Source organism: Hakea prostrata, chromosome 1 (genome assembly GCF_041222555.1).
Source record: "Hakea prostrata isolate BN-2017 chromosome 1, UWA_Hpros_2, whole genome shotgun sequence".
Lineage (NCBI taxonomy): Eukaryota > Viridiplantae > Streptophyta > Magnoliopsida > Proteales > Proteaceae > Hakea > Hakea prostrata.
Window position 1 is genome coordinate 66,834,738 of NC_142600.1, and position 133,115 is coordinate 66,967,852.

General features: G+C 37.5%; 1 protein-coding gene and 1 non-coding gene across 4 annotated transcripts; both read right to left on the reverse strand.

Annotated features, from left to right (window-relative positions):
• Positions 1–6,989: 6,989 nt before the first annotated feature.
• On the reverse strand, positions 6,990–102,698 carry LOC149029486 (structural maintenance of chromosomes protein 6B-like). Of its 3 annotated transcripts, none has more exons than XM_089141894.1 (29): positions 102,634–102,698; positions 102,339–102,518; positions 102,084–102,189; positions 101,669–101,802; positions 98,481–98,536; positions 93,080–93,166; positions 92,538–92,858; positions 90,139–90,258; positions 84,656–84,790; positions 67,595–67,671; positions 67,388–67,463; positions 67,047–67,121; positions 61,170–61,274; positions 57,266–57,435; positions 57,036–57,138; positions 56,441–56,553; positions 49,268–49,472; positions 40,965–41,096; positions 40,730–40,844; positions 40,562–40,647; positions 40,383–40,478; positions 39,056–39,195; positions 38,866–38,968; positions 28,589–28,668; positions 28,315–28,393; positions 28,086–28,143; positions 27,895–27,992; positions 9,134–9,228; positions 6,990–7,384 (listed from the first exon to the last, which is right to left on the reverse strand). In XM_089141894.1, exons 2-29 carry the CDS (start codon positions 102,478–102,480, stop codon positions 7,327–7,329), a joined length of 3,165 nt encoding a protein of 1,054 aa, XP_088998020.1. In that variant the 5' UTR covers positions 102,481–102,518; positions 102,634–102,698; the 3' UTR covers positions 6,990–7,326. The 3 variants fall into 3 exon arrangements, with proteins under 3 accessions (XP_088998020.1, XP_088998021.1, XP_088998022.1); XM_089141895.1 differs by having other exon boundaries at positions 102,339–102,510; positions 102,634–102,681; XM_089141896.1 differs by lacking the exons at positions 92,538–92,858; positions 93,080–93,166.
• Positions 102,699–121,639: 18,941 nt separating this feature from the next.
• On the reverse strand, positions 121,640–121,835 carry LOC149029487 (U2 spliceosomal RNA). Its single transcript, XR_016171381.1, has one exon. It is a non-coding gene; the product is annotated as a U2 spliceosomal RNA (small nuclear RNA).
• Positions 121,836–133,115: the final 11,280 nt, after the last annotated feature.

A 133,115-nucleotide genomic window follows, 5' to 3' on the forward strand; every position in this document is an offset into this window, starting at 1 on the left:
TGCTTCGTCATTTGTTTCATTTATGCCCCACCCAATTACTTGGAACGGAAACTTTACTGGGCCGCTTTGGCATCTCACTTGCGAAATATTCCCGAACCATATGCCATTATGGGGGATTTCAATGAAATTATTGATGCCAATGATAAGATGGGGGGAGTCTTCCGTGCTTCGGGCGCCTTACCCCTGTTAAAGGAACTCATCAATGAGGAGAACCTGACTGAGATTTCGGCTCCAAGGAAATATTTCACCTGGACAAACAAACAGAAACCACCGAATTTGACTAAAGAGAAATTAGATAGGGTGTTTGTCTCTCCCACCTGGCTTAGCGAATTCCCAAATCAAGTGGTAAAGAAATTACCAGCTCTGGGCTCTGACCATAACCCCCTGATTCTCCAGCCTCGTGGTTTCATCTTACACGGCCCTAAGCTCTTTCATTTCCAAAATGCGTGGTATTCACACCCTCTCTTCCAATCGGATCTTCAGTCAGCTTGGGAGAATATTTCAACAGCTCCTTTAAATGAACGCCTAGCTATCCTTTCTAGGGTCCTTAAGAAGTGGAATAACTCTGTTTTTGGTCTTGTGGATAACATCTACCAAAAGAAGGCGCTAGAGGTGGAAGTGTTGGAACAAGGAATCAAACCGGATTGGGATCTCATTCTGGAAAAGAAAAAAGAGCTAGTTTGGGCTCTAGAGGCAGAAGAGATGTTCTGGTTCCAAAAGTCCCGGGGTATGTACATTAAGGATGGGGATAGAAATACAAGATTTTATCACCTTAGCAGCAAGATCAATCTTCACAGAAGAGGAATTGCTGTGATTAAGAAGGATGGCAAGACGTTTTCAACCCCAAGTGAAATTGCCGGTGCGTTCGCTCAGTACATGCGAACGCTTTATCAGCCAGTTGAAACCCTTGACCCGGACTTTATTGAAAGCCTTTTTCCAAGGGTTAATTTAGGGGGCACAATGCTTTCTGCCACTCCGGACCCACTTGAAATAAAGGAAGCGGTATTCTCTCTGGGGTCCCATAAAGGTCCTGGATTGGACGGATTTAATGGTTTCTTCTACCAAAAGTCTTGGGATCTTATTAGCTCTGACATTGTAAGCTTCGTGTCAGATTTCTTTGCCAATGGGATCTTACCACATGGAGTAAACCATACTCTGTTGTGCTTTATCCCCAAAAAAGATAATGCTTGCGTGGTGACGGACTTTAGACCCATTAGCCTGTGCAATGTTTCATATAAAATTATTGCTAAGATCTTGGCTAAAAGATTGAAAGGGTGGTTACCTGCTTTAATTTCCCCTTTCCAAGGGGCTTTTGTGGCTAATAGACAAATTACGGATAACATCATGATTGCCCATGAGATTTTCCATTTTATGCGGCAAACACGAAGCAAGCAAGGGTACATTGCCCTCAAGCTGGATATGTCAAAGGCTTATGATAGGGCTGATAGATCCATCATAATCAAGATTTTTAAGTTTTTGGGTTTTGATGAAGGTTGGTGCAATTTGATTAATGAGCTAATTTCTACACCGACTTTTTCAATCAAAATCAAGGGGTCTCCGTTCTCTTGGTTTTTGGGATCCCGGGGGCTTAGACAGGGTTGTCCTCTAAGCCCTTATGTTTTTCTACTCATAATGGAGGTTCTATCTCGCCTCCTCAATGAGTACAACTCTTTGAAATTACTAAGTGGGATTAAAGTTGGGAGGGGAGCCCCGGAAATTTCTCACATGTTTTTTGCAGATGACACGTTTTTATTCTGCAAGGCGAATTCAGAGGAGGTACTGGCTTTAAAGGCAGTGCTGGAATTGTTCGCCGACTTAACAGGACAGGAAATAAATTTTGAGAAAAGTGGAGTTTTCTTTAGTAGAAATGTCCCGACAAATGAGAAGAATGCAGTGCTGGCTATCCTAAAGGTTCAAGAAATCAAAAGGGAAGCAACATATCTGGGGTCAAATTTAATTCCTGGAAGAGCGAAAGCCAAAACCTTGCAAACTGTGGTGAACCGGATGTCCTCGAAGATGGTTAAGTGGAAGGCTTCTAATCTCTCATTTGCGGGAAAAGGAGTATTAATGCAAGCTTCAATACAATCCATGGCACTTTATCAAATGCAATGTCTCAAATTCCCGAAGACCACGTGCACCAAAATCGATGCCATCTGCCAAAGGTTTTGGAACGGTCAACCAAACAGAAGTAAACAATTGAATCTGATCTCGTGGGGCAAATGCTGTCAACCAAAAGTGATGGGCGGGTTGGGTTTTAAGAAAATGGAAGACTACAACTCGGCAATGCTACTTAAGCAAGGATGGAGGTTAATCACTAATCCAAATGCACTTTGGGTAAGGGTTTTTAAAGTTAAATATTTCAAGAACCGAAGTATTTTCGACCCAATGGTGAGGAAAAAAAGGGGATCTTGGATATGGAATAGTATAACTAGCATTCTCCCACAGCTGAGGAAGATGGTGGAAAGGAAAGTAGGGAACGGACAACACACATCGTTTTGGTTCGATCCATGGGAACAACACCAAGCACAGGTCATTGCCAATAACCAGAATTTCAGCAGATGGCCAAGACATATATCAGTGGCTGCAATGGTGGGAGAAGCACATCAAAATCATAGCCAAGACAGGGAGGCACCCTCAAACCCTCCTTCTCTTTCTACAATAATCCATTCCATTCATCTCTTGGATCAAGAAGACTCTTGGTCCTCGTTGATTTCTCCAAATGGAGATTTCTCAGTAAAACTGGCCTTGAAAGAAATTCTGAAGCAAAGGTTTTTGAACCATGACCACCATCTCGCCAAGTGGTGGAAACTAATGTGGAACCTCCCCATACATCCAAATTTAAAGTGTTCTTCTGGCGAGTTTTAAATGACGGTCTGCCAGTCAGGGCCAAACTCGCTCAATGGACAAACATGAAAGCAGAATGTGCAATATGTGGAAAAAAGGAGGAAACTATATGGCACATTCTTATTTCATGCGAATGGGGAAAAAGAATACATGCCGCGGGCCCACTTGGGTTACGCACGGAAAATTGGCAGAGCTCATCGCTTCTGCCTACTGTGATGAAATGATCACACAATTCAGAAAGGATGAAATGCGATGGGTTATGTCAGTATTCGTGATAACTTGTTACTTCATCTGGAAAGAGAGAAATGACAGGGTCTTCAATAAGAAGATACCAAACCCAGTGAGGGTATTAAAAAGCACAAACCATTGAATTAAGGAGTTGAAACTAATAAACGAAAATAGGGTACCTATGACCAACCTCGAAAATGAACTCAACATTGGTAATTATGATGAAATAGAAAGAAATTGGTGTAGTTATTTGCCTCAAACTAATATAAACATTTTGATATATGCAGGGCTACATTACCAGCAGTTAGGAGTAACAGGTTGGAGTACTGGGATTTGCAGAGACGGGCATCTAAAAACCGTCAATTTTGGAAAGAAGACTAAAGGGATTTTGGACACCACACTGTTTGCACTACAAATGGGAATGGGAGAAGCTGCGGAGAAGGGGATAAAAATTGATGAAATTTGGACAAATCACCACCTTATCACAAAGCTCCTGCCAAGCCCAACAACAGAGAAGTGGCCCCTTGAAAAGCTACCAACACTAATGGAGTTGGCCAAAGCTACTAAACACATGAAATATTTTGCATTCCCCAATCCAGTTCTCCAACTATTTTTTGAAAAACATGCAAAGTTAGCATCCACACAGGCTCATGAATGTAGTATAAGAATAGACTCTATATGTACCTGCTCTCAGCACTAATATCTTTTTAATGAAATTTTTATTTCCACAAAAAAAAAAAGAATAAAGATATTATACAAAGGTACCTCACCATCTGCTGCTACTGTGGTTGCTAAGGACGAAAAACTTACAGAGAAAATAAAAGGTGCAACCACAAAGGTAATCAAATGTGCCTTAACATCTGCTACTGCTGTGGCTGTTGAAGAAGAAAAAATTGAAGAAAAAATTGAAGCTTCAAAGAGGAAATTGAATGAAGGGTACAAAAAATTTGAGGATGGTCGGAAACGACGTAAGATACAAGTCTTAGAATTGAAAGATCTTCCTTGCAGCGAAAAGCCCAACAAACCTAAAGCTCATTGGAACAGAAGGAATTGTAAGAGGTTTTAGTGTGGCACAACAACAGGTCGCCATAGATTGTAGTTTTATTAGTTGTTTATGAGGAGTCTTCTTGTTTACGCAAATGATGTCAATCAAATTTGTAGTTTTTGTAAGTTAGTTGCATACACATATTGTAAAGATTATTGAAATAGTATAAAAGAACGACAATTTGGTCTTAATAAAACGTTTCTATTGCTTCTGTATATTTTCTTTTTTTTTTCCTGATCACCCTTGATCTTTTGGGATAAATTTTGCATAAATTCCCATTGAACTAAAGTTTTTTTTTTTTTAACAGGATTTGTAATGATGCTTTAGGATTGAATTTTCCATCCAATGCAGTAGCAATTTTGTTGGACGTTCTTTTTCGCTTGAAACCAACATAGGGCAATGAAGTCTCTAATGTTTAAGCTTCATTCAGTAGTTTTTTCCTCTATTGGGCAGTTGTTTTCCTTCACGAGTGACCCCAATTTTTTGTTGGTACTAATGGTTCATATTTGAACTAATGATTGAATTTTCAAGTTCTTCCTTTCCATCCAATGCAATAGCAATTTTGTTGGATGTTGTTTTCTCCTTGAAACCAACATAGGGCACTGAAGTCTCTAATGTTGAAGCTTCACTTAGGAGTTTTTTTTCTTCCTCTATTGGGTAGTTGTTTTCCTTCATGACCCCAACTTTTTGCTGGCACTAATGGTTCATACTGGAGCTAATAGAAGTCCCACAATTCTTGTTGTTTTTCACAACTGTTGCCAATGGATAGGCATATCACAACAGTATTGGAATTTAGAGTTCATGGGGGATTCTTGTGGTAGTTCAATTGTTTTAACCTCAAAGATGAATTTTGGTAAACTAGTAGCTAGTGTATATGGTAGTTCTGTTTTTATTTGTGGTTAAGCCTTAAGAACACATTTTCCCTTGTAATACTCTTTTTTTTTTTTTTGAAAGGTAGCTTGTTACTATGGGGTGGGAATTAAATTACTAATATACGCCGCCGAGTGGGTGCGAACTCGGGACCTCCCCGTGGGAGGGTGGGTCTTTATTTCCTTTGTAATACTTGTAATGCAAACTTTATATAAGAAAATAAGATGGATTTTCAATTAAGATGAAGTAACCCTAAAACCAAAACTTCATTGTTGACATTCGGTTGATTGAGATGATCGTTGTCAAATGTTGTTAGTTGAGGCAAATGAGGGCAAAGGGCAGTTTAAAATTTCTCCGTTGCTGTTATTGTTATTTCCTGATTTTACATACAAATATTCCAATCTATGGATTGGATACTAATGTTCAATGAAAATATTAACTTTTGAGGCCAAAAACTCATTTGAATTCTCCAAGAAAAACTTGTGAATCACACATAAATATTTGAACATTTTCAAGACTTGGTTGGTAAGATCTATTGTTCCGTTACAATAACTCCCAACATTTGCTTGTATTATCTTTCTAGTTGTTTGCCATTCTCAAAAATTTCACATAGATGTTCAAAGGAACATATTCATTGTTGTTACTTAGGGTTCTGACATGTCTTTGTTAACTTCTTCCAAACATTATCTTGGTTGGCCCCACAAAGTTTTTCCCTTGAAGTGTTTATGCTATGTTCATATATTCATCCCAAAAAAATAAATATTTTTAAGTGCATTCAGTTTGGTCTAAGGGACCACTAAGGTTGGTCTAAAGCAGCCCAAAAGAGTTCGATTTTTGACCCCTCAGCCTATACCCCCATCTAAAAATCCTTGTTATGGTTGGATTCATGTTGACGTGAGGATAAAAGTTTAAAATTTTTTTATTTCATTATTAAAAATGGAGGGTATCTTTATTTTATTTTTTTGGCGGGAAAAACAGAAGAAGTTAACCGCTTAAATTGACACCATTATTATATTATCCTTCCTTTAATCTTGCCGAGCGAAAATGATAAAATTATGTGCTGCGTGTCCTGCTTATGTGGATGTGGCGGCGGAGGCGGTAGGGTTGTGTGGATGGAAAAGACAAGAAAGATGGAAACCCAACCATAATAAGGAGATATATATAGGGCCGGTTCTCTTTTATTCTCTAAGGCTGCGTTTGTTTGCTGGGAATAAGATGGGGTGGGAAGATTCTTGAAAAAATGGTAGATTTCTTACTTTTCCTTTAAATCCCAAAATGGTAGATTGTTTGGTTGTTTGGGGTGGGAAAGTGAGAGACAAGTTTCCTTGATTCAAGGAAACTTGTCTGCTGATGTGGCAGCCCAACTTTCCCACCCCATGCTATTTTAAAACCCCACATATTTGGTGGAGCTTTGTGGGAAAGTTAGGGAAAAGTAAAAAGTGAGACCCACCCCTATCACTTTTCCACAAAACCCTTTCCTTTTCTTTCCTTTCTTTTCCTTCTCCCTCACCCCACTACACATGGGATCCACATGTTTTTTTTCTCCCACCCCTTTTTTTCCACCCCTTTTTTCCCACCCCACCTTTGCAAACAAATGCAGCCTTAACGGAAAATATGGCAATGAATTTTGGAGCCCCAATTAAGTAGTAATCTTTTCACGATCTGCGGGATAAGAGAAATGGATTTCGTCTTCGAGATTTGTTTTCTAACTTAATTCAATTTACCTCATTTGCTTCCTAAAGAATTAAGATTCTTTCGATCTCAATGGGAACAATTAGAACATTTCCTTGACAACCAAATATAGTGAGAGATGAGGTGAATTTGCCTGAAAATGAATCCCATTATTATCTCTCCTTGTGAGAGAGGTTCAAAATGGATTGAAAATTTCAAATATGAAAAATGATATACTGTTTCAACAAACTTTAGTTAACCACCAAGAAACTATGTGAAATATTCCCTAATAGCATATAACTTTCACAATTGAGTATAAAGCAATATCCTCATGAGATAAGCATAAGCAGTGTAATCTCATAAAATATGAGACAATTTCATTCCACCGGAATTGTTTACTAGCAAAGCATTCAACTCCTGTTGCAAGAGAGTCCTTGGAGATTAAGAGATTACATTAGGCTAATAAGAAGAGTGGCAACTCCTGTTTATCAGCATTTCAGAACTGTCATCCATTTTAGTCCACTATACAAATACATAAGCATAACAGAAAAGACCCCAGCCAATGAAAGCATATATACAAGATAATCCAGCTACCCAGGATTACATGTGATGGGCAATTGGTAGACCAAAAAGATAAAAATGTATCTACAAGTTGCGATCTGCTTAAATCAAGAACGAGGAGCTGCCATTTGCTGCTTCTTTACCCTTGGCCCTGCTTTCACCATGCTGAATTCCATACCAAAAGTTATGAAATGATTAATGACTATATATATATATATATATATATATAAAACCAAATGCAATTACTTCTCAATTACACAAAATATTCAAATCAAAGTGCAGTTATAAGGTAGCCCATCCTTGGTAATCAGTTTTGCAGCAGCACCCACTATTTAGTTAATTCTACAACCAGATAGTTGAATATTCCAGGCCAATACATGGACCTAGGGCATGATGTCGTAGTATATCCCCTTCAATTGCAGCCTGTCTAAAAACAGCCAGGCTGTTGAATTGCCACCCACTCTAACCCTCCCAAATCCACTCACTATCGGTAGCTAAAATAAAATTATAAGTCTCACCAGCCAAGCCAACAAAACAATCAACATATGGTCATATTTGGACCAGGCAATGTGCCCCCCCCCCCCCCCCCATTCACAAAGATACAATGAGCTTTTCTTAGGAAGTACAATAATAAAAAAAAATTAATAATAATAAATAAATAAATTTAGGGTACTTGCTACTGTTCAGAGAAAATGCTATACAATATGGACCCAATATAATAGCAGCTCAGATGTGGTTTACTTGGGTTATTCAATACTTTAATAAGGTCTTGGCACAATGGTTGGAGAGCCACAGTTGTAGCCTGATGTCAAGGCATCACAACAGCCTCTCAGCATAATTTGCTGCGTAGCCACCCTGCAGGCTCAGGTTTTTTCAGTAGGCTTAATCTGGACCATTTATTCCACTATCAACTACCACTGAGTCACCTGTACCAGCACATTATTATCAAGCCATTTCATCCCATTTATAATTATGCTTGACCTAGGATCTCAACTATTTTATTTTGGTTTGAATGACATCTTTCGAACATTTTCTTCTTTCTCCAGATTCCATCTTATACAGTCTTGTACTAGTGGTCTCAAAGACATTCATGTAATACAACTCTTTGGAAAAAACATAATCTCTAATGAGATCCCCAAAAAGTTATATTATCTCTATTCATGGTTTTCCTTAAAAATTAAATCTAAAATGGCAGTCACTATAAATTACTCATTTTTAAGAACTGATAAATAAAAAATGCACTGAAATTCTATAATTGCTACTTCCAATATTAGAAGATTATGTGTACAAATTCAGACAACATATATCCTGAGATATGTAAAAGGGAGTAATAATCTCATTTCCCAGAAAGGAGGGATCAAATAAATGGTTATCAGGCATCAGGTTTTAACTTTCAAGTATAAAAACAAAAAGTAAAAATATGGAAGTGAGAAATAGGTGTGTGTGAGCTTATACAAGATTAGGAGTGGGTGGAAAACTTGACTCAGTCCACCTTCAGCATCTTACTGCTTCAACCCCCCCCCCCCCCCAAAAAAAAAAAAAAAAAATGAAAAAAAGAAAAAAAGAAAAGGAAACAGCACAACAAACTTCTTTCTTTAATTTTTTTTTCTCCTTTCTTTCTTTCTTCTTCTTCTTCTTCTTCTTCTTCTTCTTCTACTTCTACTTCTTTTTTTTTTGGCTACAAGTCAGATAAGGATTTGAGGACTTGGGCTTGTAATTATAAGAATAATCATTAAGATTTTTAGCTACATAATTGTTTTCAAATCAAAACCATACAACACATGGAAGTGCACACACTACTGCAAGAAGATGATGTGCCAATAAAGCTATTGAAGATGTGTAAGACCAATGATCAACATAATCAAAGCGCAAGCCGATCACGTAAGCACAGTGAAATCAAATATAAGTATTTACCTGATATCATGAGGGGTTATGAATATCCATTGTGAACCTTGTGCCAGTGCAAAATCCACGAGGGTATCCAAGCTAATTTTTCGGCTAACAGCATCCTGAATAAGCAGAAGTGAGAAAAACTCCTAAAGGAATTTAATTCCCTCAAAGCATGACAATGATAACCACCTAGAAATTTAATGCAACTAAACTTCCTCACAAGTAAAAAACATCTTGATAATATTCATTGGAAACAACAGTTCATATGCTGCTTGATGTTGTATGATATTGAAAGAGTCATAATCTCTGGCATGCCTAGGAATCAGACTCAACAGGCTTAAGAAACATGACTTGCATAAAAACTGTTGCTATCCAATACGACATAACAAGGTTATACGAAGGGAAGAAGAGAACTGGAGATAACGCAAGAAGAGCAATACGAAGAAAACAAGTCTGGAAGTCATCAACTCCCACACCATATGCTATTACTTAATAAGAGAAAGAAATAGATTTACAGATATGTCTTGTAAGATACTCTCCCCACATAGCACAGACACATCTTACATGTATGTGCACACAATACTAGCAAAAGTCAGTCAATAGACATGTCTATCTTGTCTAACAAATTCGATGAGGACATCATTCCAGCGGAGTGACAGTTCCTAGTCTATCACTGACACAAGCGTAGATATCAGCCCACTGCAGCACCTATGTGGCACGACAATGAGTTTAGAGGCTACAGGATTGCCAGAGTCTATTGGTTCAATGAACACCGCTTGTGGGCAGCCTAGTTGTTTTTAATAAGTTTAATTTGGTTATTTGTGAGTCATACGTGGGTTTATTGGTTTATTTAGGGTTTAATTTGGTTCTTTGTGAGTCTTGTGGGTTTATTGGCTCAGTTTCTCCCAAATTTTTAATTCTTGTTGGGTCATTCAATGTAATTAGGTTTTGGGTTGATCCATAGGTTATATTAGCCCATACATTAATTTCACTGAAGTGTACTTTGTGGGTTTCCAGTTTTGGTTCTAAGTGATTGAACATTAGTAGTGATCAAGGAACAAATTTCGGTCGAAACCAAGATTTTGACCCAAGAAAAGGCCGAAATTTTTAGGTTTCGACCGAAAAACAAATGATTTTTTTTTGAAATTTCGACCCTAGGTTTCAGGCCTTATATGACATCCATTTCATATGATTTCTTGCCTCCTACCTATTTAAAGCATAATAAACACACTGGAATTAATATTTTGCCAAAAAAAAAACCACTAAAAATCAACCATTCAAGTATAATAACAAATGACTAGTTCCGACAAACTATATTGCATATAGGTAGAGAATTATTAGCATACATGAATTGTTTGATAGAATAGTTAGATAAAAAACAAGTTAACAAAATAAAATGACCAACTAGATCAAGTGATGGCGTCTCACATATATTAAGTTGAAGCCCATATATCATACATACATATGTATTTAGAAAATTATGTTCAAAATACATAATTTAGAAAATAATTATTAAAATCTGAAAATGAAAAAAATGGTAGCAAATAGGAAAAAAAAAAAAAGTTTAACATAGTCCTAGGCTAAGCATACATTAATTTCAAGGCAATACAAAATCATTTAAGGCATGAACAAAACAAAATAAAAAGAAGGGAAGTATGGATCTGTTGGGTGTGGCTCATGCTTCATATTCTATTGTTGCCAGAGTTTCTTTTGTAGCTGTTGTGGCTTAGGAGTTGTTTGGAGGCATAAGATGAGCAAAGAGGTGCTTGAAGGCAAAGGAGTCGTGGAAATTAGGTGAAAATGGGATAGAAATCAACAAAAACTGAGGAAAGAAAAGATGGAATGTTGAAATGGTTGAAATTTCAGTCAAGATGGTCATTTCGGTCGAAACATCCGAAATGGTCAAAATCTCCGAAATTTCGGTCGAAACCTATAACTTCTCCAAAATAATTGGAATTTCGTTTCAGTTTTCAAAACTGCAGGCATTTAAGCAAAATTTCAACAATTTTGACTGAAATTTCTTCTATGGTAAATTCTAGTGACCATTTAGGGTTTTGGGGGATTTTAAATTAAGGGTTTTGAGTCAATTTAGATTAATGAAAATTGATTTTTTTGAATGAAAATTGAATTTTTTGAATGAAAATTAGAACTTTCTTGCACAAGGAATCTCTCTTTGACCTTGGCATCATTCTCTCTCCCTCTCTCATAGTAAGTCTGTTCCTTTGTTCTCCCTTCACTTGTTGCATGAACTAGTCCCAGGCCCTCTTTGCTCTTTGCTCATCTGTACGGAGTGCCTTGCTGCAGTTAAATTTTTTTCTTTTCTTCTCCCTCTTTAAGCCCCTGCTCTCCCCTTCTTCATTCATCTGTTTCTAGCTCCTAACCCCAACTCCCCACTTCCCTTTTTTCTCTTCTTTTTGTTCCTTTTCCCACAGAAAACTTGACCTTTCTTTCATTTACTATTTTTATTAATAATTATGATCCCTTGTTGCTTTTCTCACAAAAACTCTCACCTTTCTTTCCTTTTAATATTTTTACTAATAATTATGTTCCCTTGGGTTTTCCCTTTACAGTTTTTGTTTATCTCACTTTTCTTTATTATTTGTGCACAGTTCCTTCCATTTGCTTCCTATAAAATAATTTTTTTAGCAGAAACTTCCCCTGCAACCTTACAGCAAAACCCTACCCCAGTTTCCTTTATTATTATTTCTAACTAAGCAGGTATTCTTTTCTTTTCCCCGTCTAGTTAAATAAACCCTGCCCCTGTTTCAATAAGTACTTGCATATGCCGCTGTTTTGAAATATTCATTGTCTTTTACCTTTAAATCAACCTATGTAGCACTTCCTGCAGGAGGTTTATTTGTATTAAAACCTAGGGTCTTTACACTTTGATAATTGCTGACTGTCATTGCTAGTTTTAAGACCTCTGGACTAGGACAGCAAGTGTTCTCTAAGAAGTCTTGTCTAACTTGCACTTGATTAGGTATTACATTGCAATGATACCCTTCCCCATATTTCCCTAATGAGTCTTGTTTAGTCTTGCTTATTAGTTTTTGGCTGATATTGGTTATTACTTTATTATTTGTCTAGTATTTGCATGTTTGTCATCTATAAGATGCTGCAATCCGTTTCTTCTCTTGTTACCCCTTTACTAGTATTTGCCCTACCCAAGAGCACTTATAACCAGCCCTTGTAGGTCCCCTAGTCTCTAAAAAATGTGTATAGAAATCAAGATTTTAGTTTTTCCTTAGTAAATTAAGAGTCCACTTCAACATGCTTAGTGTGGTCATCTAAATTGAATTCTGAGTTATATTGTTAGCTGTTTTTATTTTGTCATCATCAACTCACAGTTCAGTCTAAGAAAAAACTCATGGATCAGCTTCTTCAGCCAAGGAAGCTCACAAATACAATGAGCCATAGCTCTGAAGTCTGTCCCAGCACTAAAAGTGTCCTGATGTCTACCTGGTTGGTGATCGTTGTTGCTCGCAATCAATATGAGTTTCCATTCTCAAGTGGTTATTTCTCTCGAATAGTTATCTCTTGCCTCCCTGGGATAGAGATACCTGAGAGTTCAGCACACTGCTTCCAAATGACCAATTCAACAAGCAGATGACTAGCTTTGACACCCAGTTTATGATACCAGTCAATGAATGAGTATAAAGGGCCTACAACCTGACATACCTGTTTCACTTATAAGATACGTGTATACTTCCTGTCACAAAACAAGTGGTTGATCTTGATATTACAATTCTTAACTATATTAAGGTATCCAAGTCCTTAATCTCGAACTGGTCATCTAGATACTTTAACCTTCTCCTGTCACAGGAAAATTTTATGACAGTCATACCGTATTATGTATGCTGCAAAATGTTGGGCAGTTAAGAAGAATCATATGTGTAAACTCAGTGTATCAGAGTTGAAGATGTTGAGATGGATGATTATTGATTAGTAAAACTAGGAAGAACAAAGTAACGAATAATCACATTAGAAGTGGTATAGGACTAATAGGAGTAGCTAAAATACACTACAAGCTACAAGAAAGTTGTTTGTGGTAGCATATCTAGTATGTGGGAGTGTTTTAACTGAGATTACAGATACTAAAAAGAGATGGGCAAATCCAAAATGACCTTAGAAGAAGTTATATCATGTAAGAGCATGATTGGAGCAGAATGGAGGGCAAGGAGTCATGTTGCCAACCTTTTATTTTGGATGACAGTGTAAAGCAATTAACTTAGCCCCTATTAGAATATGCAAGGGTCAAAAGGGAGGAATATCTTCTAACTTCAGTTTTCCTTGCTTCCGTATTTTGTGAGAAGCATATCCTTGGTGCCTAAAACATTGTTAGTTTTAAGTAGAAAAGACACAATTACTCTTAATTGCTCTTCAGATTATCCTATATTTTCTTATATCATATAGAAAATAACCATTATAATAACAAAAATATCAAGAAGTATTGTCCAAACTAAATGGGCTGGCTACATGGACCATTGCCTTCCATCAGCTCCATTTGAGGCCAAACTAGATACAAGGCCTAAGCTATTGTTGGAAGAATTTTAACTTGTATCTGAAGGACACAACAGGAGCTTTATTTATACAGAAAACTTACCAAATACAGAGCAAAACAAATCTTCCCAGTGTGGGAACTTACAAGAAAAATAAAATCCTAGTAAATCTACTCCCAATAAGGACAAAACAGAAAAGGAAAGTACTAACTAAATCTAATCAAATTACTTAGGTCTTTCAACACTCCCTTCAAGTTGGAGCATAGATATTTACCATGCCCAACTTGCCAATGGTACTACTAAACACTTTGGTACTCAAGCTCTTTGTAAGCACATCAGCCCATTGTTTGTCTAAAGTAATAGAAGTGATACGAATCACCCCAACCTCAATCTTCTCTTTGACGAAATGTCTATGAATCTCCACATATGTAAGCTATGTTGATTGCTAACTTATTATCTGAGTACAACTGTTGGAACCTCTGAATCCAACCCAATCTCCAAAAGCAGCCCTCTGAGCCATAGTACATCACTTATGCCCTGAGCAATTGCCCTAAACTCAGCCTCGGCACTGGACCTCACAACTACAGCCTATTTCTTGCTTCTTCAAGTCACCGAGTTACCTCCCACATACACACAATATCTAGAGGTAGACCTCCTGTCATTTGGAAATCCTGCCTAGTCTACATCTGTACATGCCTCAACCTTCAAGTGTCCATGAATTGAAATCTAAATCCCTTTCTTGGATTGGCTTTTAAGTACCTCAAGATTCAATACACTGCATCCAAGTGAGAGAAGTAGGGATCATACATATACTGGCTAACAAGACTGACTGAAAATGTGATGTCTGCCCTAGTATGAGACAAATAGATCAACTTTCCCACAAACTTCTAATACCTCGTCCTGTCAACCAATTCTCCCTCTTTTGCCTTTAAGTGTAAGTTAGGCTCAATAGGAGTATCAACAGGCTTATACCCTAGCATTTCAATTTTCTAAGAAGATCCAGAGTATACTCTCTCTCTAAGAGAGCTACACCACTAGCGGAAAATTGAAATGCTTAATCCCCATATCTTTGATCTCAAATTTAGTTCCCAAAAAGGTCTTTAATGCTGAAATCTCATCATTGCTGCTGCTAGTGGTCCTAATATCATCAACATATGCTAAAAGTATAGTAGTGTGGGAACCATCACTTGTGATGGACAAAATGTGGTTTGCATTACTTTGCTTATAGCCATTAGAGATCATGGCCTAATGAAACCTTCCAAACCACACTCTTGGAGATTGCTTCATCCTGTACAACGCTCTCTTTAACTTGCACACCTTCCAATGAGTCTTGGCAGTAGAATACCTAAGTGGCACATCTATGAACACCTTTTCTTGGAGTTCTCCATTTAAAAAAGCATTCTTCACATCTAACTATTGTAGACTCCACCCTTAATTCATTGCACATGAAAGAATAATCTGAACTGTGTTCATCTTGACAATAGGGGCAAACGTCTCCTAGTGATCAATGCCATAAGTCTGAGTAAAGCCTTTGGCCACTAATCTTGCATTGTACCTTTCAACAGTCCCATCTGCCTTGTGCTTGATCACGAGCACCTATTTGCAGAGATTAAGCGATGGGGGGAAGAGATGATTTCTAGTGAGTTGAAGAGGTTGTACAGGTTGGGCAATGGGTTTGGTGATTTGCAAAGGTCATGGTTTGAGATTTCGCAAGATATCTTGCTTTTTTAAGAAGGCGTGACAAAATGAAGGGCGGAACGAGATAAAGTGCGAGATTCCTAGATCTCGCTCGAGATCTCTCCCCAGATCTTGTCATATCTTGCAAGAACTCTTTTTTTGCCCCATTTTTTGCTGATTTTAGTTGGATTTTTACTTCCAACTATTCTTACCACCTCTACAACACCAAAGGAAGATCAATCATTCTATGTTCTCTTATGAACTTATGAGTTATGACTTATATAGAACTTCTAACGGTTGTATAATTTTATTATTCTATTCTTGAGAGTTTAGATTGTGATACTCATATAAATGGAATTTTGATGACATTTAAGCTATTTGATGCTTGCTTTTCATTTATATTCCTTAAAGGTTCTATATTATATGTTGTATAACCTTGCATTCCCCAATCCTGCAACATTTCGCTTTCAAACTTAGGGTTGTTTTCTCACAAATCTAAGGCCATCAGTGTGTTTAGAAGGCCTAAATTAGGCTAATTACCAAGTTTGAGCAAAATCTGAACCCTAAAACCACCGAGATTGGACATCGAGTTGGCAAAAAAAAAAAAAAAAAAAAAACCATATCTTGACCAAGGTCTCGCCAACTAAGTCGAGATCTCAGTTTTTGGAAGGGGCGAGATCTAGTTCGAGAGCAAGATTTTGAACCATGGCAAAGGTCAAGGAGATGGGTAAGAAGATAAGTTTTGGTTCTGGCGAGATGGTGTTGCAATAGGTCTGATTGAGGCAATGACGTGTGAAGAAGAAGAAAAAGAAGCACACTTTGCGATGAATTGTTTTTTTTTTTCTTTTTTTTCTTCTCATTTTTGTTTTGTTTTGTTTTCTCTTGTGCTCTGCGATTGAGAGAAAGGATGAGAAAGAGATTGGTGCTCAGTGATGGATCAAAGATGGCACTGATACCATGTGGGAGGAGTTGGAGGAATCTTGACTTATGTCTGAAGGACAGAGCAGAAACTTTATTTATACAAAAAACTAACCAATTTCAGAGAACCAAATCTTCTCAGTGTCGGAACTTACAATAAAACTAAAATCCTAGTAAATCTACTCCCAATAAGGAAATAATAGAAAAAGAAAGTACTAACTAAATCTAACCAAATTACCCAAGTCTTTCAACAACTATCCATAGAGAACCAACCATTTTAAAAGTAACCAAAGTAATTAAAACAAAAGGTATTTCAAAAATATTTGGAATGGCGTCATTGTCATTTAACTGTAAATTGGAAAGGAGTCACTCCTAAAGTTAGTAGATTTATTTTCTGAAACATTAAGGATAGTAGACATAATCGTCTGCAACTTTAAGGGGTGTGTATTTTTTTTCTTTTTTTGGCCAACATGGGAGTTCAGGGCTTTAAATGTGACTATTCCTGCGCATCCATATTGATCCAAAACCACATAGACTGGGTCATACAATGGTTGAATGAGAACTATTCATCTTTCACCATCAGCAATGAAGAGCCTAAACACTTAAAGTGACTGGCACCAAGAATATGAGGAGTTAAATTCAAGACCTCATGCTACCTTAGGCAATGGTCCATTGCCAACTCAGTTACCCCCTTCGGTCCATATTGACCACGTAATTGCATGGAGTGTCTCACCCCCGGTTAAATGAGAACCATTCAACTTTCACCAAAAGCATTAAGGAGCACCAAAAACGTTCATCTGAGTAGGGTATAAGGAGTCCTCAAGCGATGGTCCCTTGCCAATCTTTAAATATATGAATGTGTGTTTTTGGAGGTCTCCACATTAAAGGTGAATCCCCCATTGGCTGAATCCTTTTTCTCTTCTTCCTCTTCTCTGGTTCTTTCTTTCATTATCTTATTCATGGTATAAGAGATGGTGTGCTAGAAGCCTGGGACTGCTACATTCCCTGCGAAGCTCTCCTTCTAAGATTGTTTTGAAGACCTATTCAAGCTTTAGTTAAAGGGTACAGCACCCTATGCCATTTTCAGAACTTGTTAAAGACCACTACATGGTTTGAAGAAGAGAACTTGGTCCCCCAACTTTCCTATGAGGATTGTTTATTCAGCTTGTGTCTAAATAGTATGTGATCTAAAATTCCAGAAATCTCCATGTTTGGGTTGACCTTACTGCTGCTCTTGTTGCCTTTTGGGAACAATTTATTGCTGATCAATTCTTGCTGACTGGAATTGTTCATGGCCTTTCATGTGTGACTTCTTTGTGGAACAGTAGCTGCATCATAGTCTGACCTTTTGAGGGTTTTTGTTGGTTTGACTGTTGAGAGAATCTAGCTTTCATCAGTCTTATTTTGGATCATATTTCTGCTGGACCCACAGAATCCTCTTTTTGTCAAAACTAATTCTGTTATTTGGTTCAAATAGCGCTGATTTTATTAATTTAGGCTATTCCCCTCTTGAAGAATTTTATGTTTGAGTGATGGCTGATCTAAAGAAAGTTGAAACTGATGTTATGTCTCCATCCTCTCACTGCTTTGCTGAGAAAAAAATTAGAAGGGGCTGCAGTTTCCACTATAATGGAAGACAATGTGAAATCGGTCCCCACTGGTTGTGGGCACCAAGCTCACTTGACACATACTGGCCCTACTGATGATGAGTTATGAGAGGTTGTAGATGTCTGTATCATAAATAAGATGTTTAATTCCATGAGAGAACTTGTCTTGTATTTACGAGTTATCCCCGGAGTTTTATTGGGTTGACTGGAAGAGTTGTTCTTTGAGCCAAGACTTTGCTGACTTCAAACAGATGCAAGAAAAGCTAATTCTATACTTTCAATTACCTCTAATGTGAATCAAACACAAAACCAACAAGAGCAGCTCGTAGTTATAGGATTCATGTGAGGTCTTGGCAAAGAGTTTGATCCTGTATGCACCTAGATTCTTGATGGTGATCTAGCCTCAATGTTTGTTAGTATTCACATGTTTTTTTGAGCCTCATGCATGGTTTGAGTTTCTTGGTTTTTGAAAAAACTGAGACGAAACGTGCCTGGAAACCAAGAAGTCTTGCGTATCTCGAGTGTTTCGACCATTTTGGTCCATCCCATGTGTAATATTCACCTGTTTCGATCCTCTTGAGCCCCCAAAGTGGTTTTTTTAATTCAAACCTTCATTTTAGACTCAAATCCCTGCACTCCTTTGTGGTTTTTCCTTCCATTTGCTGGACTAAGTTAGATCAAAACTTATTTGAAGAAAGGTACACATGTTCTTCCGTAAATCTTGAATTTTTGATAGTTCACCCATCAATACATGTTAGTTATTGTTCAAATCAATATATGTTTAGTTTAGGGTCCGATAAATGAATCCATGTAGTTCAATTTTTTTTTCCTGAGTAGTCCTAGTGTTTTTTATTTTTTTATTTTGCAGTTTAAAAATTAATTTCCATACAAATGTATCCTGAAAAAAAAAACTATTTACACATGATGGATGACATTGAATCTAGTATACGTGAAACACCCTCACCAACATTCAATCTAATATATATGAGACACCATTACCAAGAAACTTATCATGGGATTAAGTGGAAATATCAGCAAAGGTTTCTTTTTGCTTCTTTAGTTTGTGGTTATCATGTTTAATGTCACGAAATGTTGATTGTATTGGACATTCGAAGTACACTGATTACAGTTTACAACTCTTCGTACTTGATGGACCAGATTATGTCTCCCAATTAGTAGGGTATGAAGGGATCCACATCCCGTTCCCTGCACCCTCTAGGATCCCGGCTTGAACCCCCCACTGGTTAATTCAATTTGGGTGGGTTAAATTCAAATTAGTTTTGGGCGTTGCCTGCCCTGGCCCCTGGGGGGGCTGGCGGCGGGGGAGTACTTCACATTAAGTTTTTATGCAAAATGGCTCATTCATTGTGTTTATAAGGCTTAAAATAAGGAATGTACAAAAACCCAGGTCAAAAAAGAGTCGAAGTAGGGCCAAAACCAGGAACCAAGATTTCCAAGGAAAATACCCTGGTTTCAGCCATCTTGCCAAGAATTTGGCCAACCGACTGAAAACCAAAATTTCAAACCATGAGAATTTTCATGATGCTACTCTAGATGATAAATCAACTTAGCTTCTTCTACTCCTACTCAAAATTCTACAGAAGGGCAAAATTTTGGTCATGGTCTTAGACATAATTCTAGTAAAACCCTGAGTAGGTATTTTGGGAAACTTGCCATCATTACTATGGTCACCCTAGACCATGGAAAAACAATTCACCGAATGTCGGCCGTTTCAGCAATTGGGGAAATTTTTTTCGGAACCGAAACAAAAATCATCCCAATATTGCTGAGATTTCGGAGATATCTTGCGAAAAATTGTAAATATCACTGAAATCTCGAGAAAATTATCGAAATATCACACTTTTTTAATGTGACATATGCTATAATTATTGCACTTTGAAACCCCCAACACAATTTCTAATGTCACATCCTTTGTAAGTATTACACTTTTTTCTTGAAACACCCAACCAAGCCCTTTAGCCTTTTTGGGAAATCGGATTTCAAATCTTCACCATTTGATTTTTTTCTAACTGTAAGATCTCATTCAGCATTTCCCTTCTATTTTTATATTCAATTTTCATAAAAAACTGTAAATTGCGGCTCCTTTTGAATCTGATTGTTTCCCTTTCTTTTGTCCTTTTGTGTGTTAGGAATGGTCAAATAGTTGTGTGTGGATGTTGAATATTTTAAAATTATCAAAGATTGCAATTATTGCAATTTTGGATAATTAATCTTTCAAGCGGACAATCTGAAAACTGAAATTATAGGGCGAAATTTCACCCGATTTTCAGCGATATTTTGCTGGTTCACCAAAAATGATACACAGGAGATGCCTTCAAACACCTCAAGATACGATATACTACATTAAGATGTGAAGAATAAGGATAATGCATGTATTGACTTACAAGGTTGACTACAAAGGTGATATATGGCCTAGTATGTGAAAAATAAATCAACTTCCCACCTAATTTTTGGTAGCTGATTTTGTCAACTGGTTCTCCTTCCTTAGCTTTCAAGTGCTGATTAGGCTCCATTGGGGTCTCTGTAGGACACCCTAGCATTCCAATCTCTTCTAATAGGTCCAAAGTGTACTTTCTCTGAGAGAGTGAGACATCATTAGCAGAGTAGGCCAACTCTAACCCGAGAAAGTACATGAGTCTGCCCATATTTTTTATCTCAAACTTTGTCCCCAAGAATGTCTTCAAGGCTGTAATTTCCTCTTCATTGTTTTTTGTGATAACAATATCCTCCACATATACAAGGAGTACTGTAGTATGAGATTTATCCCTCTTGATAAACAACGTATGGTCTACATTACTTTGCATGTAGCCATAGGAAATCATTGCCTTGTGAAATCTCCAAACCATGCCTTAGGAGACTACTTTTGACCATATAGAGCTCTCTTTAACCTGCACACCTTACCATGAGTCTCTGAACCAGAATAACCAGGGGGCACATCCATATATACCTCTTCCTTCAGCTATTCATGTAGAAAAACATTCTTTATATCTAATTGTTGAAGACTCCACCCTTGGTTTACAAAACATGAGAGAACAACCCGAACAATATTCATCTTAGCAACAGGAGCAAATCTCTCTTGGTAGTCAATGCCATATGTTTGAGTAAAGCCCTTGGCTACCAGTCTTGCTTTATATCTCTCAATGGCCCCATCTGCTTTGTGTTTAATTACAAACACCCATTTGCATCCAACAGTCTTCTTCCCTACAGGCAAGGATACCAAATCCCATGTCTTATTTTTTCCCAGGGTTTACATTTCCTCATCCATAGCTTTCTTCCAGTTTGAGGGAGACATTGCATCTTGCTATAATTAGGGATAGAGGTGGAAGACAAAAAGAGGAAATAAAGTTTGAAATTCTAGGGATAGGGAATGATATGATACATGGTTAGAAACAGGGTGTTTGGTGCAAGTACGTGGCTGTTTCCTTAATGTAATGGGCAAATCAAGATCAAAGACAGACTCACCAAGAGGAATGGTTGCTTCAGGACTAAGATATGGTGCTTCCAATTGCCGTGGCTTAGAGAAGGGCTTTTGCATCCTTTGGTAGGTCTTCAGAGGAGGTCTAAAGTTACCAAAACTAGGCTTAGGCTTACCAAAACCAGCAGCTAACGCAGACCTATTAGGAGTCTGTATGTACCATAGCTATATGTCGACTGTGCTCTATATTTACCATGGCATAGGCTTGAGCCAGAGAAGGGAAAGGTCTCTAAAAAGGGTCTGTGCGCGAATTTGATCAAATTCTCTATTCAATCCTGCAAAAAATTCATAAACTCTTTGTTTGTCTTCCCATTATTGATAGGTAATAGCATCTTCAACATTCTTCGATGTAAATTTCCTATAGAAGTCTGAAGTGTGGTAACATCCCTAAAGAGGGTTATAGTACTGAGAAAGAGTAAGGTCATTCTGCTACAACTGATTGATCTTTCGTCTAATTTTAAAGCATTGTGTATCATTGCCTACTTTGAAGTATGTATCCTTAGCAACTTTTCAAATAGTTGGTGCATCAGAAAGGAGGAGATAACTATCTACTGTGATTGATTCAATGGAGTTTATGAGAAAACCCATGACCAAGCATTCATCTGTGTATCACTTGGAAAGTTGCGGACCAAGTGTGGAAGGTTTGGTAGAAGTCCCATCAAGATGGCTAGTAAGACAACGAGCACCAACAACAAAAGAAATTGAACGAGACCATCTAAGATAATTTGTCCCATTGAGTTTCACAATGGTCATCTGAAAGGAGAAAACTCACGATCCCTACGAATGGAAGCATGGGAAACTCTTCATATGTACCAAAATAGAGAGATGTGTTAAAATCAACCATCGAAGGAACAAAAAATCACTTGTATTTTACAAACAACTCCCTGAAATTATTCGAATTTACAAAGTCTCCTAGAACTATGTGAATTATAAAAAACTCCTTGTAACTATTTGAATCTACAAATAGATCCTTGGAACTATCCAAATTTACAAAAAAACTCCATGATAAGATTTGAATTTGTAAAAAATCCCTGTAACTATTCGAATTTGCAAAATAAACCCCTAGAACTATTCAAATTTACAAAAAAACTCCCTGTGAAATCTCAAAACCATGATCCACCTCAAAATAGGTCAAAATTCTGATCATTGAAGAAGCCTGCGATGGCCCTAGAAACACCCTTGAGAGACATCGATGGTTCTAGGAACATTCAAAAGATCTGGTTAGGTCAAGGGATAGGTTCTAAAGGGACTTTTGAATCATAAAAACCCTTCTAAACCTTTCTAGCAACTATTGTAGGTATGAGGAAGAAGAAGGGAGACAATTGAGAGGTATTTTTTTCTTAAAAGGAACGTTAATAATCCTAGGAGAGTCGTTGCATCATAGAAGAGTCGCAGATGATGCAGCGAGACTGCTAGGGTCAATCGTTGGGTGTAGGAAGGGCAGTTGGTGGTTCGGTTTAGGTTGGAATGGTGTTGAAGGCTTAGGCGATGGCTGTTATGGGCGGTGTAGAGTTGTCGAAGGTGTCGGTGATGGTAGGTGTGGAGATTCAGAGCGGAAGATTTTTCTGAATTTTTCCGACTAACCTGGAATCTACGATGGAGTGTTGGTGCCCTAGATTTGGCATGGCATTGATACCACGTTGAAATCTTGAGAGAATCTTGACTTATGTCCTGTATGACATAGCATGGCTTTATTAATAATAATATTTATGAATGAGCAAGTACAATGTTCCTTGATGTGGGACTAAAAACATAGACAAATCACTCTCTTTAATAATTCAAAATAAAAGTGAATTTGAGAATAGATTTTGGGCAATCTTTCTAAGATCTTTCCCTTTCTTTCGTCTTTCTTTCTTTATATTATTTTTTTTTGCTTCTTTCTATTCTTTCTTTTCTTTTTTCTTCTTCTCTTGTCTGTTTTTAGACTTACCGCAATTCAGTGGAGAAGAAAGAGGGGGTCCGAAGGGGATAGAAAGGAGAAGGGAGGGGGTATACGGTGTCATAGGGGCTGGGAGGTGCTGCCAATGGTGCAGCAGCAAGGGAGGGGATCCTAGGGCTGCACAAACAGGGGAGGGTCATGCGATGGGTTGGGAGGTGGGGAAGGGTGCTCGGGTTGCTGCAATTGAAGGGGAAGGGGAAGTGCTGCTATGGCAGTAGAGGGAAGTAGAAGGGGGCTGTGGGTTGTTTCCTTTGTCTTCTAAGACAGAGTACTGGAAGAAGACTGCTTGACAGAAGATGGTGCTGATCTTTGAAGAGAATTCAATCCTCACTAAACCATCGCCCCCTCAACAAGGAACCCTGATCCTCAACTCAAATTTAGTTTTCATTAAATAATTAGACTAAATCAATTAGAAAGAAAGGATAGGCTTATTTATAGCCTACTAAAGACTCAATCCTAAGTGGGTTTGCTTTATAGATTAGGATCCCCTTAAAATTAATCTCAACCATCCAAATAAAGACTCAAAGATCTATTGGGATCTACTCGAAAATAGATTCCATCTAAGCCTCAAACACTAAAGGAACTCTTCTTGTAGATAAAGACTTGCAAGAGTCCATCTATAAAGAAGAATCCTAAAGAATCAAGAACTTACTTTTAACTTAAACTAGACTTCTAACTCCAAATAGACTTCTAACTAACCAATACATTTCTGAAAATTAAAAGGAAAACTATAAAAATTAAAATCAGCAAATAATTAGGGTTGGGATGGACAAAACTACGCCTCTTGGAAGGTCTGGCCAGCCCTAGGTACGCCACTTTGAAGTGGCCTTAGGGGTCACTCCAAGGTTTCGGCTAGGGGGTGAATTGCAGTTTACATCTATTCTCGCCCTATGTGATAACATTCATCCCCAATGAACGGTTAATTTCTGCTAGAACTCTAAATGCTACTGGGACTATCTTCACACTTGCCTCTTTGGGATTTCATTGGACCGGGCTATCATGACTAGCTAGCGTGCCTTGGGGGGGTCCTTTTGGTTAGTGAGCATGGTTTGTCTTTTCTTCGCATCTTCAACAATATTCAGGGGTAGAAGTATAATGTTTCGTCCTCTATGCTCAAAGATCACTTGTTTTCATGGGAAGGGATAGTTATGTCTTAATCATAAAGCCATGGCCTCCCTAGACATAGTGGGGCCCACAGGAGAAAAACACATTTTGGAGAAAGAAAGAAAAAAAAAAAAACTCATATTTTCACCTGTGGGCCCCACTGTTTTTTGTGGTTGGGAAGCTGATCCCGACTCGGATGATGTCAGTAATCTTCATCAATACTACATCGCACCAAATCTCGTCTTAGTAGAAGTGTAGAGTGACTGAGACTAGGCACTTGGGGGACACGTCCATTCTAGCATCCATGATCAAAGAGACCTTGTAGGGATGCGGATGCTTTTCTAGTTTGGGTCCTGCTCTCCATATGAAACTTCTAAAGACCGCGATATGCTGCTACACTGTCCACGATGGTTTGTGAGATGAGTCCTGCCCATGGTCTTATATGGAAAATAAAGTTTCGCCACCAAACTTCTTCAATATTTGCAACTAAAATCTTCGAGATTAGGTTAAATTGGGCTTCTTGATGGGATCCTATCTTCACTGTACTCATCCTCAAACTCTAGTGTTGGACACTCGTAGGTATCTTCAGAATCTTGATCTGGGTCTATCTGGTGTTTATCTAAGACTGTGACTCCTCCTTTTTGGGGACACTCTCTGGCAAAGTGTAATTTCATGATAATGGAAACACTCACTAGGGTTGTTAGAGATGGGTCCATGGTTCTCAGCTTTGATAGGGTTTGACAATTTGGGGGTTGCAGCTATCGTGGGAGTGTAGAATTGCCACTGGGTGGGTCTCTTTTGTAATTCAGACTGCTTTGCTTCTTCTGCAACAAGAGGCACACTGCATGAAGGGCTTTGTCAAATATATCTCTCAAATTCACTATGTTTATGACTCTAATGATAACTGGATGTCTGAATTCAAACCAAGTTTGAACCGAGTAATGGTTTGAAGCTTGCTCTCTCTGGTGCCTGCTTTGGATGCTAAGGAGTCAAATTGCCATATGTAATCAGCTACTATTGGAAGAGTTGGAGAAATCCTAACTTATGTCAATGTGACATAGCAGGGCTTTATTTATAATAATAGTTATGAATGAGCAAGTACAATGATACCCAACGTGGCACTAAAAATCATAACCAATAAAGACTCTCTAATAGACCAAACCATCCTCTGGACTTAACTTATGTCTTACAACACTCCCCCTCACGTTGGTGCATAGATATCTATCACGCCCAACTTGCTAACAACACTACTAAATAACTCAACACTCAAACTTTTTGTGAATACATCAGTACGTTGGTTGTTAGAGGTAACAAAAGAAATTTGAACCAGTCCAGACTCAACATTTTCTTTATTGAAATGCCTATCTATTTTCCATATGTTTCTTCTCTGTGAGGCACGTAGACTTGTGAGTTCAACCTAGGTGAGGTGGAGGAGGTGGGGTCTGAAGGGGTTCCCATTCCTATTCTGTTCAAGCATGGTGACTCTGGTAGTCAGATCAGTCAACTACACTAGCATCTCCTGCTAGTCTTTAAGATTTTTTCTCGTTGTCTGACAATGCCTGGCTCATCCATGGTGATTCTAGGGTTTGCTAGCAATTACAGCTTTGATACCAAATGATTGAAGCCCAAGTTTAGACTTAGGGTTCCTAGGAAGATTTCACTAAAATTAATGGTTTGCCCAGGATAATCTTCTTTTGAACCAGCAAATAACTATCAAATCTGGATGGGACGGATAACATGCTAATTATAATTTCTCAATCTAAATAGGTGGGTTGGGCAAGATTTGGTTTAACAAAACTAAATGGGTTGATGGGGAAGAGTTAGGGTTTTAACAGATCCCTATGGGATAATTTTGATATATCCAGAATTAATATGGGATGTAACAAAGAGATGGGGTGTATCAAGGATTCCTAAGAAGCCAATGGAGAGGTTTAGGGATGACTATGGGTTGTGGGATTTTGGAAACAGAAAGTGTAAGGATTATTAAGTAAACTTTAGGGGTTTAACCATTCAAAATAGAAATGAATTTGAGAAGGGATCTGGGGCAATCTTTCTTGGATATTTCCCTTTCTTTCCTCTTTCTTTCTTTCTTTTCTTTATTTTCTTTCTTTTCTTTTTTCTTCTTCTCTTTTCTGTTTTCAGACTTGCCTCAAGTCAGTAGACAAGAGGGAGGGGGGCCCAAAAAGGGTGTCGTAGGTGCGGAGAGGTGGGGTAGGGGGTTTAAGGTGTCGTAAGGCTGGAGAGGTGCTGCCAATGGTGCAGCAGCAAGGGGGAGGATCCTAGGGCTGCACAAACAGAGGAGGAGAACAGGAGGGTCATGCATCGGTTGAGAGGTGTGGAAGTGTGCTCAGGTTACTGCAACTGAAGGGGAAGGGGAGGGGAGGTGCTGCAATGGTAGTAGAGTGAAGTAGAAGGGGGCTGGGGGTTGACTTATTTGTAGAACCGCTGTAGACTGTAGTTTCTAAAAGAAGACAGAGTACTGGAAGAAGAGCGCCAGACAGAAGATGGTGCTCATCTTTGAAAAAGAATTCAATCCGTACTCAACTGTAGCCCCCTCAACAAGGAACCATCCCTCAGCTCAGATTTACTTTTCTTTCAATAATCAGACTTAATCAATTACAAAGAAAGAATAGGCTTATTTATATCTTACTAAAGACTCCATCCTAAGTGGGTTTGCTTTATAGATTAGGATCCCTTTACAATTAATCTCAACCGTCCAAATAAAGACTTAAAAGATCTATTGGATCTCCTAGAAAAATAGATTCCACCTAAGACTCAAAACACTAAAGAAACTCTTCTTGCAAATAAAGACTTGCAAGAAGTCTATCTACAAAGAAAGCTCCTAAGGACTCAAGAACTAATCATTATTTCAAACAAGACTCCTAACTAACCACAACTCTACTGAAAATTAAAAGGAAAATTCTAAAAATTAGAATCAACAAATAATTAGGGCTGTGATGGACCAAGCTACTTCTCTTGGAGGGTTTGGCCAGCCCTAGGTGGCGCCACTTTGGAGTAGCCACTTTGGAGTAGCCATAGGGCCTGCACCAGGATTTCGGCCAGGGGATGAATTCCGGTTCACATCACCTTGCCTCACCTGTCTAAAGTCCAAATCGTGCTACAGCATGACCCAGCCCGGGCAGCACAGTGTGCTTGATAAAATAAACTCAAAAGTATCCAATGACAAGAAAAGCAGTGTCTAAGGAACCATACCTTATAGTTCCCACCAAACAATACAAAACTCACTCTAACCCCATTCATAAGCAATATGGAACTAAAGATTTCCCACTACTTCACTTTACAAAATATGACATCAGGAATATCTTGGCTTCAAATCTAGCGAGAGTAGAAAACAAGGAAAAACAAAGCCGTTCGAAAACTTTTTACCCTTTTGTAAACCCAATAAGAGACAACATAGGATGTACAATTCATTATTTATTCGAAGGTCTGAAGATGTTACAAAAGCATATCTCCTTTGCACATGAAAAATACTTGCCTAAAATTTAAGCAAGTATTCAGAGAATGTGTCTAAGTTAACCACATACCATAAACACATCAAACTCGTCCATAGCTCGAAATGGGGATTCCGTCATCTCATGAAGAGCTAGTGCAAAACATAAAGTAGAGAAGGAGCGCTCGCCTCCTGATAACACAAACCCATATAAAGGTGATTACTTATTATATTTAGATAGTTTATTGATCCCTGTTAAGGATAAAAGAAAATTCCAAAAAAAACCTGAAAGCCCTCTTGTATCACGGACTGTTTTGTTAGACGCATCTTGGGGCATCTTTACCTAAAAGACAATGGGGGAAAGAAAAGGAAAAAAGAGGAAGAAGGGTGAGATAAGTCAGCTCATTAATTTTCTAGTAGCTGGAGGATTAAACAGTAGAACTGAAAAGACAAGATAAAAGAAAAACACTGAGAAGATGAAGAACAAAGTTACTTTAGTTTAAAATGTACTCACCACAATTGATAGGGTTTTCTCTTCATAATCAACCTTTATGCGACCACTAAAACCTTTCTTCCGTAAATGACCATTGAATCTAGTTTAATACAATACATTAGTCAGAAATATATAACAGAGTTGCAGTCCAGCATATCCAAACATTGGAAGCAAATAAAGAAATTGAGCAGCAACAGAAAAAAAAAAAAAAAAAAAAGAGTACAATGTAGGCATTCTTGTAACATTATGACACATCCAAAGAAGTGATGGTGTGTTATTTGGTAGGAAAACATACTGCCATGTCAACTGACATTCAGAAAGATTTGCATTCCTTTGGAACTTGCTCCAACGAAAATCAAGTGCCTTGTGCAATTCCTAGAATAGAAAAACAAAACCACATAATGATTATCAATATAGACAGAAAATACTAAACAATATCAGTAGTTGTATCCCTATTCTTTTTAAAGCCTTCAACATCATAAGCCAGAGACTAAAGAAAACAAAAAAAGTCAGATAAATTCTCAAATTTATGTACTAGAAAATATTTGATTCATCTCAAATGTTTAATCAAGGAAAGACAAGGGGAGGGAGAAAGCTTTCCAACGGTGAAACTTAAGATGTCTATATAAAAGAGAAAAACCAGAAACAGAGAAAAGGAAGAGAGGAGAGATACAGCCAAGGTAGGGTTTGCATTTAGTTGTGAAGACCTTGCAACACATTCCATACATAGAAATAGGAACATGAGAGTTTGAGACCAAAACTAAGAGAACAAATCCTTCTCAAGATCAATGATGAGCGCTCGGCACTCACCCCAAGAAATACAACTTGTTCCCTTTTTGCCCATCTACCCTTATTGGTGGAGCATAGGTATCCATATTGATGATGCCTAACGTGTGATGCAGTAAACAATGTCCAAAAGGGTCAATTGGCCTTTGAAATACTTAACTTTGGCCTATGGGTGGATTCAACAGACATTAAGGATCTTATTTTTGGGTATATTGATGTAGTGGGCTGAATATATAAAGCCCATAAAATGAGGGTAATAATGATACACGGGTAAGCTGTTGAGTTCAAATTTTGACTTAGAATTCTATTTTGGGTTTATTTACCTTATTGAATCGTTTGAGTGATTAGGAGTTTTTCTATGAGCCAAATTAGGAACTTTTAAAGGTTTATTGATGCAGGGCAACCAGCCAGGAACATATTTGAGACAGCATTGAAAGCAACCTCAAAACATGAAAAAGGGAGGCCAAAATACTGTTCATGTGAACAAAGTCACAGCCCATTATTTGGCACATTTGGAATATTCATAGAGGATTTTGTGGGGCCCAAGATCAAATTTTATGAAGATTTTATTCTTGGCAGATTTACACAGGGGATGGACAAAGAGAGTAACAATATTGAGTTGGCCGATATATTTGAGATGGATGATGATGATAACCCAATAGTTGACTGGATCAGGGACAGTGGAGAGCCATTGCTAGATGAGGAGGGAGGTCGTCCCAATAGAAAGATTGCAGAGGAGATGGGGGCTGATGTGGAGGACTTCATGGCCCAGGAGGGGAGTGCACATGCAGCCCGTCAGTCCCTTCGTGCCACACCCTAGTGCATCCACCCAGAGTGAGGATTTGATTGTCTGGTCCGACACGGAGGATGATGTGACTCAGGCCTCCAGCGATGACGACGATGGTGATGATGATGACGATGACGTGATGGAGGGGATGAGGAGGGTGTTGGACCTCGTGATCAAGATTCAACTGATCCTAGGGATAGACCACCAGCACCACCAGTACATGAGAGTCAAGGAGGGGGAGGATGACCACCGAGATTCATAGGCGAGAGTAAGTTCAACCACGCAACACAGGATTCATACCATATTGGAGCTGCATCTCGAGGCCAAAATGTTTCCTCCACATATTCAAGGAGGGGAAGGGGAGACAACACGACTATAGCACAGAGGACACGCCATCATATGGGTCCTACCGTCCGGCTGATGCCGAGAGCTTGGTGGGATCTATGAGATCGATGAGCATTGATGATTCTAGAGACTCCACCTCCAGAGGATCCGAATGGCATAGGTGTGCAGAGTTCTCATATGCTACTGTTGTTGAAAGTATTGGTTCTACTGGGTCGACTTATGGAGCTTATGGTTATGGACCATATGGTGTCGCTCCTAGCTATCAGACTCAGGGTCAGCCACTAGTGGAGCCTTATGGTTATGGAGCTTATGTGTCCCTCCCACTGTCACCTATCAGAGTCAGCCACTAAAACCTTATTGTCAGTATGGACCTTATCCTTATGCTGACAACCAGGGTGCTCCTTCATTTGTTGAGCAGATCTTCCACTCTATTTCACAGCCACCACTAGCCTTTCCATATGCAGTTGAGCCAATTCCTTATTCGGAGATTCACAACTTCCCACCGTCAGGAAATCTTAGGCATGTGGATGAGGCCACGTAAAGAGCTGCAATTGCTGACCACGTCGACAACCATATGGGGCAAACATCATGGGACTTGTATTGTAATTTGTATGGGGTGCAGACAGAAGAGGGAGACATTGAATAGAGTAGACTTGTAATTAGTAACATTCTCACTTCTTCTCATATGTAGTATATACTTGGAAAGTTGGATGTTACATTTTCAATGGTTTTTTTGGTAAAATAGTAGTTCTATAGTGTTTATTATGCTTGAAATAGGTAGCATGCAAGAATCCAAATCATTTTGAGTCCATATAAGGCCCAAAATTAAAGTTCCAAAATCTTGAAAAAAAGTGTCCAGTTTCGGTTTTGACCGAAACATAGGAATTTCGGCCTTTTGCAAGGTCAAAATTCCAGTTTCAACCAAAATTTCTTCCTTCCCAGCAATACGTGAGAACCAGGGACGGGGAGGATGACCACCGAGATTCATAGGCAAGAGTCAGTTCACCCACGTGACAAAAGATTCAGACCATACTGGAGCCACATCTCAAGGCAAAAATATTTTCTCGAAATATTCGAGGAAAGGGAAGGGGAGATGGCATGGATATAGCACAGAGTACACGCTATCATATGGCTCTTACCGTCCGGCTGATGCGAAGAGCTTGGTGGGAGCTATGAGATCGATGAGAATAGATGATTCAAGAGATTCCACCTCCGAAGGATTCGGATGGCATAGGCCTAGAGAGTCCTCATAAGATACAGCTACGGAGAGTATTGGTTCTATTGGGTCGACTTATAGAGCTTATGGATATAGACCTTATGGTGTCCCTCCTGGATATCAGATTCAGGGTCAGCCACTAGTGGAGCCTTATGATCATTGAGCATATGGAGCTTATGGTGTCCTTCCACTGTCACCTATTGGAGTCAACCACTGGAACCTTATTGTCAATATGGAGCTTATGGTGTTGGTGTCCCTGCCCCAGTCGACAACCAAAGTGTTTCTTCATTTGTTGAGCAGATCTTCCACTATACCATAGCCACCACCAACCTTTCCATATGCAGTTGAACCAGTTTTTTATCCGGAGATTCACAACTTCCCAACATCAAGACATCTTAGGCATGTTGATGAAGCCACATATAGAGCTGCAACTATATGGGGTAAACATCATAGGACTTGTATTGTCATTTGTATGTGGTACAAAGGGAAAAGGGAGACATAGAATAGAGTAAACTTGTAATTGGCAATATTCTCGCTTCTTATGTATACTATATACTTGAATGTTACCTTTTCAATGTTTTTTTTTGGTAAACTAGTAGTTTTATAGTGTTTATTATGCTTGAAATAGGTAGTATGCAAGAATCCAGATCATTTTGAGTCCATACAAGGCTTGAAACTGAAGTTCGAAACTTCAGTAAAAAAACTCACAAGTTTCGACTGAAATTTCGGCCTTTTCTCGATTGAAAATCCTGTTTCGACCGAAATTTCTTTTATAACACCACCAAATGTACAATATCCTGTAGTAAAGCTATGGTTAACTATAGATTCTACCCAAACTACCTCAAAGAAGGCAACCAAATCCATAATCCGATTTGGACGATAAATAAGTCCTTTACCAAGAGCACTCTTAATATACCGAAGCATTCTTATTGCTACATCCCAATGGGCTTTCATGGCAAATTGCATAAATTGACATAGCACTCCTATAGAATAAGAGATGTAAGGCCATGTAATTGTGAGATAGATAAGTTTTCCAACAAGACTTCTGTAACGATGGACATCATCCAATCCAAATTTTAATTAAGGGTCCATGGGGATGTCAGTAGGTTTGGAGGCAAGCATTCCAGTCTCTGTCAAAAGATCCAAAACTTACTTTCTCTATTACAAGCTAATTCCCTTTTTATTATGGATTACCTCAATCCCAATAAAGTAGTGAAGATTTCCCAAGATTTCCCAAGTCTTTAGTCCATAAATGTTTCTGCAATTGTGCCTTAACTACATTAATGGCATCAACATCACTCCTTGAAAAAATTATATCATCAACATACATAGTCGTAATAATTATACTGCTGCCCTGCCGTCGAACAAAAATAAAATGGTCAGAATAACACAAAAGAAACACAAAAGACCCTACAATACTACTTTCTCAAAACCAAGCCCGCAGAGATTGTTTGAGACCGTAAATTGCTTTACATAGATTGCAAAAATGGGTACGATCCTCCCCCTAAGCAACATACCTTGAAGGTTGCTCCATATAAACCTCCTCATAGAGGTCACCATATAAGAACGCATTTTTTATATCCAGCTGAAGAAGTGGTCTGTTGTGATTTACACCCAAGGAAATTAGAACTCCAAAAGAGTTGAGCCTAGCACCAAGAAAGAAAGTTTCAAAATTGTCAACACCATAAGTTAAAGTATAGCCCTTGGCTACCAGGTGTGCCTTGAGCCTCTCAACTATACCATCAGAGTGATATATGATAGTGTACACCCACTGACAACATACCAAATCCTTCCTAGCGGGTAAATCTACAAGAGATCATGTATGACAATATTATAAAACATCGATTTCCATTTCTATAATGGGCTTCCAACCAAGGATTCTGAGGACCTTACTGCAATGGGTTGGAATAAGAGTGACAAAAGGGGAAATAGCAAGGTGAAAAAAAAGGAGGTAAATGAGGGACAGACATAACCGTTAGAAATAGGGTAAATGACATTGGAGCGTAGCGTACAAGTATGCGTACATTTCCGAAGGGCGATAGGTAAGTCATTCGAAGTGCGAAGAGGGTCTCCACTGGAAGAATCTACTAGTGAAGAGGGCGAAGATGAAACCATAGTGGGACCAGTATTATCATTCATTGAAAGAGAAACACCAGTATCACTATGAGAAATTATACCACCCATAATACGACCTGCCAACTTATTCTTTTGTTAACAAACCTGTACAGGGGCAAGTCTGTCGATGAAACTAAAGATGGAACGGGAGGAGCATCATCCAAGAAAATATTTTGTTTAGAGGGAAATGAAGTTGAATAGTATGGGATATCCTAAAAGAAGGTCACATCAGCACCACAAACTGTTAACGACTAATAGGATCATAACACCAAAAACCTTTCTGAGTGCGTGAGTACCCAATAAAGATGCACCTAGTAGATCGGGGAGAAAGCTTGTTAGTAGTAATGTGTACATTATTAACAAAGCAGGCACAAGCAAATACCTTAGGAGTCACTAAAAAAGATTGAAAAGGGGACTTGTTAGAAAGTAAAGCAGAGGCCATTCAATTGATCAAATAACATGCAATCAAAAAACCGTCACACCAATAATTCTTGGGCGCATTCATATAAAGCAAAAGAGCTTGTGCAACCTCCAAGAGATGACGATTCTTGAGTTCAACCACTCCTTTCTGTTGAAGAGTATTAGAACAACTAATTTGATGAATCAAGCCAAGGGAATCGCAGAAACTAGATATATCATTTTGCACAAATTCTAAAGCATTTTTAGATTGAAACACTTTAACAGGTAAAGAAAATTGAGTCTTTATTTCATGCATAAAACTTTTGAAAATAGATAAAAACTTAATGCAATCCTTTAAAAGGTACAACCACGTGAGACAAGAAAGTTGTCCACAAAAGTCACAAAATAACGAAAACCATGCCTATTACTAACTCTGCAGGGACTGCAAATATCAGAGTGAACAAAGGAGAGCAAGGACTCCCTGCAAGGGACAAAGCGAGGAGGATATGTGGCATGATGATGCTTTCCTAGCTCATATGCCTCATAGTTTAGCTTGGACAAAGAATTGAAAGATGGAAATAGAAGTTGCAACCTAGCTAAGGAAAGATGACCCAGTCGATAGCAAAGATGCCATTATCAAAGAGCAGCAATTGGAGCAGCATAATCTAGATAATAAAGTCCATTCCATTCAAGGTTTTAGTCAACTGACTAAAAGAACTAGGTTTGGATGTTCCATCAACAATAACAATAGAACGATTTGTAGTGGATTTAGAGAAAGAACTAAACAGGGATAACCTACCAGTCATATGAGCAGAAGCCCCTAAATTGATGATCCAAGGGGTGGATGTAGAAGTAAAGTTGGGTGATCTGCATAAGAAAGAATTGTGGGCAAAAGTAGCAATGGATGTGGAACCCGTTGTTCAATATTCTATAAGTGATGAAGTATTTGGCTCACACCATCTCATAGTCTTAGATAGTTCCTCAGAGGAAGACCCAAAACCATTATCATTAGATGTCATCATTTCTATACCACCATCAAAAATAGAATGGATGGCAAGTTATTTGGCCCACTCTAATTTCCCATGCTTAGCCCAAAAAGTATCTACTGCATGTCTAGTTTTGCCAAAATGACTACATAGGCAACTTGACTTGTTTGTCAGCTAACCACCACAACAACCAGATAATCAACTAGCTCCCCCCTGAACCACGATTCACAAAAGGGTTATTTTCAAACTATTTGTTGGAGTCAAGAATAGGCATCATTGAGATTGGAAGATATTCACTGCTAAGAGATGTCCTTTGACTGCTTTGGACACAAAAAATTAATTCCTCTTAAGCTTTAAGTTTCTCAATATCAGTAGTAAGAGGCTGGAAATCATTCAACTCCTCCATCATGCATTTAAAAGAATTATAATTGTTACTTGATAGAAATCAAGATTTAAACAACCAAAACAGTGTTTGAACTTGAGAAAGAAAAGAGAGAAGAGAGAACCACAAAATAAGCATGCGAACCTAGCTAAAGTAAAACTAGAAATGCAAGCTTCCTTTATTTATAGAATTCAAGTGTTTAGCATACAACTTGAGAGACAAGAAACTTGTCCTCTAAAAAAGAAATAAAGAGCACAACTTATGGACATAAATTTCTAGTATTCTAACTCCTAAAATCTGTCCAAAATAGAAAGTACAAAAAAGGAAAGTTCTGAAATTAGTAACTAGAAGAAAATATAAATTATGCTTTCTAGAAACTCCCAAAAGTTGCGTAGCAAGATTCCTACACTAGAAATAGAGAGTAGCAAATCTTAAAAAGGAAGCAAGCATCAAGGCATAATACTGTTCACGTTACTATTCACATTAACAGTAAAACAGCCCATTACTTCAACAATAATAGTATTTCTCATAAATACTATAGAAGTGTGTCATATTCTTGTCTTGGGAATATGTTTCTAGCAAATCTTCCTATATTCCCTTGGTAATTTTATGGAACATAAGATTTGCAGTGATGACAAGTTCCATGCTATTCCACAACCACATCTCAATGGTAGCATCATCCTGGGCCCAACTTATATAGGTTTATCAGTCTCAACTGGGAGTTAGATCAATAAATTTTAGCTTACCTTTTGCAAGAATATAGACACAAATAGCTTGAGACCATAATAAGTAGTTGGAACTACCTTTTAACTTAATGAATGTGATCTGCACATTCACATTATCTTCTAAAGGTCCCTAAGATTCAACAATACTCATGGTAGAATAACCAGTAATGGTTGACATAAAAAGGTAGATCTTTAGGGGAAACTCACTTGGTCTAAATGGCACTACCACCATAGTGGAGATCACAATCAAAACATGAACCACAGCCTAGAAGCACAAGGAACAGTTATATCACACGATATTATGCAGAATACCGAACAAATTGGTAGATAGGGTAGTATAACTGAAATCGATCCAAGCTCTCAAGTCTTCAGTAAAGGCAGTAGATATAGAGAGATCAGATTACATGAAAAACTGATCTAGAGCATCTTAGTTGCAGTAATAGGTGGTTATGCAGCCAGAAGAAACGGAACCTATCTCAAAAGACCTCGATTTGCAAAACACTAGTTTAATTACAAGAGCTCTGATACCATGTCAAAAATCAGACTTTAAGAATAAAACCCAGATGCTTGAATGAAGAAGGAAGCAAGGAAGAAGAAGAACCAGCAGCAGCAGAAAAACTTCCTGCAATTCTGAATGGATTTCCCAGAATCGCAGGCCTCTTTAATTATAGGCTGCTGTCACTAATTACAATCCACAAGGACAAGATATTCTGTCCTCTAAAATGGAAACAAATATTACAGAACATTATGACAGGATATTCTGTCCAAAATAGAAAGAAATATTGCTGAATATTCAGTCTAATATTTCATACACACAAAAATAGAAAGTAAGAGAAAAGGAAATTTCAGATTGCAGTTATCCAAATCTTGCTCAGATATTAACAACCCCGAACCTCAATTCTTCTTTATCTAATCTTCTAAACTTCTAAATTCCCCAACCCTAAATATGTTTCTTTTTCTTTCTGTTTTCATTTTCCTTAAACCCTAGACATTAAAAATTGTCTCCAGCCCAAACTAACCATTAGAATCCAGTAGAAAACCACTCATACCTATAGCCATGGTGGGAGATCTCGCGAGATATCTCGCTTTTTCAAAGAATCGAGACAAGATGGAGATTGAGAGCAGAGAATTGGGATATCTCGCTCAAGATCTCGCCATATCTCGCTGGAACTCTCAATTTTCGCCCATTTTTTGGCGGATTTCAGTTGGATTTTCACTTGCAACTACTCTTAGCACATCTACAAGATCAATGGAAGATCAATCATTCTTTGCTTGTCTTATGAACTTATGATTTAATGACTTATACAGAACTTCTAATGGTTGTATAATTTTATTATTCTATTCTTGAAAATTGAGATTGTGATACTCATGTGAATGGAATTTTGATCACATTTAGGTTATTTGATGCATTTTATACACTTCTTTTTCATTTATATGCCTTAAAGGTTCTATATTACATGTTGTATAACCTTGCATTCCCTAATCCTACAACATTTCAGTTTTACACTATGGGTATACTTAGAAATCATACTTAGGGTTATTTTCTGACAAATCCAATGCCACTAATGTGTTCAAAAGGCCTTAAATAGGCTACATATCAAGTTTCAACCCAAATGAGACCCTAAAACCCACCGAGATGGGCCACCGAGTTGATGCCAAAAAATTGTGTATCTCGACCGAGATCTTGGTTTTTCAAGGTGGCAAGATCTCGCATCTTCTACCATACCTATAGCTATCATCCCCTTCTTCCAATCAACAGTTCACATCAAAATACCATCCAAACTCCAAGGTTAAAAACCCCTTTCTTCAAGCTTAGATATACACCAATCTTAATCTTAAAAACCAGAATTTTAAGCTTAGATATACACCATCCAAACTCCCGAAAAACCAGAATTTTAAGCTTAGATATACACCAATCTTAATCTTAAACTTTTGGGCTTCCCATCGCATGCAAAATTCAAGGTCAGATATGTCCCAAAACTTCAAGCACAAAATTCCCTCAATCTTAATGACCTCAGGTCATAGCTAGCTTGACCTGATTCTAACCATTCCAAGATATATCTTTTTGAACTTTCATACTCCCTAAAACCTCCAAAACAAGAAATTCCATATATTCAAATTTAGCAATCCAAATTCCAAATCCAACCAAACTTGGAAGATATCCTTACATTGTTACCTACATTCCCTCCATCTTTAAGCCTATTTCAACACTTCTAGACTTTAGATCCCTAACTCTAAGATTTCACTCCATATCACCACATGTCAAACCTTAAATTAAAGAATACTACTTTTCTGTTATTGTATTGTTCCATATTCGAAACCCCATCCCATCCCAGCCCATTAACCCCAGCCCATCTCAATATAATAAAATTATCCAGGATCCTACTTGAAATCTTTGTATCTTACCATTATCCTAACTAAATCAAGAAACCCTTTCTTGCACCCATTTGAGTTGGTTGTGTCAATATAATGGAAAAACTGATTCCCAGTTGTTCATCTAATAACCTAGGGTTACATATAGTGGACTAGTCGAAAAAGAATCCAATGTAACCACTAACCACCTCTTAAATAATTAGAAAAACAAATATACATGACCACAATATGTGGTAGCCCGTTGACAATAGCATTAAATGAAAAGGAAGTTTCAGTACATAAGGCTCCTGCCATTGCAGGGTCTATGAAAAGGGCCATATTATATATGCTTAATATTTTGTGTTTTTTAAGCAAGAAAGAAAAAGGTAAAAATATCAAGAATGTCATAAGAGAATATTTAAATAGGTGAGAAAAGATTTTCATTTCAACCAACATCCAGACAGCATGGTACAGCTTACATTAAGTTTCTCACGAAAAGCTTCACAGTTTTGCTGCTTTTTTGAAATTTTACGCTTTTTTTGCTGATATATGAGTCGAAGATCGTCAATAGATTCAGAATCTCTGCAAAGCATGTAACACATATGAGGTTGACATTTCAAGACTCAAGAGGAACAACTACAGCTGGCTGAGAATCACTTTTGTATTTACCTGTCACTCTCATTATGTTGGAGCCACCTTTTTAATCTCCCATATTCAGTATTTAATTCATCCCGGGTGCTCCTAGAGCAGCATGCCAAAGATTTCACCTCATGCTCAGGACAGATAATAGAAGCCTTCTTGGATTTATCCTACAATCAAGCCGGGTTGTAAACATCAACCACACCGATGCAGTAACCACATGATACTCTTCTGAAAAAAATTAAAACATTAAATAAACCCTACATATATTCATTTCCTTCATTTATTACTGCACCTCATGAGAAGTACGATTCAATTTTCTATCAGTTCAGTTTTCTAAAAATATAGACGAGAATCCTCATGGTAAAATCTAAAATAGTTGTTTAATCTAATAAGTTGTTCAAGCATAGGAATCACTTACAATGCATCCTAATCCAAAGTGGTTATTTAGGCAAGCCTAATGTCCTTTTTTTTTTTTGGGTAGAAGGCGAGCCTAATGTCTAACTTCTTCACTCTTCATAACCTTCATTCACATGTACTTCAATTGTTATTCAGAGCTGAAACCATATCTATCATAGAAGGAAGCAAAAGCCAAAGGAGATGACAAAAAATATCTTGAAATGCAATAAAAGAGAAGAATACGGGAAAGAATTGGGAGACAATTGACTGTGTGCAACTCCAATGAATATAAATAGCAATTATGTTGTGAAGGCAAGGGTTTCAACGGTTCGGTCTGGGGCAGTTTTCCTTTGGGCTTAACGATTTCATACTGAAAGCACCAAATCCAAACACTGACCATTAGCGAAATTGAGGTTTTAGTCAGGTTTCAGTTTGGTGCGACTGGTTCAGGTTGACTAACAGTTTGCAATCGGATTTGAGACCATTACAAACCCATTATCAAACCTTTATAGTCTGTTCCAAATTAAAAATTATATGGGTTTTGGGTCTTGCCCCTTGCGAAGGTCCAAACAAATCACTCTTTGTAACTTCTTCGACCTCTTTAAATAGTAAAATAAACTCAGAATTCTATTGAAAAAGAAAACCACATGAGATATCAATGTAGACACATAAAAAGATATCGTTTCAAAATAGTTCCATAATATCCAGCCTCCTTAACCAATTCCAAAGCTCCATTTAAAAAAAAAAAAAAAACTAGTATAAGTAAAGCAAATACTTTCACACTTCACGATTTGGAAATAAATGATAACAGTCCTATTATGTCCTTTGTCCCTAACTGGGGGTTTCTAGCCACCTCAATTGCACCTCTGCGAAGCCCCAAACCGTGGAGTATACATTCTACTTTCACCAGTGCTCCCCAGATTTAGAACCTAGAGACATAAGAGTTAGTGAAGCATACCTCCCGGTCAAGTTGAAGCTTCTCATATTCTTCCTCTGCAACTTTAATACTATGAAGAACGTTCTCACGCATGACCATTTCATAATGAGCCTTGTCCTGAAAAAGAATCAGCTTTAAGAATATCACCTACTTCCATCCAGAACATTCAAGTAATTAAAGGAATGGAACAGAAAATAGACCTTTTCAGCTGCAGATAGTTTTTCTTTGAGCCGCACCAACTCACACTCTGCTTCATCAAAGGCATCACTGTCTGCTTTTGCTGACTCTATCATTTATTGAAAAACAAAAAAATAAGAGGACATAGATATAACAAAACTAAAAGAGAACCATGAAGCTCATTTCAATACCACACAAATTCTCAAATGATGATTTTAGATTGTTGACTGTTGATTCCACTTCTGTCCTTCTCATTTGTAAATCTGTAACCAACCTTTGTTGTTCTTGAATTGCATCTTGGGCTTTCTGGGCAACAATACAGAGAAAAATAAATAACAAACTCACCCAAAAATGGAAGAACAACACAGCCTAGAAGAGAATGTGCTATTCATGCAAGAAATTAATATTTCTGATATCAAAACAAACCACATAATCTTTGTTGAGCTCATCAACATTAGCTCTGGAGGCTGAACTAGCTTCAGCAGCATATGAACTCTTTCCATCATGAAGAGCATATTGTTTGGATTTATGGTCCCTCTCTGCTTCCAGGCGCCGTCTCTAAAGACAAAAAATCAAAAGGCATTATATTAACAAATAATTTCAGTGGTACGAAAATTAGAAAAAAGTAATGCTACATGTAAGTCCTTGCTTCCAATGCTCCAATCTACACAAATAATTTCACCAGTAGGAAATACCTAGTTCATCATGATCAACAAGCACAATCATAGGCTCTGCTTGTGACTCTTCACAGAAGTCCAGTACAAGCAAAATAAATAATGAGGGAACTGCAATTCACTTCCTACAACTTCATTTTTCAGTTCAGGATTCTCATTTCAGTTTCAGATTAAAATATGATGAAGCTACTAATTCAAGTTGAGGTAATTACTTTGACAGCAATCGGGTACGTACTACCAAACATCGACCTCACAAAGCATCACCATCACACAGTTTGCCATGGATCTGAACCAAGGTGTTGAAATGGGCATAAGTCACAAAGTGACTCCTTGACAACAATGTTCTCTTGATTTTAAAAAAGAAAAGAATCAAGTTTCAATGCATAAAAGTGTGGAACTACTTTATGCAGTATGTGTTTTCTTTTTTTCTTGTATATACAAAATACAAAAGCTACAAGAATATGCAATGAAGCTTAGATTGATACTTAACTACAATCACTACCAATCGAGTATTCGAAAATATCCCCAACCATGTGTGGATTACATTCCCAGCTCAATAAATAAGAACCATATGAAACAATCAACATATTCTAGTGTATCTCTGTGTTCCTTTTTCTTTTTTAATCTAATAATGGGTGAAAAATCAATAACAGCCCCAAAAAGGGACGAAGCTCCGAAGCTACCGCACATCTAAACCCCTGGTTAAAACAATGTGAGTGTTTCTTGGGGTGACCGAAATCAGTTTCTAGCAACAAAAATACAATTTGGAGCTTACACTGTTAGAGATGTACCTTAGCATCAAATCAATGGAAGACAGAGCTATAGCCTAAATTAGGTTATAGTTCAGGTTCATAGGGTATGAAACTTCATCAACAAGTGATGCTTTCTTTTTAACAAGTATAAATTTAAAAGAAAAGTAGTGAACATCGAGCGAGAAAACTGCACTAGTCTATTATATTAGCCAGGCTCTTCTTATGTCCCATATACAGCAGATTCTGTGAGCAGCGACGGGATGCAATGGAAAGAATAGAAGTTGAAAAGCAGGAGAAAAGCCAATTAAGCTGGCAGCCACATTCTCTTTGCACCCCCTTTTGACAACCACTATGTGCATATCCTAATGTAAAGGCTCCTGGACAGCCCTGTTTTGGAGTCTCCTTCGCACAAGTTCCGAAACTTCCTATTTCAAAAGCCCTTTCTCCTATTCAATCTTGGTCCCCTTTCTCACATAAAAGCGATAAAAAATTATGTTACTGAACATCCTTTATTGATGTTTTTTTTTTCACCTACTCGATTGACAAGCATAGCTTTTCACTGCTTTATCCCTTTATCCACATAAAAATACTAGTCCAACCCTGGAGTCAACTCTATCCTCACATTGTATAATAAGGACATTCCATAAACTTTTCCTCCTTCATCGTTGCAAACTAAAGCACTAACGCGCCAACTATATGTGTTAGTGCTTCCATTATTTTTAGTCAACGGGAGAGCACTGAAATGAGAAAGGCTTGTAGACCCTGCTAGGACCCTAGGATGAGGCCATGTGGAGGAGAGAGAAAGAATTAAGGTTAGTTGAGGGCTAATAAATAGAGGGACAATTGAGTGGAGAGGGATCGAATGTTTTATGAGAGAGTTCTTGGGCAGCCGTAGGCTGAGGGACACCTTTGGGTGTGGGGTGTGACTAGCACCATTAAAACCAGAGTATATCTTGTTAACTTCTTGCATTTTAGTATTGATTTTCTAAGATATTAGCAGGGTCTTATCAACTGGCATCAGAGTAGTTCGATCCCAGGGAGGTGAGATGGCATTGTCGTTGTTTTTCGGTGATGAAAGTGCAAGGAAATGGTTGATAGAGGTATTGTTCTTCTGTTGGGAAAATCACATCAGGTATGAGCAACAACTGAGGGTGGCTCTCCAACATTTGGATGGAGAAGCCTTAGAGTGGGTTTACCAAAAGAAATGGCCAGTGTTCGATTGGACACACTTTGAAGCGTCTCTGCAACAAGATTTTGGTGAAGGGAAGACGCCGGATTCGAGCTCAGTTGCGAACACCCATCATATAGAAGTTGATAAGATGCCGCAGCGAGGTAGCGGAGGACCGGCCGGAAATAAGTTCCGGATGTCATTGGGTCTTCTGATGGCGGCAACCGAGAATTGCGCCGACAACCCTAGTGCCAAGAATCTGAACAATTTCTCTATGAAAGGGATCAAGGACCGTCTTAACCGGTTACCCTCTACTTGTGTTGATGACATGGCGATTGCAACAGTCAAGAAGGGAAAGCCCAATCTGAGGAAGAAGGTCATGCCTGCTGTTATTGTTAGGCAGCGAAAGCCCTAGTGCCGAAAGGATGGAGTCTACATGTATTTTAAAGATTCTGCTGGACAAGGGGCTTCTCAAGACTCTACTCTTGGGCAACAGAAGAAGCGTCGACCATTCAGAGAGGTGATGAGCTAGGTGGTTCAAGCTCCGACAAAACCCCCATGGATGTGGGCGAAAGCAACCTTGGAAGTGGCAAATTCGTTGCAGATCAGAAATGGCGTAAGCCTTGGGCGACCTGAGTGCGATTTCAGGGAGAGAGAGAGCGGATCACCAACGGCAGCAGCATTTGGAGAGACGCCAAGGGTTTCAATCGTAAGTCTCTTTTGGGAAGAGACGGTCCAAGGGGAGAATTTGGTTGAACCGATGGATCAGAAACGGTGGGTCAAGTCTATTAGATTCATGGGCCTTTTGGGCTATTTATTTATGGGTAATAAACCCATGGAGTGGGCCTTGAGAACGGAACTTGGTCTGGAGTGCTTAGGCCTAACCCATTTAAAAGACCCACCTCGGGCCCAACCTCTGTCCTTAAACCCCAAGCCCATCCTATCTCATCAGCCAAATCTCTGGTCCATTTTTCTTAGCCCATCATTTTAAGTGGTTAGGCTTCACCGATTTCAAAGCACCACTATGGACATGGTCCATTCTATTAATCGTAAACCCAACCCATTTAGTTTATCCCATGCCCAGCCAATGTTTTCCAACCAATGGGTTTACATACACCCATTTAAACCATTGGGCCTGGCCCATTTGGTTTACCCTAAACCCAAACCTCCTCAACATTAACTTGTGCCCAAACATTTCGGGTGGTCCAAAGCCAAACCAGGAGACCAATTCAAACCAAATACTCACCAACCCAGCAGTTTGACAGAACCAACACAGTAAACCGTCATCTTCAACCTCTCACCTTCGAGACAAACAGGGAGGCGTTGCTGCAACAATTGCGCTAGGGATTGTTAGTTGTCTCACCAATTTTTTTAGGGGCTCTAGCGCAAAGGAACAAGATCTTTGGGGTTCCTCTCCCAACACCGTCAATATTTGCAGGGGTGCGATTTGCTCCAACAACACTTGGACTGAAATTTCTACCGGAGAAAACCATTGCTCGGCATCGTTCCCTTGGGCTTTCGCTGAAATTTTTTCTCGATGTGCTTGGTGACTTGCGCTCCATCACTGTTTGTTCCATGAATTCATCGACTGAAATTGCTTACCTCTACGCTTGCTTTCAAGCAGCTATACATTCTGAAGCATCGTTTCTGGGTCTTCGCTGCAACCACATCTTCGTAATGGCAGCATTGCACCTCCTAGACTCCCATCTAGTCTCCTCTGGTCTTTGGTATAGTGCTTGAGAGGGACCGAAGTGTTGCATCTCTGCATTTTCCTTGGCAGTGGCAGTGGAGAAGGCTTCGCATCGAACGCTGCACACCAATGGTCATTTGCATCCTTGGAATGGTTCTGTTTCTCAGTCTTGGAGAATGTTACTGAGATGGCTGGCACACATGTGAAGACTCAACCAAAAAGTTTCCATCACCTTGAGGACAAGGTGATTTTCGAGGGCCGATAGTGTTAGGACCCTAGGATGAGGCCATGTTGAGGAGAGAGAGAGAGAGAGAGAATTAGGATTAGTTGAGGGGTAATAAATAGAGGGACAATTGAGTGGAGAGGGATCAAATGTTTTATAAGAGAGTTCTTGGGCAGCCGTAGACTAAGGGACACCTTTGGGTGTGGGGGTGGCTGGCACCATTAAAACCAAAGTCTATCTTGTTAACTTCTTGCGTTTTAAAAAGGCTTGTAGACCCAGGGACAAAATGAGCAAATGGCGCCTACTAAAAAAAAGGAAGGGGGAGAACTGCCTGTGGACAAGACTAACATTCTAAACTAGAACTCCAAATGGGGCTGCTAAAGCCCCCCCTCGGGGGAAGAAGGGGGGGGGGGGGGGGGGAAGGGACCAATCAAACTAATCAAGCTAATATGGGGCACAGATGACTATAACTACATGGGTTCGGGGGTGTCCCCCCTGAAACCGTCAAGCCCTAATCAAAAGATAGCACAAGGACACTAAAGCCAGGAAACGAAGGACGGTCAGAAGACGGGATGCAATGGAGGCCAAAGGCGATTTTGATTGCTGATTAGATAGACAAAATCGGGGCTCTACCGAGTCATTGAGAAGTACATCGCATAGTCGTGAAAGTATCCATCTATAGTGAGTGTTAGACCTCTCATCCAAACAGCTAGCCATCCTATCCCAATGGCAAGGATTCACAATACCCACAAGTCTTTACTATTTGAGGGAATCAAGCTTACTCTATGGAAAGGGATAATCGTCGCAAAGGGATGAGGGGATTAGATTGCCCACCCATACCAATTTGCAAGGGTCCTACCTAGAGATTTGTCTTTGTATCCACCCAGATGATGAATCACCTACCCAGATCAGAAAAGCCATATTATGGCGCAATAAGCCTTATATGGAGAGGCAAAGGCATACGTTATTGATCCATCCAAAGAGGGGAAACAAAGAGGTCTATGGAGTGACATAGAATCATATATTGAATGATACAGTAGTGAAGTCACAGATTGATAGATGGCCCACAAAGAGAGAATTTTAGAAAGAACATAGGGAGAGACTACCATATTATAGATTGATAGATCATATGATTTGCAAGAGAATGAAGAGCCAAAAAGTGAGTGCGTTAGTCTATTACGCATATAATGAGCTGCTACATCCCTCCACTTGAAGTGACATAAAGAGGATCACATCTCTAAGCCCAAGCCAACCTACTATTCAAGCCCAAACCCACTGATAAGGGAATAAGGGGGCATGGTTGCCATGATAGCGAAAGGTTGGCATCATAGCAAGTTGAAAAGATTCCCACTAGATCGAATCCTACTCAAGCAATAGAAAGCCTGATCTATAGAATTTCCACTATTACTAATAGACAGCCCTCGGGGCTAGAGAGCAATGGAATCCACCAGTAGAAGGAAGCAAAGAAGGCCAAACAATTTTTTTTTTTTTTTTTTTTTTTGGGGGGGGGGGGGGGGGGGTTGTAACCCGGAAATACAAGAAACTGGATCATTAGAACTCAATCACTTGTTAATGGGGAGGAGAGGCTTGTTAAGAAGCAAAAGTCGGGTCTGTGCTCAAAATCTCTACTGGGATTAGCCACCATTGATTGGGAATGCAATGGAATGGAAACATAATATGGAGTCTCTTAATCACTAGATTCGCCACCTACCTAATCTAACCGGATAACAAGTTCTCAATAGTTGATAAGCAGTCTATAAGCTTGTAATTATTCTCTACCAAGGGTAGGGAAAGCAATAAGCAATGAACAAATAATCGAAATGGAAGGGTAAGGAACCGCACTATAATGCTATGATTGGTAGTTGGCCAATGGTGAATAGCAACTAGCCATTGCTAATAGCACAAAAGGATTCATAAAATTGTCAATAGCCTGGGGAGCTAGCATAATATCCGATCTAGGCCAACTTCCAGGGTAAGCAGTCAAGTCGAATACTACCTATAAGAATTGAAGGGAAGAGATGGACAAGGGTAGGAATGGAATCCAGTTCTTATGGTCAATGCAAGGGATAAATTTGATGTGCAAATATATCAAATGGCCAACACGAATCAGTATCTTATGGCCAATGTGTTCTTTATACTCTAATTAGATTAAATGCAGAATGTCACCCCAAAACATTCCCTAAAAACTGTCGAAACTTGCACGAAAAAGTCCTCTGTATCCTCAAAATTTCTCAGGTTTCCACCTAAGTTTCCCATTTTCACCTGGTCAAAACTTGAGTTTCCCTCGAATTTTTTACTATGGTTGAAACAGCAGTCTTCTTCTTCAATCTAAGTATAGCCCCCCCCCCCCTCCCCATTCCACTCATCCTTTCCTCTTCCCTTAGCTCACGGCACCCTCCCCCACCCTTTTCCCTTATCCGCAAGACCTTCCCCACCCTTCTAACCCTAGTTCAGGAAATTCCAGCAGCCCTCCCACTATCACCCTCCCCAACCCCTCTCCTAATCTGCAACACCCCTAGGACCCCTTCACCTTCAACCCTAGTCCCTTCCTTACCTTTCCCCTTCTCTATCCTCCTTTTCCCTTGCTTTAGCTTGCGGCAGCCAATAAACACAAGTGCAGAATTTCAGGAAAGAAAAGAAAAGAAAGAAGGAAAAAGAAAAGAATAGGTGGAAGAAAGAAAAAAAGATCAACAAGGAAGAAAGATTCAAGAACCATCCCTACACCCCACCAAGTCCAACCGCAAGTGTCACATCCACCCAGGGGGTACCCTATTTGGATTACCCGGTGGAGTGATCCACAGCCCAAAAGATCAAGTTTAGGAAAGATCATATCCACTTAACTTCCAGCCCAAAGGGAGGGGTAGGATCTTTGTGTGGCAAGGGAGATAAGGCCTTGGAGACTTGCTGTGAAATCCAGCCCAAACCTAACCAGGACACCCTATTTGTTTTGAGATAAAGAAAGACTTGTTTGATGTTAGACCTTAATGTTAGACCTTGATTTCGGTGTTATTATCTTTGAAAGCCTTAGGAGGTCATGTCCGACCTTTCCTTAGGGTAAATCCAACGTCCCGAAGTGAAGGAAGAAGTCCTTGTGCAAAACCCCACTCCTCCACAACCCCATCCCATCTTGGTTTTGTTAAAACCCATCCAACACCATACCTAAGTTATTGTGTTTTAATATTCAAACCAAGCTTCCCAAGAACCAGTTCTTTGATTGTTGGTTCTCTGGAGTGACAAAAACTTAGGGTTTTATCTCAAATCTCAAAACCTAGTGTTATCTTCTTTGATTGTTATAATATTTATAATATTCAAACCAAGCTTCCCAGGAATCATTAGGGTTTTATCTCAAATCTCAAAACTCTGAGTTTTGGAAATGCTAGGCCTAGTAACCCTCATCAAACACTAGAAGACCATTGGTCTTTGGCAATGTTTTTCTTTGGGTGAACAAAATGCTGGTCATCTTTGGCAATGTTTTACCGTATTGATAAAAGCTCTTGCCTGAAAAATTGAATGTTGCACCTACCATAGAAAATTCAGTTTTTGCCTTGAACAAGGGGGCTTGACTTTCTTTTCCTTTTAAAATTTGATTTCTTAAATATTTTTATTGGATTCAAATGGGAGGTATTTGTTTATTTACGAATTATATCTTAAGAATCATTTACTGTAGGCAGAACTAAGTGCTTATGTGGACAACTGACACTTCTACCAGGTTTGGACAAGTTTCCATGGGGTCAGTCAAACACTGATAGGTTCAAAACCATCTAATATGTTCGAAACTTGTGAAACCAAGTCAAAACCATGCATTTTTTTAAGATAGATCCTCGGCTCATCTCAGGTGTTCTCAGGAACATCTATCATGAACAATTAAACCAGAGCAACACAAAAGGATAGGGTTTGAAGCAGTAAATGAATTACTTTACCCATCCATGTCAACAAACGATTTATCCAATCACACATGCTTGTTTTGCTCAACCAACATATTCATAACCTCGTGGCATCTGATAGATGCAGAGTTTAAGCCTCCCCCTACCTAACCACACTGCTACCTCTAATTGTGAAAAGAGCCAACAGAACAGACAGAACCTCAAATTCAACTTATCCTTTCATCAGTATGTGTATATTAGACAAATAATCACCAATAAAGCAGTAAAAATATTCCCATTATGTCCGATTCCCACCCCAAACCGCATAAGAATGGCATGAGAACATAAATTGGTCTTACCTTAATGCTTCTCAATTCCTCATCAAGATCACGACGCTCATCCTCTGCCACTCTTTTCATTGCCTTAAGTCGTTGAACTTCTTCTGGACACTTTGATGCTTCTTTTTCTAAATCCTTTATTTGATTGTCAAATGACCCACGAAGTCTGTCATTTCTACTATTCCTGAGAGGAGGCAAAGTAGTCTGAACTGCACCTCGGCGGAACCTGAGATGTAATTTACAAATATTAGTATCAGGTTAAAACTGAAATTTCATAATCTAGGGAGATTTGATGGTTTAAGAAAATCCAACAAGAAAAAGTCTAGCTACAAAGTGTAAAACATGCAACAACTTTATTGCCTAGGCGTCAATATGGTATAAAAAACGATATCACCTAAGCAATAAAGCAGTCGTTTTCTTGCATGTCCATAAAAGCATTGCATCGCTTAGGGGCCAAATACTACCTTGTGTATCATTGTTTAGGTATACGATGTTGCAAACTGGAACACAGCCGTGGTATGGGCGTTTTCTAATTTCATGAGTACCGAAAGTAAATTCTACCAGATAAGAGAGCATGGCACATCCAAGGTTCGAAATCTCAGTTTGGAGGCCGGTTTCAACCAGCTCTGAACTGATTCAACCATCTCAGTCAAAACCTGGGAGTTTTCCTAGGTGGTTTTGATGGTTGGTTTCGGGGGTTTTTACACGGTTTTTTAATTTGATTTCTTGTATATTACCTATTTAAAGCATAAAGAACACAATGGCACAAGTATGTTGCATAAAAAAGCAATGAAAAAGTTATCGTTTATATACTACCACTTGAGAAACATGCATGTCTGCTTCAAAAAATACAAAGACTTGTAAATTGTACTTTAAATATTTCATGCAAATACAATAATCCACAATGTAAATAATTAAATAACTATATCTGTATTCAACCTTGGTACTCATGTTTTAGAGCTATGAAGCGCCATTACAATGTAAACCCATGGAACGAAGGCCCAACCCTATGATTATTCCTTGGAAGAGACGGCCCCATTTGGTGCTAGATCTGTATCAGCTATGTAATTCAGTACGTAAAAATACAAGCTATTCTTAACGGTAACTACACATGCATCTCAATGTGAGATATAAAAATACATCCCCATAGCACCCGTGCTAAATACTCTATTCTTTGGATCTTTAGCAGGTTTATTGATAGAAATCAATCATTTATTTGTGGATGCATTGACATTCTCTTCTTCTACATTTGGGTTATTGGCATGTCTAGAGGGTGAAGAGGATCAAAGATGGAATATATTATCTATGAATAATTCCTCTCCCTCCTTTGTTCTCAAAAGAAAAAAAAAATGGAGGGGGATAAAGGAGGAAAGAGAAAGATAAAAGAAAGGCATCTTCTAAAACAAAACAAAAAGATACAAATATAGAAAAATTAGATACTAATTAAAATCCTAGCTCCTTCACCCATAAACAAAATTAAGTCTTCTATTAAAGTCATCCCGCAGTCTGGTCTTAGGCCCCATAGGACCTAGCAGCATCTACACCAAGGCAAAATAAGGGGCTCTGACAATGTTCATGCGGACAGTGTTTTAGCTCCTTTTTCAAAAGTCTTCCCTAGTGGAGAAAAATATTCCATCTTCTATATGAGCTAAAAAGGATGAACCTCACGGTTTTCTCTGTGAAGGGCATTGAGAAAATTTGATGGCTTGGCTTGCAGAATATTTTAGTAATTTTATTCTAGGGGACCACAAAGGCATGGAAAAAAATTCAACTGATATGGTTGATATTTCGACCGAAATGCCTGCAAAAAATGAAATCGAAACAAAATACAGTTTCGGGCCGAAATGTTACTTACACAGGTTATAAATACCCAAACCGAGCCATTTTTCGACCTATCGAGCACATATCGTCATTTCGAGCGATATCGCCTTCAACATTTCAACCTATTTTTGACTTTTTTTGTGATTTCTCTTGCTTTCATCCCCTTTACACCTAATTTCTACAACTCCATTTCCTTCAAACACTTAATTTGCTCCTCCATTTGTGCATTTCCTCAAATCTTGCAAGGTGAGTAACCAACTTCCTATTTTTTATTTGTGTTTCATTTGTGCCTTCAATCATCTTAGATTGCTTCCAAATTTATGTATGTTTATTTTAGAGTGTTGATCAATGAATTTGTAGTGTCAAAATTAATTTTTGATTCTTCCTACTATTTTTTTATTTTTCTGTTATTAAAAATTATTTACTAAATTATGTATATTGCTAAAAATGTATATGTATAGTACATGTATAAGCTTCAAATGAATGTATTTGAGAGTTGAGACACCATATTGTTGTGATGGTGTTGAATTAATTTTTTTCTGTTAATTATGTAATTTTACTATATATATATATATATAATTAAAAAATATATTTAAATATAAAAAATAACTAATTAATTTCTGTTTTAAATTTAAAAATAGCAAAGTATTAGTGGAAGCATGAATGCAATTTTTGGAGCATGTTGTGGATATTTTTAAGATAGTTTGTGTATTTTATACATTTTAAAATTATTTATATATTAAAATTTACTTATATAGTTATACATATATTTTTTTATATTTAAAAATAGGAGGTTATTATTAGAAGCATGTATGTCATTTTTTGAGCATATTGTGGAGCTTTTCAGGATACTTAGTGTGTATTTCTTGTATCAGGCACTCTCTGTTAAAAATGTCAGTTGGTAACATGGGAGGCCACTGACAACTGATAGGAGGAAGAGCGAGTGTAATTATTGTAAGAAACAAATAAGAGGTGGTGGGGCCACTAGATTGAAGCTGCATCTAGCTGGTGGCAACAGGGATGTAACAGGGTGCCCAAAGGAGCCCGTAGAGGTCAAGAGGGCAATGGCCTCATATATTAGTGATGGAAAGCAAAAGAGGAAAGAGAAGAGAACACAAAGGGATGAGTTCGAGGATGCCTGCTTAGATGACTTTCCAGATCTTGAGGATTATGGTATGGATGAGCCAGGAGACTGTGACCCTGATCCAGAGGCCGATCAGCTAAGGAGGGCGATGATGATGAGTAGGGAGCAACAGAGGATTGATGACATGAGGAGACAACAGAGGGATCTGGGTTGTGGGTCCTCTAGAGAACCAGTAGGTATGGGAGGCACAAGTGGCTCCCAAGTCCCTATGAGAAGGACTCAAAGTGTGAAGCAGGAGGCTCCTATCCCACGGGGGGCCCTACAAGGGGTCGAGCTTCGTTAGCACATCCTACAAATCCGGATCTTGAGATTCTTCGCAATGATCCGGCCCTATTTGCGAGGCCTGAGCATAGACAGAGAAAATTGAAGCACTTATGGGGGAGTGTGAAGGAGAAAGTGGGGATGGCTTTCTCCAAATGGGCGTATTACCATAGTATTCCAGTACATACAGCCAAGGGGCCCTACTACAGAGATATGATTGAGGAGATAGGCAGGGCTGGGAGTGGTGTACAGGGCCCCACTCCATATGAGATATATAATGTGTATTTGCCTAAGCATAAAGAGGACTTAAAGTAGTACATTAAGGGATTAAAGCCCATGTGGAATCATTATGGAGTGACTGTGATGCCTAATGGTTCGACTGGTCCCACTAGACAGTCCATCATCAATTTCATGTTGAATTGTGATGGGAGGACAGTGTTCCTTAAGTCAGTAGATGCATCCAATGAGAAGAAGGATGCAAAATACATTTACAAATTATTGAAGCAAGTGGTGAAGGAGGTTGGAGTGGAAAATGTGATTCAAATTGTGACTGATAATGGCTCCAACTACAAGAAAGTTGGGTTGAAGATGCAGGAGAACTCCAGGTATCTAAACATATAGTATTAATTTTCATTTGTAAAAACATATATTTACATCACACATATACATGTACACTTTTTAACTTTGTATTGATGGCTTGATGCCTTGATGGATGGACAGATATAGGCTCTTTTGGACTCCTTGTCCTGCTCACTACATTGACTTAATGTTGAAGAACATTGGAAAGGTCAAGCTTGTGAAGAAGACCGTCGAGCAAGCTCAACATGTTAGCACCTTCATATATAACCACACCTATGCATTAAGGATGATGAGAGACAAGTGTCAGGGTGAGTTAGTGAGGCCAGACATAACCAAATTTGCTACTAATTGGATAGCACTACAGAGCTTTAAGAGTAGGAAGACTGGCCTTAGGAGTATGTTTGCATCAGAGGAGTGGTTTAACTGGGAGGGTTCTTCATCAGTGGGAGGAAGGAGAGAATAGTTGACCATACTCGATGAGACTTTCTAGCACAATGTGAGGATAGTGGTGAAGATGCTTGAGCCTGTGGTGAATGTGTTGAGGATGGTAGATCAGCAGAGAAAACCTACTCTAGCACACATATTTGCTGCAATAGAGAGGATGAAGCAGCAAGTTGCTCAGGTCCACCCACGCGGCAACAAGAAAGTCCTTCAAATCATCGACATTAGATGGGAGTCTATGCTGCAGCATCCACTACATAAGGCTGGTGAGTTGTTAAGTCTAGTATTTAATTTAATTTTCATTATGTTATCACACTATTAAGCATTAACTATTCCCTTTTATGACATACTTTTTCTTACACAGCATACTATTTAAATCCCAAGTACCATTACAAGGACAATCTTGGGATGAGGCAAGATTTGATGGATGCTGTCCAAACTGTAGTGGAGAAGTTCGAACCGGATTCAGCTAAACAAGCAGTCATCCTTATGGAGGTGAGATAGTGATTTGAATCATTTGATATTCACAATTCATAGTTTTATACTAAGTCATTAACCTAATAACTAGTTATTATTTTTTCTCTTTATATATTAGATAAAGGCTTTTAGGGATGCCACTAGGAGCTTCGGTCGTGCTGTGGCCGTATCGGGACTAGAAACCGCCCCTGTAGGTAAGTTCATTCATTTATTTCATTATACATTTAATTATTATATTCTATCTTTAATTTAGTTATTTAAGTATTAAAATGACTTGGAATCTATGTTTGTTGCAGCTGAGTGGTGGTTGCAATTTGGACGTGATTCACAACATTTGAGTAGGATTGCAAGCAACGTGCTCTCCTAAACATGTTCTGCCACTGGTTGTGAGCGAAATTGGAGCACCTTCAAATCATTCACTCGAAGAGGCGCAACCGATTGGGTGTGAAGCGTCTAGAGGACCTTGTCTATATACACTATAATATGAGACTGAGAGAGGATCATATTAAACAAGGGATGGACAGAGAGAGTACCAATATCAAGTTGGTCGACATATTTGAGATGGATGATGATGATAACCCAGTAGTTGACTAGATCAGGGACAATGGAGAGGCATTGCTGAATGACGAGGGAGGTCGTCCTAGTAGACAGTTGCCAGAGGAGATGGGGGCTGATGTGGAGGACTTCATGGCCCAGGAGGGGAGGGCACATGCAAAGCCCGTCCGTCCCTTCGTGCCACACCCTAGTGCATCCACCCAAAGTGAGGATTTGATTGTCTGGTCTGACACTGAGGATGAGGTGACTTAGGCCTCCGGCGATGACGACGATGGTGGTGATGATGATGACGATGGCGGTGATGATGATGGAGGGGATGAGGAGGGTGTGGGACCTCGTGATCAGGATTCAACTGATCCTAGGGACAGACCACACCCACCACCACGTGAGAGTCAAGGGTGGGGCGGACGACCACCGAGATTCACAGGTGAGAGTCAGTTCACCCACGCGACACAGGATTCAGACCATACTGGCATGGAACAAAATTCGAGCAATATGGTCAAAATATCGCTTGAAATGTCTGCAAAATTTGAAACCGAAACAAAATGCATGTACAGATACAAAAAGTTTCAGATATCATTTTGTATCAACCAATATATCGGTCGATACAAATCGAAATATCGACCCGATACCAGATTGGGCCGAAATGATACCTGCGTAGGCTTTAAAATGTCCAAATCGACCCATTTTTCGACCTACCGAGCCTTTTTACTTGTTCTAAGCGATATCGCCTTGGAGATTTCGACCTCTTTTTGAAAAAAAAATTTATTTCTCTTGCTTTCATCCCTCTTTACACCTTATTTCTACAACTCCATTTCTTTCAAACACTAGATTTGCTCCTCCATTTGTGCATTTTCTCAAATCTTGCAAGGTGAGTAACCAACTTCCTCATTTTTTTATTTTTGTTTCATTTGTGCCTTAAATCATCTTAGATTGCTTCCAAATTTATGTATGTTTACTTTAGAGTGTTGGTCTATGAATTTGTAGTATCAAAATTATTTTTTTATTCTTCCTACTATTTTTTTTATTTTCTATTATTAAAAATTATTTCCTAATTTATGTATATTGCTAAAAATGTATATGTATAGTACATGTATAAGCTTCAAATCAATGTATGTGAGAGTTGAGACACCATATTGCTGTGATGGTGTTGAATTAATTTTTTTTCTTTTATGTAATTTTACTGTATTTAATATATATTTAAAAAATTAAAAAAATATTAAATATTAAATATTAAAAAAAAAACTAATTAATATATGTTTTAAATTTAAAAATAGCAGAGTATTAGTGGAAGCATGTATGCAATTTTGGAGCATGTTGTGGATATTTTTAAGATAGTTTGTGTGTATTTTATATATTAAAAAATACTTATATAGTTATACATATATTTTTTTATATATATTTAAAAATAGGAGGTTATTATTAGAAGCATGTATATCATTTTCAGTAGTTTTTTAATGTTGGATGTTACATTGTTAGTAGTTTTTTTAGTAAACTAGTCGTTTTGTAGTGTTTATTAAGCTTGAATAGGTAGTATGCAAAAATCCAAATCAATTTGAGTGCATTTGAGGCTCGAAATTGAGTTTTCAAGAGTCAGATAAAAAGTGTCCATTATCGGTTGAAATTTGAACCGAAACATGAAAATTTCGGCCTTGAAACCTCTTTCAAGGTCAAAATTTCCATTTTGACCGATATTTTTTCCTTGGCACATTAACCAGTGTCAGACCATGCAACCCTTATGGTAGTGTCCATTCAACAGATCATAGGCTAACAGTTACTTTCTGCTATGCATACTCAAATATATTTCATAAATATTGGTTTATATTTTATGATTACTACTCTGCTAAAAAGCAATATAAACACCACACTCTAGCAATAAATCAAAGAAGAATAACAGAGTTTGGTTCCCATCTTACATTTTATATCCATCGAGTGTATAGACCTCCTTAAGGTTTGGAATTCTTTGCTCAAAAGTAACTGATTTTCCCACTTCATAATCTTTAACAAGCACTTGGCTCTCAGCACTAGCCTGCAATTTACTGGAGCTATCAAAAGAAGTAGAAAGAATGTATCCATACACAGCTTGTTCTGAGAAGGAGAAAAAGAAGAACGAAAAAACATAAACATAGTACAACAAACATTACACACACACACACGGGAACACTGCAACAGCAAGCTAAATTTCTTACCTGAGATTCAGGACACTTGAAGCAATATTGTCATGAGAAACTCTTTTAAGTAGAATAGAAGTTGTACGAGAAAGAACTAGATGGATCAATAAACTTAACCAAATAAATTATAAATTACACTATGAACTGCATAGATGAAGAACTCAATTGTGAACCACAGAAGGATAAAAAGGGGGTGGAAATCGAGAAATAGAGGCACAAATATGCAGTCACAAATTAGAGCAGCAATGAACGAATGAAATGTTCCTGAAAATAAAATTTTACTTCATAAATCATAACACACACACAAAGAAAGGAAGCAAAACATGAACGTTCGACCTACCATATCCACCAGCACATTCAATATAGTGGAATTATCGGCATGTACAACAGAAAGAGTAGTTGGGTGATTTGTTTGGGGAAGCATGTGTCTCGGAATGGTCAACCTGTAAGAAGTTTATATGAAAATGTCATAAATGCTTCTCATCTGATAATTCAGTGAGACATAAAAATGATGGGAAGCTATAAGAAATAAAACGAACATGTCTAGTTAAAAAATAACCATCCACTGACCTTGGTATGGAAAAATCATATATGTAAATTCTAATGTAGTTATAGTTCACTTCCTTTGCACACTCTCTCAAAAGTAGAAAATCCTTGTGATCATTGACAATAAAAGCATTAAGAAATTTTCCAATGGCATTTTCCACGGCTGGAGCCCACATATCACCATTTACGAGTGCCTACAGGACATAAAAATAAAAAACTATCATTACATATAGCATTGCCGATCAATTAAAGGGCATCGGGATATCTTATGTGCAAAATTGCATGCACTAACAGTCTTAGAGATAATCCCCATGAATTTAAACATGAAAATCTTCAACATGGTAGTCAAGTTCCCTAAACAACCTTGGTGATAGCAATGACTAGGTGTAGAAGCTCCCTGGGTGCCTTGATTGGCATTGCCTAGGTTTTTAGACCCTTTCCACCACTATGGTGGCCTCGATAAGTATGATTATATATCTATATAAGAAAAACTATCAACTGATATTTTGCTAAAATGCTAGTTATTAAGATTCTTGATACATTACCCACTGCAGACAATTCTACCAGCTCTTAATGATTGTCTGTTCATACATACTACCATCAATAATTAAGCATATTTATATCTTCTTTTGGGAAAAAGAAAGTGCAGCTCTATATTTCTTCACAAAGAAAACATGCCAGACCATGTGTTTCAATTAGGAGGAAAGTCTAGACTAAAAACCAGTCAAGCTTGTCTATTTTTCCTTTGCATCGTCTAGGATTTGCAAACTTTATGATGCAGGCAATTCACCTATGACCTATGACCAATTTTGTTGGAACCCACTCTTCTATCAAATTATCTATGTGTTAGGTCTCCAATCCATTGGGTTTCTGAAGTAAAAAGCAACCTAGATGGACAGAAGGTAGACACGGGCAATTTGCTTGACAAAGGAATAAGAGAGAGAGGTTTGGGAAATAATGACTCCTGCATTTATGAATACAGCTATATTCTATTTATAATTAGAGATATTCTAGGAATTACAAGCAACACCCTGAGCTGACCAAAATTACAGACAAACCCAAAATGCTCTAAATCAGACATATCCAGCGTGCACAAGATAGAATAAAGCACTTTGCTACCAAGTCCTTTTGTGAAGACATCAGCTAACTGATTACATGATTAGATGAATGGGGTAAAAGCAAGTACTTTTTTGAGCCACTACTTTAGTTCTCCATATCTACAAGGCTCATATGGCTATTTTCGGGCTACGGATTCACCATGCATATCATTCAAGGTTACAAGGCTCGTATGGTTGTGTACATAGATGACATAATTATTTCTAGAAATGACAGGGCTGGCATTGAAGATGTGAAAGCCAAGTTACACCATTCCAAACCAAAGACCTAGGGATCATCACTATTTTCTTGGGATAGAGCTGGTTCGCAGTAAGAAAGGAATTAGTCTGTCACAACGGAAGTATGATTTGGATCTTCTAAATGACACAGGTGCACAACCATCGGATATTCCATTAGATCGTCGTCAAAAATTTGGGATGGTGATTTAATTGATGAAGTTCATTGCTACAGGAGTTTGATTGGGAAGTTAATCTATCTTACAAAAGCAAGACCAAATATCACCGCTTGGGTTCTAAGTCAGTTTATGCACTCTCCTAAAAAGGGTCATTGGATGTTGCAGACTTGCAGTTCATGTTCTTCAATACCTCACGGGAGCTCTAGGCAAGGGACTAATTATTGGTCCTAATAGGCATATGGATCTAGTGGCTTTTTCTGATGCAGATTGGACAGGGTCAGCAAGTGATCGACAATCTACTATAGGGTATTTCACCTTTATTAGAGGAAATCTAGTCACATGGCAGACTAAAAAGCAAACTGATATTGTAAGGTCTAGTGTTGAAGCTGAAAACACAGCCATAGCCCATACTGCCGCCGAACTTATGTGACTTGGATCATTGCTTCTGGAGTTGGTTTTCTGTAGATTCTCCAATGAAAATGTACTGTTACAATCAAGTTGCAACCTATACTGCAAGTAATCCAGTGTTCCATGAGCGCACCAAACATATAGCGGTGAATATTACCACTTTTTTGAAGATGCTGTGATGAAAATCAGATTGTCAGTCCCTCTATTTACTCATCTGACAAGCTAGCAGATTTGTTTACCCAGGGGCTGTTTGCTTCTAGTTTTCATTCTAATTGTACCAAGCTGAACATGGATGATTTATAAGCCCCAGCTTGAGGGGCAATGCTGAAGCTGTCAGTGACACTAGTGCAACTCCCTTTATGTCCTCATCTGACAAGCTAGCAGATATGTCTACCTAGGGGCTGTTTGCTCGTAGTTTTCGTTCTAATTGTACCAAGCTAAGCATGGGTGATTTATATGCACCAGCTTGAGGGGGGGTGTTAAAGATGTCGGTGACACTAGGGGTATTAATGTTCTAGTGTCATATTAGGTTTAGCAATTTTTTCTATTTTAATTCTATTGTAATTCTGCAGCCAGGCTATCAAGGGCAGAGCTGTCTTTTTATGGAGGGTTAGTACATAATAAATTAGAGGTTTATGATTAAGAGTTCTTATTCTTCTTCTTCATCTTTCTTGCTAGGATTTCTTCTTCTTCTTCTTTCTTGCTAGTTACAGAGTCCTGATTTGTAACAGCAATAAAAAGTTTTTCTAGACAGTTCAAACTTTTAACCCAAATACTATAACAAAGATGTCCTAGCAAACCAAAACTAATTGTATCTGGACCATCTCCGTGTAGATACTCAAAATGGGTTTCAATCGATCAATGAAGTGCACCCACATCACTATTGTGTAGGGGATTTCAGCCCCCTTACTTTTCTTCCCATCCCTTAGTATTTTTGGTAGCTTATCAAGAGACAGACAGACGAAGAGGTCTAATATGACATAGACACTTGGGCAAAATAATGTACTGACTAAGAGCAATTCGATGACAGAACCAACAACCAGTACAAACAATGGTAACTGCTGATTTAGAATGTTGGAACCATGGTGGGAGATCTCGGCGAGATCTCGCGAGATATCTCGCTATTTTGACATAGCGAGACGAGATGAGAGGCGAGATCTGCAAGATGGGAGATCTCGCCAGATCTCGCCAAGATCTCGCCGACATCTCGCCAAGATCTCGCCAAGATCTCGCCTCTCTCTCGCTGCAACCATAAAAAATTGCCAGAAACTTGATTTTTTGTCTAAATTTGTTGGGGATTCAACTTCTAAACATCTTTAAGACATCTACAACATCAAATTATCATCATTCAAGCCTATTTCAACTAGATCTACAAATCATGACTTACTAAAAGTCTAAAACTTCTTATGGTTGTAAAATTTTGAAGCCATTTTAGTTCTTTGATAGTTTGATGTGTAATGTATTTAATACTTTATAGTTGATAACATGAATTACTTGATATCTCTACATTTCGGTTTTACACATAGGGTTGACTTAGAAGACGTAGTTAGGGTTATTTTCTCACAATTCTAAGGCCACCAATGTGTTCAAAAAGCCTTAAATAGATTAAATATCAAATTTCAGCCCAACCGGGGCCCTAAAACCCACCGAGATGGGTCACCAAGATTACGCCAAAATTAATTTATCTCTTACTGAAGATCATACTCTAAAGTCTAACCTATGAATGCTACAGAAAACCTTCTGATCATGGAATAAAATTGGAATGACTCTCAGTTACATCATGTTGAAAGGTTGTCTTGTGAACAGAAGGGAAAGTTTCACGTGAGGATGAAAAATATTCATTCTTTTTATCAGGTGGAGGACATTATGAGTTGACAGTTTTCTTGTGAATTAGCATACTTCAAAGAATTCATCACCATTGACAATCCATAGGTTAAAAGGATGGGAAATAAACAGAAAGCATAGAGGTTAGCATATTCATGTAACAAAAGTATCCATTGAAATACTTACCAGATGAGCACCAATTGGACCAATAGGAGGCTTTGTAAATCTTCTATGGTATTTTTCGATCACACGTAAAAGACGAATCACTATCTCTCCTCCAAAAGCTGTCACCTGATGAAGAGGAAATATTGCCATGACAGCTGAAAACGTCAGACATTAAAGAATATAAGAGGATACACTAAAAAATAACAAAATAAATAAATTGTACATATATGCAGGTAATACTAAATATCCAAATACGTACACCATGAAGGGAAAACAAAGTACCAAGGACAGCACCAGAGAAAGAAGACCAGATCACATTTCAAACTATGATGGCTGGCAGGTGGAGAATCATAAGTTGAACAGTTGTCATGGCAAAAAGGCAAACCAAGGCGGTGGCCAAGTGCCTTGTTGCTCATGCATATACAAAAAGGAGGGGTTGGGGGTTTCAATGTGAAATCTAAAACAACAATAAAATCTCAAGGGGAAGTAGTTTTCTGCCCGGGAGTGTGACCCACATTAATACACTCGTGTCTATCCTCTCCTCCTCAAACATAGGACCAGAGGTGTCTTTTCATATGAAGAAGACAGAAAGAGAAAATGAGAAAAAGTGTGAGAAAGACTTATGGGAGTCTTGACATGGCTACACTCCCAGGCAGTATCTTTTCACAATTAAGATGTAATTTAAGTGGGAATTATATGTAAAACTTAAATGCTGTTTCACTTACAAATAAATTGGGACTATATAGAAAAAGGGGTTGGGGCGGGGGTGGGGGAGAGAGACTAATGGGAGTGCTGGCATGGCTACACTTTCAGGCAGTACCTTTTTACTATTTCAAGACGTAATTTAGGTGGGGAATATGTGAAAAAACACCTGTTTCACTAACAATGGAAGGGGATCATGTATAAGATACAAAATATAGTGATTTAAGCTAAACAATTTTGATGTAAAATCATCACCAAAATGGGTTTTCTGCCTTAGGAATAGTCTAGAAATGGCCTCCGGTTTACTTTATAATGGCTATTTTGATGGGTCTAAAATATGGGTAGAAAGTAGGAAAAACTGAATTTATTTACTCTCTCTTATGCAACCAGGTCGAGAATCCATCAAGCAGAGATCTCCAAAGGTTGACTGGTGGAAAGTGTTATGGTTCACAAATAACACTCCATGGCAGTTCTTCACAGCTTTGAGATGCTTTGGAGATGGGCTACCAACACAGAATAACTTGGCTAGAGGAAATATCCCAGTGCAATCACAATGCTGCATCCGTTGGACAGGAAGAGAAAGCAGGTATCACCTGCTCTACAAGTGCATCCTCAACTCATTTATATGAGACAACATCTGTAAGATGCTATCCAATGAGAGTGTTAGACAACAACCTTTAAACAATTAAAACAGTAGCTGAACTTGAAGAGAGAAAAAAATAGAGAAGAGAGGTGAAGAACCAGCAGCAAAGACCTGCGATTCTAGCTAAAGAGCCTAGAATTGCAGGATGCATCTATTTATAGTTTTCAAGAGTTATAATACAACTTGAGAGACAAGAAGACTTTCCTCTAGAAAAGGAAATAAAAAATACAGCTTATAAACAGAACTTACTAATTTTCTAACTCCAAAATCCGTCTAAAATAGAAAGTTCGGAAAATAGTAACTACCAGAAAAATAGAAAGTATTCACTCTTCAAAAATAGTAAGTCAGCACCAAAATAGACAGTGATGTAAAAGGAAGCTGCGGCCAAGGCTTGCGCACCAAGGTAGCAGCCTTGGAGTCTCTGCACAACTCTCAACACTCCCCCTCAAGCTGCTTGCAACAAATAGACTAAAAACTAGGTTTGAATAGAGCTTTAGTGAACAAATTAGTTAGCTGGTCAATAGAGCTCACAAAAGGAGTCTCAATAATCTTTTTTGTTGACTGCATCACACACAAAGTGACAATGTACCTTTATATGCTTCATCCTCTCATGAAACACTGGATTACTAGCAATGTAAGTAGTAGCCTGATTATCACAAAACATTTTCATAAGAGCGGAGACTAGAAATCCCATCTCTAACAAGGAACGAAGCCACATCAATTTTGTAGTTGTGTGGGCCATGGCCCTATACTTTGTTTTATCACTAGATCGGGCAATAGTGGACTACTTCTAACTCCTCCAAGTCACAAGATTTCAACCAAGAAATGTACAATAACTTGTAGTAGTCTGGCAATCAGCTAAGGATTCAGCCCAACCTGCATCAGAAAAGGCAACCAAATCCATACTCCAATTTGATCTAAAAATAAGCCTCTTTTTGAGCGCACTCTTGAAATACCGAAGTACTCTAATTGTTGCATCCCAATGAGCCTTCCTAGGAGACTACATAAACTGAATCAACACACCAACAGAATAAGAAATATCAGGACGAGTAACAGTGAAATAAATTAGTTTTCCAATAGGACTCCTGTAACGATGGACGTCATCCAACAAGTCACCATTATCGTATCCTAACTTCAACTAAGGATCCATGGGAATGTCGCTAGGTCTAGAGGCAAGCATGTCAGTCTCTGTCAAAAGATCCAACGCATACTTCCTTTGTGACAAACTAACTCCCTTTATACTACAGATTACCCCAATCCCCGAGAAATACTGTAGATCAACCAAGTTTTGTTTTTGAAATATTTATATAAGTGTGCCTTGATCATTCGGATTGCCCCAACATCACTGCCTAAAAGAAAAATATTATCAACATAAATTGTCATACTGACAACACAACCACCCTACCATCGAACAAGATAGAGTGATCAAAATAACATCGTACAAATCCAAAAGACTGTGGAGTCTTGCTAATTTTCTCAAACCAAGCCCGTGGAGACTGTTAGAGTCTATAAATTATTGTGAGAAGCCTGCAAACACGAACACTATCCTCCCCCTGAGCAACATACCCTGGAGGTTGCTCCATGTAAACTTCTTCATGGAGATCACCATACAAGAAAGCATTTTTTTATGTCAAGTTGAAAAAGAGGCCAATCACAATTTACAACTTAAGAGATCAACACATGGACTGAATTAAGTCTAGCCACAGGAAAAAAAGTCTCAAAATGGTCCACAACGTATGTTTGTGTCTAGCCCTTAGCCACCAAGCGGCTCTTGAGCCGTTCAACCATACCATCAGAACGGTACCTAACAGTATACATCCACCAACAGCAAACCCCATCTTTCCCAAAAGGTATGTCTACCAAAGACCATGTATGACGAGACTGTAAAGCATCCATTTCAACATCCATAGCGGCTTTCCAACCAGAGTTTTTAAGGGCTTTAGTATGATGGGTTGGAACATGAATGGCAAATAGAGAAAGAGCAAGGCAACGAAAGTTGGGAGGTAGATGAGAAACATATACAAACTTGGAAACGGGATAAACTATGTTAGAGCATAAAGTACAAGTACAAGAAACTTTCCTTAAGGCAATTGGTAAGTAATTTGAAGTCGGAGTAGAATCTCCACTAAAAAAACCGCGGGTAGAGAGGATGAAGAAGGAACTTCTGTAGAACTAGCTTCAGTCTTCACTAAAGGAGAGTCGCCAGTATCATCAGGAGGAACCGTACAATCCACAATGCTTTGCCAACTTACGTCTCCGTTGATAAACCGGTAGAGAAGCACTGTCATTTAATGGAACTAAAGAGGGAATAGGAGCATCATCCAAAACACGGATTTCAATAGGCACCGATGAACTAGGGTAAAATGGAGTATCTTCAAAAAAGGTCACATCAGCACTTAAAAATTGTTTCTAATGAACAGGATCATAATAGCGAAAACCTTGTTGAGTACGAGAACCCAAGGAACATACATTAAACAAACCAAGGGGAAAGTTTATCCGAAGTATGTGGTATATGAACAAAACAAACACAACAAAAAAATTTGGGTGGAACTAAAAGCAATTCTCCATTTAGAAAACCAATTGAAAAAGTTCTTCTTCAAGCATTCTACCTGCTTTTCTTCAAATCAGAAATAAGTTGAATCAACCCCATAAGATTTTTCTTCTAAAAAATTTCTCTTTTCCCAATTTTATTTTCCCCAAAAGCTAGGCACTAAAACCTATCTTCAATCCAAATTAACCATTATAATTCCAATGGATGGAAATGCTTAGGAAACATGCAAAACATATTTTCGATTCTTTTTGAGCACAAACACCAGAGATTAAGCAATACATAAAATATATCTATTACAAAAAAAAAAAAAAAAAAAAAAAAAAAAGGGAAAATAAAGTACAATGAGACAATAAGTAATGTCCGAACTGTAATTTTACACACATAAGTATACTAATATTAATTGTATACCATTTTCCCAAAGAGTAATATTAATTGGTCACTGAAATGGAAATCAAAATTTTACTTGACATTGATTATCATATTCAACTGGTACCAATTGAATACTTTTTCTCTTTCCTCTTCCTTAGTGTAGGTTCAAATCTTAAGAATTTCAATTATATTAGGAAATCAAAAAATGTTGATTCATCATACTATAATGTATAATAGGTTACTAATCAAATATTCTTTTTCTCTCCTCTCCCTTGATTGTAGGATCAAATGTTTACCCAAGAGAAAAACAATAAAATTGAATATATTCTAATCAAACTTGGTAACCACAAAAAGGCATGGCTAAGACAAAAGCGAACAGTTAACATTTTATATTGGGATTTTATAATTCAAATTAGCTAACAATAATTCAATCAGATAATTCATATTTGAGCACAAGCTAACTTTAAATCCTTTCATAACATTTCCAGAGATCAACAACCAACAGAGATTTAACTGTCTGAAATCAGGCCTCGTGGTAAGAGCATAGCCAGATTTGTTCTCCAGTGGAGATCTCACAGAAGAGAGATCAACTGGGGAAGGGATACAGGGATTTAAGTCCCCCTCCCGGGCAGCCAGGGGGTTGGGTCTTATACTCAAAGATATGAGGAAGAAAGTAGCAGATGTGAAGAAGATCACCACCAAATTGAGAGTTATTAAATTGCCAGAACAGGTAGGGAGGGATACTAGAAGAATAGCAAGGAAAAGGACAGTTTTTTGCTTGGAAGAAGTTTCTTGGTTCTTTTTGTTTTTTAGGGATAGGAAGGGGGTTGTAGACATGTGGGAAGAAGCCCACACATGCACGCCAAGCAACACAATCTTCACAAACAACTATCCAATTAGTTCTCTATTCTGCAACTTCATCCTAATACAAGAACTCAACCATATCCCAACTAAATGGGAACAGCTATTTGAAACTTTGCAAAGAATAACAAAAGGTAAAAAATAAAGAACCTAACAGCAATAACACAGCAATTCAGCATTTTCCAACTAAATAAGATTGGCTCTTCCAATAAGCTGTATTTGAGGTTATACACAAAACAAGACCTAAGTTATCCACGTCTTTCCTCAGCACTTCTACCTGGCCCATTTTAGGTCAGCCCTAGCTCTTTTAGTACCTTCAATCTGAATCAAGTCACCACTCTGAGCTATAGCATATCAAAGTCTCCATTGGACATATGACCATGCCACCTCAGACAATTCTTTCAAAGCTTATCTCAAATTGAGACAACTCCCAAATAAGCTCTAGTATGATCATTCCCTATTTTATCCTTCCTACTTTTCCCACAACATCCATTTCAACATCCACATCAATACAACACTTTTCTGTTCATGCAATCCTATAAGTGCTAGACCCTTGCGTGAGTTTCCAGTTCAGGTTTAGTCTACATTTGATCTATAAAGTTGCAGAAATTTTAAAAAAAATACTTATATTGGGCTTATGAGAAACCATTACATGATTTTTCACATAATTACATATGCACAAGTAAAAAAGAGCAATAGTGTTCACCCTAGAATAAGTTGCCTCATATTGAAGTAAATATCTGGATAACCAACAAAATTTAGTATTTCAGACCTTGTTGGTTTGATTTTGCTGAAGTCCGCGGATACGATAATGGATTTCACGATGCTTTCTGTCCCAAGCCTCAATCTGGAGAAGTAAACAAAAAATAATTCACTAAATAATTGAAGGGGGCACCAGACAAAGCTTGATACACAACTCCACAAAAGAATAGAAGAAAATGAAATAAACCTATTGGAAGAAACACTAAATCTACAGCTGCAACATTATCCTAGTACTGCTTTAAATGTTAGATGGAAACAACATGACCACCCAAGACATGGCAGAACTCAGTAACATACTCCCATAAACATTCAAATCATGAAAACTTTAAGTTAGTCTCAACATAAGCACACCTGCTCGCCATATTCCTTGCATTCAATAGTTTTCTTTGATAGTGCTTCAGATAGAAGATCCTCCTCCTCCTTCCACCTGAAATAGGTCTTTCACTTAAATGCAGACAATTTTACTACACATGGCAAGGCACATCAAAAAATAGATGTATGAAGAATGCAAAACCTAACCAGGAAAAAAAAAGAGAAAAAAAAGAATCCACATATAACCTTTGCAAACATAAATAGGCAGCATCAGCCTCATCTTGAAGTCCCTTCAGATGTTCTTGCTTCTTGCTCTCTTCAGCCTATAGAAAACAGTTTGGGGGGTTACAGAAATGGATGCAAGAGTAACATTCTTACTATGGCTTCACATTTGGTACATAATCAAATTAACATATCATGCTCAAAAGAGTAACAATGAACATACCCACAATTATGATCTGAAATCTCATAAAAATTGCAAGATTTCTGACAATTAGAGGTAACCCAAACGAAATATGCCTACGAAACAAAATTGGCTGGTTGACTGGAATTTCGCAAAAAAATTGTCGAAATTTCTGTATTTTTGCTCCAAAAACTCGAATCTTCGGAAATTTCAGTCAAAATCTTGAATGTATTGGTTGAAACCTCAAAAAAATTGAAATACAAAACACATACTTAGGCTATTGTTTTTGTAATAGGGTCACTTAAATCTGTTCATATCATGGTTCAAATTTCGGTCGAAACAGACCAAAATTTCCTGGCCAAAACCGAGATCAGATATGTCAAGCGAAAAAAAATTGTTTTGGTCCATCCTGCTCGAAATTTCAACCAGAATGGACCATCTCACATTCCGTCCATTTCCTTATAACAACCCCTAATTTCAACCAGTTGTGCCGCCTTTGCAGATTCCACACAGCTCCTTCTCTTTTTACTCCTTTGGGGATTTTTCAAGGTTTGAAGCAAGGTATGTCCAGAACTACCCTTTTTTTTCATGGTTGATGGCTTAAATCATGTTTTTTTTTATTTGGGATGAGTGCTAGCATTTTTCTTAATTTTCTGGTTATGGTCCTCCTTATGGAGCGTACGGTCGAGTTGCTGGCGGCCCTTCCTTTGAGAGCACTACAGCTTGCAAACATGAGTGTATATTGGGGGTCATCTGCTGTAGGATGTCTGCACATGGGTATAAGCATGGTTTGAGATCTCTGTCCCTCAAGAAACAAAGATTTTGGCTGAGATTTGGTACAAATCCCCAATCAACTCAACACAACTCGAAGGCCCATCTCGGTGGGTATCAAGGCTCAACCGCTCAATTTGGGCTGGAATTTTCTATTTAGCCTATTTTTAGGCATTCTAAACAAAATGATGCCCTTGGATTTGTGAGAAAACAAGGGAAAATATGAGTTCCAACTCGATCCTAACTTTAAAACTAGTACGTTGAAGGAGTGAACATGCAGACTTGTAAAACATAAAATATACAACCATTACTTGATATAATTGAAAACATAAAGATGCAGAGTCAAATAATACATCAAACATGCTCAGTTGTTCGCAATTTCATAATACAGCAGTGGCGTACCTATAAGTATACACCATTAAGAGGACACCTAGCTTGAAGGTCAACTTCAAAATCAATAGATCATTGTTGTAGATGAGCTAAACAGCTTGTTAATAATCCTAAGTAAAGATCTGACCAACCTTTTGGCAAAAAATACACAAAAAACAGCAAAGGGGGAAAGAATGTCGAGACAGGTTGAGATTGAGCTATCTTGACTCATATCAAATGAGATATTTTTAAAGACTGCGTTGAACCGAGATCTTGAGCCCCTTGAGATCTTAGTTGAGATATTGTATTTTTATGGTATCGAATCAACTCACATGAGATCTCGTCTCGAGGTCTCAAAAAATAAAACATTGGCGAGATCTCACAAGACCTTGAACTATGGGATGAGGATGGACCAGGATCAGGAGCATCATTTGTGGATCCATCTTTGGATATCCATCACACCCAGTTCATCCATCACCCTCTTACAGTGGTTACAGTGACCCATTCCCTTAGGTTGGGATATCTAGTTCATGTTGATAATGAGACCCATAGAATCGCAGTAACAGACTACCTGAATACTTGGCCTAACACATGACATGGGATGTTTTTGTCCGCCACTCAAAGGAAAGGGTCAAACAGATACAAAGGTATATGGCTTGTGGGATGGATCCACTGAGGAACTCATCTTGGATTTGAGTGGAGATGTCGTTACAACTAAAAAGTTTCTTTTTGAGTATTTAGTCAATGGCTATCATCTTATTTAACATTTCATTTGATTATATGAAACATATAAAGTACTTTTGTTTCAATTTACAAGTTTTTATATTTATAGGAACAGACACATTCTTACAAGTGGTACACATTCTTACAAGGGGTAGTATATGTAGTACCTTTCATTGGTTTTTTATGCAAAATATCCATTTCATTGTTTTATTTATGCTTTAACTAGGGTGCATGCAGAAACCCCATGTCAAAAACACATCAAAATTTCCTAGCAAAAGTATCAGGTTTCGACCAAGTTGGTTGAAATTTCAACACCAACTTTAACCAGCCTCGAGATGGAGATTTTGAACCTTGATTCATATAGCCTAAATTAGGGTTTTCATGATATGAATTTATACATCAAGAATGTTTAGACATGTGAACTACATTCAGGTTTAACCATATAGACACAAACTAGAGTGCAATCCAAAAGACCATTGTGGGTTATTTGTTATCCAAACTAACCATGGATGTGCTTTTGGGCTTTAAAATAAACAAACAACAAGCAAGCCTTATCCCAACTAAATGGAGCGGCTACATGGATTCTTGGCTTCCAATCAACTCTATTTAAGGCTATACTAGATACAAGGCCTAAGCTATGCATATCCTTTCACACCACTTCTCTTAAGGTTATCTTTGGCCTACTCCTAGCTCTTCTAATTCCTTCAATCTGAATTATATCACTTCTCCGTATAGGAGCATTTACAGTCCTCCATTGAACATGATCATACCACATTAAACGACTTTCTTGAAGCTTATCACTTATTGAAGCTACACCCAAACCAGCTCTAATATGAACATTTCTTATCTTATCCTTCCTAGTTTTGCCACTCATCCATCTTAGCATCCTTAATTCTGCCACACTGAGTTTATATATATATATATATATATATATATATATATATATATATATATATATATATATATATATAATATATAAATATAAAAAAATATATATTATTTTTTTTTTTTTTTACCGCTCCCCATAGTCGTACATATGAGGGTGAATTCCTCCTTCGATACCTATCTTGAGAGAAAAAAGATTAGTTTTAGGAAAACCTTGACATACAAAGGCATCCTCCTCTACAACCAAATCATAACTTGAGTCCACAAAGGTAACTCCTTTCATTCCATTAACTCCTTAAAAATAGGAGAATAACTACAAACAGTCAAACTACATACAGTTACAACTCACTAATAACTCCTAAACCAACATAATAAATAGCCATAATATACCCAACACTCACAACCCATAGCCCACTACATAACATCCCTTCCCCTTAAAATAGAACTTGTCCATAAGTTCCAAAATCTGGGAACTGATTCCGAATGCTATCCTCTACTTCCCATGTGGCATCTGAAGTAGGAAGTCCACTCCAATGAATAAGAATCTCCTTCCTCCTACTGCATACATGTTTATCAAGGGATGCTTGTGGGCGTGGAAGCAAGTTCATCCTTAATAACTGGTAAGGAATGTTAAGGTTCAAAGCCTTCACCTAATTTATTTTTCAAGAGAGAAACACCAAATACTGGGTGAAATCAAGAATCAACAGGTAATTGCAACTTGTAAGCGACTGGTCCAATTCTCTGCTTAACTTGAAATGGTCCATTAACTTCTTCTTTCTTTTCTTTTTCTTTTCTTTTCTTTTTTTTTTTTTTTTTTTTTTTTTTGGGGGGGGGGGGGGGGCGTGTCTCGTCTTGATGAAATAGTCAGCTTCCAGTAGTGTTGGACTTTAAGATAAACCGAGTCACCAATTCTATAATTCTTCTCATGGCGATGGCGGTCATTAAATCTTTTTCATTCGTTCTTGGGCCAGTCGAAGGTTAGCTCGCAACTCCTTGAGTTTGTTGACACGTGCAAGAAGCTGTCAACAAACAAGAAGCTGAAGCTCCACTGATTGCACTGCTGTAGTGGCTTGTCCATAAGTAAGAAGAGAAGGAGGTGGACGACCATAGACAACTTCAAAAGGAGTGGTCTTGATGGAAGAATGCCATCCTGCGTTGTAACAATATTCTGCCTATAATAACCACTGTTCCCATTCTTTTGGGTGAGAAATGCAAAAACATGTTTCCAAGGTACAGTTGACAACTTCACTTTGCCCATCCGTTTGGGATGATAGGCAGAGCTGTAGTTGAATTTCGTACCATTAAAACGGAATAACTCAGCCAAGAACTGACTAGTGAATTTAGCATCTCGATCAAAAACAATTGATTTGGGCATGCCATGCATTTTAAATACATGATCAAAAAAGCATTGGGCCACTTTCAAAGCAGTGTAAGGATGGGAGAGTTGAATGAAATGAGCATATATCAACAAACGGTCCACCACCAAAAAAAACACAAATTAACCTTTAGATATTGGAATTCCTTCTACAAAGTCCATTGATATATCCTCCCAAATACAATCTGGAAATGGGCAAAGGTTGAAGTAAACACACTGGAGATGTATGTTCAGAGTTGCATGGTCTTGTGATAATCCTCATGGGGTATTCCCATGAACTTGATCCACAATATCTTGAATTAAAGATGATTTTTTAGCAAGATAGACTTTCTTTATAAGAAGATAAGCCCATCCTAAAGAGTCCAAGGCCCGATTGATTCTCCTTCTTTAATTTGGTTGGTAAGCTCCTCAGGAAATGGATTAGATGCAACCTCATCCCTAATAACTTCCACCCAACCAGCAATAGGATGTGACTAGGAGTTAAGTTTGCCACCCATAACCTCTTCCAACCACATCCTCACCTCTTCTCTGTAGTGCATCGGCAATTACATTCTCATGTCCTCTTTTATCTTCAATTACAAAGTCATAAGCCATGAGTTTGTACAACCACTTCTGATCTGGCTACATAATTTTTTGACACCAAAAATATTGTAGATCTTGTGTTCCATTCGCACCACAAACTGCCGCACTAAAAGATAGGGATGACAACGTTTTACAGCTAAGATCAACACCAGCATCTCTTTCTCATAAGTAGAGAGCAGCAGATTCTTCCCTTGCAAAGCTTGACTTAAAAATGCAATAGGCCTTTCTTGCATAAAGATAGCTCCTATCCCAGTGCCACTTGCATTGCATTCAACAATTATTTTTTTTGGTAAAATCTGGTAATGCTAGAACAGGTGCCCTTGTCATTAATTCCTTTAATTTCTGAAGGCTTCCACTGCAGTAAGAGTAACAATGGAAATTTTCCTTCTTCAACATGCTTGTAGAGGAGCTGCCACCTTCCCATAATTTTGAATTTCCTACAAACCTGTTAATCCAAGAAACCCCTTAATGCCTTAAGCGATTTGGGTTGTGGCACTTAAGCATTGAAGCAATATTCTCAGGTTCCACATCCACTCCATCATGAGAAATAATATGACCAAGGTAATTAATTTCTTCTTGGCCAAACTAAAACTGGTTTTGCTTAACAAACAATTCCCTAGTCCTCAAAATAGAGAAAGTAATTTGTAAATGCTGAAGATGCTCTTCCCATGATGAACTATAGACCAATTATCATCAAAGAAAACCAAGATAAATTTTCTCAAGTAGTTCTAAAATACCTTGTTCATCAAAGATTGAAAAGTTGATGGAGCATTTGTAGGCCCAAATGGCATAACAAGGAATTTGTAGTGGCCATGATGCGTTCTAAATGCCATTTTCTCAACATCCTCAGGCCAGATTCAAATTTAGTGGTGGCCAGATCAAAGATCAAATTTTTGAGAAAACTCGAGCACCATGTAACTCATCTAGTAACTCATCAATGATTCAAATTGGAAACTGGTCTTTGCTGGAAATTTTGTTAAGAGCACGATAGTCGATGCACATCCACCAAGGCACATCATGCTTATTAACTAAAATTACTGGTGAAGAATATGGGCTGCAACTCAGTCTAACCACACCTGCCTTGAGCAAATCAACCACTATTTTCTCAATTTCTTCTTTCTGAAAATGAGGATGTTGATAAGCCTTAGAATATAAGGGCCCACTTCCAGGTTCCAAGGGATTTTGTGATCATGTGCACTTACCCAAAAAAGAAAAGGAAAATTCTTCCATCACATGTGTAGAACAGGTGAATCCCTAATGAGGCAACCCTTTAGGTTCCTCAGAAAACATCTAGGAAATTATCTAATAATTTATATAACTTTAGTGGTAGGGCACTTCCAGATTTGTAATTTGAGGAGTCTCAATTGCACATAATTGAAGCAACGCACCATGTTTGGACTTCTTCATATCACGTTGAATTTGTTCACCATCAATCAATTTGTTGGCTGGTCAGACCAGGCCCATAAGAATTATCTCCTTCCCGTCAAATTTGAATTCCATTGACAGCTTAGCAAAATAAGACAAAATTGGACCAAGAATCCACGGCCATTGTGCACCAAGGACAATTTCATATCAACATAATGGAAGGATATAGAAATCGGCATGAAATTGGACTCCTTGTAAACTGAATTCCACATTGGTACACTTACCTACAGAGTTTATCTCCTCTCTAAACGCCACTGTTACTTCAAAATGACTTTATGTTGTTAGATTTAATCCTACCTTCTTCGCCCAATTATTACTCATTAAGTTATGGGAACCACCGGTATCCACTAATATTGTAGCTATCACATAGCCAAAGTTACCCTTAACTCGCATAGTTTCTGGTGATTGCTAACCACATACGGCATGCAAAGAAATCTCAGCGACTTCTTGTTCTTCAAATGGTGGGTTTGTTTCTTGATCTACATCTACCTCCACATCATCATCATAGTTCCCTTCAATAAGAAAGAATCTTTTACAACGATGACCAGGTACGTATTTTTTATTACAATTATATCAAAGTCCCTTGGATTGTCTTTCCTGCATCTCAGCAGTGGTGAATCGATGAACCGGCAAGGCTGCAGATTTTAAGGCTGGTTCCTTAGTAGGTGGTGGATTTCTCTTGATGTCCCAAGAAGCACTAGTTCGTCGTAGGAATGAATTGGGAGCTTCATAAAGCCACTCCAATACTTGGACGTCCCGCAAGAACATTGGCCTTGAGAATGTCCTTCAACCCATTGATAAAACAACTAATTTTTCGTTCACTTGACAACAAACCCACCTTAGAAATTGTTCAAACTGTAGTTGGTGATCTTAAAGACTGCCAACTTCTAGTGATTTGATGAGTCCACTGAAGAAATCTTGGAATTGGTTGGGTTCAAATCTGGAATGAACTCCTTCGCAAAACATCAACCATTTAACAATGTCTTCTCCCTATTTGAATAATTGAAACCAAAGTTGAGCACCTCCGTCAAGGTGGAAAGACGTAAGAGCAACTTTTTCCTCTTCCAGTGTTCTATGGAATTGTAAAAATAGTTCTATGCGGCAAATCCTACTAGTAGTATCCTCACAATCGTTGAAGCGTGGGAAATCAAGCTTAACAAGATTAGGTGTAGTGGATTGATGTGATGAATTGGAATGGGAAGATTTTTCATTGGATGAAGGCCCTAAATTCTCCCCAACTTGGGGTCCCCCATTAGTATAGGATGAAGGTAATCCAGACCCTAATTTTGGCCCTGATTCTAATCCTGATTTTAGTCTTGATTTTGTCCTTGATTCCGACCCTGATTTTGACCTTGATCCTAATTTTGACCATAATTTTGGTCCTAATTTTGACCTTGGTTTTGTCCTTGATCTTGATCCTGATTTGGCCCTGATTTTGGCATTAATTTTGACCTTAATTTTGTCCCTAATCTTAATCCTTATTTTGGCCCTAATCCAGTCCCTTATTTTGGCCCTGATTCTCACCCAAACTTTGTCCATGATCGTGACCCTAATTCTAGCCCTAATCCTAACCCTAACTTTAATCCTAATACTAAGTCTCATACTAACCTAGATCCAAGCCCTAATTTATTCTTATCCAATGAGTCCACTAAGTTTTATATTATTTTGTCGTTGTCATTTACTAAAAATAAATGATTTATTTTGTTATTTTTAATATGTTACTATAAAAATATACTAAGTCATTTGATACATCTACATTCTTATTAAAAACATTTCTATAAATAATTGCTAACTACTAAGAATCAAAATTCTAATCCAATTTAATTAGGGTGTTTTCGAATCAAATTCTAATTAAACTAGGGTACATTTTAAAGGCCATAAATTTTTAGGTCACAAATCATTACTCTTAACCTAGGGCATTCTACGATCAAAATTCTAATTAAACTATTTTAGGGCATTTTAATGATCATTATACAAAATAAGTTTAACTATGTGTAAATATGTGTTATAGTTTCATACTCTAAATAATAATTGAAAACCAATTCAAATCACTGTTGCACCCAAGGTGCGGAATATCGGTAGGATTTACCATTTCGCCCTCTGGTGATACGACCGAAATAGCGAATCTCGCCGATATATCGGCGAAATTCCATAAGTCACCAACTCGGCAACTCCCCAATTTGAAATAGTGGCATTTCTATCCAAAAACTCAATTACTTTATCAATCCATCAAACAAGTCAACCTGTCTTCTCAACTTCCAAAAAACAGGCTTTAATTGTTTTTTTTTCTTTATTTATCTATCAAACACATTAACTGTCTTCTCAACTTCCAAAAAACAGCTTTAATTGTTTTTTGTTGTTTGAACTTATCTATTCAGCTTTCAAGAATAACCATGTTCAAAACTCAAGCTCTGAAGAGTCACCGTCACCTTGTTTGACAGCAAACCAGCAAGACAAGAACCGAGCAGACGGGGATAAAATCGCCAAAAACTCCCCCAAAAGAAGCAATCGGACCTGGTATGATCAGAGGTAGATGATAGATCTGGATCGGAGCGCGCAGATTAGAGGTGTTGGCAGTTATGTGTTTTAAATGTTGATGAAGTGATGCAACTATAAGAGAAAGAACTAGAGAAAAAAGCACAGGTTCAAAGCATCTTCTCTGCAACTCCTTTCGGCGACTATCTGAAATCCAATATTTCGGTTATTAACCTAAGATTCTACGAAGTTTCGGTGATTTTCACCATTATTTCGTCGATTCGCCGGAAAATCCGCGATCGCCAATTTTCCAATGATTTTGAGTCAATATCGTTTTCGCCCATTTGTTTATTTCGCTACTCACAGAACGAACCGAAATTCGCCAAAATGTTGCACCCACCCAAGAGTAATTTTTATAAATCGACAATCCTGATTTGGAACATATAAGTAAAATTTCAAAATAGAAGGTTCTTAAGAGAAATTTGAATCATATAATCTATAGATTATATTTTTTATGACATAATGCATTAAAAATATATTTTTAACTATATTAATTGTTAATAAAAGATGACACATCGGCCTTCAATGACGTGAAGTATCTAATATCCATTGTATATCTTTTCCATTAATGAATCAATCAAATGAACATGAAATCAACTTGCAAAGAAATTAACAAATAAATCATTGCTAAAATGTAATTCATAGTTTTTCCCCCATAAAATCTTATTTTTCCATCCGGAATTGCCCAAAATTATTGGTATTATTACGGGAAAAAAAACGATTTGGAAGAATAAAATTATATTAAGCTATGTTATAAGGTAAATGTCATTTATATTTCTACTTTCTAACAATTTATATATAACTCCCTTTTGCGCCCCTTGAAATTTTTTTTTTTTAATGTCTTATATATTGCTTAGGCATATTTTAAAATTAGAATAATAAAAAGTATAAAACTCTAAACATTAACATCAAATTGTATTTGTTAGTCACTTAATTATATGATACATTTATAATAGACCAATATTTTTATATATTAGATGGTTCAAATAAAACAACAGGTTAGATTCAAAATTAATAAGTTAGATTATACATATCAATTATATATATGTTTCAAATTTTATCAGGGACTGGGATAAGGACAAGGTCAAGGCCAATTAGGGACAGGGTCAGGGCCAATCAGGGATAGGGTCAAGGTCAGGGTCAAGTCGGGCCAATTAGGGACAAGCACAAGGTCAAGGCCATCAAGGATAGGGACAAGGTCAACGCTATTAGGGATAGGGACATGGACAAGGTAAAGGCCAATAAGGGATATGGTCAGGGCCAATCAAAGACAATGACATGGCCAAACTGTCCTGACACGGCCCAAAAGGGGACAATTAGGGCGCGAATGGGCTTGGCTTGGCCTGTAAGGCTTAGGGCTAGGGACAAGAATTATAGGCCCTGAATCGCGATCAGGGTGGGAACGGGCTTAGTTGAAAACATATAGGGGTTGGGTTTGGGATTGGAAAAGCCTAGCCCAGCCCGTCCCTGCTGCAGCCCTACCATCACCTTAACTACAACCACATATTTACCTGCAACATTTCTTTTCTCTAGTACAGTAGTACTTGCCAAATCAACACTCTGAGAACTCCAACAAAAAAAAAATCTAAGTCAAAAAAGACCATATGAAGATCTTTTCTATGCTCTTTATACCTTTCCTCAAGCTTTCTTATAAGGTAAATAGCTTCTAGTGTAGGCCCTAAAATAGATTGCCAAAAAATCACCATACCCATAAAATGCATAAAACTCATCGGAATATACTGATGAGCACATTTATGTGTGAAATCTTAGGGGATAAAGCATGCATTTTACACACTTAGAGTGGAGCTACCTTGGGTTTTATGTTGTTTTTGAAGATCTAAACAAACATTTGGAGTTTTGGGTATGAAACATGCAATTTTACACATAAAGAGGTCCGTTCAAATTCTCAAGGGCGAAAATGGGCTTGATCTGGAGCATGATGGGCTAGAGATGTGATTATAGGCCAACTCCAAAATATTTTAGAAATAAAGAAGAACATGGAGAAAAAGAGTCCTTGCATTCTTCAATCTTTTATTTCCTATTTGGGACTTGATCAAAAAAGGAAAAAGAGGAAAAAGAATCATATTCAGAGAAGGAAGAGGGGAAAATCCCATTTTTTGAGTGTCTCTGTCCAGTTTCGATCAAGCCCTTCATCGAATGGTCATCCAGTGTCCGATCAAGCTGATTTTTGGAGGAGAGCTTCAGTGCTTCACGACTTCTTGATCCTCAAATCCAACGGTGGAATTGTGCATTTGATCTCTCTAAGTTGGTCCAATTAGTACGCCAAAACCCTCCTTGGTTGAGTCAGATAGGAACTCTGAGTTTGATTCAAACTCTGTTAAGAATCATATCACACGTAAACTCTATAAAAAGAGTGCATACTCCAGCAAGGGAGAACGTTTTTGAGAGCTTAAGAGGAGCACACTTTCTTTTCTCTTTAGTTTATTTAGGCTTTCTCTAATTTTCTTTGATTGCTTTTGTGAGATTCTAATTTCTAGATTGAATGTTTAGGTTTAATTTTTCTATGTAATGCAACTTCAATTTCAATTTCAATTTCAAGTTCAAGTTCAAGTTTCAAGTTTCAAGTTTAAGGATTCGTTTTTCTCTAGGTCTAGCAATTGCAGATCTAAATCATTCTAGATCTAGTTGTTAGGGTTGGTTGAGATTCAAATCGTTCGTTCAAGTTTTTTTTATTATTCGAGATTCAAAGATGCAAGTAACCTTCGCCAATAATCTTCTCTCGCCCCTCCATTCCCGCTTCTATCTACCCCTCCATATTCTTAACTTAGGATTTATTTATTGTTCTCCCTTTCCCCTAGGTCCTTGATCAAAGATGCCTACAGTCGTGCCACTTTGGTTAAGGTTTCCCTTTTCCTTTTATTGCTTTGTTATTTACTTTCTGCAATTTACTTTTCAGCATTTATTTATTGTTCTCCCTTCCCCCTAGGTCCTTGATCAAAAATGCCTACAGTTGTGCCTCTCTTTGGTTAAGGTTTCCCTTTTACTTTTATTGCTTTGTTATTTACTTTCTCCATTTTTTTCTCTTTAATATCCGTTCCCCCGATCGATGGACTATAAGCTACGGCAAAGGGTCCATGGTCAAACTCATCCTAATTATACTCCCCTTCCCTCGATTCGAGCTAACACTCCAGATCACTTCCCTTTTATTTATTTATTTATTGTTCGCATTTTTTCCTACCTTTTATTTATGTGTTGGTTATATTTGTGTTATCTTTAGTCTCAATTCAATCGCATTAGATGTATGGATTAGGACCGCTCGTTTAGTTTAATTAATTAGTTAACAAATTTGAATCATTGCACTCTCGCATTAGCATTAAAAGGTTAAATTCTAAGTGGCATATCTCCTTGGGATCGACCCGTTAGTTAAACAATACCGTGCGCTTGCGGTTATTATTATTTTGCGCTTACCGTTATTTTTATTTTTATGTCGTAGTATAGTGGTAAGTATTCCCGCCTGCCACGCGGGTGACCCGAGTTTGATCCCTAGCAACGGCGCCAAAAATTTGTTTGCAAAATAAAAATAACTCGCAAGCAAGCGGTATCATGTAGCTAACGGGTCGATCTCAAGGAGATATGACACTTAGAATTTAACCTCTTAATGGTAATGTGAGAGTGCAATCATTCAAATTTGTTAACTAATTAATTATAATAAACGAGCGGTCCTAATCCATACATCTAATGCGATCGAATTGAGAGTAAAGATAACACTAATATAACATACGCATAAATAAAAGACAGGAAAAAAATACGAACAATAAATAAATAAATAAATAAATAAATAAAAGGGAAGTGATCCGAATGTCAGCTCTAGATCAAAGGAAGGGGAGTATAATTAGGATGAGTTTGATCGTGGACCCTTTGCCGTAGCTTACAGTCCACCGATCGGGGGAACTAATATTACAGAGAAAAAAATGCAAAAAGTAAATAACAAAACAATAAAAGTAAAAGGGAAACCTTAACCAAAGAAAGGCATGACTGTAGGCATCTTTGATCAAGGACCTAGGGGGAAGCGAAAACAATAAATAAATGCTGAAAAACAAATTGCAGAAAGTAAATAACAAAGCAATAAAAAGAAAAAAAAAGAAACCTTAACCAAAGAGAGGCACGACTGTAGGCATCTTAGATCAAGGACCTAGGGGAAGGGAGAACAATAAATAAATGCTGAAAAATAAATCCTAAGTTAAGAATATGGAGGGGTAGAAAGAAGCGGGAATGGAGGGGCGAGAGAAGATTATTGGCAAAAGTTACTTACTTACATCTTTGAATCTCGAATAATAAAAAAAAACTTAGAACGAACGATTCGAATCTCAACCAACCCTAACAACCAGATCTAGAATGATTTAGATCTGCAATTGCAAGACCCAGAGAAAAACAAATCCTCAAACTTGAAACTTGAACTTGAAATTTAAATTGCATTACATAGAAAAATTAAACCTAAACATTCAATCTAGAAATTAGAATCTCACAAAAGCAATCAAAGAAAACTAGAGAAAACCTAAATAAACTAAAGAGAAAAGAAAGTGTGCTCCTCCTAAGCTCTCAAAAACGTTCTCCCTTGCTGGAGTATGCTCTCCTTTTATAGAATTTACGTGTGATATGATTCTTAACAGAGTTTGAATCAAACTCAGAGTTCCTATTTGACTCAACCAAGGAGGGTTTTGGCGTACTAATCGGACCGACTTAGAAAGATCAAATGCACAATTCCACCATTGGATTTGAGGATCAAGAAGTCGTGAAGCTCTCCTCCAAAAATCAGCTCAATTGGACACCGGATGACCATTCGATGAAATGCTTGATCAAAGCTGGACAGAGACACTCAAAAACGGGATTTTGTCCTCTTCCTTCTCTGAATATGATTATTCTTCCTCTTTTTCCTTCTTTGATCAAGTCACAAATAGGATACAAAATATTGAAGCATGCAAGGACTCTTTTTCTCCATGTTCTTCTTTATTTCTAAAATATTTTGGAGTTGGCCCATAATCACATCTCCAGCCCACCATGCTCCAAATCAATCCCATTTTCGCACTTTAGAATTTGAATGGACCTCTTTACGTGTAAAATTACATGTTTCATACCCAAAACTCCAAATGTTTGTTTAATCTTGAAAAGTCCTAAAAGCTGGAAAAACAACATAAAACCCAAGGTAGCTCCACTATAAGTGTGTAAAATGCATGCTTTATGCCCCAAGATTTCACACATAAATGTGTTCATCATATACCACCAAAACTGGTAGAATTTTTACTAGGTTTCAGCGGGAATTCAGCGAAACCTCGAGATATCAGCTGTCTCAAGGTGGCCAAAACCTCGAGACAAAATGAAATCTCGAACCTTGCCCACAATTAAAATTTTTTATGTTTCAGATGGGAAGTCATAAAATGACAAATTGAAAATGAGGTGTGCGATCCAAAACAAAAGTACTATCATATTTTGGGACAGGAATCCCTTAGCCAGCTGTGCTTGTCTGTTACCTACTGTCATAGTTTTTTATTTCTATAACTGGGGTTTTAGTTTATATGACTACAGTTTTGAAGATTCCCATTCAAAGGAATCCAACTACAGCCAATATACACCATTAGAATCCTCCCAAAATCAACCCACAGCACTCCATATCATAAGTTACCCCTTGGACCACCTTGCTGCCCCACTAACTACCATAAACCCTAAGTTTAATCAGTCTCAAACAAGCAGCTGTATTGAAATCTGCAACTACCTTCAAGAAGTACACAAGGAGTTTTTTGCAAAGAACCTGCCAAACCCAATCCAACCAATGGGTCTTCATCCCCCTCTGGATTATATAATCCCCATAACCTCCTAACAAAACCATTTGAAACTGGCTACAATCTGAAGCCAGTTTTCTGAAATTATCCTTTTAACCTTCAGTCCTAATCTTACCAGGAATACTTTATTTCCCAAACTCGACTTGGTTCTGATTGAGGTATTGGAAGAATTGGCCCTAGCTAATCTTAATCAATCTAGGGCTACATTAAGAGTACATTTTAATTAACCTATAATAAGAGGCAAAACAAGTAAGGTCACAAACAACTGGAATAATTGGTGCATGTGCATTACAATATGAGACTAGAAGAAGCATATTCATAAAATGACAGAAGAAAACAATGGAGAACCATTTAAGCTAGCAAACATTTTCCAACTTGACTCTAATAATGAAGAGATTCCCTAATTCAGTGGGAGAGGGATCAAACATCAAGGTCAATTGATAATGATCAACCTAGGGGAGACCCGACCCCACCATTCCTAGTACAATTGGTATAGAAGATGTGGAAGCTCATTTCATGTGAAGATGGCAGTGCGCATTCAAGGTGAACTCAACCTTTCTAGCTGGTGGCAGGCCAAGTTGACGAGGATGAAGATCTAGATGGTTAAGGAAATACTTATAAATTCCGATGGAAAGTATCTTGTTGGAACCTATATGCATATGTATAATGGTGCTACATGTGATCAAATGTTAAAATAAAAATAAAAACAAACAAAATTGAAAGAGAAAAGTTCTTGACTCATTTTACTCTCACTCTAATCCCTAGATCCTTCCCTCCTCTCTCTTCCTCCACCCGCAGCGGGCATAGCAAGGGCAAAAGCAACTTCTTCTCTCCTTTCTTCTGCAACTTTATTTGGCCTGTGGGTTTGTGGTATGTTGGATGACTGGCGATATAGTTTTTTTATTGGGGGTGTGGGGGTGCACTAAAATTCATTAAAACACCTCAACCGCCTCAAAGCGCCTCGGAGGCTCGCCCCCCCCACCCCCCCCCCCGCCCCCGCCGCCTGAAAATGGGAAAACCTAGGTGGGAAGTTGATGAGGATGAAGATCTAGATGAGGTAAAGAAAAAAAGGGGGGGGGGGGGGGGGGGGGGGTTGGCTGTTTTTTTTCTCCAAAAACGAAAAAACAAAAAAAAAATTTCAAGGAAACTTAGGACTTTTTCAACCGGTGAAAATGGGAAACCTGGGGGAAACCAAGGAACTTGGACTGTTTTCGTGCAAGTTTCGACATGAATTTTCAACAGGTTTTAGGGGGAGGATTTTAGGGTGGGACTCTACATTTAAGCTAATTAGAGTATAAAGAACACATTGGCTGTATTTTGCTAAAAAAATCAATGTAGATATATCATTCAATATACATAAACATCAATGTAGAGTTGCCCGAGAAGTACACTAGAAACTTAACTACTTAAGAACATAACATTCAATATATAATTTCTAACTTCAAAACATCAAATACAAAGTAACTGACAATAAAAGGAAAGCACAACTTAGTGCCAAGAGGAGCGCCAAGAGTGGATCCATCTTGTGAGCTGAGTAGTACTATGCCTGTAACATCCTCTCCTCCAACCAACAAACATAGACATCCCATAACATTTTATGCCTATGGTTGTCAAGGTAATCGACAACCTGTAACTTTATAAGTCTGGTCATCAACATGCCTAAGATAAACAATCTGAAGGAATACACAATTTGGATAGGGAAGTCCTAATGGAGGGGGTATTTGTCGTGGTATTTGGGGAAACATGAAAGAAACAAAAAAATTGAAAATTTGGGAAAACTACCAAACTTGCAGGAAAAAATCCCAGGTTTCGACAAAATTTCCCAGGTTCCCACGAAAATTCCCATGTTTCCTAAGAAATTTGGGAATTTTTTTTTCTCATGAACCAGTTGGTTTAGCTAGGTTGAACTAGGTTTCGACAAGTTTTGAGGTTTCGACAAGTTTCAACGGAATTTCGACTGTTTCGATCGAAACTTGGGATTTTTTTCGGTCCCCTAGTTTTTCGTTTCGAGGTTCCCAAAATGGAAAATTTCGGTGAAAATTTCGCAAGTTTCGACGGAATTTTGTTCTATGCATGAAACATCAAGTGATTTTAAATTTAAGAGAAGGAAAGAAAAGAATTGTGAAACAAGAGAAAAAAGAGGGCAAATGTCATGTCACCATTGTATGTATGAAGCCTGTCATACTAAGATTGCAGGTCTCCAAGAAATGCATGCAACCATCAGTAGTTTAAACATCACACTTAGCATCATCCACCCTTAACTTAAGGGCCTTAAGTAATAGCTCAAAAAACAAATGAAGGCTTCTACATAAGCACTCCTCCATAAGGCAACACAAGAGCAGATTGGGATAGTTGGGAAAATAAAGGAATTATAAAATCAGACACAAGCACATAACTTAAAACATAAATTATTTCAGACCAGTAAGCAATCAATCAACCACCTGTGTATCTCTAGCATGTTCCTCTTGAAAGTCAGAAATTTGTCGCTTAAGAGACTGAGCTTGCTTGATCATCTTCTGAATAAAGTAATTTTGGCGATTGCAATCATCATCTATCTCATGAATCTTTTTTCTAGCCTTTTGAGGAAGGAAAAAAAACAAGAACAAAAAATAAAAATAGTGAGAAATGTCATAACTGCAGCAAAGTTAATGCAAAAAAAACATAGTTGGCCTTGTTTTCATGGACATAAAATTCATATTTAGTTACATATGTATTTGGCCTTCAATCCAATATATTTTCATTGAAATAGGTCACTTCTAATGAGTCTATGATTTGGGGTCAATGATTTGAATAAAAGCCACATCTAATAAATTCAGCAAGTGCATTTATTTAGTTAACTAAGACAATAACACCAATGGTAATGCATCCCATAATAAGATGACAAATTCTGATAAACAGTAGATTAAACACTGACTCGCAGAACAAAAGTTTGTCACGCACCTAACAGCAGGCTAATAAAGTAGATCTGTTGATTCTCGGGTAATAACATGAAGTAGGTCCAAAGACCTACACCAAGGGGAAGTCCAAGGTCCAAGACAAACCCTAGGCTTGCTGCCCAGCAGCACAACAGCATATTAAGGAGGTTGAATATGCCCATACTTGGTGTTTCTTTCCTCCTAAATTCATAAATTTTGGCATGGGTAAGGGCAGTCTAGTAATTCTTCCCAGCCATGATAGGATATTCTAGTCCTTTTCAAAATTCAGTTTTGTTTCATTAAAACAGTAATGAGCAGGCCATGGTGGGGAGTCTGGTTTAGAATAAAAAAAACCAATTGCAAATTAAGTTAGCCAAGTCCACATCCTATTTCATTAGGACGTAAGTCTGAGGCTATAACTTGCCCAACAAACCAGGAGAGAGAAAAAGGGGGGGAATCATGGAATAGAATACACTTGATTATTTATAAAATTATTCAGCTTTGCTGTCTATTTTCTTTACAGTTTTCACCTGGAATGATGTTCTCAGCCTTTGGTAAGTAAACTCAAAACATGGCCCCCAGTTCTCTGTGAAGCCAAACGAGATCCTTATTCAGTTGTGGCATTAAACCTACAACAGTCCAGACCAGCTCTCCCACAGTTCAAGACATGGCTCCTCCATCCATGTAAGTGGCAGCCAGCATTCCCCCATCCCACTCATCTCTTCTCTTTTGTTTCTATTTATTTCCCCTACTCAATTCCATCCCTTCTCTAACTGAGAAACCCTAAACCCTAAGATTTCAAAATTAGCCATTCAAATACACAAAAACACAACCACATAAATCCCTTACCATTACCAATGCTTGCTACAAGTTTCCCTTCATTCTACCCAGTCAAACCCTAGAAACTTCAAGTTCTAATTCAAACCCCTTAGAATTTCAATTTTTAAGATTCAACAATAGGGTCACAACCAAAGTAGGTGAGCATCTTCCTGAAACCCTCTCAGTAGGAATTTTTTTCCACTTTCAACTGCAACTTTACAAAACTATCACCATTGCATCCCCCGCCCAAAACCTCACAAAAACACCTTCCTATACTAAGCCAAAGCATACAAAGAGAAGCCCCAAATTAAGCCTAAGCTAATTTTTGCCTAGATCTTGGATGCTGGTCTCAATCCATTTAGGATACATCACCACAGGTCAAATACATGAAGGAAACACAGAAAATAGAGAGTGAAGTCAAGACTGCAATGAAGTTGTAGGCGGTTGCACAACCAAAAGAAGCTTATTTAAATAGGAATAAGTCTTAAGCGGGTTATACACATATTGGGCCTTTGATCCCAAGGGTATTCTAGGCTTCTTTTGAGGGCCTGAAGTAGAGGTAACTAAGTTTCAAATGGATTTAGCAATTATACTTTAGCTTATTTTCGTCTTAAGATTGAACTTACTTTAATGTCTTAAGATTGAATTGGTTTTGCCAAATAAACCAATGGCTCAATTGAGAGAATTTAAAAATTCACTTTGCCAAGGCGAGGCAGCCTAAAAAATTGAGGGCCAGTTACAGGATCCGTCAGTTGAACTCAGCAGGCCAATTAGGTTTTCACAAAACCCTGCACTTGGGGGTCATAGGGGCTGTTTAGGGTTTTTAAGGTTTGAGAAGAGGGTTTCGCTCATAGTTTTAAATTTCATGAATTTCAGTGCGTCAGTGCACACCATATCGAAATGAAGGCCAAGATGAAAAAGTTCACATTTCAATCAAAATTTCCCCGAAATCTGACCAAAATTTCATCGCGGAAGTCCTTAACCTTATGACACTTTCTTTAAGACGGGTTGGTTGTTTTATGAGGATGATGCTACCTATAGAAGGGCAATGTCCAACTATATAGAGGACTATATGGGTTCAATGACATGGGCTGAGGACGTCCACCGTTCACAAAGGCAAGCCTACGAGATTGAGATGATGGAGCCACCATTGCACAATAGCTATTATTAGGTTATTCATAGGTGGGATGTGTATTGTAAATTTGTAATTTGTAATTCATTCATATATTGTTATGTTGGACACTTATATTTGTTTAACCATGTAGTACTAAATACTGACTTCTACACATGTACTTGACTACTTGTATATTAAATAATAGTAGTTGTTTTTTTGTTGCATTTTAATGAGGATCTTAGCGCTCTCTTGCATCATCTCCATCTTTACATTAGTTAAAATGCATGTTCCAGACTTAGAGTTTTGCCCGCATATAGCCGTGCATGAGTTGATCAACAATACCACTTTGGGCTAGATTTTCGGCCAAAAATAACACTCACAGTGTATTTATTGGCCTCAAATTAGGCTGGACACCCAAAACTAGGCCAAAATGACCCCAAAGCTCACTAAGATGAAGGGTGGAAATTTTTTTTTTTTTAATATTCCAAAATTTCAGTAACCAAGATGAACGCAATTTCGCACCTTGGTTCTGCTATGGTATAGCGGCTTGGGGTTGATGAAATCTAAATCTAAACCCTGGAAATTTTGGTTTCAAGTTCAAATCTAAGTGGTCTAGGGTTACAATTTTCTAGGGTTTCTAGAAATGATTAAGGTTTCTACTTGGGATCGAGTGCAAGGGAAAAGGAGGGAAGACACTCCGAAAAGGGGAGGGATTTTGGTGGAGGGGATTGGGAGATCTAGAAACTAGGGTTTTGGGGGAAGAAAGGGATTTCAGATTTTAGGGTTAGGAAGAAAAAGGGATGCCGCAAAGGAGAAAGAGAGGGGAAATTAGGAGATGCAATGGGTCAAGGATTGGAGGCTGTTAGGGCTGCAGGAATTTCTGAATGGATTGCCAAGTAAATGCTACCGCAGGGTTTCCTGCACTTGGAAACCCCTAAACTCCTCTTGAAATCTCCTCCCGCCGGAATTCTCCTTCAGTCAATTTTTACTCAACATAATCTATCTTGGTTACATGTGTAACAGTGTAAGGCTGTATTTATAGCCTACATCAAAAGACTCATACATGGACTCAACTTTGGGACAAAGAACTATTACTTTAATTAGGACTCATACTCCAATTAGGGATCTTACTTATCTCAACCTAGACTGACTCATACAAAATAAAAGTAGGACTAAACTCCTAACAAAAAAAATTTTTGGATGATCTCCTAATGAAATGAGTATGAAGCAACTAAAGGAATTCTGTAATAAACAAATGATCCTCCGCATCCTTTTGAGTTGGATCCTCAAACACCATAAATTGCACCATCCTTCTCTAATTATTTTCCTTTCTTATGCGCGATGCAGATCCAGCCTCAGTTTAGGCTTACTTCCCCTATGAATAAGCCTAGAGATGGGTCATATAGGGGTTTGCCCCTTGTCCACTAATTTAATTACTAGTGGGCCTTCCTAGGGGGCCCAAAACAGTGGTACTACAAAGATATACGAACTTATTTTATTTTTGGGTCCACTTTAAGTGAATAAGTGGTCAAGTGATTAGGTTAATTGGGTTAGTTAGTAAACCAAGTTAGTTTCGAAAGAGTAATGAGACTGTTAGGAGCTTGTTAGGGAGTTAATGAGAGAGTCATTTTCCTTCTATTATTCCTGTCTTCAAGAGTCTTTTTTTCCTTCTAATTACAAGTTGTAAGGCTTTATGCCACAATATTTATATGCCCCATCATGGAAGAATGAAGTGGACTAGGTTAAAGTAAATTTCAAATTTCAGCATTGGCTGGGAAAATCCATCTTGAGAACAATCTGGTGCTAAAATTCTAGAACTCAAATAGGTCAGTATTTAAAATCCTGGACTTCCTAGATGTATCAAATTCCTAGAAAAGGGAGAACTCCCAACACCCCCCCCCCCCAAAAAAAAAAAAAGTAAAAACAATATTTTTAGTTTTTATGATTCTTTTTTAATTAGGATTTGTTTAGAAACCAAAACTCCCAAGTCAAACCTATGCCAATCTGATGTAGCCTCAAGTGAACGAGGGTCAATTCTTCCAAGATTCTTCTAAGAAAACCAACTCAAATAGGACCAAGAAAGGGTTTCTTGAAATTTTGGATGTGCGATACGGGGTGGATTATGAGTATGACCTCAATAGTATTTGAAGTAGTGGCTATATTTCCCAGGTAATTGGTATGGAAGAATATCAAGGATAATAGGGTGTCCATTTCGGAGAAATTTAAAATGATGGGATATATGGTGGCATGGGGGGTTCTTGAGATACGGGATGAAAAGTTATGGGGTTGAGGCAAAACTTGGAAGGAATGTAGGTAACAGTATAGGGATATGGTCGTCCAAGTTTGGTTGGGTTTGGACTCAAGGTCACAGAAATTTCAGTGAGACTTCGCTGAGTTTTGGAAAGCCAACCCCAATTAGTTGGGATGAGGCTGTGTTGTTGTTGTTGATTGTGGTTGTTCACCAAGTTTTTGAACTATGAAGGCAAAGAAGTGAAGTTCAACAAAGAACCAAGTGTTGATTAATTGTAGAAGTACATCACCATGCAATACATGGATTGGAGCTGCAAATTTGGAGCATCAGGATCAGGGACAGGAGTGAAATATGTATACAGACTTAAAGAACTTGACTTTTGGTCATACTGATGCCAATAGAATCCATAAAGTCAAAACCAATAAATTTTAGGGGGAAAGGGGAAATAAAACAAGCAAGTATGGATAGCATACATGGGATATGGTTCTAGTATAACAATGAATCCATCTAAGCACATAAGCAGATGAACTAGAATCAACAAATGCGTGCTTTAGAAAACAATGAGTCCTTAAGTATACTCCACAATGCAGCAGATGCTAAAAGTTCTGTGCAGGGTATTTAGCAAACTCATGTAATATGACTAATAGACAGTATGCAAACAAGACTGTCATTGTCAGCCATGCTTACTTCTACTTTTCATTGACAGATAACATACACCTACTTATCCTTTATCAGCATATTTAGGAAAACAAAGTTTCGCATACCATATAGTTTACACCTACTTGTCCTTTATCAGCATATTTAGGAAAACAAAGTTTCGCATACCATGGAAATATTATGCTGATATTCATCCTTCAACCTTCTCACTTCGGATGTTTTTTCCATCATAGAGGCAACTTGACTGTTCTTTTGAGTAAGCAGTGCCTTCAACTCCTCCTCCCTTCCCTGTCAAAAATACTTACAATGTGGTATTCAACTATATACTCATATAACGAACAAAAGCGGAATTAAGAAAACAAGATAAAATCCCTCGAGCACAATATGCTTTCACAGAAAAGGGCACTTTTGACTATGTATAATTTACAAGCTACATATATCCCCTGCATTTGCTCTTCTGGTTCTTTTTCATTTTTCTTGTTTTGGAGGACAGGAAGGGGGAAAGAGGGTGGTAAGATGGATGTAATTTATGCAAGATAAGAACTCCTTAAATTAGAAAATGTGGAAATTCTTTGAATTGAAACCTTACACAACTACTAGTTCATCACCCACACATCTAGTTCAAGGAAAATATAAAAGGGAAGGCATTGTACAGGTGTATCATCACAAGGATCATGCTCCATCATCATCCAGAATAGTGAAATAAACTCCTCAACATATAATTGGGTCAAGAAAGTGATTTTATCATTTGATAACCTAGGGCCAGTATATATTGGATTCTTGAATCCAAAAATCTCATATACAAGAGGTAAATACAATGTTCTGCCTTCTGAATGCCATATCATCAAACTTGTGAATTAATATAACTTTTCATTGTATGTAGTTATCCTCAAATCAATCTAGCCAATCCAAATCAGTCCAGCACTTTTACAGAATATGACATCAACCAAAGCTCAATCATTGCCACCCCATACTGCATTTTTGCAGTGCATTGGATGTAAGAGAGTGCCATACAAATGATTTCTTCATTTCCAGTACAGAACTATAAATAAGATGGCAAGAAGGTTTCAGGGTAATAAAACTTTTACCAATAGAAAACAATTGAGAGGAAATAAGAGGGGGGAGGCTCTGTTGTACCACCAAAATGAAGAAAAGCTGTAAACATTGACTCTAGAATAAGCCACTACATGATTCAACAACTCCAAAGAAATAGATATATATCAGTTCTTCTAATTTAAATAGAATCAGCTAGACCCTGTGACCTAAATTCCTAACACAACTACTGAACATAAACTTAACTAGGACCAAGAAATTTAACTTCCAGGTATTCTACTCTCTCGATTTAAACAAACACAATTCATAAGCACACTAAAATTGGACTTAGTATACCAATGTCTTGAGATGTTGCCTAGCTGGCCTGGCTTAAGCAGTCATCTAGCACCCAAACATAGAGAAAAGGTGGCCAACCATAAGACCAATTCCCTGGAAAAACACTGACATATCAATGGTGTAAGCAAACAACTAATCAATGATTGTCAACCATTGTTCACCCACTGGTGAACCCACCATGTAGAAATATTTATTTATCCAAGTATCAGAACTGGATGCACACTCCAACTACAAACAATATTCAAAATGTAATGCCTCATAACCTACTGTTATGCTACAGTTGCAACAAAATCTAATGTGCATGCTTGTATTAAGTTGGTATCATTTTTCTCTATCCTTTCACCAAAAACCTCTCTCTGTTAAGGGCTGCATCAATGTTAACATCACCACTCGCACACATCTAGGCAAGTTCCCACGGTCCTTGCACATAGAGCTCACATGCCATTTCCTTTGCATGACACCACGGAAGAAGAGATGTCAAGAAAACTCTTAATGACGCACTTCCCAGGAGTTGAATACTCAACCTCCCAACTCTGATACCATTTTTGCTCATAAGCTCAGACTACAGGGAAGGGCAGCATTGATGTATACATAAATAATCACTTACTCCCCCCCCCCCCCCCCCCCACACAAAAAAAGAATTGCATCCCAGTTGGGAAACAAACATTTATTCTCAATGACCTGAATCCCCTAACCCACAAAGCAGACTCTGGAAAACAAGTAAAATTGGAATGTAATTTATCATTGTCAACGGCAGCTAATCAGGCTATCAAAATCATGCTTTGCTGGAGATAAAAGGGTACAAATCCCTACCCGCCAACCAACATACTGAACTCACAATATAACTGACTGGTATCAGATCTGTCAGATAAGGTAATATATAATATCAGCGTTAAATCCAGACCAACCCCAACCAATCTGCCATCAATTTGGATCTGATGTGTATACAGTGGCCAGTCCAATCCCAAGTACTAATATCCAAATACTTGGTTACAAAAGGTCTCATTGTGCCCAAAGAAATATCAGTATAACACTGATCTGACTAATCTACTTTAAGCAGAACATTGACTGAGATTTTCAAAGCTGAATGAAGAACCCTCAATGTGTTTAAGATGCAATGAAATGGCCATCCATGTCAGAAGAAAAACGTAAACCAGTTGGAAATTGAGTATACCTACCAGGTGATAATCAATTTTGGCTTGGCAAGTGGGAATCCGCTCCTTCAGCTTTTCAAGCTTGACGCTGACTTCCTGAAGTTTCCCATCAACCTCATATACACATAACCAAGCCAGCATCTTGCTCAGTTGTTCCAATCGTTGAGATGTTTCTTCAATCTGTTCCCTTTTTTTAATCTTTTCATCCAACTCGTTTAGTTCATTTAAAATGGGTCTTATTGAAGCTTCCATCTTATTAACACGTTCATCTCCAGAATCTAAAGCAACCTTAACATCTTGTAAACGATCATGTAGTTGCTCTAGCAGTGTAGCCTTATAAAAGAACTGCACCCAAATAAAAAAAAAAATATATATATATATATAAAAGCTTGCAGTATCTCTCTTTATATAGTTTTTCAGCATAACAACCAGAAGGTAAGAATGGTGGAAAACTGAAGTAATGAGTGAATATCACTTATTCACCATTAACTTTTGGCTACCAAGTACCCACAATAAAAAAAACAACTAGAAACTACATAAATATGTAGAACTCGTATCTTTTATACCTTGAATTTTTCCTTGTCATTCCCAGAATGCAAAAATTCTCTGCTTTTGTCTTGACTCATTATCACACAAGGATTTTCAACATCAATCTGTAAATATTAAATTTAACACTTTTAGAATATCAAAGGGATTTAACAAGAGAAGTCTAAAGGAAAATAGACATCAGGGGAAAAACTTATATCCAAAAAACATTAAGGACCATTTGCCCAGCAGATAACTGAGGCTGGTCATTGATCATCAATCTAGATTCTAGTAACAACCACCAAGATAAGCCTATTGTTCACCTTCTGACGATAATAATAGAGGGATAAGGGAAACTTTCCATTATTGCACAAGGGAATCCCAAAAGAAACCCAAAATCAAGAAGAATAAATGAATTAATAATTTCTTCATTTACTGGAACCAACTGTAGGCGTGCCAGTGTTTCTAATATAATTACAAAAGACATCTAAAATATCCCAAACTGAAGGACACATCATCATCAAGGCTACTTAAAGATAGCAGACCCAATTGTTGGGGACACAAAGTCCAAAAAGGATCGGAATACCTTTATATTACTATAGGGTGGATCACAGATCCAGATAGATCCAATCAAGCCAGTCTTTGTCTTTGATGTGACAGACCCAGGGCCATCCCAAGAGAGGTTCCCTGAGGGCCGAAATAATCCCAAGGGTTGCTGCCCAACACAATTCTGTCCAGACGAGCCGCATGGAGTCTTTTTTATGTAAATCATTTTCCAGGGGTAGCATAGGGCCTAGGGCTGCTCCCCCAAGCTCTATGGCCCCTAATCTCACCAGGGGTATTTTGGTCATTATAGTAAAATATGTGGAGTCCAAGTTTAGGGTGTCATCGGGTCCAGCATGTTAGTAGGACTGTAAAATACTTTTTGTTTTGTTATTCGAGTCATTATTTTGTAAGTTATTGAAGACTCCTTGATAGTGTATCATTCCTAGGTTGTGTAGGAATCCCCTAGTTTCTCTGTTTCTTGTTAGGATTCCATATCTACTCTTTGATTCTAAATTGGATTCTTCTAGAGTGAGATATGGTAGAACCCTTGTTCGAGTTTGAGTCTTTATCTCAAGTAAGAGTCATACTTAGTATTAGGTTGCAAGTTCGAATCCAAGTTGGGTTCCAAAGTTGAATCATGTGTTTTCTTTGGCTATAAACAAAGCCTCCATCCTTTGTAATTTGACAAGTTGATTTGAATCATAAAAATTGAGATTGAGTTTGGAGGAAATAGAAGTCATGGGCTTCGTTGGGGAGGCCTGGGTAGCCATTAGAGTGTGTCTACAGCAGTTATCTTCAAGTTCAGCAGCAATCCTTCAATTCCAGGAGCTTCCCCTTATTCCAAGAAAGTATAGCATAACCCCAGCCCCTTCCCAGCCCCCTTCCCCATCTCCCCTAGCACCCACAAGCACTCCCATCCCCTCCCCTCTTCCCCAAGGTAGCAGCAACACCCATCCCCTCTTTATTGCCTAATCCCCACCCCAATACCTCGCATTTTCCCTCTAGTAGAATCGCACCTAACCCATTACCCCATCCCTACTCTCATTTTCCACAAAAAGACCCAAACCCTAGTACTTCTAATTACCTGCACTTCATCTTCTTCATTAAAATTCTGCAATTCAACTTCAACCTCTAGACCTAAACCTAGTTCAACCTAAACCCTCAACCACACTCCACTCCTACCCCTACCCTACTTCCTTTTCCCATTCCGACACCTCAAGAGTCCTACTCCAAGTAGGAAACCTCAATTTAAATGCTATACCTATGGAACCCAACCTGAAATTATAAAATGCAAAAACAGTCTTATTCTAGCCCATCCTAAACCCTAAAGCTCCTAAAACCCTAGTCATCAAACCCTTATGAAATTCCAATCTGAAAATATAAGACAGCAACAGCAACCCTAGCCGAATCCTAGTATCTTGCAGTTCAGCCCTAGAATCCTGTAAATCTACCCTAATCATAAATTCAGTTCTGAAACCCCGGTTACAGCAAGGTTTAAGCTTAAATCCCTAAGTTCTTTAACCCTAAGCCTGGCTGAATCCTTCTGGGCCGTTACCTAACCCTTGTGAACCTAACACCATCCAAATGCCAACCACCTAAGGCATTCACAGCCCTAGAAGACTGCTGGTTCACAAGAGAGGATCCTGGAGTGAGCTTGATTCTGGGCTATACTCAGACAACTAAACCCTAGAATTTGGTTCACATCACTTAGTGAGAAGGTCATTTTGGTCATTTTGGTCATTTTGGGTACCCAATTAAATCTGGCCAAATCAGAATCTTGTTAGGAGAGTCCTATTTAGAGAAGGATACCATTAGTTGCAGTCCAAACTTTACTAGAAGACTAGTCCTACTCACATTGCATGATTTGACTCATTCTAGGATGAGACAAGGGAGAGGCCTTAGTGGAGTAGGAGCATCAACTAAGATGTCCTTTTGATGTGAACTAGGATCTAGGGATAATGCCCTAGATCTAGGTTCACTCCAAGATCCTCTTCCAGAGAATCAGCAGTCTTCTATGGCTAAGAGCACCCTAAGCTTGAAGGGAAAGGGTTGGTTACGGGGTTCTAGGGTTAGGGTTCCACTAGGGTTTAGAATCTAGGTTTTACTGAACCAAGTCTGAAACCTTGCTGTAATTTTGATTTCAGAGTTGAATATTACAATTTAGGGTTCTGAAATTTAGGGTTTGATAGGAATTAGGGTTTCTAGGGTTTGGATGGAGCTTAGGGTTAGGTTAACTGTTCAAGTGACAGGGATGCCAAGCCTAAAAGGGTTTAAGATTTGGTCAATTGGTTAAGAAGTTTTAGGGTTTTCTAGTGGAGAAAATGAATTGCTAAAGACTGTATCCTAGGTCGAAGATAAGGGATGGGAAGGGATGGGAAATCTAAATCCAAAAGAGGTGGGCCTTGTTCAGTTAGGGCAAACTAAGGTTTAGAAGGTAGCAGCAATTCTGAATTTCTTTGAATTCTAGAACTTCCAGAGCTGCCACAAGTTGGAGGAAGAAGAAGAAGAAGAAAGAAAAGAGAAGGGGAGGGAGTGGAGATGTTACCCTAGGGCTGAGAAGGGAAGGGGGTTAGAGCTTAGGGCTGGGGGAGGGGAATAGGGGCTGCCGCAGGGTAGGGGAAGGGGGAACAAATTTTTCTCAATGACGAGGGGCTGTAATGGCAAAAACTAGGGTTAGGAGGGGATGGCGAGGGCTGCAGATGGGAAGAAAAAGAGGGAAGGGGCTGAGGCTGGGGTTGGGGTTGGGGGCTTTAGTACTTACTTGGAGATGAATTGGGACTCCAAGTTTCAAAAAATTCTGCAGAAATCTAAATTATTTCCAGAGGTGGGTTAGGGTCTAAGGTCACTTCCCCAAACCCTACGGCCCCTATTTCGATCCAGGGGTATTTCTCTAATTTTGCAATTTCCGTGGTGTCCTAAGTTGAGGACCCATGGAGTCCAGCTAATTGTCAAGACCCTAGATCTATTTTTATTTTCTTATTAGGTTCATTATTTTGTTTACATGTAAAGTCCTTGTTTAGGTGGGATTCCTAGTTGTGTTGAAATCCCCTAGTTTGAGTCTACTTTTTATTAGGACTCTGTATCTACGCTTAGAATCCTAATTGGATCTCTCTAGAGTAAGTCATGGTAGAGTCCTTGTTTATGTGAGAGGTTGTTGGTCAAGTCAAAGTCCTAATTTAGATATAGAAAGTCAGTTTTAGGGCAATTAAGTTTCCTAGTCTGAGTCTTAGTTTGTTTCTTTTTGAGGCTATTAATAAAACCTCCATTCACTATTCACTGTTAACACAAGCTGAATTGAATAACAAAATAGAGAGTTTGGAGATCAAATCGTGGGCTTCCTTGGGAGGTCTGCGGCGGCTTTAAGGGTGCATCTTCTTCAAGTTGAGCCATTGTTCTTCAACTCCAGCAGTAGATTAACAACTCCAACAGCCTACCTTCAACTCCAAGTAAGTAAAAACAACCCCAGCCCCTTCTTAACCCTCCCCCCCCCCCTATTTTCTTCAAGTTCATCCACAAGCTCCTTCCATCTCCCTAACCTCATTCCAGCAACCCTCCCCCATCGCAGACTTTCCCCAACCCCGCGGCATCCTTGGGATCCCTCCCCCTTCCACTCTAGTTAAACCCCAACCCTACCCTAACCCAAAACTTTAGTTACAGCCCTTCCCCCTTCCCCTCTCTTCTTCCTTTCTTCTTTCTCTAACCTGCAGCAGTTTAGTAAACCCAGAAAATCAGAATTATCCCCAACCCTAGATCACCTATATCTTCCAAAGCCCAACTCCAATTCCTTCACCCTTTCAAGATTAGCTTCCACACCTTCTTACTCACACTCGATCACAATTCCAGCTCTTTCCCAAGTAGCCTAACCCCAGTAGGACTCTTTAAACCTAACCTACACCAATTAGGACGTCCTGATCTAGACCAGAGTCCCTCCTGTCTACCTCTGACCTCCCAATTAAATGGCTGCTGTCTCCCCAGTGGTAGAAAATGTTTCTCACAGCTCCATGCAGTACAAAGACAAAAATCTTTATTCATAAAATAGTAGGGGTGTTTCAAGAGCCCTATAAGTTCAAGAGCCCTACATGCTTATATTGAAAAGCTTGAACAATAATTGTCATAGGAATGACTATTAACCAGAACGAAGCAAGTATAACCACTAAGGAATTTTAAGAAAACACAATATAATAAATGAAATTTAGACAAGCAAAATACTAGAAGAGAAACCCAAACGAGTTATACCTGTAGTCCTTAAAAAAACAAGAATCTTTGATTAAACTGGCTTGCAACTTACATATAATATTCCAAGCTTCCAGCCACACAAGCAAATAAACAAACAATGAAATAAAACCCAAGAAAAGGGCCCCAAGACATGGTGGTTGTGGTGAACAGAACTCGACTGAATCAAATCACTGAGTTAGTGACTCAGTGAGTTAAGCCTTTATCCTTCCTTAGTACCTATCCTGCTCTTGATATACATCATCCCTCTTCTCCTCATATTCTATATAGCTATTCATCACCCTTCTCCTCTCTTAATCACCAGTGATCATTCTATAAATCATAGCTTATCTAGACGAACATAAAAGCCAACACTAATTACTAAAAGGATGGCAAAGTGTATGGCCAATGACAAAGATTACTAAAACATACTGTAGACCTGAATTTGACAGCTTCACGGAAACAAGTTTTCTAAATGAAGAAGCGAAGGCAGACACTGTACAAGATAATTGTGGAAGTATTTTACATCAAATCTTGCTATGTTTGTCAAGCTTAAAATATTTTAGAAATTTTCTTCAAAAAATATAAAATTCTAGAAAGCTAGGTCTGCATAAAAATAAATGGAAAATATAACAAATCACACGTGGAATGCTGGATGGTGATGCTAATTAATAAGGCACTGACATTGAAATGTTCTGCAAGCTCTCGGAGATCTTCTTTCCGACCAGCAACCTTTCTTCCTGTCAAGTTTAATCCCCAAGAAAAATATCATTAAAAAAAATGAAAGAAGTTTATATAAGAACAAAGACAATTTCCCAGTATCAAAAGTAAGTCTCTCCAACCATGAAAGATGGCAGAGGCAGGCAGTTCATTCAAATGCCTTTATTTCTCTACCATTCTTTGCTTTTGATTTCAAGTATGCGACTACAACATCAGAACAGCATCATGGAGAACTTGCACCAAAGGATGCATGCATATCTCATTCAATGGCAATAGGCATAAGAGGGGAAAAAGGATGAAATTGGGGAGACGTAATTATGCAAATCTAGCAACTAATTAGACCACTTTTGTGTTGAACTCACCTAGGGTTGATAGATATAGGTATTGGGCCTTTGGTCCTAAGGTTTATTTGGCAATGGGCCTATTCAATTGGTCATAAACATGAGTACTAAGCCCCAAGTACATATAAGCTTATTTCCTTAGTTTGTTTTAAGCTTTTACCTTTTTTTCTAGTATTTTGTTATTTTTAATTGAACCATGGCTCTAATAGTTCGATTGGTTATTTGATATTATGCTGGGTCAAGTTAGGTTAGAGCATCGAAGTCATTTTATGCCTTTACTAGCTTTTATATTTAATTAGCCTGTAAACAGGAAGAACACTGCCCAACTCAAGGCAGCATTTCCTTTTTACTCGATTAGCTTGCCTTTTCAATTTAGAACATTGTAATTGGCAAATTAAAGCCTATTTAATACCGTCACCATGGAAAAACAAGTCAGACTTAGTTGCTGATTTTTTTTCATTGCAAAGCTAGGCTGCTGCTTTCTTCTCCTGCATAAGAGTTATCTATGTTTGCTTGGTGTCTCAAGTCCAAGTAAGCTGATTCGCTCCATGGTGTTCCAAGTCCTAGCTGCTGGAGGTTTGTCGGTGTTTGAAGTCCAAGAAGTCGGTTAGAGTATTGGTGTTTAAAGTACAAGTCTCTGAAGTCTGAACTCACTGTAGATTCAGTCTTCTAACTTCATCCTACAAACAGCTGCATTGAAGATCACATCAACAGTTAAGTAACCCGTTGGTCCATTCATCGTCACCCTCCCCTTTTTCCAGTTTCTTGATCATCCAAGAACCCCCACCGAGCTCCAATGAAGAACAGACCAGCAAATTCATTATCCCATCAAATGGGCCTCTAGTTATAGGATAACTTAGCCTTGAGCTAGTCAGCTTGGAAAATGAGAAAGGGAGCTCATTCTCTTGTGGGGTTCAACAATGCTCTACTATAGGATGCAGTAGGGAAAGCTTCGTGAGTTGCCAAGGCCAGAATTGGTGGGAGTCTTCTGCCACAGTTATGTGAGAGGCCCAAATATTCTTTCTCATTTTCTTCCCTTCTTTTATTTCTCTTTAGTTATTAAGGTCATTTTCTGAAACCAACATCAAAGAGTTGATGGACCTTTTCTAAACATTAACCAATGGGAGTCTTTAGCAGCAGTTTGGTGAGAGGCCTAAATATCTTTTCATATTTTCTTCCCTTCTTTTATTTCTCTTCAGTTATTGAGGTCAGTTTCTGAACTCGACATCATAGGTCAATCATGAGAGCTTTTCTAAATATTAACATGAAAATCTTTCACCAATTCTGAAATCTTTTCTAAATGTTAACCAATGGTTTTAGTAAGGCCTCTCGTGCTTTACTGAACTCCCGATGAGCAGAAGTGATAATACTGCAGTCACTAAACAAGGCTCAATTATACTTTATATACTCCTGAAGTATCTATATCCAGATCTGCAATTTTCTGTATTTTATCTATTGTTACTGCAGGTTCTAACTTCAGTTTATAAATCTAAACAATAGTTATTTTCTATTCTGGTTTTCAATTATTACCTTCAAATTTGTGTTTAATTATACTGATTTATGATTTCTTGAGTGAATAATTTTGATTCAGTTTTGCTTTAATCTATTTTTAAATGTCAATCCAATTTTCAATTCTGTTTTATGATCTTCTTGTTATTTGGAAATAGGATCCATATGTGAATAATTAAGAACCCTGGTTCAACCCTGATTTCAAAAAACTCTGAATTGTCTGCATTCAAGTTTCTGATTTCTGTTTTAGATTCCATTGTGCAGGCAATTTTTGACATTGGAGGAGGAAAAAAGTTCAAATTGACATCAACCAGGCATCATGGCATCACGGTGACCAAGGTATCCTTCCACCAAAGAATGCTTGCATGCGTAGGCAAATCAGGTTTATTTCTTGATGGTAATTCTGCTTTCCTTTGTATTTCTGTACCCTATCATTCTATGCAAATAGAAAAGTGGCATCTACTTAAAGAAGTAAATACAATCAAGATAAGGATTCTTAGAAACAGAGTAAAATCAACCTATCCAAACAGAAGCGTGTCATCCACTTAAAGAAGTAACAATACAATCAAGATATGGATTCTTAAGAACACAAAGTAAAACAATGATGAGATCCTAATAAGGATATGCATGCAAATAAAAGCAACATGAAACTGAAGCCTCCAGCAAAAGAATAGTAAGAAATTCAAAATCAAGCCGAGAGACTAGCTATAGAATTTCTTTCATGAATTGCATAAATTATCTTTTCTTTCTCTTTTCTTTTCTTTTCTTCTCTTTTCTTTTCTTTCCCCCCACCCCTTTGTGAGGCAAATGGGATGTCCATTGAGAGGTGGTATGTGTACAAGCAGGAGCTACAGATTCAGAGAGATCCTGATGCCACTGAGTGGGGAGTGACCATACTGTCAGACACACAATAGACTGTACCTTCCTTGCAAAAGTGTCTGCAAGAAATTTGAGTTTCCTCGGAGTACATAGAAAAGAGATTGAAGAAAAGGATGAGGCCAATTGCTTCAGGTCTCCCATCACGGTTGCAGCTTCAACAGATGGGGGAATTCTGTTGGGCCATGAGGTGTATGTATAAATATTTGCAATCAGTTTCAGCCCATAGTTATTATAGCCCTTAACCATAGCTCATGTAAGAGCAAGCCCCATTGCAAGGGCTTCTCCAAGTAGCAATGAGCTCGTGCTGCGGGTTTGAGATGGCTAATAATGTAGCTCCACATTTATCTCTGGATTACATAAATTATCAACCCAATCAGAGAAAGAAGGGGAGAGAGAGAGACATAAACAGGCAATGCTGGGTACCTTGATAATCCTTCAAAACAGTAGAGCTAGTTGATTCTGTAATTCTGCGTTCTATGCATATCACATCCCCAAAAATTTCTGGCTTAAAAGCATCTTCACCTTGATTTTTCATTTGCAGTTGAATATTAGCATAGCTGCAAAAAAAAAAAGAGAAGTATGTGTACACACATATTTACCGCATTGATGATATAGCATTCTCCACTGTAAAATTATGCATGTCTTCGAGAACTTCAAATTGATCCAATAGGAGATGTGATATTTTATTTTCGGTCTTTTTCTTTCTTTAGGTTAGTTACTAACTATAAATTAAAAAACAACTCTAATACCTAGCTATTATTAGGAAGTTATACAGTTAAGCCCAGGTATAGAAGGAATGAATCATTAATTTAAACATAATTATAAACCCTACAAACACCTGCACCCATTCTTTATAAAACCCTTCAGCGTTGAAGCCCTCTGGGTCCCCTTCGCTCGGCAACCAAACGCAACACATAATGCCGTCAATATTGCACTTTTACCGCCTACAAATAAAACCGAAGGAAACGAATCTATAATGTTGAAGACACAAGAACCAAAACGAAACCATACTTAGAAAAATATACATAGATTTTTTTTCAAATCCATTCGTTATAGCAAATTGATGGATCACTAAAAAGTGCACACGGCTTACTCCCGTTCTGCCCAGTGATAAAATTAACGAAATCACCGAACTCGATCTCTAAGCTACTGTGGCACATGAAGTTTTCTAAACGCATTTTAGAGATAATCCCGGCTCTTGCTGTGGGCTCCGGGAATACCCTAGCGTCTTCCATCTTTTCTTCTCCCGCAGCCGCTTTCTAGCCCTAGAAAGCTGTCAAAGTAGAGTCTATGGTGAGAAAATCGAAAAGAAAAACCATAGAAATGAACTCGAAAAGAAGATAACGATGAGGGAATGTGAGAAGTCGCCCTCTCAGATAAACACTCGCCTTTGAGAAGATGAGCGAAGACGGAAATGCTACCTCTGAACTGCGAAGGACACACTGGTTCTCTAGACGTTTGAGTTTAGGACTCTTAAGAGGTTTTTTGGAAAGAAAGCGATCTCATGTATCAGTACCATGTTAATATGATACACAGGATAGAAGGATTTGCTATGGATTTAGATATCATGACGTCATCATCAATCTTGGACGATGTTGTATGCCTTTTCAACGGCTCCCAGTATTTGTCGCACTTTGGTAATTTGATGCCTGTTGAATTGTGTAATTTGTGTTATATTTCTTTTCGCGCGCTTTTACTTGATTCGACGTCCATCCATATTCAAGCTTAACGGAAACGGCTTCTGCATTTTTATCAAATTACATATATATCCTTGGATTTGTTAACTATTATATTTTCAACACTCCTTGGGCATTATACCGTTAGTTTTAATTAGAAAATCATAGGAATATTATTGTTATCCTCATCAATTCTAATAGTGTTAAAAGACCAGTATTAATTAGTATAGTTGAATGTTTTAATGTTTATTTTGTCATTTTATAATTAAAAAAATAAAAAATAATATTTCCTTATTTTAAAAAATCATATGAAATGCTATTTTACAATTGTATTCTTATTCATCATAGGTTTTTGCACAAAAAAAATCTATTGATAGTAGGAACTTTCTAAATTGATAACATCAAATTAAAAAGTAAATAAATAAAAATCTAATAGAAGTATAAACTTTCTAAAATTGATAACATCAAATTGTAAAGAAAGTAACAAAAACTAAAACATATAACCAAATTAGAAAAAATAAGAAATTACCATTTTTTTTTTATTACCTTATGTTTTGAATCTCAATTTTGGGTCGTCTAAGGTAAAGGAAGGATGGAACTACTGGGTTGAGCAAATGAGAAAGAAATACCTTCTTCTTTTCTTTTTCTTTTTCTTTTTTTTCTTTTTTCCTTTTTTTTTTTTTTTTTTTATTGGTTCCCAAGGTAAGAGAATAAAACGATAATGTTTTCCCGTCTCTCTTAGTATTGATTAGATAAGATGATCGTTAAATTATTGTTAATTTTTTCCTAATTACTAAAATTAGTAATGTATTTTAATATAAAATATTGGGGCTATTGTTGGATTTTTAAATAAATCAAAGATGTCACATCATCACTCAACTAACGAAATTAACAGCAATGTGCAATAGTAATTACAGGCAAAGTCTAAGGTTGGATTAGTAATTTAAAAAAGCATAGGAGATAAAGTAGCTTAAGAAATGGGTAGCCCTAAGAATCCATTCCTCTTTCATGAATGTTTCTTCTCCACCTCTGACATGACTAGCCTATTTCATACGTCCTCCTGTCCATTATTGTTTCAACCACCAATATCCTCCGTGTCGCCCATGGTCGTGATAGTTCATCGAGACATCAGCAGGCATGTGTCCCATACCACAGCCCTCTGATATCCCAAGCTAGGATATCCCAATGGAATACCCCTTCCATTAGAACCACAAACCATCAACCATTATCATATTATATTCATAATCAACAAAGTATAAGTAAAGACAGTACAAACAACAAGCCAATAATAAGATCAGCATACTAAACAGAGTTACAGCAGCATATGAAATGAAAGAACAGTAATAAAAGACATTGGACTAGCATGTTCAAGTCATTTCATAAAGATAGGATTGTATGTCATTACCTGTAATTATGTAGAATTCCTCTAACATACAAACCAGAAACAATTATAAGACTTCTGTTTGAAACAGAGAACACCTATATACAGGGTTACAATAAGGTATAAGTCGAATGAATCAAATCGAATCAAAACCAAAAGTCATTTGTTCACTGGAAACCAGCCGGTCGCTTAGGCTGAGCAACCACCACTAGTGACAACCCCAAAAACAGAGAGTTTCATTCCTAAACTTAGGCTTCTGATCATCCGATTTCAATCCGAATTTTGAATGATCATAGTCCGAATTTCAAATCTATCACTCCTATAACCAAGGGTGATACTAAACCTAACCAATGACATCAATTTGGTTATCTATAATCCTCCCTCTTGATTAGATCAACCCTTTTCACGAAAGCAGGGTTTCGTTTTCGGATCTGATCTCACCAAGATCATCAAAAAGGTAGGTAATGCAATAGAAGGATCAAGAACAACCCAAGGGGAACACTAATCTACTTTTATATAGCTTAAAGTGAAGTATGAGTGAACAGGGAATCACTTACCTCAACCAGATCAACTATGAAGGACAGTAGAACCTTCTGAAATGCTAACAGCACTTCAGATCTCCTTCCAGCACGTCTCCACGGCCGTCTAACCTCCAAAAACAGTAATCCTGAATATAATATTCGTAAATTAGGCGATGGTTACTATTTATAGAAGTTTGGGGGCAAAATAGGGCAAAACCCCGCAACCAGGACTAGGCGGTCGCTTGGTCTAATCAACCGCCACTAGCAACCGCCCCCAAGTATATTGCTATACAAGGGTGCTTTGCTCAAGGGGTTGATGTCCAAGTACAACCTAACCATAATGAACACATTGGGGATGTCTTACCTTCATTCCGGACATCTCTAGACATGATCACTTGCCTTCCAGAAGCACAACTACCAAGCAAGGCAGACTCTCCAATAAGAGAATCCAGATTCATGGGTTCAGGGTATGGATCATGAACTTCTATTCGGACACTCCACAAATTTACCCGACTAGACCTTCGGGTTCTCGGACTGCAAATACGGATCACGGGTTAGAAATATAGGAGCTGTTACAATTAATACTTGTAACTTGCTAGATTTAGGTTTCAAAAGGCCGACTCACATTTGGACGAATAGAAGGAAATGGATAGCAAGTATTTGTATCCGCCTTGATAGAGCTTTTGGAATCTTTCATAGAGAATCTGCTTTCTAGATGTTGTAGCCTTCATACTGCCAACTTGCAGGACAGATCATAATCCGATAATGCTAGACACAAATGGAGGAAAAAGTAAAGGGAAAAAACATTTAAATTTTATCCTATGTTCACAAGGGTTGAGTTTAGTTATGAAGCAAGCTGATAATATGGGTTGATCAAAGGTATCAATAGACTAAAGAATAGAGCTCCCTCGATTGCTCATTTATAATGTCCATGGAAATCATGTTCCATCCGTCCCCAACATACGCATTAATATGGATTTCTGTAGGTATTTTGAAAAATAATAAAACTTAGGAAGGCATTTGTGAGCCCAAAGGAGTGAATTGTTTCAAATCAGCACGTATGATAAGGAGCAACAAGAACACAACTACAAATTGAATGAACATTAGTATCACATGTATTTGTCCTTCACCCATCATTCTTTCATGGGCAAAACTAAACATTGTGGACATTCTTCACGCTTGACACATTACTCCACCCCAGGTACAAAGGAAAAAAGAGCAAAGATGCTGAGGGAAATACCGGCCAAATCACCCCACAGAAGAGGAACGATTCCCTGTGCTTAAGGTGTGTGCTTAAGGAGTTGCACAGGAACCAAGACATTGAGCAAAAAGAAAATGAACTCGGCCAATGATGGGTTACTAAAGCGGTTAAAGACTCAACTTCCAGGGAGGTCTTGGCCCGGGCGCATAATTATATATATAAAATCTCCCTTGAGGGTCGGGTGGCGCGCCGGATGAACCTCATCCAAAAAAAAAAAAAAAAAAAAAAAAGAACTCGCCAATGACCCAAATTATAAACAAGTGGATTGATAGAGGAGGGAGGGTAAGTATCTGAAACCAATGATCTTCATTGGTCAATGTTCACGCCAAGATTTCTCTCCCAATGGTAACCTTTGTTTAAAATAAACTATAGAATGAAAAATATGTTTGGTATGTCAAAAAGAAATAATTGATGACAAATGATAAATGATTGGCTAGGGTTGGGAGCATAGTTAGTAAGTTCGAGTACAACAATAGTTTGTGTACGGATATGTACGGCAATTAAATCTATCCATATTGCAAGTAATACATTTCTAATAATTTGGCCTAATAAGTCATGTATGACAATTGTACTTTATGTGTTTTTAATACGATTGATTTGAATAAGTTCAGGGGCAAAAATACGGGGAATAAGAAGTGGTTTAATCTTTGTAAAAATCAAAAGCAAACTGATTTTTTGCAATTAAATTCAGAGTTTCATGCCTCCATAAACAAAAAAAAAATCCTTCTATACAAGAACATAATAATAAAAAACAAAAAAACTAATTTGAGACAATTTTTTCTTTGATCTCTTTAGATAGGATAAATAAGGCAAATATAAGAAAAATTATTTCTCATGTAACTCATTATCTCCACAAAACATGGTTTAAAATAAGAAAGTGGAAGAATCATTTGTACATGATGTATCATGTTTGCTCTTTTCTATTATCAAATAATTTTAATATTTTATTGTACTTTGATGGGTCTTTGTTGCAATGTTCTATGATAATGCTCTTTATCTTTTGCATATCCTTGTATAAAAACAGACTTATTACTCCATCATCATCAACCAAGCAAAGACTATGATCAAATGTTATAAAATTGAGTATACATCCTTCAATTTGCCCTAATTGGGAATCTTGTAATATATTAGTGACCATTGCATCCAATTGAGACTTGCAATGCTTATTGGCCCTCCATTTTGATGATGCCATCATAAATGTTAGGCAATCTTCAAAATTATAAGTGGATTTAAAGCATAAAAAAACTAGAAACAAATTTTTGCCTGGCTTTTTCAACTCCTAATTATATTTCAACATAAGACATCTTATAAAAAAAGAACTAAGTAACTTACAGATGGATTGAATAGTCCAAAAAATGTGATGGTTGATGATGAATAAGTTATGAGTCTTTGTGAGTTGTGAATGAAGAAGAAACATAAAGAGAGAAAAAAAAAGAAAAAGAATTCAATTAAAATGAGGGTTTTGTGAATACATATAAATACTAGCAATTGCTCATGAACATTTTGGCACTTAAAACGAATTAATATGCCAATTAAAATGATACAATTTATACATAAATACATACGAATGGGTACAACACAAAGTTGGATACGGCAATAGTGTATGCATAATATGCAGGAAGAGTTCATTTATTTCAATTATATGTTTGGATACATGCATTAATACAACGATTAGTATGTTTATTTACTAACTATGGTTGGGAGTGAGATAAAAGAGAAACAATAGGATTTCCACAAAAGGAATCAATGTTTACTATCTTTCAATTTGTAGTTGGATTTTAAATGACTTGTACAAAAATAAATATAATGAGTTTTTGACCCAAAATTCATAATAGACAAAAAGTCCATTACAGATTTTGAAGGTTTTCTATTATTTTAAACAAAAAAAAGATTTGAATGGATACCAAACACATTAAAAAACTAAAAATGCCAAAAAAGAAAAAGAAAAAAAAGAATAAGAAACAAATGGCCCAACCAATGTTTAGACCAAAATCTTTCCTTCCTCCCATCACCAATAGCCCATTTTTCATTTTGTTGTACAAATTTCTGAACCTAAAAGAGAAGAGTGTTGTATGTGGCTTTAAATAACCCACTGAGTCAACCAATCTTCCTCTCCGAAATTGAGCGCTACAAAATTCTTTATGTTTTATCATTAATGCCAGTTGGCATAGGCATTCAAAATTGACGTCATGAATCCGATGAATCCCCAGCCGCCTTCAAACTTTGGCAGGCATACTGCGTCCCACTTCACTGTGATCTTTTTCACCGACTCAATATCACTAATTCATATAAAATTTATCATCCAAGCCTCCGCTTGTTTGATGATACTCCTTGACCACCAATAGACTAAAAAGTATGGATAATGCTTGTCATACAAATTCCATACTACTAGCTTGAGATAAAAGTTTTCCTTTCCATCCTTGCAATTAGGATTTGATTTTGTCGAGAACTGGCAGCAACCTTGACTGGGTCACTAAGCTTCTACACCAAGATACCATATAGGAAAATGTGAATTCGGAATCCCTAAGATTTTAGCCACCCTATGCCTTTTGTGAGGGGCAATTTTTCCTAAGAACAACCCATGTGCTTGATTGGTCCCATTTAGGGCTGCAGCAAGGCCAGCTTGGGCTGGGCTTTTCCGATATCAATCCCAGTTGATAGCAATCCCAGTTGTAAATATGCATTCCCCCCTGACTCTAATTCATGGCTTAGAATTATTGTCCCTGACCTAAACTCTACAGGGCCAAGCCAAGTCCATTCTCGGGTGAGTCGTCCCAGATTGGACTTGGTCGAGATAGGTTGGCCATGGCCTTGTTCATGTCTCTGATTGGCCTTGATCCTTTGCCAGTCCTTGATTGGCCCTATCCTGTCATTGTCTTTGATAGCCTTGTCCTTGATTGGGCCTTATCCTGACCCTGTCCTTGATTGGCTTTGTCCCAATCCCTAATCACTTTTAAATCATATATAATCACATATATAATTGATAAAATGCATAATTTGGCATGTTGTTAATTTGAATATATATAAAAGTATTAGTCTATTATTAATGTATTATATATTAAGTGACTAACAAATACAATTTTATATTAATGTTTAGAAATTTGTACTTTTCATTATTCTAATTTTAATAGATATCTAGTAAACATATAAAAAGTTAAAAAAGGAAAATTTTTAATGAGTTGCAAAAGGGATTATTCTCTCTCTCTATATATATAAACAAATTATTAGTGATACTTTGTGATTTGTCATTTAATATTAATGTCACCACAAAACAAAGCAAACTATCAGTCGCACCCCTTGTAATCTCCACTAATAGATACATTTTAGAAGATAAAAACTTATCCAATGATGTAAAGTATCTACTATACCATGTTAGTTAAAATCCAATTGTTTTTATATGGAAGAAAGTGAAAATGTAAATAACTTTTACCTTAGAACAGAGTTAGTATAATTTTATTCTTTCAAATCAAGTTTTTCAAATATTATCAATAATTTTGGCCAATTCCGAATTGAAAGTAAGTTTTTATTAAAAAATAAAATAAACTACATTCTAGCAATGATTCATTTGTCAATCTCTTTTGCAAGTTAATTTATGTTCATTTGATTGATTGATTTATAAAAATAAATATACAATAGATGTTAGATACTTCACATATTGGAGGCGATGCATCATCTTTTATCAATGATGAATTTGGTTAAATTTTTGTTTTAATACTGTATATTATATAAAATATTAATTTACAGATAATGTCATTCAAATTTTTCTTGAGAACCTTGATTTTGAAAATTTATTTAGATGTTTAAAATTAGGGATAATTATTGTTGCCCCCTGTAGTTTGATTTTATTACTAATAAAACCCCGTTCTTTATGAAATTACTATTGCCCCCCTTCCTCATAACGGTGTTAAGTAGCCATTAAGTTTGAATATGTAATGTCTAATTTGCCCTTCATTAAAATTAAGAAATCAAAAGACAATGTTACCCCATTTATAAAAATCAGATTAAATGTCAATTTTACCCTAATCTTCATTTATTTTGAATTAATGAAATGGGCAAAATCCAAATCCGATTTGGTTTCCCACCTAAACTTCATTTGTTTTGAATTCATTTATTTTGAATTAAAGAAATGGGAAAAATCCAAATCCGATTTGGTTTCCCACCTTCACTAAGCTTCATTTATTTTGAATTAAAAAATGGGTAAAATCCAAGTCTAATTTGGTTCCCGCCTTCACTAAATTTCATTTATTTTGAATTAAAAAAATGAGCAAAATCCAAATCCGATTTGGTTTACCACATTCACTAAACTTCATTTATTTTGAAAATATTTTAGGTGATATTCGGTTTCAAATTTGAGTTGAATTCAATTTTCCTTCCTCTTTGGTTTCTATTTGAATTTTAATCAATCATTCTTTCCTTATTTGGTGGTTTTTATTTTATTTTATTTCATTATTATTGTTATTTTTAGAACAAAACAAATTATAGTTACTTTTTTCTCCACAGTTAATTAAAGGCATTATTGTAACTTGACAAAAGGGTAAATAAGTAAGAAATAAGTATAAGGGTATTTTGGGGGTTTTTGAGAAAATATAAAGAATGCCACATCATCAGTATACTAAAGGAATTTAACGGTAAGGGGGCAATAGTAATTGTAGACAAAGTTAAAGGTGGGATTAGTAATTTTGAAAAGTACAAGGGATACAGTAGTAATAAAATCAAAGTACAGGGGGACAATAGATTACCCTTTATGACTTAATTGTTATTTATAGTATGATGCAAGTAAACATATTTACACTTTTAAACTTGTTTTGTGCTTTGATCATTAAAAAAATACCTAGAATATTTTAATTGGAATGGTGATCATAGAATACCCTATTTTTTTTTCTTTTTTTTCAGGCAAAAGATTACCCTAGGCCAAGAGTAACGTTCTATAACTTTAAACTTATGGCCTTCAAAATGTACCCTAGTTCAATTAGAATTTTAATTCTAAAAGACCTTAATAAAATTTTATTAAAATTATGATTCTAAGTAAGTCAATAATTATTTAGATAAATGTATATAATAAGATTATAGGATGTAACAAACAATTTAGTCTATTTTTTATGAATACATATTAAAATATAGAACTAAGTGGACTCATTGGATCAAAATGACTTAGGATAAAAAATTCAAAATCAGGGCTTGGATCAAGGTTCATTAAAGGTCGGTATTAGGATGAAATCATGGTTAAAGTCAATGTTAAATTGAGGGTCAAGGTCAGGATTAAGGCAAAAATCAGGGTTAGGATCAAAGCTAGAATCAATGCCAAAATCAAGGTCAGGATTATGGTCAAAATCAGGAATGGGTCAGGCCAGACTAGGCAAGACAAACTATAACCCTAGACCCACCCTTAGCCTAATTCAAGGCCAAAATCTTGGCATTGACTTGCATTCAAGGCCATCTATTCGAGCTTAGGGCAGGATATGATGACTAGGGCCAAACTTGCACCCCTAGTTCCATTCCTATCATTGAATTAGCATTGGCTTTAGCAGATTTGATATAAAAAATATCTGTGATAAACTAAAAACGAAATGAACAATCAAACGGTGAAACTTCCAAAAGCCAAAGTATTATTTAATTATATAGAAATCAATTAAAAATGAAACTTCTGACATGCTATTATTGTCCATATACTGAATTTAATAAAACAATATATCGATGAAATTCACAACAGAAATATGTTTGCCCTAACGTACCCTTGGGGAAAAAATCTTGAGTCGAGGCCCAAGTAGGTCAAGGCCACTAGTGCCAAACCTACATCATACCTATATATATGCATTTTGCTAAATTGCAAAAACTTAATTGAGAAATTCTAAGATGCACTATCCTGCTTAAGCTAAGAAACGCGTATGGCATCTTTAATAAGATACAACTCATTATATTAAAAAAATTAAATGCATACAGCATTTTTACTTTCACCCAAAAAAATTCGGCATTAATTATGACCATTACGTTCATTATATTAAAAAAATTAAATGCATTCACCATTTTCACTTTCACCCAAAAAAATTTGGCATTAATTATGACCATTACGTTTGTAATATCGCCATATTCCACTATATAATTGCCCATTCTAGATTTTCAAGCAAATTTCATGTGGTTGCAATGGAGAATTCTTTTAGGTATTATCTTCTTTCTAGTCTTCTTCTGTTCTTCTTTTATATCTTTGTTATTTACACCATGATCTACACCTATGCTTCCATTATAAGTTTCGCTTCATCTTCTTCTTTCTTTTGGGTTAAATTGACTGTACACCAGTTTTCTATTCTACATTAGTTTAATTAAGTCGGTGCTGTTCTTTTTATTTCCTTATGATACAATTTTATCTCGCTCCTTGTATTTGATTAGCATACTGTTGTTTCTGCAGGAGAACAAGAAGAAAGAAAAGGCTGGATTACAAAAAAAGAAGAAACATTTTCATCGGATCAATGATTTACCAACAGTATTATTCTTCTCAGTCATATTTTTTTCTTTGTTTTCACTACTGGATACTTTAAAGTAGGCAATGAAAGAAACCATGACACAGACCCTTTTTTGTATGATATTAATAAAATATTGAATTGATCTAGGATTAGTTTCAGCTTAAGATGAAACCTTCTTACGTTCTTTATTTTTTTCTTTCTTTTGGGGAGAGTGAAGGAAGTTTTCATGCTCTTTAGTTCAGGTATGCATCAGTGCATCACTTTCATTTTTCTTGTTTTATTGTTCCTCTGCCAAAATTTTCTGAATCTTTAATTCCTATCACAAGAAAATTCGTCAGCTAAAGCTCTTCCAGTATGAGGATTACAATAGCCACAGCCCTTGCCCCTGGCCCCTGCCTCAATCTTAACAAGTGGCTTTGCCAAAGGGTGTACATATGCTGCCAAGCCCAACTACCGTGAACCTACCTGTTTTGGCAATGGGCATCTCTTATTCATGGTATAACTTTGAACCTGAATAAGTAGAAGAGTCAGCTATTTTTTGTTCTCTGTCTGGCCTCGTTAGAGTTGCTAGGATGTTGTAACTGTATCGGATTGGGTTCACTTGGGACCTGCCTTCCTGCTACTACCTAGTACACTTTTACATCCCCAATAATTTTATTTCCAACACAGCTGCTTGAATTGTAATTTTTGTTCTACAAAGTTGAACATGCTTTGATTGTAATGAGCAAAACTGTATCTGATTGCAGTGATAAAAAGAATGCCATTGGAGAAGTTGTCTGCCGAATATGTCGAGAGAGTTTCAGCATGGTTGTCAATACTCAATGGTATGTATATAGCAGAAGATGCAAGCCCCTCAGAAGACATGAACATGCATTCACACTCATGCACACGCACGGTTACATAGCCTTGCACTGCAGATACATAACTGCAGTATTCCACACTGGAAAGGATGAATCAAGTATCATTTCCCCCCAAAAAAAAAAAAGTTTTCTATCTGCTTCTTTTTTTTTAATTCCAGATTATTGTAGTATGCATTATAATCTTAGGTTGAATCACAGAACTAATTGATTCTTTGCTATTGGCTTTTTCAGTCTTGACCGAACCCATTGACATGTGAGTTAAGTTCATCTTTTGATTCAGTTAAATAGTTTTTCACAAATGATTTTGCATTATATTTGGCATTCACTTAAATCTTATAATTCGAGGTGTGTGGTCTGCAGATACAGCGAATGGATTGACGAGTGTGACCGGGTCAACAATGCACAATGCAGATGACGATGCTGCATAGCCTCGTTGATGCTGCAAGCTTGCCCCTGGGAAGTCTTGTCCATTATGCATAAGCATCAACTAAAAAGCAAAAATGGATGTACTCTAGGGTTTCATGTAATCTGCTTTGAACCTAGGGTGGAGGACGTTGTGCTGATGTGTCTCTGATGCACGAGGGAGAAGATGGGTAAATGATATATATGTGTAAGCAAATTGATTATTTTCATTTAAATTTGATCAATCATTTACATTGATATTGCTTACTGTCTTTTTCATGTATAATGGTGACCCTACTGTAATTTCTTCTCATAGAATACCTCGCGATAAGGTAAATCCCTTCTTTGTTCCTTCAATCCCACTTATCTTTGTTGGAGATCTTGATGCTCAAAATATTAATTTGTCCATAGCTAGAGTTTCTGCGGAGTACCCTTGAGTTTACAAGGGATCAGGGAAATGAAGAACGAAGGTACAGTGTACTTTTCTATTTTCACCTCCATTATCTCCCATCTTCTTATTGTTTAAGGAGTTCTTCACATAAATCTTCCCGTGATTGTTGATTTTTTGTTGAATTAGGTTTTATGATATGATGAACAGCTCAGATGCTCAAGTGAAGGTAATTCCTACAGCATGCAATCAATAAGCAAATCGATTGTGGGTTCTTTCATTTAGGCAAATAATTTTCCAACTGTGCTGCAGGAACTTGCGAATCAAGTCCACGAAATGAAACGTGGATTAGAGGATATGCCAAAGCAAAATTGAGGTTCCAACCAAGTCTTTTTAGTCAGCAAACTGGATTATTATAGCTTCTGCATGGAACCCTAACACACATGAATCCATTGTCTTCTTTGCAGTATCTTTGAACATGATCCTAATCAAATCAGGTTGGAAGACTATTTTCTCTTATTAATCTAAATTTTTGTAGCATGGTTGACAAACAAAATCCACTCTAGTCTCAATTTCTATTTTACCCTTAATTAGTTTTTTATTTTCTGTGGAGTACTATCAAGTTTCTATTTTCTATGTAAGTTGGTTTATAAAATAAACCCTATATTGGGATTAGTTACTATAGCTCCAAAAACCTGTTCGGCATGCGAGCGAACCGACCTGCAAAACACGTGCTCTACCTGGTTGGTCGAGTAACGTCTCCGACGATCAGGTATGTGGAAGCACACAGCTTTAAGAAGAAAGCAAGTTGTAGATCTCTCAATGCTAGATGAAGTAGTAACTTCAGAATGCATACCTATTAATGATGATGGTCTCGGTATGTATTGATCGTAGGAGATTATCCTAGCTGTGAGAGAGTTTGATCGGAACTCTATTGTGGTTCCTAACTTCTCAAAAGCAGGAGCGGAGTCCTATTTTCTAGGAGAATACTTCTTGTATTATGGTTTTTGAATCAAACCAGAACTCTAAGAGTAATTCAAGCTCATTGACTTGACTAGAGACCTTATCCCGAATTTTGGGGAGGTTAGTTATATTCAAATGGTGTACGTTACTTGGTATGCAGGCTACTTGACTTGTTTTGGTCGCAAACAGACTAGAGCTTGCCCGGTCTGGTTAACTGCTGGTTGAACCAAGTCGGTTTGTTAAGGGTTGGTAATATCAATTAAATTGCTATTAATACAGTGCTAGGTGTTGGGGAGGGTTTAATATGTTCAACCTCTCTCCTCTCTTCTTCATTCTTTTCATCTTCTCCTCACTTTGGTCTCCTCTTCCAAATTGCAGCAATTTCAAGAGATGCCACTGTGGACCTTCTCTGGATTGCAGCTCGGGTTGTGACGAAGACTGCCTCAGCCGGATCTGTAACATTGAATGTCTCAACGGACTCAGCCCTTGGTGGTGATATATTACTTTGATTGTATTTAATTTTTATCTTGATTTGACACTAAGTGCAAATATTATTCAATGGAAAAAAAGATAGCTAGAAAGTCCTACAAAAAAATTATATTGCGTTCACAATTTTGAACTTTTGTTTTGATAAGTTGTAAATTACTCAAAAAACTGATCTTAATAAGCTGATCTTTTATTACTCACGTCTATTTAATGTTATTTAGTTAGAAAGCCGATCTTTGTGATTGTTTTCAACTTATTTGCACAAGATCCTTAGTTTATTTTGTTCATTTTGGTGATTTGTTCAATTACCTGGTTCCTTGGATTGGGTCTTGTCTTCTACAGTTATTACTGTTGGTGTAAGAAGGATCAGTTATTACTGTTGGTGTAAGAAGGATCTGGATTCCTCGAAGTTTGTAATTACTATTTTAAGTTCTCTTGATACATTATTATCTCCAGTGACACAATTTCTATATAAATGCAAAGATCAAAGTTAGAGAGGTAAACGTGTGAGAGGAGATATTTTTATTGCATGTGAAGTTTTGTTTGTTAATTTTTGTTGCATGTGAAGTTTTATTTGTTAAGGAACTTGTTCTTGACAAAGGTTTTGGTAATGAAAAATGGATCAAGCTCTATGGCCTGGGAAGTGAGGCAGTAGGTGTTGCCGGTGTAAGCTGCTGATCACCATCCAATTCTGATCATCCCTGAACCGAATGAACGACCCTCTAATATTTCCTTTCGCTTTAACAATTTTTGGTTGGAGAGTCCGCACTTGGTGGAGGTTGTTAGATGTCATTGGGGTGACACGATTTTTGTTTTTGCTGAGAAACTGGAAAGGCTGAAAGGGGTTTTGAAGGGTTGCGCAAGATTTGAATTTCCTAATCTATTATTGGAGGTTAAAAAAGCTGAACAGGGCTTGGAATAAGCACAACAGCATATTCACTCTCAAGGTATGGAGATTCCCTTTTCAAATGGGATACTACGACTAAAACAGCTCTACTAAATGTTGTTAAACTTTAGGACCCCCTTCTTCGCCAAAAATCAAGGCTAAAGGTTCTTCACGACAGAGATGCAACAAAATTTTCCGTCTTTCCACTAAAATTTGTAGAGATAAGAACCAAATCAGATATTTTAAAAAATCAAATGGAGGGTGGACGTCTAAGATGGAGGACTTAAAGGAACATGTGATACAGTTCTATGAGAATTCTCATAAAACAGGTACTTCATCAAACCCGCTAGAATTTCTAGAAGCAATTCCATCTATTTTGACTAAAGAGGACTGTAGAATGCTTGAATCTATTTCCTCTTGAGGATGTGATAAAGACGACGATATCGGACCTGATCTAGACAATGCGTTTGGCCTTGATGGCTTTCTTGGATTGTTTTATAGAGCTTGTTGGGAGGAGATATAGTTTGACTTTGGTGTTGTTGTCTGTGCTTTTGTTCAAAAATGTAGACTACCTAAAGGGGTAAGTAACAATTTTATTACCTTACTGCCAAGGTGTCCAACGCTAACTCGCTAGAGAGTTTTGCTCAATCTATATGGAGAAATTTTATTGCAAAATCATCTCTAAAGTGATGGCTTCTTGACTCAATGGCTTTCTCTCTCAAATTAATCTTAGAAGAGCAAGGAGAGTTCTAAAAAGGTAAATCCATCTCTGATTATATTTGTATTGCTTTTGAGTTAACAAATTTATTGCATACAACTGTAACGCAGGGGGTGCTGGGGCTAAAAGTAGATATAGAGAAAGCCTATGATATCCTTTCTAGAAATTGGTTGGATTTAATCTGTAGATTTTGATGGATAGTTATTCAATTCGATGCCAAGCCTGTACATTTAAGGATGAAAAAATTGCTAATGAATTAGTGATCACTATGTCGTTGCCTGTACAAAAAGAACTCTCAATTGCTTGGGGTGTTCACCATTGTAAGTATGTCCATTGAAATCAATTGGAATAAAAGTTAAGATAATGCATGAATATGTCCTTTTCTTTTAAGTGCAACTGAAAATTAAAATTCTTGTTGTCAACTTTGTACCTTGGTATGCAAGCTAATCCTACCTTAATTGTCAATGATAGCAATTTATCAAGCTTGTCATTGTCTTGGTTATTGGTCACTAAAAAAAAAAAAAAAAAAAAAAAAAACCTCAATTAAATTGAAAATAAGATGATAATTTTTTTTCCTCAAGACATCATTTGTATTAAAAGAGCGAAAAATATTTACAATACCATGCTATATACACCATGTAAGGAAACCATAGTCACCCAAACCTAGGGGTGCAAGTTTGGCCCTGGCAGCCCTGACCCGCCCTAAGCCCGAATAGGGTTTGGACTAAAGATTTTGGCCCTAAGGGCGGGTTAGGGCCAAAATATTCTGGCCTTAAACTAGGGCCAAGGGCGGGCGGGCCTGGGATTACTCTCTGCCCTGCCCAGCCATCCCGGTCTGTCCCTGATTTTGACCATGATTTTGGCCCTGATTGTGACCCTAATCTTGGCCCTGATCTTGGCCTTGATTATGGCCTTGATCTTGGCCTTGATTTTTACCCTGATCTTGGCCATGATTCTGGCCCTGATTTTGGCCCTGATTTGAGTCTGGACCCTCCACCCATATGGAGAGGAATTAATTCTAATCCACATGGGTGAATACTTGACACATGTCATATTTTGAAAACATGATCATGTTTTGTAAAAAACTAATAAAAATAAATTATATCCTCATTACCAATGTACTAAGCATCCATCTGATTTTGGCCCGATCTTGACCCTAATTTTGGCTCTAGTCTTAATGTTAATTTGACCCTGATCATGTACTAATTTTTTGCCCTAATATTCATATTAACAATGATATTACTATAAGTCTCGACTTTGACCTTCAGTCATTTTGATCATATTAGACTATGGGTTCACTTTTTATATTATTTTTAAGATAATTTTTATTTTTCGAACTAAGTCATTTTAGTTCTCAAAAATCATTGATTTTTTGGGACTAAGGCGAATTAATATATTATAAATAAAAGCTAGTATATAGAGAATTAATATCTGACAAATCTACAGCCCAACTTCTCATCATGAATATTGACATCTTTCTTTTGCCTCCAATGTGATATTTCAAGAAGAAAAAATGCTTATTAAGGATAGATAGCTATGTTTGTAACTAAAATATCATTTTCATTAACTACGAAAAAAATATCAATACTAAATTATTGTTGATTTACTTGTTAACAAAGTTTTGAATATGGATTTTTTTTGTTGAATAGGGATTAATGAGAGAGGTTTCCAATTTCCATCACCAAAACAATGAAAGACTTTCAGAGCTCAATATAGAATTATGGAGTATAAATTTATTTATGTTTAAAGCAACACTATTAACTTCCTGACTATTTTATCATTTTGTATGTGCTTGAATCATCTTATATTTTTATGAATTTTATTTTTAGTTTACTTGTGATACCTTTTTTTTTTTTTTTTTTTTTTTAATGAATTTACATTTGATATTTTAAGTCCAAGGATAGGACCAATTAAGGTTAGGGCCAAGATAGGGTCAATCAGAGCCAGGTACAAGGCTAATCAGGGATAGTGCCAATTAGGGTTAGGGCTAGGGCTAGGGACAGGGCTAATTAGGGCCAAGGATAGGGTCAATCAGGGCCAATCAGGGTCAATCAAGGTCAGGGCCAGTCAGGGCCAACTCATCCCGACCCGGCCCAATTAGGGTGGGAATGGGCTTGGCTTGACCCTGTAGGGCCTTAGGGTCAGAGACAATAATCATTGGCTTTGAACTAGTGTCAGGGCGGGAATGGGCTCAGATTAAAACATATAGGGCTAGACTTGGGATTGCAAAAGCCCGGCCCATTTGCAGCCCTACCCAAACCTGTAGCAGTAGTTGCCCTCAAAAGACCAACCTGACTAGTTCTCCTTTAGAGCTAAACATGGTGTAAAAACATTACAAGTAAAAGACAAAAATCTAAACCAACCTCAGAAATGAAATCTAGGTCACCCAAATGAATCCCATACTAGTTCATACATCACCAAAGCTGGCCACATCACATATATCCATACCCGAACACCTCTCCCTTGCTGCCAATTTTGCCATATAATCAGCTATCAGGTATGTCTTGTATAGCAGTGTGTTATTTTCCACTCCATAGATTGCAAATATGCAATAAGTCCTCTCCAACACTGTTGGATCCACCATGGACTTCTTTTGGATCAGCACTACAGCCGCAACAGAATCGCATTGGATCCGTTGCTTCAGAATCTGTCAATGCTTGGCCAACTCCATTCCGAACATTAAGGCTTCCATTTCAACTTAATTTTTTTTTCATCTTCACTTGAAATAAACATGATATGATCCTAGCAATGTAGCTTCTTCATCACGAAACACCCCGCCCACACCCTTGGGTTCCCCATTAAACACCCACAAATTTTTGAACTTTACCCGAAGTCTGGGTGAGTACCCAAAACACTTCTTGTGGTTGGGCAGCCCCCATCACTCTCAACAATAAGCCCATCCTTCTTGAGTGAACCAGCACTTTGGGTTCATCCTCCTGCCCTCAACCTTATATGCTTGTTGCCTAATATCAAAGAGAACATTTAGAATAACCCACTAAGGTGCACAATCCAGACCATCATAGCTATGTCTTTTCTAGAGCTGCCATAAGAAGAAGCACATAAGAAGGAACCCATTAAGCTAGGCCGCAACAAAAGAAAGAACCTTCCCCTGTTGCCGCACCATAAAACTGACTCCTGCACTGATTTTTTTGCTGTCCACATAACACCAAATGACCAACAAAATTTCCCCCACAAGAGAGGTCTAGAGGACAGGAAAACGTAACATGAAACATATCCTTTGTAGCCTAAAACCACAACTCACGTATGGAGGCCAAGTCCACCTCAGCCATGGTCAGATTTGAGTGCCGCATAGACCCTAAAATGGTTTGATATCTAATATTATTTATTGGAAAATCTTTGTTCAATTAGATTCCTGTGCATTAATGTCATCATATGTTTGTCCCTCTTTTGGAGATGTGAAGGCATGAAGCAAAGAGTGATTGACACTTTAATCACTAGACTATGCTATGTAGCTTGTCAATGATCCATCTCTAGACATTGACATTAGAAGGTATGCACTGAGATTTAGTTAACAGACTTCTTCTCCAAAACTAAGATCAAGGCTACAGTCTCAGGATAGAAATTTGGTTAGACATTGATATTTGGAGAGCTGTAAGTTGAAACATCCTGTTGCATCCGATTATGACTCGATCGTCAAATCACCTATACATAACAGGTCAACCTTAGTTGATCCGGGGCTGCCTCGGACGATCAAGTTGATAATTCACACAATAGCAAGAAGACTCTAGCTGTAGAGCCTAGAGAATGACAAATAATATACGAGAGTGAATTGAGTTACCTCCCTCAAGTGTAGATTTAGGATATTTATAGTTTAACCTGAGTGATGAATCATCGTCAGATTCGATTAGCTAGTCACTTTCTCCGTCATCCAATCTTCGCTAGAGGTAAACTCCTATCGGTTACAAAGCTCGGTTGTGCATCATGCATGGGAACTCATCCTAGTTGTCCATGTCTCTCTATGGTTAGGGCTCTTGTCTGACCACTCATGAAATGAGGTGCGGTGCAACCTCAACCGTAAAATGTTGTATCGCACCATCTGGTTCAAGTGAACAGGTCGGTTCTCATCAAACCCACTCCAACTGAACCCGGTTGGGCAATCTGGGCATAACACATTCTTAAATATTTTAGTAGCCCACCATCTCGATTCACAAGGATAAAATAAAGAAAACTGATCTAGTCTTCACAGATCGACTAGTCGTTGCTTCAAATTGCAGATCCAATTCTTATCCTAACCTTTTCCCCTCAACCTTGTAGCATACGATCCCAAAACCACACTACTAATTGAGTCGGTTACAACTCATTTACTGTTTTATAATTTCATATAAATTTGAATCGTAGGCAGCAAAAACTGATAATCTTTAACCTGGTATTGGTAGGGGTACGCCACGCCCGTGCAGTAGTGCAACGCATGGGCGACACTTGAGGACCCCAGCAGCAAGCTACTGTGGTGGGCCCTCCCCCGAGAAAAATTAATTTAATATCATGTGGATCGATGATCCACGTATCAGATATTAAACTGATAAGAACAGATACTACACTTGATCTTAGCCAAAAGGCCGAGAAAGGTATGATTTGTTACGTGTTTGCATTTCATTTTTATAGGTTTCGTCGGCTCAGCCTCTTTTGTCTTTCACCATGTGGGACTATATTCACACGGTAGGAATCGCAAAAGCAATTGGAAAAGGAAGGATTTAGATTATCGGTTGAAGATGGAATAAATTACGGGATTAAATTAGGTAATCAAATGACTTGTAACCAAATCTATCAGGTATGAAGGACAATTTATAAGATTCTTATATGTTGGTTGACACTTCTGCTTGGCTTTCTGTATAACTAATGGCTGCGTTATTCAGTGAAATTACAATGGTAGTTTGTTTAACAAATCTTAGAATATCTCAAAGGCAAGGACAACAGCCCGGCCAGTATAGACCTTCGCTATATGAAATTAAACTGTAAGTCTCTATCTGTTCAGTTTGAAAAAGAATGCTTCATGAGAAAGAAACTAAAAATGTCAACGTTTAGACACCCAGATGGAAGTTTAGAGACGGAAGCCACCTAGCCATTCGGTAATTCTTCAGATGTAAGAGTTCTATAAGTTAACTTGAACGAAATGGATCTTGTTTGGGTAGTGCATTTCATGTGGTGGTGTGTGTGGTATCCACCATTAGTGTGTCGAATATGTTTACCAATCCTCAAAAGTAACTTCACATTACCTTACCATCTAATTAGCCTTGATGAATAAAGAAATGAAAGTGAGATAAGGTAAAACGCATAAATGTAGTGAGCTCTTTCAGGCAATATTTACTGCATGAGAGACTTAAGATATATAGCGCAAGAGAGATTTAAAATGTACCTTGTTTATTAGCACATTAATGTGATAGTGCACAACTGAATTTCATACAAAATTCTCATGAGTTAGTGAAATTTGTTTGTAATTATCTTGTTCCTCTTCAAATGTAGTGAGTACAATGTTTTAATTGATATCTATTCAAAACTAAGGATTCCACTGCAATAGACATAGATATTATAATTATTATAGTTTACATTAAGGATTTCTTTTAAAAGATTAAAATTTGGGATACTAGAGCCAATCGAGTTAGATGAAGATGTCAAGGTAACTTAAACAAAGTTCTTCTGTTTTTGGTAAGAAAATTAAACAAAGTTATCATGTTAGGTAAATTAAACAAAGTTATCATGATTATTATCTAGTATTTCTCTTTTTCTTTTTGATAAAATGATTTAACTATTATAATGGTAACTTCTCTTTGTAGCATATGACTTTTGCAACCTTTTTATTATCTTTGGAACATCTATTGCAATTTTCTTTAATTTTTTATTTATTTTTTGGTAGAAAAGGTGCTTTGATTAAGAAATAGGAAACAAGTAAAGAAAGTTACATTCTTTGGTAGCGCTTTCCTTGGTTGTCTGATTGAACTAGTGTAAACAATCCATGAGGAAGCCTACCAGGATCCAAATGAACGTCACTTTGAGTACTAGTAAAGCTTGCAAGGAAGTCAACGCAAAAGTTGGTTTTCCAGACATGATTCATAAAGATAAACTATTGAAGTCGTTGCTTGACATCAAGGATATTTTCCACAATGTGTTGGGATGCCCAAGGAGCAAGAATGCATCCCATCATAGTTTGAATTGCAAGTTGGGAGTCTAAATGGATATGAATTTTCCTAAGACCAAGTCGTTCCACTTGTTGTAACCCACAGAAGATTGTTGTTAATTCCATCCAAAGAACATTTTTGTCTGTGGTGCTCCCTGTTGTGGCAAAGAGGATCTGCCCCTCTGAATTTCAGCCAATCGTATCATACCCACCTCTTGAATCTAATGCCAAACCATCACAATTTACTACAACCGATCCCTTTGGTGGCCTAATCCAATGATGTACGTAGTGTGATTTTAGGGTGTTGGAAAATTGCATTGATTTGCCAACGACCAAAAAAGGCTCGAAAGCTTTTTCAATTAAGAAAATTCATGACAACAGCTCTTGAATGGAAAGAAGGGGTCCAATATTAAGGTCCCTGGCCTTCTTGATGTATTGTTTACTAGCTACACAACTCTACTTACCTTTTGTAATACCCATAATTAAAGCATAGGGGTAGTCTTGGTATTTTGTATTGAGATTCAAATAATTACGGTTAAAGGCCAAACTGATATGGGATTAACATACTTACTAGAATTTATTTACTAAATTCAATCAGAATTTGAGTATTAACTAAACGGTTAACATTTTTCTTGAATAAAGAAGGAGGTCTAAGGTTCATTGCTTCATAGTTGGATAAATTATTTTAGACATTTTGAATGAAATTTTTTTTATAAAAAATATTTATAAATATATTGTGGTTAAATTTTTCGATGTTTGGATGGGGGGGAGGGGCGCCCCCCCCCCCCCCCAACCCCCAACCCCTTTTTTTGGGTAAAAAAAGGGTTTGATTTGAAAAGCACCCCCCCCACCAAAAAAAAACCCCCTTTTGTCGGATTTTACTGGTCACCCACCTTTTTTTATTGTTTTGACCCCACTCGAGATCTAATTTGGAATCTAGGGGGTCATGTGTGGGGGTCAAAACATTACATAAATAAGGGAATGAATAAATGACAAAACAAATATTGCATAGATAGGGGAATAAAATACATAAAGACGAGAATGAATAAATGATAAATATTGCATAAATAGGAAGATATGCATAAATAGGGGAATAAAAGACAAATCAAATATAGCATGTGTTCGACAAAATATGTAATCAAATTTGTTGAGAAAGGAAATCAAATATTGAGAGAAATATGTAATCAAATTTGTTGAGAAAGGGAATACAAAAAACATGTGGGAATTTAGGAGGAGAGAATGCTGAGGAATATTGAGGGGAGAGAGAAGATGGATGGTGGAAACATGGAGTTTAGGATAAGAGAATATTGAGGGAATATTGAGAGGAGAGAGAAGAAGGATGGTGAAAACGTGGACTTTAGGAGGAGGGAATATTGAAGGGAGAGAGAAGATAGATGGTCAAAACGGGGGGTTGATGGTAAGTATATTAAACAAGATAATTGAGAACTCATATTGATTAAGCAAGAATAGAGACGAAAGACGAGTGCACGGAAAAAAAGAAGACAATATAGAGCATTGAAGGCCTTCTATCTAATGGTGATTATTCTTTTTGTGATTTTTCCACAGTAAGTACAATCTTCATGCTTTCAACATGTTATTGCCTTTATTACTTTTATTTATTTATTTATTTATTTATTTATTCAATGATCAGATTTATAGTTTTACGTGACTTCTTAGTGATTATTCTTTCTTTAATTTAAAATTGATCTTGAGTATAAATGCGTTTTAGATTATCACTAGAGTTATATGATTCATTTAGTAATTAATATGTTCTTTAAATTAAATAATTTGATAAATACATTTTAGATGATGTTAGATTTATATAAGTTATTAGTAATTGATTTGTTCTTTTTATTTAATAATTTGATCTTGCTTAGAATAGGTTTTAGATGATATTTGATTTACATAATTTATAAGTAGTTGATTTTTTATTATTTTTATTTAATAATTTGATATTGAGTATGAATACATTTTAAAAGATATATAAGCATTTTGCTAAAATGCACCACTTAATTGAGAAATTCTAAGATGCATTATCCTGCTTAAACTAAGAAACGCGTATGGCATCCTTAATAAGATACAGCTCATTATATTAAAATAATTAAATGCATACAACATTATTACTTTCACCCAAAAAAATTTAATTGCCCATCCTAGATTCACAATCAAATTTCATGTGGTTCCAATGAAGATTTCTTCAAGGTATTATCTTTTTTCTAGTCTTGTTATGTTCTTCTTTTATATCTTTGCTTTTACACCATGTTCTACATCTATGCTTCCAATATAAGTTTCTCTTTTTTTTTTTTTTTTGGGTTAAATTTACTGTGTACCAGTTTTTTATTCTACATTAGTTTAATTAAGTCAGTGCTGTTCTTTTTATTTCCTTTTGATACAATCTTTATCTCACTACTCGTATTTGATTTGCATACTATTGTTTCTGCAGGAGAACAAGAAGAAAGAATAGGTTGGATTACAGAAAAAAAAAGAGACGTTTCCATCGGATCAATGATTTACCAATGGTATTATTCTTCTCAGTCATATTTTTTTTTTTGTTTCCACTACTGGATACTTTAAAGTAGGCAACGAAAGAAACCATGAGACAAGACCTTTTTTTTTATGATAACAATAACATATTGAATTGATCTAGGATTAGTTTCAGCCTAAGATGAAACCTTCTTAAGGTTCTTTATTCATTTTTATTTTTTTGGGAGAGTGAAGGAAGCTTTCATGCTCTTTAGTTCAGGTATGCATCACTTTCAATTTTCTTATCTTATTGTTCCTTTGAAAACTTTTGCCAAAATTTTCTGAATCTTTAATTTCATCACAATAATATTCGTCGGTTAAAGCTCTTCCAGTATGAGGATTACAATAGCCAGAATCTAAATAAGTGTCTCCAAAGTTTTAATTTCAAAGCGCATATTAATGTGACCCTAGATTATGAAATTCTGTCCTTATAGCAACCAATATTTTATTTTGAGCTATCATGTAAGGTCTACCCCAGATTGGATAAGCCACTATCCTGGCAGGGGAAGAAAAAGTCGTTTTTCATATCCCTTCTCCCCATTTTTTCTGTGTCTCATCACTTCTTTGTTAAGGGTTTGATGTGATCTGCTTTGAACGATATGTTTATATATAAGGAAATTAATTATTTTCTTTTAACATTTGCATTCATGCTGACTATCTCTTTCATGTATAATGATGACCCTACTGTAATTTCTTCTCAAAGAATACCTCACTATAAGGAAAATCTCCACTTTGTTCCCTCAAACCCATTTATCTTTGTTGGAGATCTTAATGCTCAAAATATTCATTTGTCCACAGCTAGAGTTTCTGCAGAGAACCCTTGATTTTACAAGGGATCAAGGAAGTTTACTTTTCTGTTTTCACCTCCATTCTCTCCCATCTTCTTGTTGTTAAAAGGAGTTCCTCACATAAATCTTCCCGTGATTGTAGATTTTTTGTTGAATTAGGTTTTATGAGATGATGAACAGCTCAGATGCTCAAGTGAAGGTAATTCCTACAGCATGCAACCAATTTGGCAAATCGATTGTGGGTTCTTTCATTCCAGGCAAATAATTTTTCCGACTGTAATGCAGGAACTTGCGAATCAAGTCCACGAAATGAAACGTGGATTAGAGGATGCCAATGTAAAACTGAGGTTCCAGCCAAGTCTTTTTAAGTCATTAAACTGGATTATTTTAACTTCTGCATGGAACCCTAACACACATGAATCCATTGTCTTCTTTTGCAGTATCTTTGAACATGATCCTAATCAAATCAATTCCTTGCACGATCAGGTTGGAAGGCTATTTTCTATTTTGGCTTATAAATCTATTTTTTTGTAGCTTGGTTGACGAACAAATCCAGTCTAGTCTCAATTTCTATTTTACCCTTAGTTTTTATTTTCTTAGGAGTCATATCAAGCTTTTATTTTCTATGTAAGTTGGTTTAGAAAATAAACCCTAGATTGGGATTAGTTATCATTGCTACAAAAACCTGTTCGGTGTGCAAGTGAGCCAACCTACAAAACATGTGCTCAACCAAGTTGGTCGAGTAATGTCTCCGACGATCAAGTCAGTAGAAGCACGCAGCTTTAAGAAGAAAGCAAGTTGTAGATCTCTCAATGCTAGAGGAAGTAACTTTAGAATGCTACCTATTAATGATGACGGTCTTGATATGCATAGATCGTAGAAGATGATCTTAACTGTGACAGAGTTCGACTAGAACTCTATTGTGGTTCCTAACTTCTCAAAAGCAAGAGTGGAGTCCTATTTGCTAGGAGAATATTACTTGTATTATGGTGGTTGAATCCGACCTACACTCTAAGAGTAATTCAAGCTCCCTGACTTGACTGGAGACCTTATCCCGAATGTTGGGGAGGTTAGTTATTATCCAAACGGTGTAGGTTACTTGGTATGCACGCTACTTGACTTGTTTTGGTCGCAAACCAACCAAAGCCTACCTGGTCCTGTTCACCCCTGGTCGAACCAAGTCGGTCTATTAAAAGTCCACAATATCAATTATATTGCTATTAATACAGTCCTAGGTGTGGGGGGAAGGTTTAATAACCTCTCTCCATTCTTCTTCATTCTCTTCATCTTCTACTCACTTTGGTCTCTTCTTCCAAATTGCAGCAATTGCAAGAGATGCCATTGTGGACATTCTCTAAATTGCAGCTCGGGTTGTGAAGATGACTGTCTCAGCCGGATCCATAACATTGAATGTCTCAACCGAACTCAGCCCTTTGGTGGTGATATATTACTTCAATTGTATTTAATTTCTTAAAGCAGAGGAGGAAGGGTGGACCTCATTTAGATTTAATTTAGAGGAAAGGATACTAAGAGAAGTGCATGAGCGTGAGCCTTTCATCATAGTAGGGGTTGACCACTCACGCCCGTTAGGGTGAGGGGCGAGCTCGCCGAGAGGTTGAGGGCCGGACTTTTGTCTTGATTTTACACTAAGTGCAAATATTATTCGATGAAAAAAAAAATCTTACAAAATTATGTTGCGTTCAACAATTTTGACCTTTTGTTTTGATAGATTTAAATTACTCAAAAAGTTGTAAATTACTCACGTCTACTTAATGTTATTTAGTTAGAAATATTCTTTTGTGTTTAGCTAGGTTGTTAATGCCAGTAAACTTCCTCCTAATCACAGATTGGATTGCAGATCTAAATTCCTGAACCAAAGGGAACGCCCTTGGAGGCAAATATACTGTTTTGATTGTACTGAAATTTAAGCACTATTCTATGTTTTTAGTGTTTCAAAAAAGTATTTACCAAGGAAATAAGCAACCATAGAGAAAAAATTGATTCTCCAAGAAATTTAGTCTATCAACACTATAAGAAAAAGGGGAATCGGTGATCTTTCAACCACCTTAATGGGGTCAAATTTGCCTTCGTGTGATCTGTCTGTAAGAATTCGTCATTAGTCAAGGCCTAATGAAGTTGGTGCAGTGTTGCACTCTAGATATAATAGTTTGGCTCTAGAATCTCATCATGCAGTAGAGTTTTAGATTATAAGTCAGTGAAGATTGTAAGGTATTCTGATTTTGCCATTGATTAATTTGCTGATATGCTTCAAGGTAGAAACTATCATGAGTCGTGACTAAAGCAGCCAGGCTCTCCCTTGTCCTTAATGTGTGTCCAATCATCCTTAAGAAGGAAGATGTTAATGTAACATATCCCATTTTTTTTTTTTGGTGAAAGATAAATTTATTCAGAAGAACTCATGGAATCATGATTACAGAGATCACTCAACCACGGACTGGACTCAGGCAAAATTGTCATACTCCCATGCGACAATGCCTCCCGGGCTAGGGTATCGGCTACTGAGTTAGCCTCCCTAGGAATAAAACGAAAAGTACATTCCTCAAACCTGTTTGACAAAAGCTCTATATCATCTAAAATGGGTTGAAGAGGAACTGGGCCCATGAAAGAACCATACTGAAGACGGCCCATAAGAGCAAGGCAGTCAGACTCCAAAGCTACCTTAGTGAAACCCAAGTTTACTGCTTCAGTCATACCTCTACGGAGAGCCAACGCCTCACCTTCAAAGCTGCTACCAAAAGTTGCAGCTTCAACAATCACAAAAGGGGTTCGCCTGATTGATCCCTACACACTACTCCCAATCCTCCAACTGAATTTCCTTTTCTCCATGAGGCATCACAATTGATTTTAAGCCATTCTATAGATGGGGGTCTCCATCGCATTGGCTGTTGTTGAGAAGGAGTAGAAGATCGAGTATGTAAGTTGGCTTTCTTAAACTCCTCAGCCCTTACAGCTGCTAACTACACTACTTGCATTGGCGAAATGCTTGACCCGTTGAAGATGAATTCATTTCTTGCAGTCCAAAGTGCCCATGCCTGCAGACACGCTGAGAAACGCTTCAAATCCTCCTCAGTTTCCTTCTCCAATACGCTCCAATGACCCCATGATTGAATCCAATCTTGCAATTTGAAACCTTCAAGTTGAGGGATTCTATAGGACAGCATGCTGCCATACCACGCCGCTTTAGCATATGGACATCTAAGCAATATGTGTTATGGTGTTTCCTTCTCCTCATTACATCTTGGACAATTTATCTCATAAGTCAGATTTGGAATAGCTAGACCGTAACATACCCCATTTAGGGAGAAGTTATTTAAAGAACATGTTGGCTACTAAAGAGTATAATCTGGACTTCGAAATATTCTGAGTAGTGGAATGGATGATAGAGAGGTTCTTGCTGATGTTATTACTGCTGCTGAAAGAAGGATTTGGATTCATCGAAGCTTGTGGTCCCTATTTTAAGTTCCCTTGATACATTATTATCTCCAATGATACAATTTCTATGTAAACACAAAGATCAAAGTTAGAGAGGAATGTATTTCTGTTGCATGTGAAGTTTTGTTTGTTAAGGAACTTGTTCTTGACAGAGGTTTTTGTAATGAAAAATGGATCAAGGTCAATGTGGAAGTGAAGCTGTAGGTGTTGTCGTGCAAGCTGCTGATCATCATCCAATTCGATCTAGTCATATCTGAACCTGATGAATGACCGTCTAATATTCCCTTTCGCTTTAACAATTTTTAGTTGGAGAGTCCGCACTTGGTGGAGGTTGTTAGACATCACTGGGGTGACACGATTTTTGTTTTTTATCAGAAACTCAAAAGGCTGAAAGGTGTTTTGAAGGGTTGCACAAGATTGGAATTTCCTAATCTATTATTGGAGGTTAAAAAGGCTGAACAGAGCCTGGAATAAGCACACCAGCATATTCACTCTCAAGGTATGGAGATTCCCTTTTCAAATAGGATACTATGACAAAAACAGCTCTACTAGATGTTGTTAAGCTTTAGGACTCCTTCGCCAAAAATCAAGGCTAAAGTTGCTTCATGACAGAGATAGAAGCAACAAAATCAGATGGAGAGTGGACATTTGGGATGGAGGACTTGAAGGAACATGTGAAACAGTTCTATGAGAATTTTCATAAAACAGGTAGTTATTCAGACCTACTAGAATTTCTAGAAGCAATTCCATCTATTTTGAGTAAAGAGGACTGTAGAATGCTTGAATCTATTCCCTCTGAGGATGCAATAGAGAAGACGATATTGGACCTTGATCCAGACAGTGCGCTTGGCCCTGATGGATTTCTTGGGTTGTTTTATAGAGCTTGTTGGGAGGTGTGATATAGTTTGATTTTGGTGTTGTTGTTTGTGTTTTTTTTTTCCAAAAATTTAGACTACCTAAAGGGGTAAGTAACAGTTTTATTACCTTATTCCCAAGGTGTCCAAGGCTGACTCACTAGAAAAGTTTTGCTCAATTTATATGGGAAACTTTTGTTGCAAAATTATCTCTGAAGTGATGGCTTCGCGACTTAGTGGCTTTCTCCCTCAGTTAATCTTAGAAGAGCAAGGGGAGTTCTAAAAAGGTAAATCCACCTATAAGAATATTTGTATTGCTTCTATGTTAACAAACTTATGGCATGCATACATCTATGGGGAGCGTGTTAGGGCTAAAAGTAGATATAAAGAAAGCCTATGATACCCTTTCCTATAAATTTGGTTGGATTTAATCCATAAATTTTGATGGATAGTTACTCAATTCGATGCCAAACCTGTACATTCAAGGATGAAAAATTGCTAATGAATTGGTGATCACTGTGTTGTTGCCTGTACAAAAAGATCTCTCAATTGCTTTGGGTGTCCACCACTGTAAGCATGTCCAGTAGAAATCAATTGGAATAAAAGTTAATATAGTGCATGAATATGTCTTTTTCTTTTAAGTGCAACTGAAAATTAAAATTCTTGTTGCCAACTCTGGACCTTGGTATGCCAAGTCAAGCTAATCTAACCTTAATTGCCTCTGATAGCAGTTCATCAAGTTTGTCCTTGTCCTTGGTTATTGGTAACATTTTTGTCCTTAACCTAGCATTGGCTCTAGCAAATGTAATATAAAATAAAATATCTCAAACAAATTGAAAATAAGATGCATAATCTTTTTCCAAAAGAGATCATTTGTATTAAAAGAGCGAAAAATATTTACAATACCATGTTATATACACCATGTAAGAAAACCATAGTCATCTAACCCGTTACAACAGTTGCCCTCAAAACATCCAACTTGACTAATTCTATTTTAGAGCTAAACACGGTGTAAAGACATTACAATAGAAAGATAAAAATCTGAACTATCCTCAAAAATGAAATCTAGGTCATCCAGATGAATCACACACTAGTTCATACATCATCAAAGCTAGCACATCACATCCATATCCGAACTTCTCTCCCTTGCCGCCAATTTTGCCATATAATCAGCTATCGAGTTTGTCTCTATAGCAGTGCATTATTTTCCATTCCATAGATTGCAGATATGCAATAAGTACTCTCCAACACTGTTGGATCCACCATGGATTTTTGTTGTATCAGCACTGCAGCCGCAACAGAATCTCATTCAATCCATTGCTTCAAAGTCTGTAAATGCTTGGCCCACTCCATTTCGAACATAAAGGCTTCCATTTCAGCTTAAAATTTCATCTTCACCCCCAAATAAACATGATAGGATCTTAGCACCATAGCATCTTCATCACGAAACACCCCGCCCACTCCCTGTGGGTTCCCCATTCAACACCCACAAATTTTTGACACGGTCTGGACAGAGTAGCCCAAAACACTTCTTGTGGTCGCGCAGGCCCCATCACTTTCAACGATAAGCCCATCCTTCTTGAGTGAACCAGCACTATGGGTTCATTGTCCTTCCCTCAACCTTATATGCTTGTTGCTCGATAACAAAGAAAACATTTCGAATAACCCACTCAGGTGCACAATCAAGACCATCATAGCTATGTCTTTGCTAGAGCTGCCATAAGAAGAAGCACATCATCAGAAGGAACCCATTAAGCTTAGGCAGCACCAAAAGAAAGGACCTTCCCCTGTTGCTTCACCGTAAAACTGACTCCTGCAGTGATGTTTTTGCTGTCCACATAACACCAAAATGACCAACGAGAAATTTTCCCAACAAGAGAGTGCTAAAGGATATGAAAGTAACATGAAACCTATCCTTTGTAGCCTAAAAACACAACTCACGTGTGGAGGCCAAGTCCACCTCAGCCATGGTCGGATTTGAGTGCTCCATAGACCCTAAAAGTGGTCTGATTATCTATCCAATTATTTGTTTATTTTATATTTTTTGTAAAATCTTTGTCCAATTAGATCCTGTGCATTAATGTCATCATATGTTTGTCCCTCTTTTGGAGATGTGAAG

Excerpts from the sequence above, each read along its gene's own strand:
- LOC149029486 (XM_089141894.1), bottom strand. The coding sequence starts at position 102,480 with ATGGAAGACGCTAGGGTATTCCCGGAGCCCACAGCAAGAGCCGGGATT. Across the intron at positions 92,859-93,079 it reads ATGACAAGGAAAAATTCAAG|TTCTTTTATAAGGCTACACT; the intron begins GTATAAAAGATA and ends ATTTGGGTGCAG. Across the intron at positions 90,259-92,537 it reads CCAAAATTGATTATCACCTG|GGAAGGGAGGAGGAGTTGAA; the intron begins GTAGGTATACTC and ends TATTTTTGACAG.